At 36.8% G+C, this 128746-nt stretch overlaps 8 protein-coding genes and 2 pseudogenes across 13 annotated transcripts; 4 read left to right on the top strand and 6 right to left on the bottom strand.

Moving 5' to 3' along the window:
* The first annotated feature begins 6640 nt into the window (after positions 1-6640).
* On the top strand, positions 6641-12812 carry LOC113092299 (spermine synthase-like; annotated as a pseudogene).
* Positions 12813-14260: 1448 nt separating this feature from the next.
* On the top strand, positions 14261-21891 carry LOC113092301 (protein phosphatase methylesterase 1-like). Its single transcript, XM_026257883.1, has 14 exons — positions 14261-14490; positions 15742-15835; positions 15962-16054; positions 17879-17936; positions 18374-18425; positions 18506-18660; positions 19346-19436; positions 20107-20172; positions 20283-20412; positions 20867-20996; positions 21077-21121; positions 21231-21295; positions 21377-21443; positions 21544-21891. The coding sequence occupies exons 1-14, from the start codon at positions 14408-14410 to the stop codon at positions 21552-21554; spliced, it is 1140 nt and encodes a 379-aa protein (XP_026113668.1). The 5' UTR covers positions 14261-14407; the 3' UTR covers positions 21555-21891.
* Positions 21892-24328: 2437 nt separating this feature from the next.
* LOC113092295 (odorant receptor 131-2-like) lies at positions 24329-25297 on the bottom strand. Its single transcript, XM_026257874.1, has one exon. It carries the CDS (start codon positions 25295-25297, stop codon positions 24329-24331), a length of 969 nt encoding a protein of 322 aa, XP_026113659.1.
* Positions 25298-41800: 16503 nt separating this feature from the next.
* On the top strand, positions 41801-54266 carry LOC113092296 (nuclear factor related to kappa-B-binding protein-like). Its single transcript, XM_026257875.1, has 26 exons — positions 41801-41888; positions 42381-42540; positions 42629-42830; positions 42913-43040; positions 43316-43487; positions 43581-43685; positions 43753-43826; positions 45033-45117; positions 45220-45394; positions 45484-45595; positions 46669-46795; positions 46913-46990; positions 47194-47273; positions 47355-47401; positions 47476-47536; positions 47649-47823; positions 48231-48337; positions 48421-48544; positions 49303-49382; positions 49507-49721; positions 50375-50651; positions 50778-50987; positions 51825-52559; positions 53281-53387; positions 53489-53624; positions 53728-54266. The coding sequence occupies exons 2-26, from the start codon at positions 42415-42417 to the stop codon at positions 53851-53853; spliced, it is 3864 nt and encodes a 1287-aa protein (XP_026113660.1). The 5' UTR covers positions 41801-41888; positions 42381-42414; the 3' UTR covers positions 53854-54266.
* Positions 54267-54762: 496 nt separating this feature from the next.
* LOC113092300 (transmembrane protein 45B) lies at positions 54763-57306 on the bottom strand. The gene is made up of 6 exons (XM_026257882.1): positions 57286-57306; positions 55965-56167; positions 55499-55702; positions 55221-55405; positions 54983-55125; positions 54763-54903 (listed from the first exon to the last, which is right to left on the bottom strand). The coding sequence occupies exons 2-6, from the start codon at positions 56158-56160 to the stop codon at positions 54786-54788; spliced, it is 846 nt and encodes a 281-aa protein (XP_026113667.1). The 5' UTR covers positions 56161-56167; positions 57286-57306; the 3' UTR covers positions 54763-54785.
* Positions 57307-58117: 811 nt separating this feature from the next.
* LOC113092304 (guanine nucleotide-binding protein G(I)/G(S)/G(O) subunit gamma-8) lies at positions 58118-61109 on the bottom strand. 2 transcript variants are annotated; one of them, XM_026257885.1, is made up of 3 exons: positions 61101-61109; positions 58439-58528; positions 58118-58246 (listed from the first exon to the last, which is right to left on the bottom strand). In XM_026257885.1, exons 2-3 carry the CDS (start codon positions 58520-58522, stop codon positions 58118-58120), a joined length of 213 nt encoding a protein of 70 aa, XP_026113670.1. In that variant the 5' UTR covers positions 58523-58528; positions 61101-61109. The 2 variants fall into 2 exon arrangements, with proteins under 2 accessions (XP_026113670.1, XP_026113671.1); XM_026257886.1 differs by lacking the exon at positions 61101-61109 and having other exon boundaries at positions 58439-58531.
* Positions 61110-63514: 2405 nt separating this feature from the next.
* On the top strand, positions 63515-66619 carry LOC113092305 (replication factor C subunit 2-like). The gene is made up of 11 exons (XM_026257888.1): positions 63515-63667; positions 63839-63908; positions 64007-64048; positions 64139-64245; positions 64385-64486; positions 64647-64747; positions 64906-65063; positions 65608-65673; positions 65766-65846; positions 65939-66052; positions 66360-66619. The coding sequence occupies exons 1-11, from the start codon at positions 63558-63560 to the stop codon at positions 66468-66470; spliced, it is 1062 nt and encodes a 353-aa protein (XP_026113673.1). The 5' UTR covers positions 63515-63557; the 3' UTR covers positions 66471-66619.
* Positions 66620-72475: 5856 nt separating this feature from the next.
* Positions 72476-76450, bottom strand: LOC113092302 (thread biopolymer filament subunit alpha-like). Its single transcript, XM_026257884.1, has 10 exons — positions 75828-76450; positions 75497-75708; positions 74943-75003; positions 74772-74867; positions 74472-74648; positions 73863-73988; positions 73660-73773; positions 73444-73550; positions 73081-73370; positions 72476-72702 (listed from the first exon to the last, which is right to left on the bottom strand). The coding sequence occupies exons 1-10, from the start codon at positions 76350-76352 to the stop codon at positions 72683-72685; spliced, it is 1728 nt and encodes a 575-aa protein (XP_026113669.1). The 5' UTR covers positions 76353-76450; the 3' UTR covers positions 72476-72682.
* An 11098-nt stretch (positions 76451-87548) lies between these two features.
* LOC113092303 (probable ATP-dependent RNA helicase DDX10) lies at positions 87549-102222 on the bottom strand (annotated as a pseudogene).
* A 928-nt stretch (positions 102223-103150) lies between these two features.
* Positions 103151-128064, bottom strand: LOC113092297 (dixin-A-like). Of its 5 annotated transcripts, none has more exons than XM_026257878.1 (21): positions 127883-128064; positions 121259-121388; positions 121050-121175; positions 120716-120965; positions 119770-119889; positions 109876-109982; positions 109635-109789; positions 109455-109544; positions 109057-109110; positions 108354-108404; positions 108101-108205; positions 107929-107982; positions 106963-107055; positions 106043-106114; positions 105846-105911; positions 105613-105774; positions 105448-105514; positions 104977-105085; positions 104750-104858; positions 104529-104608; positions 103151-104449 (listed from the first exon to the last, which is right to left on the bottom strand). In XM_026257878.1, exons 1-21 carry the CDS (start codon positions 127913-127915, stop codon positions 104443-104445), a joined length of 2040 nt encoding a protein of 679 aa, XP_026113663.1. In that variant the 5' UTR covers positions 127916-128064; the 3' UTR covers positions 103151-104442. The 5 variants fall into 5 exon arrangements, with proteins under 5 accessions (XP_026113663.1, XP_026113664.1, XP_026113661.1 ...); XM_026257879.1 differs by having other exon boundaries at positions 121259-121385; XM_026257876.1 differs by lacking the exon at positions 127883-128064 and adding an exon at positions 126248-126349.
* Between the last annotated feature and the right edge of the window lie 682 nt (positions 128065-128746).

The following is a 128746-nucleotide window of genomic DNA, read 5'->3' as shown; positions in this document are numbered from 1 at the left end:
CTGTAGACAGTGGTTTTATGAGTGCTGTGGACCACAAACAAGAACTGAACAGGTTTGTTCTGTAGTAAGACTAAAGAATTGAGCGCAGACTCATGCTAAATCAAATTACCATGGTACTACCATGTATTTTGCATATGATATTCTATGAATTTTCTTGGAGAATCTTAAAAACATTAATATTGTAATCATTAGTCACATTGTTCTACATCAATATTATAGTATTATTACCATCTGAAACTGCCACAATATGAGAGGCAGCAAAAGTCATAAAATGTTAAATGCACTGATTTCTCTTCATCATGAAAATCTCAGAGAACATGTGAACATGTTATCTCCATACTTGAAAGTGTATAGGTTGGGGAAACACTTGCAATTAATCTACTACTATCGGTTAGGAAGAATAATACACAAAATATGTGATCATTTTATCTGATAACCCAACGCTGCACCCTGGGGAACCGGATTTGCGCTACACGTGTCAGACCGGGTTTAGGCGCTTCAGGGCAACTCTACACACGAGTCCATGTTATTGAACGAATCATTAGCGTTCACGTCAATGTCCAGAACATGTTCATCCCCTACGAGCCGACCTCCTGCCTTTACGTTTCAGATTTCAGTTAAAGGCATGATAACTACAGTCAATGTACTTGCAGCTAAGTTGTATACAAAATGCTTTTAGTAATTCAAATAATTATTAAAACGTAGGCATATGGCTACAGCATAAGCAAACAGCATCTGAATAAAGGAACTGATTATTTGCTCAGTGACTCAATCTTGTTCACAAGAAAGAGGGAAAGATATTCATCATACATAAGGCTAAACACAATTAAAATGACATAAGGGCGTTACTATTATTTTTTTAGTCTAAGTGTCTGCTGTTGACAAAATGACACCATAAATAAAATAAAAATATTCCAGTCTACAACAAATTAAAATAACAAATGCATTAATGCCATATGAAGTCAAAGCAAACAGATTTCTAGAATTAGCAACAATTTTTGAGCATAGCTCCCATAAGCAGTTTATTTTAATTGTTTTATTATTAGGCCTTCTTTCTGGCCCTAGAAGAGGACAATCATCAAGGCTGGACTAGTGCCCATCTGGCCCACACAGTACCCTAAATGTTTTGCATGTGGTTAGGAAAGTTGTAATAAATACATTATTTATCAATAAATAACAGATTAAAACAAATGATATTTTTTGAATAATTAAAATGCATTTAATAATATTAATATTCAATTATATTACAGGCTCTTAATTATTTAATTCATATTTTTCTGCAGTTAAAGGGGTCATATAATGAGATTTCAAGTTTTCCTTTCTCTTTGGAGTGTCACAAGCTGTTAAAAAATAGATAAGATCCCTAAAGTTCCAAAGACTAAAATCTCAAATCCAAAGAGATATTCTTTATAAAAGTTAAGACTTGGCCACGCCCTCCTTAAATGCTTTGTTTAAACACGCCCCCACGTGTCTAAGTCATGATGTGAGAAGATTTGCATAATGCCGCCCAAATGTTCTCGCAAAGAAAGAAAGCAGAACTTTGATACTCGCTGTTGCCGCAGGTGCCATGTCGTGGAAACGCTGTTTCATTGTGAAAGTGAAAATACTTTTTTGGCCTTTGATGGCCTTTGATTCATATGTGTGCAGTGCATTTGGAGGACTGTTTCCTGATCCTGAAAGAGTAGACTACATTAGCCGTGTTTCCACTATCTAGCTAAGACCAGGCTGCTAGTGCGTGCCAGGGCCAGTCGCGTTTCCACTGTCACTTCCGGGGCTTGATCGTGCCTCGCCGGGGCTTCCTCGGGGCCAACGGCCAGGGTTTTTTGGCCCGACGAAAAACCTTGTGCCAAAGCGGGCCAGCTGGGGCTAGAGGAGGGGTTATGAACAAAGGCGGAGTTTCTCCATGTCTGGAGAGCGTCAGCGTGGATCATTTTAGAAAGATAACAGCTTTAACAGCAGCATTAAAGACGTTTTAAAATAAGCCGAGCTCAAAACTCACTTTCAGTCAGCAGCGAGTGTTTGAAATAACTTGATCCGATGTGGATTATAATCACTAAACAAGGCAGCAATATTTATAAGCGATGAAAAAGATATGCACGCTAAACATGTTACCATAGTAAACACGGGTAAAATATGACCGCTTGAAGAAATCAGACGTCAGCTTCTTATTCTCTATCAACATTTATTTATTTATTAAGTAACATTTTATCTGTCGTCTCGTTTCGTGAGTTTAGCTCCACGTTGCATATCATCAAAATATAATAATGATTTTTGTTCGGGAGCTTTTATAAAAATAGAGAGTCTGCGCTGAGGATCATTTCAGAAAGATAACAGCTTTAACACCAGCATTAAACACTTTTTTTTAATAAGTCGAGCTCAAAACTCTCTTTCAGTCAGCAGCGAGTGTTTGAAATAACTTGATCCAATGTGGATTATAATCAGGGTTCGAAATGAGGGGGGTCTGGGGGGTCCCGGACCCTCCATAAGTCATTAGGGACCCCCCATAAGAATTCATTTTTGGATTTTGGGGGGTCCCCAACAAATATATTTTTAACATAAAAAATTATTGTGAAAATTATAGGTTTTAGTGACGTTTTGTATTTATAACAGTAATTAATTTATTTCCTAACGCGAGGCAGCAATCAGGGCATGTGAGTTCAGTGGGTCTCCCGCAGACACGTTACTAGATGAACACGGCAAAACGAGACATCGCAGAGTGAAATCCTGAATGAAAATCCTGTAAGTGCTTCGATTGTGTTTTATATCTCCATAATTGCTTATAGTAAAATATTAGGAGTTCGATATATTGCATTAACTAGATACCCAGTATAATGTAGAAGAGTACGTTTGTCATGTTTCTTGCTAGTTGTAACTTATGTGTATGAAGCATAGACTGTACGTTATGGTATGAAGCATAATGATCTGCCAGCTAACAGCAGAAACGAGCTGCTAGACAAGTTATTCAAAGCTATCTTAACAATCTCCTTGTCTAGCAGTGATTACGAAAGATAGCCAGGACTTAATTAAAGTCAGTGAGTTGATTAAAATGAATGTGATTTGAGCATGAATGTACATGAGAGCTTGGTAAAGAAGCTAATATTATTTTTCTTAATTTGTAAGAGAATTGTGATAACATGGCTGTTGTTGGGGGAAATTGTGGATATCAGCGATGCAAAAACAGCGCGCTTTTCGGCGCCTCCCGCCTAGTGTTTCTCTTACTCTCTATGGTATCTGCAACTGCATCAAATTCTCATTAAATTCTGCTTTAAAAACTCCCTGTCAATACAGAACGAAATATGCTGTAGCATATTTTGCCGTCAATACTGCCGACGTTGTCTTTGCTGTATCAGTAGGTTATATATTTATGTTAAACATCCAAGTGTAGACTGGTCTGTCTGTCTACGCAAAGAGTCACGCAGTCGCAGACAGCACGTGAAGTTCGTGAATACCGAATTCCCTTATCTTTCTGATCAATTTGTGTTTGAACGAAGAAAAAAAATTAACGATGTGCTCGAAAAAATAAGTCAAATCGTCCGTTTCAACGAGCTTCCCTGTAAACGCAGTCAGAGAAAGAAAACATTTGCGTGTCATTACCATAGATACATGCATTCGTCTTAAAGGGACAGCAACTCAATATACCTGCAGCTGTTTGTGTCACCAAAGTTAATAATAAAAACAACAACAAAAAAAAAAAAACTAAAGAAGAAAGTTAAAAACATTTTTATAGCTAAAGGTAAACTGTATTAATAGTATGAATCATATTTAATGTATACAGTGAAGGCAGTGTTATTTTACATTTGATTATTCAATGTGTGTAACTTAATACAGTTAATTTACTTGATAAACCAAAAGCACTGCTTTATTTTACTTGTGTAATATTTTCTATGCAGAGGCACTAGGCCTACCCTACAAAATTACCCCAATCATCCTAGAACTTTACAAAAAGAGCTACTCAAATCTTAAGATGATATTGTTTTCAGGAAGAAGAGGAAGGAGTAGTAAAGAAAGAAGAAGTGATAGTTTTTCAGAATTTCATTTTACTCTATGTGCCTATAGTGGTGGACCGGGGATGGCAGGGGTTGGTGGCAATTTAAGTATCTAGATATTAGCAGCGGGGCAAGGGAAAACATACCAAGACCATTATCCCACCTTCAAAACTGGTCCATATAATTTTGCCTAAAATATATTGTGTAGTAAGGTAGTCTTCAGAACCTTTAATGATACAATTTTAGGGGACCCCCCAAGAGTCCTAAGTCATTTCGAACCCTGATTATAATCACCATACAAGGCAGAAATATTTATAAGCGATGAACAAGATATTCACGCTAAACATGTTACCATATGACGAAGAAATCAGACGTCAGCTCCTTATTCTCTATCACAATCGTGTATTTATTAAGTAACTTATATTATCTGTCACTGCCTCGTCTCGAGAGTTTATCTCACGTTGCCTATCATAAAAGAATATAGCCTAATAATGTTTTTTGTTCGGGAGCTTTTATAAAAATAGAGATATTATCATTCATTCTAAATGTGACGGCTACTGTGGCTAATAAACAGAAACAGACTCGACTGAATAAGCAGGATATTTTCATGAGCGTTAAAAATAAATAAATGAAATAGAAATAAGTGTATTAATGTGTGATTAATTTTGAGTCCTGATAAATTAAATCAATTCTATAGTTAAAACATCGATGCTTTTGAATTTGAATATAGCTTTAACAAAGCATACAAACAAACTGCCGCTTTTATCATGTTTGTTTTGTGATCGCGCATGTTCCAGTGACTTATTTCTTAGTTTTCTGATAACTTCTCTTTGTTTGTGAAATAATGAGGTTGCATGACGTTGTTCTGAGAGGCGTGTAAAGGGCGTGTTTTAGTGACGTGCAGCGGTGCTTCAAGCTCCACTATGGAAACCCTGCGCTATTCTGGCCTCGGTGCTACTGGCCCGGGGCTATGAGCCCCGCCCGGCCCGCTTCAAGCCCTGGCTCGCACTGGCCCGACAGTGGAAATGCGGCTATTGAGCAGTTTTGAGCAGTGTAGAGTAGCGCTTGTTGTTTGTCATTTCTCAGATCACAAATGCAGACATGGTTTTATGTTTATATGGCACGATGCAAAGCAATGCATATTAAGACTGTATAAGTCATTATAATCAGTAATTATGTCCCCACTGGATGCAACAAATGCCTCGTTTATAATGTTTTTTTTTTTTTTTTTTTTTTTTTTTTTTTGTCATGTCGGGTAATCATGTGGGGTCCCCTCAATCAGCAGGCCCTGGGGCTTCAGCCCCGCCTAGCCCTTATGTCAATCCGCCCCTGAATAGGCGTATAATGTTCACACAAAAAATATAATTCTGACTGAGAACAGGAGAACAACAGAGATATTAAAATACATACTCTTCTGAGTTTTATAATGAAGTCTTATGTTTTATTGCAATTAAAAATGACTGATATCTCAAAAAGACATGCACTTGTGCATGACGCGAGCTCCTGCAAACTCATGAATGCAACACAAGATTTACATAAATGTAATAACTTGCCATTTTGGTTTGTTTCTCACCAAACTACAGTATACCTTCAGTACATTTTGAATATACACCACGAGATGCATATATTATTTTATGACAGATTTGCATCCACTTATAGAATGAAAAGTGAAAGTCACCGTTCCCTGATATTAAATGGGTAAGTGTTAGCAGGACATTTTTTTGTGTGTGTTTTGACAAAAGAAGGTAGGCCAAATAAGCCTTTAGAGCAGTTCATTTCAAACAGGTCCTCTAAGCACCCCTAACACATCACATTTTGTATGTCTCCCTATATCTGACTATCCATTTCCGGTCTTGCAATCCTCCAAAAAAACTGATGAGTTTAATCAGGTGCAATAGATGAGGCAGACACAGAAAATGTGGATTGCTGGTGGTGCTCGCAGGACCGGTTTGAAAACCACTGTTCTGCAGTTCCTCAAGGCAGAATACCAGTCCTCTGCTGCTGCAGTTATAGGGATTCTTAACCCGTTTTATGGCAACTACATTTAATATTTTTCTCATCAAACAACCAGACTAATGAATAGCTCGACACAACCTAGTTTGGCTTCCTGTTTCCCACCCCGAGCACTGCACATTTTCTGTCTACCTCATCTATCACACCTTATTCAACTCATCAGCTCATTAGTAGAGACTGCAAGACCTAAAATGGGTTTGTCAGGTATAGGGAGACATAAGCAAAAATGTGAGGTGCTGTAGGGTGCTTGCAGGACCGGTTTGAATACTGCTGCTGCAGAAGACCTGATGATGACGGGCGGCACGGTTTGATCTTTGACGGACCAATCAGCAGAAAGGGGCGGTTATTTCCCGCCCACGTGTGTAAATCGAATATTCATTCATTTCTCTACCCCTGAACAACAACAAAAAATAAAAAATAAAAAAATAAATAATTAAGGCCAATTCTTGTTTTTGAAACAAAAATAAATAAATAAATAAATAAATAGATAGATAGATAGATAGATAGATAGATAGATAGATAGATAGATAGATACATAAATAAAAATAATAAAATAACCAAAATATACACTGACCGTAAACGAATCTTATGTGAAGCAATTAGTCAAAAGATTCGAATCGCTGATTTGAATCAACCTGCCCAGTGCTACCACCCACTTCCGAGCTCGACTAGAAAGAGACAGACGGACAGAGCGCAGCGCACTAGCGCAGCGGCAGTGAACACAACACACCTCCCTCCGGCGTGCCCGTCATCTACCCCTCTGTCACCACAGACTCTCCACCGATTCACCTCCGGCTGCCTCATCCAGGCATGGCAGACGGCTTTACCCCATCATGGCAGTGCTACATTACACCCTTGACTTCAAACTCCGTGCGCCAGGTAAATTTCAGTGAAGTGAATGAAGGGGGCGAGTGGAAGAGGAGAGGAAGAGGAGGGCTCGTGTTGCACTGCAGACATGCGGGCCTCCTCGCAACTGCTCCGTAAGCGTTTTATTGTCTTTATAATAGCAGGGAGGCTGCAGTCCCACTGCTGCATTGCCGAGATGGCCACGGGATGCATGTGTTATTGTATTCGTATGGCTTTTTTGTTGTGCATGTCCTCCTGACGTTTGCTCTGATAATTGACCTTCTGGGGGTAGCATAGCGGTGTTAGCAGAGGCTAATGTTGGCTCTGTATCATGTATTTGAATGAAGCTCATAAATGAACATACATATGCACTGACTACCAGACGAATTATATTAACACAGATATTGCCTTTTGCATATTATCTGTTTTTATGAATGAACCGCGCGTGACCCCGTTATAGGCACTATTCCCGTAACGTTACATATTTTGGATCTAGCGGGTTTTATTTTTTTTATTTTTTTTTGACAGCCGTGCCTCTATTTCACTGTCTAATAATATCGCAAGAAGATAAGATGAGTATTCATGCGTGCATACCGCATCGATCATACTTCGATATACACACAAGCATGCCATATCTGTTTTGTGATCAGTGTGACAGGTGCAGACTATCATGTACTATGTTTTGGATTAATATTAGATAAATTTATGGCTGCATAAGCATATCTGTACGTTGCAGTTCACCCTACTTTTATAAGCTGTCGAAATAATAGGAATCAATATGAATCGGCTTGATTGGGTAGATGTACTTAACTAGGTTAAAGGTAACTAGGTTTTATTCAAGCGCAATTTGAATCCTGGAATTAAATTAATTATCATATAAAATGAGAATTATGGTGGAAATTACGAAATATAATTTATTTGATTCCATTTCATTCGATTATTAAACGTATTTTATTCAAAAATGAAAATGATTTATTCGCTGTCACTTTACTATACACTTTAAAAGTAGAAAAGTTGCATTAAAGTGAATGGTGACTTAAGCTGTCAGTTCTTAAAGGGATAGTTCACCAAAAAAAGAACAGAAAATGTCATGTCGTTCAAAACCTGTAGGCATTTGTCTTCTATTGCATGTAAAAAAAAGAAAAAGAAATCTTAAATCTGCAAATGAGTTGAGCCGCATGCAGTAAAATTGGCCTTAGGGTTAGTTTTTTTCTCTCAGTCAAAATATCTTCTTTATTAGAAGTTAAATTAATCTGTCTGTTGTCCCTCTCTCTGTTTAGCTGACGTCTCTGCGACTGTACGTGGCTTACAGTCTATTTTTCAAGAGCAGGAAATGACAGAGAATGTCCACGACTCGGAGGGACATGGGTATCTGGCAACGTTTCTCGGCAAGAACGGCAGGTGAGCAGCTTTGCCTCAAAGCTTCAGTAGAACATCAGTGTCTTTCGCAACATGGCGCAGTATGCAAAATCTGTTCAACAGGTTTTGTATAGCTGAAAGGAGGAGGAACCAGAATTTAAATCCCCTCTCATTACATAGAGTTTTTAGCAATGACTCATCAGCTAGGAAAAACAAGAGACAAGTTTCCTTTCAATCAGGACATTCCATGGAGTTTTTTCATGTTCTCCGTAACGGCTAAGTGTAATGTTGAAGCTAACTGACAATAATGATGCCTGACCACACAAACGCCCCACTAAAAACACCAGGTGTGCTCCTGTGTTCAGACACTCTTTAGGATGACCGTTGATAGGCCAGTTAAGTGCAACAAAGGAAAGCATTTAGAAGAGTGCAGGGTGATTTTTAGTGGCTTTGTGCATTGGATTTAAAGGCTTTGGAACTCACTTCCTGTTTTATTTGTGACTCGCTGTAAACACAGCTGTTTGGGCTTTGTTTTACTTTTTGGCAAAGTGTTTGACTGCAGTTTTGAGGGTTTAATTGCGCTTCTATTCCTTGTAATCAGGTTTGCCATCTTACGAATGCACTCCCATGGTCTGGTGACCTTTGACCTGCAGTGTCTTGAAGGGGATGATGTAGTGCAAGTGGACAATGTGAGTTAACAGAACGTAGGTGCTATCAGGACTGATAGAGATGCATGATAACTTAATGTTCATCTTAAAACTACTAATAAAACCCTGTTCCATTTATTCTTCAGTCTCAAAATAAATATCCCCCCCCCCCACATTCACTTGTAGCATTTAAAACAATTGTCAAATTATTTTCACATATTTCCCATCATTATATTGTAGCTTTTAAAACTGGGATATCTGATTTTAAGAAAGGAGTCATTTGCACTTGTTCCTTTTCACTTGATAACAACAGGACACAGTCGTTACATTTAATCACATTTAATTGTAGTGAGGTAAAGCTGAATATTTAGCAGTCATTACTCAAGTCTTCAGTGTCACATGAACCAGATGTCAATCTAATAGGCTCACTTTTTATTATTATCATCAGCTTTATGCTGCTTAATATTTTGGGAAAGTGTGATATAATATAAGAGTTAAGATGAATAGAAATTCAAAAGACTTCAGAAGCTTTTATTTGGATAAATTCAATGCATGCTTCCTGGAGAAAAAAAAATTGTTTTGTATGGTACAGCATTCTGACCTCTAAACAAATCAGCCGGGAGGCGAGAGTGATTCAACCATTTTAAAATGTGTTTACTTCCTGTTTCTCTTTATTTGGAAGGTCATAATTAAGACAATGTTTTCTTTGTAGCTGCTGAATGCACTGGAGAAGAAATTGAAGGCTCTCCTGGATGGAAAAATCCAAAGGATCAAGAGGTATTTTCATTCTGAATCGGTTGCCTTTAATGAAATTCCTTCATTGTTTACTCGCCCCCATGACATTTCAAGCATGTATTCTGTGGAACTTTATCATGGTCTGTTTAACTGAATGTGTTCTGTCAGACTCCCTGTGCTGATTCGAGGCGGTGATGTTGACCGATACTGGCCCACCGCTGACGGCAGGGTTGATGGAGTACGATATCGATGAAGTTGTCTACGAGAAGGATTCTGCCTACCAGAACATCAAAATCTTGCACTCGCGGCAGTTTGGCAATATGCTCATTCTTAATGGGGATGTCAGTAAGTAAAAAGGTTCTTGTTTGTTTACTAGTTTCAAATGCATTACAAATTTCAGGGATGTTGTGTCATGTGAACACATGGTAATTTAGTGTGATCAAATGACAGATCTGGCAGAAAGTGATCTGCCCTACACTCAGGCCATTATGGGCAGCGGCAAAGAGCACTATGCTGGGAAGGAGGTACTTATTCTGGGAGGAGGAGACGGTGGAATACTTCATGAGGCGGTGAAGCTCAAACCAAAGATGATCACCATGGTTGAGATATCCTTTATGCTAACACTTGACTGCAGTTAAATGGAAAACTACTTCATGTTTTGTAACCGTCAGTATATTGTAACTTTTAGATATGTACTTTCCTTAATTAAATATTTACATTGACGAGTTGGTGATTGACGGATGTAGGAAGCACATGAGAAAGACATGCGGGAATGTTTTAGATAACTTGAAGGGAGATTGTTATGAGGTAAGAACTGAATGATCTGTGCAGTGACATTTTATTCCGGTCCAAGTTCTAAACACACCTGCCCAGCTTCAGTTTATAACTATAATGTTATACTATAATGACTATATTACACATTCTTATTCATTTATAAGTTGCTAAACATATTTTTATCCTTGAATTTACAATGAGGCCCATTTCCTGCTTTTGAAACAAGTGCAATGTAGACAGTTGAGGGAAATTGCCCAAACTCTGGACAACTTCCAGCTTTTTTTTTTTTTTGGCCAACAATGAATGAATAGCATTCTTTTTTTTTAATCAAATTTTCCCCTTTTGTGTTTCAGATATTGGTACAAGACTGTGTCCCCATTCTTAAAAAGTTTGCCGAGCAAGGAAGGACATTTGATTACGTCATAAATGACTTGACGGCTGTCCCTATTTCTACAGCACCGGAGGAAGGTTAGTGCACTGTATATGCAGCTGTGTGTTTCTGACTGAGCCTTACAAATATTAAATCTATTCACATGATCTAAATTTTTCAATAGATTCAACATGGGAGTTCCTGAGACTCATCCTTGACCTCTCCATTAGAGTTCTGCGGCCTGGTGGGAAGTACTTCACACAGGTGAGGGGGGCAGGTAGTTCTACTCACTGTAAAGTTTTGCTGTTTTTCATTCCTTTTAATGCATTGTCTTCTGCCTGCAGGGTAACTGTGTGAACCTGACTGATGCGCTCTGTGAATACGAAAAGCTTTTGTGCAGACTTTCGTGCAAAGTGGACTTTTCAAAAGAGGTGGTGTGTGTTCCCTCATATATGGAGCTGTATCCTTTTTAAATGACCAAGTTAGTCTTTCATGGTGAAATACATTTATCAATGGGTGAGAAAAACAGTATGTCGGTGAATAAGGCATTTCTACAATGCAGGGCCCAACATTAGGATTATGTTTTCAGAAATAATTATACATTTTTAGGAATGTATATTTTGAATTATTTAAATGTTAAATGGTTAATAATATTGTTGAACAAAAAGTAAAAAAATTTTTTTTTAATTATATGTATTTAGATAGATACATAGATAGATATAGATATAACATTTAAAAGAAAAATAAACATTAATACATGTACCTTTTATAAACAAAATTATACATGAATGTATATATATATATATATATATATATATATATATATATATATATATATATATATATATATATATATATATATATATATATATATATATATATATATATACACACACACACATACACATACACACCAAGAGCCAAGAACCAAGAGAAAACATTACCATCTACAGCCGCGAGAGGGCGCTATATGCTGCTCAGTGGTAGACTACAGGAGCACTGAGCAGCATAGAGCGCCCTCTCGCGGCTGTAGACGGTAATGTTTTCTCTTGGTTCATTTCTCTCTGTTCATGTCAAATTAATTTTGATAAATACTTTGCATATAAATACTCTCCCCATCTTCTTGTTGTCCTCACATCACATGTATTGACTGTTCCTTAACATGTTGACTCAGATGGGTGTTTTACACCATCTGGAAGAAGTAATGTCTCTTCCTCCTTCACTCTCTCCTCCAAGTCCTGCCGGAATGTGAAGATTTCTCCCTCACCCTCTGTTGCACTGAGGGGAGACGTGCACATATCTCTTCAAGCACTGTTTCTGTTTCTACTGTTCCTTCACGTCCAAAAATGAACAGCCTTCCCATTTTTGACATGGCTATTAGAATTTGTTTGTGTTTGAAGTTTCATAGAGATTGTTGTTTTGTTTGTTTGATGTTGTGTGTTTGGAGTCGTCCAGGGAGTGCGGTGTGTGAGTGACACTGCTGATGATACTGAAGGCTGGATGGCAGCAAAGCATCCAGACACATTCTGACTCCTGCCTTTGGGGATTTACTCTTATGATACAGATTTTACAAAGTTCTTTGTGTTTTACTGTAGCTCCAGACTTTTTCCTTTCGTTGGCCTTTGTGTTGGACTTTTTTGCATCCTTTTGTACCTGTGGCTGGAGTGTGATTTGATTCATGGTGTTACATAGAGAGTTTATTGGCAGTGTTGCATTCTGGGAGTTCACTGAATATTCTATTGAAGCCTTTGAATATGTCTTAAAAGGGAAAAATGTCATTGCTGTGGCAATTTTCATTCTGGTTTTCTTTTTTTCTGAGCTGTGAATACTTTTTTAATGATTAGCAAAAAACTAGGTCCAAAGTAGGTTTCCCTGCTTGAAGTTGCAAATATTATATTGCAATTATAATAAAAATTATAATGAGAAAGAAGTTTTTACTGAATGTAGGCCACTTAGATTCATACCCTTTTATCCATACGGTGCTTCACTGATATTATTTATTTTTTCAATATACCAGTGATCCTGCCCTGAAAAGTAACTTCTGTTAATGAGAGTGATAATCAACTATTAAAGCGATTAAGGTGAAAAATGTCTAATCTCTTTTTTTGTGGCTTCTCTGATTCTGTCTCATGAGAATGGACTGCACGGTTATTATTACTGTGATAGCCATTTCTCATAGCTTTTCACAATCATAACTGATGTTATTTATACAGTCTGTGGTCAAGACCCATAACTAGTGTCATAATAATAATACCTGCAATGCAATACATCTTTACACTGCTGTGCATTACGAAAAGAAGTTGGTTTTCAATTACAATTGAAAAGTTTGATGATAATAATTCTCAAGAAACAATCATTCCAAATCTCTTTTTAAATGTCAATTTATTACTAGATATGAACCAGTACAAAAATTCAATATTCAACAAATGTGGACATAAAATTAATAAATATAAGTTTAGCATTCACCAAGTCAAAATTCTAAGACATATATATATATATATATATATACCGGTATACAGTACAGACCAAAAGTTTGGACACACCTTCTCATTCAAAGAGTTTTCTTTATTTTCATGACTATGAAAATTGTAGATTCACACTGAAGGCATCAAAACTATGAATTAACACGTGGAATTATATACATAACAAAAAAAGTGTGAAACAACTGAAAATGTCATATTCTAGGTTCTTCAGAGTAGCCACCTTTTGCTTTGATTACTGCTTTGCACACTCTTGGCATTCTCCTGATGAGCTTCAAGAGGTAGTCACCTGAAATGGTCTTCCAACAGTCTTGAAGGAGTTCCCCGAGAGATGCTTAGCACTTGTTGGCCCATTAGCCTTCTGTCTGCGGTCCAGCTCACCCCTAAACCATCTGGATTGGGTTCAGGTCCGGTGACTGTGGAGGCCAGGTCATCTGGCGCAGCACCCCATCACTCTCCTTCTCGGTCAAATAGCCCTTGATGCCATAGTCATGAAAATAAATTGAATGAGAAGGTGTGTCCAAACTTTTGGTCTGTACTGTATATATAGTACTTAATGATTATGCATTAACCCTATTATTAAGAAAGGAAGAAAAAAATATGAATTAATATGAGCTTAATTATAGATATATGAATATTAACAGGTATAGGTATGTGACATTTTGGGGTAAAAATAATAAAATGATCATTTATTTGAGTGACAATAATGGCTACACCAGGAAGATTTTACATTAAAACTATGAAAGAGGTGGTCGTGGATTTCAGAAAAGCTGCAGATATCACTTCATAATATTTAGAATGCTGTCCATTGAAAGGCACTGACGGTGATCAACCCATCACCCTTTGTATTGCATTACGTCATATTTTTAAAGGCTGGTCTACGTGCAAAGGAACCGAAACTGGTGTTTTCTGTTAGTTGTAGTTCTTTCCGTGCACTATGACGTGAGCGTCAGCGATAAGAACCCGTTAAATGACTACATTTCCCATTATGCACGCTGGGCAAAAATACTGGTGTGCGGAGACTACTTGTGTGAACATACTCACCATAGATTTCTGTACCTGTCTGCAGATCTACTGTTATTAATTTGTTAATTTGTAAAGTGTACATCTGTTTTGTTTATAGAAGAGGAGTCGTATGGTGCAAAGAGGGCTAGACGCTTTACGTGCTCAAAGGGTTTTGTTTGTTTTCCTCACACCATGGAGAAACAGTTGCATTTGAATTTGCTAGCCTGCAAACCCCCGATGGCAGGTTTGCAGTCTGGATCTAAAGTAAGAATGGGGTGAGTTTACGCTTTAATCATATCTTTTAATCATAATCAACAATGTGTTTTAGCAACCCTATCACTGAGCGCTGTTAGCTGTCACGATCTAGAAGATCCATACAGTGAGTCATTTCTCAAAATCTGTTGCTTTTATATGTCCTTAACTATTTCCATATTCGTTGCACGGATTCACAAACGTGTCTTGATTATGCTAAAAACATCCACGATTGATTTCTGCTCGTCTTACTGTCTGCGGTCCCCTCCTGTGTCTCGCCACCGCGATCACGACTCACTTGATAACAATGTACGCATCAATTAATTCAATTAATCGATTGAATAAATCTGCTCTCAGGCGGTTCTCGAGTCAACAGCAGTCTGTTTTTTATACATACACTACTACTCGTATGAGCTGAGATCCAGTAAGGGAGCATTCGAAAAGAAAGTTGCTAGAAATGTTACAAATAAAATGTTTAATACTTGATGATCGAAACACAAACTAAACAGAGTTGGTAAATATCACCTTACACGATAGATTTTTTTTAAATGACCCCCAAAAATTAAATAACAATTGCTTAAAAGTTTTTGCAATCTTAAGTCATCAAGGTGTAGATGAGTTTGTTTCTTCATCAGAACAGATTTGAAGAAATGTATCTTTACATCACTTGCTCACTAATGGATCCTCTGCAGTGAATGGGTGCAATGACTCCACACAGGTGATAAAAAACCTAAAAGTACTAGACAAGTAATCCACATGACTCCAGTCCATCAGTTAATGCTATGTGAAGTGAAAAGCTATGTGTTTATAATATAAACAACTATTTTTACTTCAAACATTTGCTTCCAGCTAAAATATGTGTATCCATATCAATAATACTGCTTCCTCCAGTGAGAAAGTCATATCATCGGAATCAGGAGAGAAATATGCACAGATCAACCACTGTTTACAAGTGAAATAGTTCTAAACAAATATGCCAGTTGATTTTGATTTGACTTTTTCACTGGAGGGAACATTGTTATGGACTATGAACTTGTTTTTGTGGTCAGAAACAATAGTTTAAAGTTAAAATGTCATGACGTATTTTGTCTCATTTGTGAGCTATTGCTTTAAATGAGATGCTTTATCTGAGCTCTGTATTCTTCTGATCAGTCATTTAAACCGTGGCCACTAGGATTCCTTGACTGTACAAGGATATAGAAAATATATACAAAGACAAAAATGCACACACTTGGATTGTACTAACTGTATTTTGTTCTCCTCTCGCTTTGCAGACCAGGAAGAAAACGAGATTTTTCTCCTCTGTCCTGGAGTCAGTACTTTGAAACCATGGAGGACGTGGAGGTGGAAAATGACAACAGCAAAGACATATCCTTTGTTTAATTGTTATGAGGAATCTCAGCAAATTATGGAATATTGCCCTTTTTTGTACCTCATGTGCTATGACAAATTCTCCCATACTATTCTGTGAAGCCTTCCTTTACTCCTTTGCACACATTCAGAATTTACAGCAGTGGCTCTCATGGGCCCGTCCTGATGCTCCTTCATGGAGGGGGTCACTCTGCACTGTCCTGGGCAGTCTTCACTGTGAGTTTCTTGCACCTCACAGAGTTGTACCTCACTATTTGACTTCTAGTGCTTTGTTTTTATGGTATATCATGCACATCAAAGAGACAGATGTGACATGTTCTCTGTACTGTGCATTAATATTGTTAAAGAGCCAGTAAGATGAAAATTCTAAGCTTCATATCACTGTACTGTACAATAGGTTTAAATCCATCCAAGGTTAAAAAACATTGTCATTTTGTCAAAATATCATTTTAAAATTACCTCAATTCTCAGAGATCCCCAAACGGTTCGCGCGAAGCTGTTCAAAAGATTCAGTTTCCTTAAACCCCACCTTTCGATAGCATACTCTGTTCTGATTGGTCAACTGACATAGTTTTGATTGGTTGTTCCACACACAACTTCATGGTAAACAATGCGTTAGCATCTTTTTGGGTTGAATTATGTCTTATTCCTCTCACCGCGAAGCAAACGGTAAAATAAAAAACTTGAACAGTCTCGCTGCTTTTTCTTCTGTGTGGGTGTATTCAAGCCGCGCGCTTCAGTTCGAATCTGAATAGCGCATTCAGCGCGGGGGTGTGGTCACGAAGGGAGACATGAAAAACAGATATCGCGTTGTTTTCATATGGATTACTTTATCACAGAATATATGTTAGCAGCACTTGTTACACTTCATTTTAATGACGTGTTTGTAAATGAAGATCAGCGCAGATAAAGGCTGCAGACAGCACACATACTGATAAGACACTCGGGAGAAAACAAACACATTACTTCATAATCATACTTCGCGTTGTGATTCGGAGATGCTTGTTGGTCTAAATAAAGTTGGTAATGAACCCTCTTTTATGGCCAAACGCTTTGAAAATCCAGCCTTGTACTCACCGAGATTAGAAAAGAAGTCATCAGTGAAATGTTGTGAACACAACAAAAGGGATTTGTTGTACTGCTCTGGTATTGTGGTAAAAATGAATTTTAGCCATTGGTTCTTCTGATCTTCATTCTTTGGCAGTGAAAATAAAACAAACTTACCTTTACAATTAAAAACACACTGTCTCCTCGACATGATGCTCTCACACCAACCAGAGCGTCTGTGTGTGGGGGTGGGGCAGGTTAGAGCTGTGTTTCTCCCAAGACGGTAGGCGGAGATTATTATGCAAAGTGCTCCTAGTGACGTACATAGAGATGGGCAAAAGATTTGAAATCTATAAAGACTCGTTTCAGCGATTCAGAGTCGACTCCTTACTTTAGAAGCCAATAACTTTATAAATCGTGTACTTTTTGGTTTAATTACTTTGCACATTGTTTACACTGATGGACAGCTACATCATACACTGTAATACAGGTAATTTTTGATTTCCCATCTGTGTGGCTCTTTAATAGTGTTCCTGTGGCTCAGTGGTATAGCCTTGTGTTAACAGCGCAAAAGGTTGTGGGTTCGTTTCCCAGGGAACACATGTTAGCTAAAAGATGTTAGCCTGAATGCACTATAAGTCGCTTTGGATAAAAGCATTTGCTAAATGCATAAATGCATATACAGTATGTGTATTAAATGCATATATAAATTTACATTATCATTCAAAAGTTTGAGGTTGGTTAGGAAAAAATTTCGAAAGAATATATGAAAGAAAAGTAACAGTTTTATTTAGCAAGGATGCATTCAGTTGATCAAAAGTGACTGTTACAAAAAAAATATATTATCTATCTATCTATCTATCTGTCTATCTATCTATCTATATGTAGATAGATAGATAGATAGATAGTGATAAATATAGACTTTTATATGATGATTATATTCAATTCAATTTATTTCGTTTATGTAATTATATCTTATGTTTGTATTTTCAGTCTGTTATATGCAGCCGGATTAACTGCAGGGTTGTAGCAATGGACCTCAGAGGACATGGTAAGTGATTTCATAGTTTTTTTTTTATTTATTTTTTTAAGTGAGGCGTTTCCACATATGTTGACCCATACTCATAATTTGTGCTTTGCATTTAACCCGTCCAAGTACACACACACACACACCGTGAACACACACTCTGAGCAGTGGGCAGCCATATTGCTGTTGCGCTTGGGGAGCAGTGGAGGGTTGCTCAAGAGTCTCACCCCAAGTCGTGGTATTTAAGTTGGAAGAGAGCACTGGTTATTCATGCCCCTTACCCAGTCCAATGCTCTAACCATTAGGCCATGACTGCCCACACATAACACATAGCTGATAACAAACCATAAGCTTTTGATTTTATAATAATCACATAGATAAGTAGCTTGCATGTGATTAACACAAAACTTATGATCTAACTGACCAGTTTACAAATAGCTAATTTTTTTCATATAATTCAGGTGATACTAAAGTAAAGAACCCTGACGACCTGTCTGCTGAAACAATGGCCAAGTGAGTGCACACTCATCTCTTAAGGTCTGTACAAAGCAGGTTTTCACAGCATTTAATTTAGAAATGTTTCTTTTTCTCAGGGATGTTGGAAAAGTGGTGGAGGTACTTTACGGTGAAAACCCACCTCCCATCATGATTATTGGTCACAGCATGGGTGGAGCAATAGCGGTTCACACGGCTGCATCCAATCACGTGCCATCACTGCTTGGCCTTTGTGTTATTGATGTAGTGGAAGGTAAGTTTTCACCCCTTGTGCCTATTTTACTCCACACAAGCAACAGTTGATGTCAAGTGAAAAATATTTACTAGTGCATATATTGAAATAGCTTTCAAGATATGGAGTTGTATAGTTATTGCTTTTTGTGCTGCATGCTATATATACTGTAGCATATATACACACTATATATGACCCTGGACCACAAAACCAGTCTTAAGTCGCTGGGGTATATTTTTTAGCAATAGCTGAAGAAACTCTATGGGTCAAAATTATAGATTTTTCTTTTATGTCACAAAAATATTGAGTAAGGATATTGAGTAAAGACCATGTTCCATGAAGATATTTTGTAAATCTATAAAAACTTAATTTTTTATTAGTAATTTGCATTGCTGAGAACTTAATTTGGAAAGGTAACTTTCTCAGTATTTAGATTTTTTTGTACCCTCAGATTCCAGATTAAAATAGTTGTATATCGGCCAAATATTCTCAGATCCTAACAAACCATACATCAATGGAAAGATTATTTATTCAGCTTTCAGGTGCTGTATACATCTTGATTTCGAAAAATTGACACTTAAGACTGGTTTTGTGATCCCGGGTCAAATATATTTAGTAACCGATTTAAATGCAGTTTGACTATGTTTGGATATTTATGTTTGATATCTATGTTTGATGCATTTAATGCTGTTCTGCTCATTCTTAGGTACAGCAATGGATGCCTTAACCAGCATGCAAAACTTTCTGAGGGGTCGACCAAAAACATTTAAATCTGTGGAGAATGCAATCGAATGGAGGTACACAGTTTTTGGTGATAGTTGTTTAAAAAATGTAATTGATTCTGTAATATATCAAAACTATGAGTGTCATTCAATTAATTGCAAATCTGTTATTATTACACCTAACATTAAAATTTGTGCTCTGTAATTTGTGCTAAATGTTTTCGCAATTCATTTCCAAATGAATGTGGAAACTGCAGCATTTTTTTTAAATCTTAGAATTTAATAATTTGTTAAAAGGCATCTTTTTAATAAGTCCTATGGTTGAAGGCCAGTTATCATTGATACCGGTTCTGGTATAGATACCTCTGTTTGGATTTTTTTTTCAATTTCTCTGGGCTAAATTAGGAATTATAGCAATTCATCCTTACATTATAATTGAAACCCAGTCCTAAACTGCAAATTATCATGTTGTTTTTATTTATAATTTATCAACAATTACAGAACATAAAAATAAAAAAGAAATTACTTAAACTTTAATTTAAGTGAGCTTAAAATAATGTTCACTTAAATCTGTTATAATAAATGTAAGTTTTAGCGGTGCTTTATATATAGTGAAAATATTAATTACAAAACATAATAAAAGTTTATTCAGAATCCAGTTATTTTGCAAAAAATGGTACAGGTCAGTATGCCTCATACATCGCAGCTGGTAACTTTTTTTATTTGTTTTTATTTTTTTAACCAGTGTTAAAAGTGGTCAGATCAGGAATGTAGAGTCTGCACGCGTGTCAATGGTTGGACAGGTGAAAAAGTAAGTCTTCCCTAGTATTGGTTCATTTAACTAGCTCCAGGAATGTATAAATTGTACAAATATTTAGCTACTGTATATACTGCACTGATTAGATTTGTTGGGATGTTTAGATGTGAGGAGCCACTGAGTAGTCCAGGGGTTTCCAAGAATATAAGTGAAGGCATTATTGAAGAAGAAGAAGAGGAGGAAGAAGAAGGAGGCGAATCTAACCACAAAAGGAAGAAAGAGGATGACCAAGAGGTAATGATTCAATTCTGATCTGATCACCTAAAAATATTTCAAATATTTCTATTCGACATACTTTAAATGCTGTTCTTTTGAACTTATATATATCTTTGACCATCAAATCTGCATTTTAGAATGATTTCTGAAGGATCATGTGACACTGAGAACTGGAGTAATGGCTGCTAAAACTTTAGATTTGCCAGCACAGGAATACATTTCATTTTAAAATATGTTAAAATAGAGAATGTAATATTTCACAATATTACTGTTTTCACTGTAATCACCTGATAAGCATTAGAGACTTTTTTTTTTTTCCCCCACAAATGTTAAATCAAATCTTGCCAACCCCCAAACCTTTGACTTTTAGTGTACATTATCCCTTACTTTATTGTACATCTCTTCACAAGTATGTTTCAAAATGAATTCATTATTTTCTGTACAAATGTTTGTTGATTTTCCCGTTTGGCAGATAAAGAAAGAATGTCTGTACACTTGGCGTATTGAGCTCTCAAAGACAGAGAAGTACTGGGAGGGCTGGTTCAAAGGGCTGTCCTCTCTCTTTCTCACCTGCTCTGTGCCAAAACTCCTCCTGCTGGCTGGTAAGAATGCTTAGACATTTGTCTTTTAGACATACGCAGTGTAAAAAGATGACTCTTAATGAGTAATCTGTCTCGCATAGGTGTTGACAGGCTTGATAAAGATCTTACCATTGGGCAAATGCAAGGTAAAGCATTTATATTCTTGCTCTTAAAGCTAGACTTTATAGTACAGCACAAGTCACGTTGCTGTGGCCAGAAGGTCCTTCATGTCTTTTGTGGTTGTTATTGTTATAGGGAGGTTCCAGATGCAGGTTCTGCCGCAGTGTGGCCATGCTGTTCATGAAGATGCCCCGGAAAAAGTATGTCTGTTTTGTATCCTAGTGTCTCACAGTTATAGAAAGTCATATTCGATTCAGCTGCATTTGCTTCTTCTGATCCAGGTAGCTGATGCTCTAGCCACCTTCATGGTCCGTCACAGGTTCACTGAATTCAAAGAGGGTTTCCCCAGTAAGAACACACGTGATTGAATCGTATAAAAGAACATTAATATTTTTTTTGTTTTCTAATCTCGCCTTTTGTTTTCTGTGTGTGTTATTTGCTTCAACAGATGACGTGTAGCCTTCACTCGTAGTCTTCATCCAGCAATGTGTCATCCCTCTCTGCTCTCCGCTGGAGATTACAATACAAGCAAAACCATGATGACGCCTCTGCTGTCAACTCATTCTTAGCACTTCATTCTTAAATTATATTCATTTTTGTTTGACTTCATGTATGTTTGCTGTAATCATTATGATTATCTCGTCTATTTTGGAAGGAAATAATACAATATTACTTATAATTTCAAATCGTTATTCATATTTAAATTTTTATTTTCCCCTTAACTGATTTATTTTGCATTTCCTCTGATGCCTTGCTTGTTTGTTGTTGTAATTAGGATGATTGCATCATGTTGTGTTCAAAGTGTTGGTCGTTGGAAATAATAAAAAAAGGTTTCCGCAGTCTGTGCTCATTTATAATTCACAGTATTAACAGCCAGAAAATTTAATTCAGTGTAAGCAAAATGGAAAATAGAAATGAAATATACAAAAATGAATTGGAATCAGATCGAGATCTTCTAAATCTAAATCAAACATGGAAAAATGTATCAATACCAAGACCTTGTTTTGTGCATGACGTAAAATTATATTCCTTGCTCTTTATTTCTGATTTACAGGTTAAATCACTTGATCCAATACCATCTTGTCTTTTTAAATCATGTTTTGATTCCCTGTCTCCTGTTGTTTTGAGAATTATCAATAGCTCTTTGTGCACCGGTGTTGTGCCAGCAACACTTAAGACTGCTGCTGTCACCCCTGTACCAAAAACTAACAACATGGACTTTAATAATCTGAATTATTTTCGTCCCATCTCTAATCTCCCATTCCTCGCCAAAATTTTTGAACAAACAGTGGCTTCTCAGCTGCTCTCTCATCTTTCCTCCAAGGATCTTTTTGAGCCACTTCAGTCTGGATTCCATAAACTTCACAGCACTGAAACTGCGTTAGTTAAAGGTCACTAATGACTTGTTCATGGCTGCCGATTCTGGCCGTCTGTCTATACTGATTCTTCTTGATATTACTGAAGCTTTTGACACTAGATCACTCCATATTAATCACCTCTTTAGAGACAATCTTTGGAGTTTCTGATTCTTGAATTAAAGTGGTTTATGTCCTGTATACCTCTCTGATCGCAAGCAGTTTGTTGTGATGTGTGATTGCAAGTCTGAGGTTGGTGTGGTGCACTCTGGTGTTCCCCAGGGATCAGTTTTGGACCCTTTAATTTTAGTATTTCAATTTTTTCATTTGGCCAACTTTTAAGAACTCTTGGTTCTAACTTTCACTTTTATGCCGATGACACCCAGATCTATATACATTCAAAACCTGATGTCAATATGCATGTGTGTCTTCTTTTTCAATGTTTTACTGAGATTAAAAAATGGATGTCTGAAAAAGACTGAAGTGATGCTTCTTAGTTCACCTCATCAGTTGCCTAAAGCAGAGACCATAACCTTAAGTGTGGGTGGCTCTGCTTTACAATACTAAACAAAAAAATCAGGGGTGATATTTGACACCAATTTAACATTTGACCATCATGTTCGTAACAGTCCAAGCATATTTTTTTCATCTCAGAAACATTGCCAAATTACGTCCCATGTTGACTTTCTCTGTGGCAGAAAAGTTAATCAACACTTCTGTTTTTTCACACATTGATTATTGTAATGCATTGCTGGCTGGAGTTTCTAAAGCTACCCTAAGTAAATTACAGTTAGTACAAAATTCAGCTGCTAGAATTCTGACTAAGACCAGTGCAAGGGAGCACATCACACCTATCCTGGAAAAATTGCACTGGCTTCCTGTTAGTTTTCATATTGATTTTAAAATTCGCATGCTCACTTAAGGCCTTGAATAATTTGGCCCCTCAATATTTGTGTGAGCTTTTAACCCCCTACACTCCTACACATGCTCTACACCCTTCTGAAGCTGGTCTTTTAACTGTCAAAACAACACGACTAAAAACTATGGGTGATCATGCTTTTTCTTCTTTGGCTCCTAAATTGTGGGATTACCTGCCCTCTGAGATTAGGAATGCAGAATCCCTTAGTGTTTTAATTGTCCCTTAAAACATACTTTTTAGGATAGCTTTTATGTGATTCATGTAATTACTTTGTTATTATATTGGTTTTCTATTTTATTTTATTTTTTATTTTTTTGTTTGATTAGTTTTTACTGCCTGCATTATGTGCATCTTTTAATTTCATTTTTTTTATGTAAAGTGCTTTGAGATGCTACTTTTAAAGGCACTATATAAAATAACATTTATTGTTATTATTATTATTATTATTTATGCCAACAAAGAAGCTTAAAATCAGATTTGCCTTATGGTCAGTGGTGTAAGTGAAGTGGTTCTGTCTTTTATGCATATGTACATTTAGTGATAGAAACAGAAGATATATTGCATTCAGCTTACACATTATAAGAAACATGTTTGTACACATTTAAATCTCAGGTAGGGGTGCTTTGTATTCATTTTTATATAAATAATGTATGATCTTGGTACATAGAATGGGTTAAAGGTATGCTCTTTTTACAGTCCAAAGTGTATATGTGCATAATACAAGATGTTCTGTTAAGTTAACAGAGGATGTGGTATTTTAGCAGCAAGATATGTAAAAACCTGTCATAACAGAAAAAAAATGAAAGCATGAAAAATACATTTATTTTTATTTTAAACAACAGAACGGTACAATTTAAAATAAAAGTATATGGTTCTGTAACTTTTTCAGATAAACATATTGAAATATGGCATTAATCATACATTGTGCAAATTATTGTTTCATATCATCACACATACATTTAATGTACATTAGCAGAGGGCCTCACTTTGCCTGAACGATAGCAGAAATAATATTTAAATAAGGGCCACACAGCTTCATCTCTCATACCGTAGATCAGAGGACTCAGGCAGCGTGGCAGCATAAGAAGAATTAGAAAATTCAGATATCTCAGATTTATGAAGAGAGAAGAGCTGTCAGACACTGTGTATAGTGCTTTGTTTATTGTAGCATAAAGGAAAGAGGTGAGACACAGTCCCAGCTGAATCAAGTGCAAGAGCACCGTTTTGAGGGCTTTCTTAGCAGAATCTTTATCAGAGGAAACAGACCTGGCAGTGATCATAATGCTAACATATGTAAAAACAATGATCACTGCAACAGACACAAAATAAAGAATATCAAACCCTTGAGTTTTATCCAGCTGCCATTTGAATAAATACAATTTTTCTTGTGTGCAAAATAAAACATCTACAAACAAACGGGGGTTGATAATTAACACAAAAATGATGTCTGTTATAATATTTATGGAACTAAGGAGCCAGATGATCCCTATGGCAATTCCAGTCCTTTTTGGTGTGGCGATGCTGCAGTGTCTCAGAGGGAAGCAGATCGCCACGTACCGCTCCAGAGACATCATTGCTAGTGTCAGAGGAGCATTACGGAAAGTGCAGTAGGAGATAACCACTAACAGAGTGCAGATGGCTCTGGTTACTTGAAGGTAATATGTACCCATAGTGTACATGATAGTTGTGAGTAGCAAAAGTACAGAGTCATTCATAAGCATGTGGCCAAAAAGAATATAGCGCGGTGTCTCCTGGAATATGCGCTTGCTTCTTAGAGCAAAGAACATCACACAGTTTAGAAAAAAGAAGAACAGAGACATTAACATAAGCACTGAAATTTTTGTACTGGGCCCAGCATCCATTTCTACCTTAAAGATTTGCTGATAAATGAAAGGCACATCCTCAGCTGTGCCATTAGAGCCTGCCATAAGCTGAAAGCAAGAAACAGAGAAACAATGCTGATAAGAGCAAGTTAAACAGTGTAAATAATGCAGTGAGACTCATTCTCCATCTATCTGTTGTGCCCTGGGGTGAGATTTGAAGTTTGCAACGTACCTCAGACACAAACGTGTTGTTATTCTGCAGTCAATAAGTCAGACATCAGCCCTTCATCTGCTCCAGCAGCAGAATCCACAAACAGTTCTGCTTCTGAACTTATATACATAGCTGTTACATTGTGACAGAACCACATGGGGATATCCTTTGTGTCACTGGGAGCAGAAGTAGAGGTGTAGGAAGAAGTGTGTGGAGGTCATTCTAAAAAGTAAGCCCAAAGACCTGATATCACTAATGAAAATGCTTCTATCAATTTAGAATTTATCCAAAACATAAAAACAATGTGAGTGAAAAGTATGCTGTAGCTGAAAAATTATCATGGTAGTAATTCAATTCTCACACACACACACACACACTGCAATTTATGAAGACTCACCATAGGTGTAATGGTTTTTATTCGGTAGGACCTGTATTTTCTATCACTCTACACCAACCCTACACTGTCCACATGGCCACATGTATCTGAGGGTGCTTTCACATCTCTAGTTTGGTTCATTTGGTCCGAACCAAGGCCAACAATTAGCATTTTTCAGCTTTTTTGGTCCCTTTTCACACCACACTGATTGCTTTGGTCCAAACCAGTTGAAACGAACCAAATTGCAGTCACATGACAACATCCACATCATCCACACCACAACAGCCATGATGTATTTCCTAAACTGCTTTTCGACTGGTCAGAATTTACGTGCGGGAAAATTCCAACATAAGAGGAAAAGCCAGCAAACAACACAGAGACAACACAACTATGGAGAGATGACTGCGCGGGCTGGTTTTGTCCCTGGCCATAATGTATTACATTTTTTGTATACACCACAATATGTAAACAAAACATCTCTATAATGAAGCATGGATGCGGCTTGAAAACAACGTTCTAATGCACTGCAAACAGCACTCTTGTAACTTCAGGTGGAGGCTTGGCTAAGTTATTCATAGAGCATATATAACTCCATACAAAAGATTCAAAATGAAACTACAACCAAAATACAACTGCCATATCTGTAATACTGCATCATCAGGTACTTTTCTTCATATTTTTTGGGAGTGTCCTATTGTCAGTAATCTGTGGAAACATGCAAACTTTGTTTTATCCTCTTTAGTACAAATTGATTACATGGTTAAGCCAATTGTTTTCTCTCTCTCATTGAAATATGTAAATTGATTTATAGTATCACAGAACAAAACAGGAAATTCTGATGACAACATGAGTGCTCACGATCCGTTCCAGATCGTGGATTCACTGCGACGGATCCTCACCACCACACCACCTGCTACCAATTCTGTCACAACAGCCAGCACTTCCTCACCACCGGTGATCGGCAGTCTCATGGCCAAACCGGTGCCCTGCTCTGGCTCTTGCTGCTGCTAGTGGGTGGAATGAGTTGCTCCCTCCAAACCACCTATCAGCAGGGATTGGAACCTAAAGTGCAGCTGCATCTCGCTGCTTACAATGAAACCATCGGGCTCGAGCACTTCATCCAGCTGGTAATCAGAGTCACCACTCATATGCAGTCATGTCTGGATGACCACCAGGGTCAGCAACTATTGGTTAGAGACTTGGACTAGTTACCAGAAGGTCGCCGGTTTAAGTTTCGGTGCTGGCAGGAGTTGTAGGTGGGAGGGAGTGAACTTACAGTGCTCTCTTCCACCCTCAATGCCCACGGCTGAAGTGCCCTTGAGCAAGGCACTGAACCCCACTTGCTCCCCGGGCACGGGATATATGGCTGCCCACTGCTATGGGTGTGTGTTCACAGTGTGTTCACTTCTCACTGCTGTGTATGTGCACTTGGATGGGTTAAATGCAGAGCACCAATTCCGAGTATGGGTTACCATACTTGGCAAATGTCACGACTTTCAATTAAATGTCACAACTTTCATTAATCAATACTGCCTTCCGCCAGCCAAAGACCATCAGCACTCCAGAACCCATGCAATTAGAAACCACCAGACTCTCACTAGCTGAGTGGCAGAGGCGGCTGACACAGGGATTATATTTATACTAGTAATGCAGGGCATGTCATCTCTGCATGCCCAATCCGTCCTCCCAGACCCATGGTGAGTTTTATAAAGCCTTCAATTGTCAATATGAAACCACTCACCACTGTAACCATACTTACTGCATCTGATGTTTCCGTTCCAGTCAATGCCCTTTTCGACTCTGGGTCTGCCAGGAGCTTTTTCTCGCCCTCTGCTCAACCTCTTGACCACCACCACCAAGACCTTCTACCAGGTCCAATTGATAACAGGCAAACCCCTCAGCCATAAGCATGTACTGTATGCCACAGTTTCAGACCTCTCCAACTCTGAGTCGGCCAATTACATGTAGTAACAGTTCATCTCCTGGTTCTGGAGTATACCACCCCTGATGTGATCTTAAGGCACCCGTGGTTAATGGAGCACAATCCAATTCTCTCCTGGAGATCTGGTGAGATCCTGAAATGGGGTTAGAAGTGCCTTCCTGACTGTTTCCATCTAATGATTCATCCTCCAGCTCGTAACTCCAAGTCCCTTCCAGTGTGTTCTACCTCCCTGTAGAGAAACAGTCAGTCGTCATCCCATCCTACTACGCCCACTTCAATGACGTATTCTGCCCTAAGAGAGCCTCCAAGCTGCTTCCACATCGGTCATGGGACTATGCTCTTGATCTGCTTCCGGGTGAGTCAGTGCCCTGTGGTAAGATATACCCACTATCCATCCCTGAGCACAAGGCCATGGAGGAGTACATGGAAGATGCTCTACAACATATATATATATATATATATATATATATGTTGTAGAGCATATATATGTCCCCTGCTGCTTTGAGTTTCTTCTTCATGGCCAAGAAGGACGGAGGTTTGAGGCCTTGTATTGATTACCGAGCACTCAATAAGATTACTGTAAAGTTCTGATATTCCACTTTCCCTCATTCCAGCAGCATTAGAACACCTCTGCAAAGCCACTGTTTTCACCAAGTCGGACCTCCGCAGCGCATATAACCTCATCCGGATACATGAGGGGGATGAGTGGGAGAATGATTTTGTTACCCCAACTGGACATGGATACTGCATTATGCCGTATGGCCTGGTCAATGACCCCTCCATATTCCAGGATTTCATGCACATGGTTCTCCAGGAGTTCCTCCACAAATTTGTACTCATCTAAATAGATGTCATCCTTGTCTACTCCTGAAGTATGCCTGAACATCGCCACCACGTTGTGGAGTTCCTGAAATGCCTGAGAGAATACCTTCTGTTCCTCAAAGCCAAAAAGTGCCCCTTCCACCAAACCTCAGTGCAGTTCCTTGAATACAACAACGAGGGTAACATAGCAGCCATTAAGTACTGGCCCATTCCCACAACTATAAAGGAGCTCCAACGCTTCCTTGGCTTCTCAGATGTCTACAGGAGATTCATCTATAATTACAGCTCCATTGCCTGCCCTCTCACCAGAAAAACAAGCCCAGTGCTGTGTCCGAAACCACTCCCCATCCACTATATAGTGCACTATATGGGGTGTCAGCCATTTTGTAGTGCTGTCCGAATTCCGAGTGAACTACTTAATTCCCTATATTTGTCCACTACTTTTTACCCACAATTCATTCTGATTTTGAGTGTACAACCGATGTACACTCGCTGAAGCACTATTTCCCACAATCCAATGCGGAGTAGCGTCGAGCTGGAAGCGAGAGTGGGAGCGAGCGAGTTTGAATGAGAGATGAAGTTTACATCTTTATTATTTCTGTTTTAACGTTTTTCCTACATTTTTTATATTAAAATATGTTATAGGCAATAACCCAGTTTAATATTTGTCTAATTTACTGAGGTGGCATAGTTGTTAAAGGGGGGGGGTGAAATGCTCATTTTCACTCAATATCCTGTTAATCTTGAGTACCTATAGAGTAGTACTGCATCCTTCATAACTCAAAAAAGTCTTTAGTTTTATTATATTTATAAGAGAAAGATAGTCTGTACCGTTTTTTCCTGGAAAAACACGAGCGGCTGGAGGCGTGACGTGTGGGCGGAGCTAAAGAATCACGAGCGCGAGTAAGCATTTGGGTTGAGAGCGTCTGGATACTGTGACATGACCGTGAGGAGAAAAACATCATCCAAAACAAACCATGGCTAACAGTCAGATTCAGCGTATATTTATGATCCAGAATCAGATCCCGAGGCTGAAATTGAACAAGAGCAGCAGCAGCAACGACTACAGCAGGACGTCTCTGTCACAGTGTCTGGGTTGTGTTCCCTGGGGTTCCACTAGATGTCCTCCTTTCTCACGGTGTCTGTCACCATATCACTTCCTGTTCCCTTATTTGGTCAACTTCTTCCTTGTTGTGTAATTGATTTTTCCCCACCTGTCTCCTGTTCCCTCATTATCCTTCTGTGTATTTATACCCGGTCTGTCTGAGTCTGTGTTACGGAGTCCTTGTTTAATGTCTGAGTGTTATTCATGTCCGTCAATTCTTGCCTTGCCTTGCCTTGCCTTGCCTTGTGTTCGTGTCTAGTTTATGTTGGTTTTGGATATTCTGGTTTTGACCCTGCCTGGACTGTTTACCCCTTTGGATTACCCTTTAATAAACATCATACCCGCAATTGGTTCTCTCTCTCTGTGTTTCCAGTACACCGATCGTGACAGAAGGACTCCGTCACTGCAAGAGCCAGCGGTATGTCGGCTTATGTCTCCTCCCCAGCCACAGTGCGGGAGAGGAATGGATTTGAAGGAACTCGCCTGGTGGTTTTCCGGGGAACCAGAGGAGGTCGCTGAGGAGGGAGTGGTCGAGAGCATACTCAGAACCGCTCTCAACCAGGGCCGCCCTTCGACCCGGGGCTCGTGTGGGATGGATTAGAGCCACCGTCTCACCATGGCAGACGGAGAGGAGAGAGGAAGCGTCCGCCACGGTGGCACCACTGCCCATGATGGCCGCTAACACGTTCTTGGATTACTTTTCCACACTGTTAAGGATCTTAGAGATTCCCAAGACTGTTCACGTCACAGCTGCTGAGCCAGTCACCGCTAGTCACCGCTGACCCTCCAGAGTCAGGGCTAGTCACCGCTGACCCTCCAGAGTCAGGGCTAGTCACCACTGACCCTCCAGAGTCAGGTCAAGTCACCGATCTTCTGGAGTCCAGTAAAGACACCAGGGGATTACCGGAGTTTCGTAGTCCCGTTGGTCCGGCCGCACGGAGGTCGGCTCCGCCTTGGGGGGCTCTCGTCCTGACCACACGGCTGTGGTGGTCTTCTGCTTCGACCTGGGGGGCTCTCGCCCTGACCACACGGTTGTGGTGGCCTTCTGCTCCGTCCTGGTGGACTCCGATCTCGACCACAAGGATGTGGTGGTCTTCCGCTCTACCCTGGGGGGCTTCCGCCCTGACCACACAGTTGTGGTGGTCTTCCGCTCTGCCCTGGGGGGCTTCCGTCCTGACCACACGGTGGTGGTGGTCTTCTGCTCTGCCCTGGGGGGCTTCCGCCCTGACCACACGGCTGTGGTGGTCTTCTGCTCCGCCCTCGTGGGCGCCACATGATGTCCTTCATGGACTTCTGTTTTGTGTTCTTGGTTTCTGTTATGTTTCTGTCTGTTCCCTTCAGTTAGTCTGGCCCTCCGTCCCTCCCCCTGAACCTCCTCCGGTCCTCCTCCCTCCTGGTCTCTCTGTTTTGTGTTTACACTTCTGGTGTCTGTTCCCCAGGTTTTTCTTTTCCGGCCCTCCGTCCCTCCCCCTGAGACTCCACCTGTCCGCCTCCCTCCTGGTCTCTGTGTTGTGTCTTGTCGTTGAGCGTCTGGGAGCCGCTTCGTGGAGGGGGGGTATTGTCACAGTGTCTGGGTTGTGTTCCCTGGGGTTCCACTAGATGTCCTCCTTTCTCACGGTGTCTGTCACCATATCACTTCCTGTTCCCTTATTTGGTCACCTTCCTCCTTGATGTGTAATTGATTGTTCCCCACCTGTCTCCTGTTCCCTCATTATCCTTCTGTGTATTTATACCCGGTCTGTCTGAGTCTGTGTTACGGAGTCCTTTTTTAATGTCTGAGTGTTATTCATGTCCGTCAATTCTTGCCTTGCCTTGCCTTGTGTTTGTGTCTAGTTTATGTTGGTTTTGGATATTCTGGTTTTGACCCTGCCTGGACTGTTTACCCCTTTGGATTACCCTTTAATAAACATCATACCCGCAATTGGTTCTCTCTCTCTGTGTTTCCAGTACACTGATCGTGACAGTCTCTATGTAGTATGTATTGAAACTGTATATATTTGCTTAGCGGTTTTGGAAAATGACTAAGTTCCACTTTATGTCGTCTTTTTTTTTTTTTTTTTTTTTAAAGGTGTACATGTGGGAAGTGCAGTTTGATGCCAACATCGCATGTTGTTTACTTGATGTGCTTACGCCCCAATAGCTAAGTTAACAACACAGAGATATTTGAAGTCGTGACCCTTTTTCGTTGGGACTGCATTATCCTTAAGAACTAAACGATATGCAAATCCGGCGTCAAACTGGGCCTTGTTTGTAAAACAAGCATCTTTGAAATGCAGGGAACAAACAAAAACACTTGCACAACTCTGTTGATGCTCTGTAAAAATAAACTCCATCCACTGGTCCCTTAATGGTAATTTGTGCAGGGTTGTCTTGCCCTGGCAACCAAAAACACACTTCTTTTGTGACATTTCGCTCTATCGCTCTGGTCAGTGAATGTCTCTGCTCTGCTCTACTGGAGCGTGCGCTCTTAGGACCCATATAAGGAAATTCCGCTCCAACTAATGTCACACAGACCCATACTCGAAAAAAAACTTTCCGAAACTTGTGACAAACCGGAAGGACGTACAACTTAATTTTTGAAACTTTGTCCATGTTTAGCATGGCAATCCAACTCTTTAACAGTGTAAAAAACTCAGTATGCATGAAATAGCATTTCACCCCCCCCCCCCCCCCCTTTAACTTACAAAAATGATGATAATTTGGTGGATAATTTAAATTTTTTCGTTAATAACAGGTAGTGTATTCTGATGTAAAATTAACGGTCGCCTGAGGACGCTCTACAACCATCTTATCTGAGCTCAAAACGCTGCTTGAGCGAGTGTCAAGATACTAAAAATAATAAATACATAATTATGAACGTGTTTATGTGTTTTTATTTTTGTTCTAAGTACGTTATTTTAATAGCATTTAATGATTATGTGAACATAAAAGTATTACAAAAAAATAAAATAAATAATTATATAACGTTACCATCGATGAAACCACAAATATCTCTGTGTTGTTAACTTAGCTATTGGCGCGTAAGCACATCAAGTAAACAACATGCGATGTTGGCATCAAACTGCACTTCCCACATGTACACCTTTAAAAAAAAAAAGACGACATAAAGTGGAACTTAGTCAGTTTCCAAAACCGCAATATAAAGTAATTTGGAGTATTATTGCTATTAGTATTATTTTCTAAAATTAGGTACATGTAATATAAAAGTACATATGGCAATGTTTTTACAACAGCTCCAAGACTCACGCGCAGTGTAGGCGATACGTCACTGTCCGAATCCGTTCACTTATTTTTTTGTTCACTCCTATTTGATATAGTGAACTCAACTGCCATACACTATATAGGGATTAGTGAATGAGTGAATGAGTGCGCGATTTCATACACAGCACAGATCTCTGTCCTGGACACAGAAGCTTTTAACCAAACTAAGGAGGCCCTCACCACCACACCGCTCCTCATCCACCCTGACCCCAACAAACCATTCATCGTCAAGGTAAATTCTTTTACCACCGGGGTTGGGGCGGTGCTTTCTCAGCAGATGGGGACACCAGCCAGACTCCATCTATGTGTCTTCTTCTGCTGCAAATTCAGCCCGGCAGAGAAAAATTATGATATTGGCAACAGGGAGCTCCTTGCCTCCACCACTGCACCGCCAGGCTGTCCACCATATTTGACGGTGGACGTTTGATATTCTCAAATTTAGGGACCATCTCTAAAGTTACATGCAATATTGGTATACACTTTTCTAATGTTAATAGCCTTTGAGCAGAATGACTTACAGTCGTAAAAACAACTGTAATGTGTTCATTTAGGGGTCAACTACAATGCACACCTTATAAATTTTTTATATATTTTTAAATAAATTCCAAATCATTTGTTGAATGTAAAAATGAAGCCTGTGCATCACTTTCAGACACATTCATAATCCTTTGAAACTTCTTTGGCTGTTGACCTTAATAACGTGTTTTAATGTGTTTTAATTTCACCACCACTCACACATCTAATATTCTCTCTGACTTTGCCTGTTCCCCATGGTTTAGCAATGGTTTTAGCACAAATAACACCCAAAATCAGTTTTTGACCTAATAATTAACTGCAAATTAACCATGGATTTGTTTCTTAAAAGCCTTTTTTTTTTCTTATGCTGACAGGTTAAATTTGCTTTTATATAATAGAACATGAAAAAAAAGCATGCAAATTAATGATGTTAAAAATAAAAAAAAAATAGTATGTTTAATTATGCACATGTACATCACTGACACTTTTACAAATCTTAAAATATGTTTCACAGAGAATACATTAATCTGACAGTTTGCAAAGAATTGCTTGAGGGAATTAATAAGGTTTAATCATTTAGTGATTGTAAAACTCCAGACGACCCGAAAAGCTGTTTATCACATGTTATATTTTAGAGTGAGCTTTAATGCATTTGTATGCAGCACTAGTTCTTCTGCAACATTTGAAAACCACAGTCCATGGACCAAACAAACAAACATGAGTGCAACATTTGATCATTTCTTTCTTTCTTTCTTTTTTTTAGATTAATTAACATAGTGAAATATTTTTTAATTATGTATTTACATAACATTATATAAATTAAAACAATAATAATATAAATACGTTTTGTATTTACATATAAAACAACAGAACTATAATTTAATAAACATCATTTTGATGTTACCATTTGCATACCAAATTATTATTTCATATCTTTTCATACCATACAATTAATGTATGATAACAGATGCCTGGGTCCCAAGAGAATATTGAAAAAGATAGATCAACAAGAAAAAAAAACAACCTGGGCACAACTGAATCAAGTCTTTCCTAAACTGTTCCCTGATCTCCTCATTATGACATTTCTGAATAATTTATGATCCGTCTGTCTATCAAGTGTGTTGTATTTGTGAAAACATGGCTTCTTTGGGGAAATACGCCTCTGTGTATGTGGAGCAGTCTTCCCTGTTAGCTTACCCATGCAAACACACAAAATAAAGATTACACATACATAAACAACCAGTGTCCAGCAGTTTGTACACATCCATATCCATAATCAAGAAATCCCTTTTCAGGCCAAGAACCCCTGGATGTATAGAGCAGGCATATAGCCGGTTCCTCTGATACCTAAAATACATTAAAATAATCATTAATGACATATAGGCCCATATGCTTTTCATATACTCTTTATGCTTTCAGATTTACTTAGTATTTGTTACCTTTAGTGCATTAACTAACATTAACAGTGAGCAATATATTGTTACAATATTCATTACTTTATTAACATTAGTTAATAAACAACTAGTTCACCCAACAATTAAAATCTACTTACCCTTGGGATTTCCTAGAAGTAAATGAATTTGTTCCTTCATCAAAACAGATTTGGAGAAATTTAGCATTACATCACTTGCTCACCTCTGCAGTGAATGGGTGCCATCATAATGAGAGTCCAAGCAGCTGGTAAAAACATCACAATAATCTGCAAGAAATCCACACATCTCCAGTCCATCATTTAATGTCTTTTGAAGTGAAAAACTGTGAATTTTTAATTACCTCCTTATTTGTAACTTTATTAACTGTGTATTTGTAATTAAGTCCTCTATCAAAACATTGCTTTATCCAGCGAAAAAGTGAAAACACTAGCGTACATATTAAGCACCATTTACCAGTGAAAACAGTCCAAAAGAGGAACAAGGAAGCATTATATGGATTATGTATTTGTATTTTGGCCAGAAGCAACAGTTTAAATTTAAAAAAGCATGATGGATTTGTTTCTGACAAACACACAGCTTTTAACTTCACAAGAAAATAACCGATGGACGGGAGACACATGGATTACCTGTGCATTACTGTGATGTTTTTATCAGCTGTTTGGACTCTCATTCTGACGGCACCCATTCACTGTAGAGGATCCATCAATGAGGAATGGATGTAATGAAAAAGTAGAGTTCTTAAAAACTCTTCTACATCTTAGATGGCTTGATTGTGAGTAGTACATATTCAGCAAATTTTCATTTTTGATTGAACTGTACCTGCAACTGTTCATTAGTTGATTGTTAGCACATGGTCAGTTTAATATTATTAACAGATACAACTTTTGATTTTTATAATGTATTTGTAAATGTTGAAAGTGAAACTAACAGCCACCTCATTGAAGGCCTGTGCTGTAGCTAGTTAGTTAAGTTCATCCACAATTTACTTAACAATTACTTATCAAGGGAATTACCTACTTTTTCTTGACAGCACTAGACCTCAGTGAAAACACTCCTCCAGAGAGAAGCCTTGTTTTTCCACTACATGATGACATGTGTCACGGGCTGACTCGGGTCTGAAATGGCAGAAAATTTTTGAATAATTAATGAGTTTTAATGAGATGGTTTTATTGTTGATCTTGGGGTGTTCTTGCTGCTCTCTTGTGTCTCCTTACGTAAATGTTTACTTAAAGTTTGCCTGTCCATCATCATCATCATCAAGACACTGTGGTAATTAAACTTAGTGTTATTAACTTTTGTCACATTCCAAGTATACAGTGCACGTCTAACAATTCAAATTCAAATGCATCAGTTATCTACATAATAATGACTGAATCTATTGAACTGATATTAGTTAATTGTGTTAAAACACTGTTTCTACAAAATGACAGAAAGAAAAGTTGAAAATCTCTTCCAATTTTCTTCATTTTAGAAGATGCTTCATTTAAGAAATACAAATGCTTAATTTGGACCTCAAAAGTACCTCTATTGTTTTTATATACTTTTACTAGCCAGGACTTAAATTTACACTAGAGTTTACCATCATAAATATCAGAAGGTTACCAAAATGAATATCTCTGCTCCCAACATAAGTACTTGCTTTATTAAGTGAATCAATTGCCTATTTTATATCCAGCCATAGCTGTTCACTGCTCTGCTCTCACATATAAGTGCAAGAATAACCAGTGCATTAGCAAGCTGAACCCTATGTCTGATCATGGAGAGACTGATTGTGCGGCTGGTTTGGATGAAGCTGAATGAAGTAAGTACAGAATTCCTCTGTTTTTCATCTGAGAAATCATGTGGCATGTTGGTTCCTTATATTTTAAAATGTATTCCTGATAAATTGATTCCTATTTTATTTTTATTTTTTATGATTTATTCCTGTGATGACAAAGCTGAATTTTCAGCAGCCAGTTGTCAGCGTCACATGATCATTCATAAATCATTCTAATATGCTGATTTGATGTTCAAGAAACATTTTTATTATCAAAGTTGAAAACAGTTTTAAATTTTTTGGAAACTGTGATATATTAATTTAGGATTCTTGGATGAATATAAGACTTTAATAGAAATGTGGCATAGAAACCTTTATTATAAATGTGGAATATAATTTTCTAAAATATTTTGTAAATTCTATATACAATGAATTTAATATCAACTCAATTTTAATTGTTGGATAGAGATCAGAATGTCAGAAGCTTTGTTTGATACATTTTTTGGGTGATGTTTTTAAGCTAGATATGCTTCATGCTATGAAAACAATCTATTAATAGTATGCCTGATTGATTTACTGTAGAATGCGGAATCAAGCCCTACAAGTCCAGTCGTACTGTGGGTGGAAAGGATTAGAATGATGGAGAATGGCCATGGCAGGTCAGCCTCCACATGAAGACACAAGGTCATGTGTGTGGGGCGTCTGTTATCAGTAACCGCTGGCTGGTCACTGCTGCTCACTGTGTGCACTGTGTGCAGGACAATGAAAAGTTCAAGTGAGATCTTATGTTGTTTAGGCCTCTCTTCCTCTCCTGCACTGATCCTGACTGATTGTTTATTCTTTTGCTAGATATTCCCAGCCTGACCAGTGGGAAGTCTAGCTAGATCTACTTAACCAGGGTGAGACTATAGTAAGTCGACCCTAAAACATTTTCATCCTCTGTATAATCACATGAGCTATGACAATGGCATCACTCTAATGGAGTTGGACAGCCCTGTAACCCTGAGCCAGAACATCTGGCCTGTCTACTCACCTGAAGCCACACATGAGTTCCCAGCAGGAAAATCTGTCTGGATCACTTTCTGGGGCAAACTGAGAGAGGAAGTTGGTAAGTCATGTAACAACCTACCATTCAAAATAACATGTTATTACAATTTTTAATAACTCATTTCATGACAGAGCTGCCATTCAGAAGCTATTACCACTGTACAGTCTCCATTGTCACAATTCTAATAGTTTAACAGTTTTGCTTAACGTTTCTGTTGAAATGTTGATGCATATTTACAGGATTATTTGATTAATAGAAAGTTCAAAAGTACAGCATTTATTTAAAATATAACATTATAAATGACTTTACTGTCACTTTTGGTCAAATGAATGCTTTCTTGCTTTCTCGCTCTAGAAAAAAACAGCTTCCTCACATTATTTTTTAATCAATATTATTTTCATAAGGTTGTCTGAGACATTAGTCAAAAAATATTATGAGGTGCATCTTTTAAACATCACTTTCAAGCCTAACTAAATCCATTAAAAAATAACATAAGTTTTAGTTTTGTATAAATTCATATATAGACACAGTTTATCTGCACGATTAATTTCTGGCATTTAAGGATATATATTTTCAGCCGTGAAGACATGAATTGTAATTACACACACACACACACACAAAAGTAAAACCTTGTACAATTATTATGAAATGAAAATCCATCCATATTAATTGTCTGATAAAAATTAAAGTGACTAACCAAAAACATGAGTCCAACACAACTTCCAGACTGGGCAATGCAATTTGTTTTGAACCTTTATGCTTCCATCATCTAGATAAACACAGATTTAGTCAAGTGTGTCTTAACTCTTGACTGGTATTGTGTAAGTACACAATGAGACAATAACAAACTAAAATTGTTAGTGAGCTAAGAAAACATCTTCTCCCTGCGTTAGATGCCGTTGCATCAGTGTTGCAGATGGCTGAGGTGCTCATTATTAACAACACTGTGTGCAGCAAGCTGATGGATGATGGGATAACACCACACATGATCTGTGCATTTGTATCAAGCGGAGGCGTAGACGCAAGTCAGGTGAAATGAAAGATCTTCTGTTTTTTTTTTACATTTAGATACATGTCATATAGCCTTACATTTCTCAGTAATACATTTATACTCCTCATTCCTCTGACAGGGGGACTCAGGTGGTCCTGTGACTTCCATTGAGAGCAATGGGTGCATGTTTCTTGCTGGTGTGGTGAGTTGGGGAGATGGCTGTGGCCGCAGGAACAGACCCGGCATTTACACACGGGTCACAGAATACCACAGCTGGATCAGGGAGATGACAGGGGTATAATGTCACAATGGTTGGAACAAATGGACTAAAGCATAACAAAATGTATTGAGAGTTATTGAGGATAATTCAAGCATTCATATTTGTTCATATATGCTTTTTTTTAGCTCAAATGTTGCTCTTGCTGCGGAGGAAAATTATTCTTGCTGCCTTGCTTAAGTGATTACAACTTAAATGCTTCTCCGGGATTTTTACAATGCAATTGTTGGCATAACACGTTAATTGTCTTGTGTTTTATATTTATTGCATTATAATTTTAGATTTAGTCATTTAGCAGATGCTTTTATCCAAAGCGACTTACAAATAAGGACAGTGGAAGCAATCAAAAACAACAGAAGAGCAATGATATATAAGTGCTATAACAAGTCTCACTTAGCTTAAACGCAGTACACGTAGCATAGAATAGGAAAAGGATAGAGCAAGCTAGTGTTTTAGAGGCCTTTTTAGCTTTTGTTAATTGTATAAATAAAAAAGAAAACAAATATATAGAATACAGAAAGATTAAAGAAGCTATTAGGAAGTTTTATGACCTTTCTACCAAACACATTTCATGAACAGATCTGTGCAGAAAATGTATTTTATGGCTAAGGAACAGGAATCAATTTTAGTGTTTTCATTTATTTTGTCCTGCTTGAATATTTCTTATTTGTATGCTGATAAAATTATATAATTACGGTAAGCTTTGTATGTTATTTGCAAGAATATTTACTGTGTGTGTCGATAAAAACTTTTGTTCTTACTTCTCAAGATTTGTATTTTACATCCATTGAAATGTTAAAAAATTTATGTTTCGTTCAAACCATTGGTACTTTTAAGATTTAGACTTTTGCTATTTTGTTTACATTTTTTTTTTACTGTTATGTGATTTAGTTAAAATTTTATATATTTTATATATCCTCCTTGAGGTAGGGTGATATCAGCTAAATTGGGCCACTTTTTGGTAAATCGTTTGGGACAATAATACAATACCATATATGCCTATTCCATGTGTATTTATGATTAATAATGACTGTTTTTGATAATTTTGTGTTAAAATTATGTAATAAAATATAATTATTTAGGCCCTACAGTGCTTGAAACATCAGTTGTGCCAACTTTTTTTGCATGAGCAGTTTAAGGTAAAATGGGCCAGCTGTTCAGGTAAAATGGGCCGTTCAAACTGCAAAGGGAAATAGTAATTTATCATCAATTTTAATTTCAAAACAACTGCTTATACAGCCACATAACATTTAAACTGCATTAAAAAAACATATCCATATGTGCCATTAAAAAAAAAATACATTTTGGGTGCAAACCCACATACTCAAATGTGAAATTAAAAAAGTCAATTTTGGAACAACATAGGTCAGTGAACTGATGTCAGTTGTGTGTGTGTGTGTGGATGTGTATGCGTGTGTGTTTGTGTGTGTGTGTGTGTGTGTGTGTGTGTGAACAATATATTTAGAACAAAATGTGCAAATTACAAAAATTCACATTCAAAATTGATAACTGATAACTGATTTGTTTGTGTGTGTGTGTGATGAAAGTTTTTTTCAAACACAGTCTTTGCAAATTAAACCATCGTCATCACAGATACCATTCTCTTCACCACAGCTCTCATGAAACCAGGCAGAACATGGATCACATTTTATGTTTGTACACCTTTGGTGTGAGAGCCCTGGGTTCAAATCCACCAGTGTCCCTGAGCAAGACACTTAACCTCTAGTTGCTCCAGAGGCGTGCAACCTCTGACATATATATATATATATATATATATATATATATATATAGTATATATAGTAATTGTAAGTCGCTTTGGATAAAAGCGTCAGCTAAATGTAAATATATATATAAATTTACACACATGTGTATATGTGTTTGTGAGTGACACAGATGATGGCCCATTTTAGCTGAAACCATGTGGCCCATTTTACCTGAGTGGGTTAAGGTAAATTGGGCCGCCAAGAAAAACATCACTTTTTCAAAAAATATGTTCCTATACCAAACTAACAACATTTTTTCTGATTGATGCCATCAAGGCAGATATTATGCATATTTTTTTTATGTGCATGTTTGTTTTTTTATAGATTTATCATCCTTATAATAGTTTAGTTACATTTGGTATGCCAGGCTACTTACCATGCAGCTCTCTGGTGCAGTCTTGATAAGAATTATTACCCCACCCACCATAGCAACCATAAACCAATTAAATCACCTGTTACTTGTTAAGCACAGTTATGACTGTTTAATGATAAGTAGGCTATCCTATTTTTGTTTATATATTATACAATGATATCTATGTAATGCCTTATTTCTGTCCATGTCTATTATTAACTAATATAAGGCTTGCATTTATTATATTTGAATTTGTGAAGTTAAATTGATAACTTGTATTTTCTTACGGAGGATGAAACTATGCAAATACTGTGGATGGCTGAACAACTGCATTTTCTTCAGACTGCAATTAAGTGTGATATGAGTTTTGTTCATTTTTTTTTATCCAAAGCTATTAAAAAATATGATTTAGAATTTTTAAAGGCGAAGACATTTGGATGAAAACGTTTGCTTGTGTGTGATGTTGCATCTTTGGCGCTAGGTGTAGTCAAAGTCAAATTGTCTCTGGTGTAGTAAAGTCTCGTCTTTGGGTGTCGTTCAACAATGACAAAATAGCCGCATTTTCAATTTTGCTTTTTCTTTAATTTCGTTAGTCTACTTAATTATATATTTATTTACGCACGAACATATGGATTTGTCTTTATTCATTCGTGTGTGTGTTTCATTCATGATTTTGTACCACGGTAGCAGTACCGATATTTGTGAGAAATCATTCTTTTGTAGAATTTACTATGAACGGAAGTTCCGATGACATACCGGAAATGTGCACCAATGTTATTATTCCTACTGTTCTTGTGCGGAGCTCGCTAACATATTCATTCCTAATTTCCACCAACATTCATGGTAAGATGCTTTAAATATTTACTTGATACACGTAAAATAGATTTAAAAAACACTATAGATTCGGTTAATTACATCATAATAGATGTGAAGGCTGAATGGGACTGTTAGCTCGTTGTAGTAGCTAGTTACGGAATTAGCAACATATCAAAGATAGTTATTACATGTGGCTTGTGTCTTTTTGTCAAAATATAGTTGTCACGGAAAATATACGTGGTTTCATAGTTTTTCTATTTTAGATTCGTCTGGTTTGTTGTCCTCAAATGTAATACGCAAGTGAACAGTTATTTTTTCACAGTTTTTCATGCAGGTATGCTGGTTTTGTTGTCGTTTATTTTAATTATTACAAATTGTATATTAAATAATACAGAAATGCAGCAATTTAATAACGAAGCGAGTTGATTACTAAAAGAATCCTTTAGTCATACAAAATACTGCTTTTCATATTTCTTTAGACCTGTTTCCGTGGTTGATAATATTTTTGTAAACCCACAGATAGTGTTTTGCTGCTGTGAAGGTTTAGGTAAAGATGGATGCATTGGATCACATGTTAACAGACCCACTGGAGTCTGGGATGGACCAGGATGGACGTGTGATGGAAGAGTGCATGCTGGGAAACTGTAGAGTTCGGGTTCCTGAAGATTTGCTGGAGGACGTGCGTTATCATAATCCTTGTTTATTTTTCAAGAAATCATGACAGTAAAAACTAAACAGTCTTTTTTTGTGTCTTTGTGTAAGAGCAGCCAGAGATATTCTTCTCGGTGATGAGTGAGAACACATGGACAGATGTGCTCACAGATGCTCAACGGACACATCTATGTCAACTCCTGCCACAGTTCTCCGAAAATAACATCTCAGAACAGAACAGCATCATCAGCGACCTTTTCAACAACAAGAATTTCTTCTTCGGAAACCCCTTGCACATTGCCCAGAAGCAGTTTAGAGGTTACTCTCTTTTCCTTTTATTTTCAACCTTTGCATTTTAAAATACAACTTCATGCATATTAATTTTTTTATCTTTCCTTAGATGGTTACTTTAACCCAGAGGTGGTCAAGTACAGACAACTTTGTGCCAAATCGCAGAAAAAAAGGCACATCTACTCCCTTCAACAGTACTACCACAAATTACTCAAACAGATCCTGGTTTCTAGAAAGGTACAAAAAATCACAGACCTCACAGAAAAGCTCATTCAGTTTGTGTTACATGGTCACTGTTTATCTTTCCAAATACACTGCTGTCCAAAAGTTTGGAGTCAATAAGTTTTTTTTTTTTTTTTATTTTTGAAAGAATTTAATACTTCAGTTTAGCAAGGATGCATTAAATTGATCAAAAGTGAGTGTAAAGACATTTAATGTGTTACAAATCATTTCTATTTCAAGTAAATACTGGCCTTTTAAATCTATTCATCAAAGTTTCTGTTGTAATGCAGGAGTTGCTAGATTTGGCAGTCCGCAGTGGACCTGAGCTGGCGGTGAAACGGCGGTACCCTGCCCCCTCTCATAAGGAGATGCTGGAGCAGCGGGTGAGACGTCGAGTGGGTCACATACTGAAGGATGTGAAAACAGAGTGTGGGGACAGTAATGTGTCATCTGATGAAGATGGTGGGTTTGAAGCAGTTTGACAACATCTTTTCAGCATGATTATGAGTTCATGTAATGATGATTGACATGATGATTTTATGTTCATGTAAACAGATACAGCCTCTTGGTTGCCTGTTCCTCAGTCGCCCTCGTCCCCAACGCCGACTGTCTCTCTCAGGGTCTTACCCAGCCTTTCTACTCAGGACATGAAAACCAGAGGTCAGTTAAAGCCATAGCTTTAATGTTATATGAGCTTATAAGGCACTAAATATGATTTTCCATGTAGACAAACCTGAGTTGGGTGAGAAGGAGCTTAGAGCCATGCTGCACCGACACCGAGAGAAAAGAAAACGGCAGCCGGTAAGTTGCCTAAGGGGACATTATTTTACTTTATTATTTACATTACTTTTACCCCTGATGTCCAGTTATGATGTTAGTAGAGGTTTGATTTTGTCATATTTTAGTTTAATTTTATTTAGTTTTTTTCCCTTCTAAACCTTTAAAGGCACAATATGTAACTTTTCGCTGCTTGAGGTCACATTTTCAAAACAATAACAAAGGCGGAGCTTGAAGGAGAGTGGAACGATGAGAGATGTTGTTTTCACCATCCAGAGTTCATGGATGTATTAAATTATTCAAAAATTTTTTATTACCTGTGCCTTCCAAAGTTATTAAATCAGCAAATAAATTATACAGAGGAAGCTAACAAAGGACATTTACATTGTCAAAGAACAGTACGACTGACTCAGAAAAACTGATCATTTACTATAATCAGTAAAGCTGTCTATACACTTAACAATAATTACAACATACATTTATCTGCACTTTTGTTATTTATGATGAGAGAATTCATGAGAGTGCAGAAAGCGAGCGGATGCACTGAACAACACAACACCAGCGTTTCAGCGATGACTTGTCTGAATGCTTCTGATTGACCATTGTGTTCATAAAGTCAACAGACTCGTGTGTGATTGGTTATAATGCACAACACTGTAAAAAAACACGGAAAAAGAATCATGGTGCAACGGTAAGCAGATCTAAATTTAATGCTGCTGTAAAAACTTTTCATTTGCTTTATTTTACCTTTTATTTGTGACCACCATAATGGATTTAGTGTTGTTGTTGTTTTTTTGTCCACGTGTGTTGCCATAGTTTCTGAAAACAGAAAGCAATTGTACGGATATTACATCATTGATAGGAGACAAGGAACAGGGAAAAGCAAAAAGTTTTTTCAAACTGGGTCCAGGGACCTCCAGGGGTTCACAAGGGACAGCTAGGGGGTCCATGAAAGAGTTAAGAGTAAAAAGGGTAAACAAAAAAATAAAATAAAAGTAAAATAAGGAAATATGATTAAAATAAATACACACATAATTAATAGTATTTCTATAACAGTACAGTATGTAGTGAGTAGAAAATTTAATGATGTAACATAATGGGAACTGTGGCGCGCACACACACACACACACACACACACATATTGTGTGCTAAGATTGCCAAGATTGAACCAAGATTGAAAAACATGACACTTAAAGACAATATAGATATAAATAATGATGTCTTGTTTAGGATCACCCTGACCTGATGACCTCTGACCTCCATCTTGGTGATATCATGTCACGAGTCAACATCGGCAGAAAAGGATCAGTTACAAGTAAGAATAATATGCTTCGTTGTTTCTCTTAATTGTGAAATGCATTAATTATTGCAGCTGGGTGAAATCTGCGTGCTCAGTGACTGTGTCTTTGGCATGTAGCTGTCTTTGACCTGGCTTTACCTAAGAAGAAGATAAAGGAGGAGAGGAGGAAGAAAAAGCTGCGGCCTATAAAATTGGAATCCGAGGAGGTCTGCGATGTTCAGATATCGGCAGATTCAGTGAACTCCGGTCTTGCTGATGTCCCATCTGCTCCTCCACAAATCGTTAAAGAAGAGTAGGTCTTTCTACTGTACATAAGATACTTTGATCAAAACTCTCAGCATTTAAATATCTCATGCTCATCTGTTTCACTCTGTACCAAAGGCCCGTAGACGAGTCCCAGATGAGCCCTGACACAGTGGAAGAGATAGCGATGAGCTTTTTTCATTTGCTAGAGGACATCCTCAGATTGGAGAGTCTAGCAACATCCTCAACGGTACGTGTAGCACATCTGTATACGTAAAGTATTGGTCAAAGTTTAGACACTTTACTTGTTCCGTCACACTTCAGTTTGGTAACCAATTCTCACTATTACCTTACTTTTAACTACAAATTTTGTCTCAAACTAATTTGCTGCTTATTGATAGTTAGTAAGGTAGTTGTTAAGTTTAGATATGCAGTAGAATTAAGAGATCTAAAGAATGGTCCTGAAGAATAAGGCATTAATATGTACTTTATAAGTACTAATAAACAGCCAATACATGCTAGTTAATAGTAAGAATTACATCTTAAAATAATGTTGCCACTTGTTCTTTATCATTCCAATTTTCCCCATTTCGTTTAATATTTAAGTCATCAGAATTATTAACACAAATGGAAGTATATGCAGATACATTACCGTTTTAAGTTTAATGCATAGTAAGATTTCAGTGGTAAGAAGTTATATATCAGCATATTAGAATGATTTCTGAAGGATCATGTGACACTGAAGTCTGGAGTAATGATGCCTGAAAATGTATCTTTGCCATCACTAATTAGATCATTATTTTCAATTTAAAATACATTCTTATAGAAAGCTTTAATTTTAAATGACTTTTAAATCTTGATAATGATGTTTTACAGTATTTTTTATCAAATAAATGCACCCTTAATGAGCATAAGATGCTTCTTTTAAAAACATTAAAATATTTTGGTATGGGAACTATGCAGTGAAACAATTAAAAATAAAAATAGCAATATATTAAATTCATCATTCCTAGTCAGTCTTCTTCATAAGGTGCATCCTGGGATGCTTTAACAGTTTTAAAGGACTTACCATGTATTTTGCCCAGTATTAACTTGTCCAATTCATCCATTTTAAATCCTTTCACTTTTAAGTTGTAGATAAAATCATACATAGGCATAATGTAAATTTCCTTTAGACCAAAAAGCAATGTAATCATGAGAAATGTACATTCAGTCAGGAGTGTCCAGATTTGATAATGCTGTTTAATAGTATATCACTGTCCTTGCTGCTCACCCCAAACATGAAATAAGTGTTGTGCTTGTCTGTTTTATTGTTTCTCTCAGCTGGAGGAGAAGGTCCAGCAGTGGCAGTCGTCTCCGGCCAGCACACTCAACCCCTGGTTCTCTATGGCCCCCTGCTGGTCAGAGTTGGTAGTTCCCGCTCTACAGTTTCTCGCTGGAGAGAGCAAAGGTGTGCCTGAATTATTATAACGATTTTATGAGAAATACCTGCAGCTATCATGTATTATTTATATTTTAAATGATGCATGTTGATTTAGTCTTATGCTTGATATCTGTTTCTTGTCAGCTGGTGTAATGGCTCTGCCTGCAGGCTTTGTACCTCTTGTGGAGTTCAAGGAACTTTCCCAGCAATGGAAATGGATGGGTATGATAATCTCTCCTTTTTTCCTCTGCTTGTATTTTGCTGTTTTTAAATGGAAACATAGGCTGTTCAAATGTATATGGTTGCATAATACTTACTACCATTCAAAAGTTTGAGGTTGGAAGGAATTCACACATTTCATGCTCTGGCTCATTCAGGTATATCAAAACCACCAATAGTGTGCATTTCTTTACACGTATATACAGGTCCAAGTCAGGAGGTAGACAAAGATCTAAGTGCCCTGTGCCAGTTATGGCTGGAATCAAAGGATCATGTGATTGTCAAGGTAGTAAATGACTTGTATGCTTTTTTTTATTGCGATTTAATGACGCACTCACTGGTTTGTGATCTTATATTTGTTTTACAGCAAGAGGGAGAGGAAACCGCAGAGCTCACTCCTCCAACACCCAGAGTGTGAGTTTACTTAACCACGAGTAACGTATTCAAACAGCAATTCCTTTCATGTTGTTTTTTCTACTCTTTATTAGGTGGACTGACTATGTGGTGAGGCCTAGTACAGGAGAGGAAAGGCATGTTTTTCAAGAGCAGGTTAGTCTTTGGCATGCTGTCAAAACCATATATATTTTTTACATTGTTGCAATGCTTTTGGAATGTAGTCTGTTATTATTCTTTCAGTCACTGAAGAGTTTGTGTTTTTTAGGAGCAGCAGCGTTATGATCAGCCACATAAAGCTTTCACTTACAGAATGCACGGCTTCGAGTCTGTGGTGGGACCAGTCAAGGGAGTTTTTGACAAGGAGACGTCACTCAATAAAGCAAGGGAGCATTCTTTACTGCGGTCTGACAGACCGGCCTATGTCACCATACTATCTCTTGGTAACCACTGGGTCCTCTTTCATTTTTTTAGTTCTCTTGGCAATGTATTTTATTGACATGGTTTATTAAACCATGTAAGTACAATACATTATTCATTAAGATCCTGTTTTACTTCCCTATTTCGGGGTAATAGTTCCTCAAAATAATAATAAGAGTTATCCGGCACAGTTCACCCAAAAAAGAATTACTCACTCTGATGTCATTCCAAACCCATTAGAGTTTCTTTAATTATTATGACAAGAACAGTCAGTAGAAAGAAGCTCAGATGGGTTTGGAATTTCATGATCCATGTTGAATACTGAACCATTATTTTGAGATTGGGAAATTAGATTTGAATGATCTTGAATTGAGTTTCAATAAAGAAAGATAAAAGGCATATTCATGTGTTTCCTTTTTTGCGTAAACAGTGCGAGATGCTGCTGCCAGGCTTCCTAACGGAGAAGGTACTAGAGCTGAGATTTGTGAGTTACTCAAGGACTCCCAGTTCTTAGCCCCCGATGTCACCAGCGCTCAGGTTATACACGTGTTTAATGTTGCCGAATTTACTGTTATGACACATTAGTCAGTTTTACACTCATGCATTTTGTCCATTTTTAGGTAAATACAGTTGTGAGTGGTGCCCTTGACCGCCTGCACTATGAGAAAGACCCTTGTGTGAAATACGATATTGGCCGCAAGCTGTGGATCTACCTCCACAGGGACCGGAGCCAGGAGGAGTTTGGTGAGCAATGCATTTACGTAAAGAGCCCAAAAGGTTTCATTTTCACAGGCAAAGTGTGGATCAGTATGTGTGCTTGTTGTCACACTTCTGAATCCCATTTATATTGCCCAACAAGTAGAACAGGTTTAGAACTCCGAGATTAGAAGGCCGTTTCAGGTTTCCATGTGCTGCCATTGGTAAATACAGACATGGCAGGATGATACCAGACCTTACCAGTGTAATTTTAGCATTATTTATGTAATATCTTAATATTTATTAATATCTTTTTTTATATAACTGTAGTTTAAATTTTGGTAATTTCGACATTTTCATTAGTTTTTGATCATTTATATTTCTATTTAGAATTTTTATTTTCATTGCCGTTTTAATTATTGTAGCATTTCAGCTTAATCTAAAATCTAAGTTATTGTTTAAAGAAATAGTACAGTTTTCATCAAATATATATATATATATCATTTATTTTTATTTTTTTTTCAGCTTAATTTCAATTGGCAAATTTAAAAAAAAAAAAAATTTTTAGTTTTAGTTAATAATAACAGTACTGCATCAAACAAGCTGGTTGTTGTCACAGAGTTAACATTACCCAGTTAAGAGACACTGCTCTGCACACCAGATGCTTCCATACTTTGTCCTGATTCTCAAATAACTATGCAAATAAAGGACAAGAGCAAAAGTTGCCTGCAAAATTGGCTAGTTACATGCTAGATCTAATGTTAAATGGATCCAGATATTAAACATGAACATCTCTCTCGAATCAGAGCGAATACACCAGGCCCAGGCTGCTGCTGCCAAAGCCAAAAAAGCTCTGCAGCAGAAGCCCAAACCAGCACCCAAACCTGTAAGTTCTTCCACAGTCATCCGTGACATTGTTGCCTCACACTAATTTGAAATGTAAAGTGTCACTCTTGGTCCATGCTGATTTGCATCATCTGTTGGCACATGTTTGTATGTGTGTAATGTAGAAGGCATGCAGTAAGGAGCCAGGAAGTAAGAACGGTGCTGCAGAGGTTGGTCAGAGCTCAGTGAGTGAAGGAGTAGCTATTGCAGCCGCCAGCTTGTCTCAGCCTCCCTCCACCCCAACACCAAGCACACCTGGAACCCCTAAATCACCCCACCCTCCCACAGCAGCTACTCCAACCAAACTAGGCGCCCCAGAACCCGTCAAAACCAATCCCAGGTCAGTGGCTGCTAAACAGCTAAGAAGGAATTTCCCTTAGGAGCGAATCTGGCAAATACCAATTGCTTTATGGTTACTTCTGCCAAAAAGGAAAATCTTGTCATCATTTTGTTCAACTTCACAGTATGTCTTTTTCAAAACCCATATGACTGATTTACATCCGTGGAACACTGAGGAAAATCAAAATTAGAAAATTCCAAGAAATGTTTACACAACTGAAATTCTTAGAGTCTTTCATTTTCTGTTCAAGCCATGCAGGTTTGAAACAACATGAGGGTAAGGTAGTGACACAATTTTCTTTAAAGGGGTCATATGATGCTTTTTTTTTAAAGATCATTATTTGGTGTATTTGGTGTAATATAATATGTGGATATGCTTTAATGTTCTTAAAACATAATTTTTCAAATACTGTAAATTATAGTGTATATATAGTAACTGAGCTTGTAAGGCTCTAAAGATAATGGAAAAATTGACATCGCATCATATGACCCCTTTAACGTGTATATCACAAGGACAAATTCAGACAAACTTTCAGTAAAGTTACTCACCTTAATGCAACACAAAGCTGAAATACATCTGTATCATCACTCACATGCTCCATACTTTATTATTTGGATTTAATGATCATAATTTGATTTCATTTTTTCTTTCAGTGTCCTGTTGGTGTCTCCTCCTTCCATGCCTCCATTAGGAACGTTGCTATCTGCCAGTCAGCCTGGCCCACAGGTTTCACAACAGGCCTCTACGCAGCCTGCAACTCGGGTAGTAGCACACTCTGCTGCCACAGGCTCTCTGCCTCAGGTGCGAGTGGTCACTGCCCAGCCCGGTCTTCAGACATCCTCTTCTGGCCAAGCGGCCACATTAGTGCATCAGAGCCCTCACCACATCAGGGTCCCGGTCACTGTGGCCCACGGAAAGAGCCTCACGCAGGTGCATCACTACAGCATCTCAAATTACAATCATATGTGTGCATTCAGTGTAGTATAAACTTCAAAGTGTCCAACTCTGTCCAGTCAAGTACCTGTATTAGATTCTTGGTTGTCTGTCTTTGAGCAGGCGGTGGTCACTCTACCACTAAGAGGCCATTCTGCAGGAAGTCCCATTCAGGTGCAGTCTTCACGGGGTCAGGCCAGTCTTACTGTTCCAGGTCTTGCCTCTGCGGTCACAGTAACCAAATCTCAGACGAGCTCCCCTGCCAGCCCAGCACACAACCCAACATCACCTGCAGTATTGCAGGGTGTCAGCAGCCAGAGTATTATCAAACAGGTACAAACTGACTCCGTGCATTAGACACAGCTTTAAATTAAAACACGTGTTTAACTTAAAACTTAGCTTAGTTTTCCTAAAACTACAGCACTGTGATGCTAGGGAAAAAATTATATTTATGTGAAATTTAATTTCAATATGTTATTCTAAATGAGAACATGTTTTAAAAACAAATAAACTGACAATTACCAGCATTAACTCCTTTGGAATAAATATAATTTCATAAAATCAATCATTAAAAGCACTGATTACTTATAATAAATAGATTTTTTTTTAATACTATATATTATAGTGCTATGATACCTAAATTCATTTGTAACATATAAAATGATTGTTTTAAGTGTCAAAATAATTTTTATATAAGCCATTTATATTTATCGTTTGAAAATGTTAAGTATTTAGTTTCCAGGTTTGATGGCTCACATATCTGGTAATAATAATAAATAAATAAAAACAATGTAGGTTTGCACATCCAAAACCCAAACTGGGCTCAGGTGCATGACATGTAAAAAGCAATAAATAAAAAATTGTTCCTGATGAAAACCTGCCTTGGAGATACATTTCACTGTTTATTAATAGACTTATAATACTTGTAATAATATTAATGGTCATTTTATTAGCTTTCCTTGTATAATGTGTGTCTGTGTGTGTGAATATTTTATATATATATATATATATATATATATATATATATGAATCAATCATATGGGATATAACTTGAAAATAATTATCAACTTATCATATTGGCCAGAATTGATCAATGCATTGCCAATTAATTTAGTGGATACTATCCATACTATTTCCATATTGAATCTCAATCACTTTTGCCTCATTCAGGTTGCAATCACCGGTCAGTTAGGTGTAAAGACCCAGAGTGGGGCAGGGATCCCTCTCACTGCCACTAACCTCCGCATTCAGGGGAAGGATGTACTCCGCTTGCCCTCCTCCTCAATTACAACCGACTCTAAAGGTCAGACGGTACTTCGCATTACCCCAGACATGATGGCCACCCTCACTAAATCTCCAGTGGCCACTGTCAAACTCACTCCAGACATGCTAAGCAGTGTCACGAGCTCAGGCAGCAAGAGCATCTCTGCTACGCTACATGTGTCTGCACCCCAGCCCTCACCTCCTGCTTCGAACGCCGCTACATCCGCAACAGCTGAGAACTTGGTTCCCAAAGCACCGGCCACCCTAGTGAAGGCTTCCTGTGACACCGCCATCCGCCTCATGCCCGCCTTGGCCATCACTATGGCTGACCCCAAGGCCCGCACATTCTCATCCGTCACCTCGTCCGACTCTAAAGCAGGCACCACTATTCGAATAGTGCCAAACCTTGGTGTGATCCCTCAGAAACAAGGTCAGACTGTCTCGATCAGCACAACCACAAGTGCAAAGCCTGTCACGGTATCATCAGGGGCGGCCACTGTTACCATAGCCACCAGTGGAGTGGGAGGAGCCAAAGGCGTGACACTGAGCCATGCAGGCACAGGCTCTACGCTTTCTCTGGGCACTGCTGCGGCCACTGTCAGACAAGTGCCGGTCAGTGCTACTGTAGTAGCCTCACAAGCTGTAAGTTTATATTTTAGTATATGATTCATTTCATTAACACTTTTTAATATTAATAAGCAAAATAGAAGATTGTTCAAAAAGCATTTTTTTAAATAGAAAAATTAATTTTTATTACTCTACCAATCAATAGGTTGGAGTTGGGTGATATGCTCGTCATGGCTGCATTTATTTGATATTTGAATACTGCAAAAACAGTATTTATTCTAATCTGCTGATTTGCTGCTCAAAAATATTTTTGATTATCATCGTTGTTGAAACCATTTTTTTTCAGGATTCTTTGATGAATAGAAAGTTAAAAGAACTTAATATGTTACTATTTTTATTTGTATTTTATTTATTCGAAAGCAGCATTGAATGTGTCCTTTGTAGAGAATGCAATCCTATTACAAGCTTAGTTAAAAAATTCAAGATGGTGTTAAAACATGTTGATTATAAATATATTTAATTCATTTAATCCTGTAAAGTATTAATATTAAACTATTAAATCTAATAAAATTTGTACTGCTTATTATGGTAGCACATCATTCACCTAGCAAAATTCTAAGTGATATTTGTTACTGGTTTTGTTCTTTTGTTGCTCCCTATAGAGAGTTGCAAATCTGGGGTTTAATTTCAGTTAGGCTGCTGCCTATCAATGCAGACTTTGGAGCAGAGCCACTGTTTGTTGTGCATAACTGCCTGTTACAATGATGATTGAAACTCTAATCTGTGCTCTTTTCAGGGGAAACTTCCCACAAGGATCACGGTGCCTCTTTCTGTTCTCAGTCAACCCTTGAAAAATAAGAGTGTGGTCACTACTCCCATACTCAAGGGGAACATAAGCACCAAGTGAGCATACTGTTTCATCATATAATAGTAAAGCAATCTTAAATTGTAGGCTTTTTAAATTCCCTATCTTCTGAAATGTCAAAAATGTCTCTTGTTTTTAGTATCAGCAATCTGGGAAGGAACATAATCCTGACTACCATGCCAGCAGGCACCAAGTTGATTGCTGGGAACAAGCCTGTCAGCTTCGTGACTGCTCAACAGCTGCAGCAGCTACAGCAGCAGGGACAGGCCACACAGGTTGACTCATCCGACTGTGCCAGCTCACTCTTAAACAAACTAAAACTGGTCTTACAAGCCATACCATACGTGTGAGTTAACCGAATATGTTTCTCTGCCCCAGGTTCGAATCCAGACCGTACCGGCTCAGCAGCTACAGCGCACAGCCGCCAACTCTCCGAAATCCACAGTGTCCACAGTGGTGGTCTCTACTGCACCCTCGCCAAAGACAAACCCAGACCCTCAATGAGACCTACAATAGTTAAAATGTCATAACTCTAGTTAACTCTAAACAGAGTCTTACTTTACTTTCCCATGAAACTTGCATATGGGTAGAGCAGTGTCAGATTCAAAGCGCTGGTATTGTCCTGACGCAGCTTTTCCAGTAACTTTGTTCCCAGCATTTCAGTTATATCGCCGATTGTTAAAGTTGAAAAATAAAGTATGATTTGGATACTGATATATTGTAAGGGAATTAAGGTCAGATAGATGGCTTGTATCAGTCTATGACCTTGGTTCAATGGCCTTTCTCTAGAAGCTGTTGACATGTACACGGAGGCAAGTTTGTTTATTTGTGCTTTTTTTTAATATCTTATGTTCTTCTAAAGAAATGTAATTTAAAAAGTGCTGTTTGTGTGATGATGATAAATAAATGATTGTGCTAAACATAACAAATCAAATTGAAACAACTGTTACAATAACTCGACCAAACCGAATCTAGGGCTTAAACCTGCATTTAAATGGTGTATATGTAAAACAAATCTTTTGCGTGTTTTGGGCCACTTCGTTTACATGATGTAGTCAGTAACATGAATCAAAATGACAATTAAATACTTGAATATTCTTCATTTACATTTAAATGTAAAACATTTGAATGCATTATTATGCAACTATTATGGGTATTTCAGAGTGAATATCATTCAAACGTGTTTTATATCTCAAAATCATGATCTCTTCTTTACCTCTAGTGTGAAAAATGTCCGGGGTCAGGGTCGTTCCAGGTGATTCTGACACCTGTGACAACCACATAATTTACAAGTCCACTTTGATGAATATCTTTTGCAGTAAAAGGATATAAACAAAGTCATATAGTCGTATTGGAAGACAGATTGCTAGAAGAGAAAAGGGCAAAAAGCCTTGAATTCAGTGCATTCAGTCCTGGCAGTCATCACATTGCTCACACTACTCTTCATCTGATTCCTGAAGCAAAGCCTTCTGGGAGCTAGAATCCGAGGCGGTGCACTTTCTGAGGCCCATCTCCATGTCCTCTAGTTGTCTTCCTCCACACCATTTTGAAGACCTGGAAAGATGATGGGTGCAATGTAAGCAAAATGATACAATGGAAACTTTTTGATTCATTCAAAATGGTGCATGCTCACCAAAAAACTCCACAATAGCAGATGCCCACAACAAGCAGAGCCACAGCGAGATGCCAGCAGAAGCACATGGTGATGAACATGATGTTGTCATGTCTGTCCAGATCCCACTGTTCTCCATTTAGAGGATACAGCACAAACCCGATCTAAAACATAACAAATATCTCAATATAGGAATGATTCAAATTGACGCATTTTACCAGAATTTTCTTCACCCATGATTTTGAGATGTTGTCTTTACCTGATAGAACCATGTTCCTTGTAGGATGGCCAAACTGCACCTAAGAAGTTCCAGCACTGTGTTATCTCGCTTAAACACCTCCAGCATTGTGCTGGCGGATCCTCCAAACACAGCAAACAGAAGCAGAGAGTGGATGTGCTGGTCCAGAGCGGGACGATTGTGGACATGGAAATAGAAAAGGAACCCTGAAAGGGATAAGCAGCAATGATATTTCAGGAAGCTCAATGACGGGCTATTGCTGCATATCCTTCTCATTATTGACTAATTTTGCATGATACCTTCCACAAAGAGAGCCAAAGAAAGAGAGAGGCGGTCAAGACCAACAGGCACGTGGCGAGAAGACATACTGAAAACATCTGCAATGCCAGCGATACCGAAAAACAAGTACATGGTGCTGTGCTGCCAGTTCATCAGCTTCACCCAGCCGTCCTGATACAGATGTGCATGAGGGCCATCAGGTACAAACTGCTCTGCCATGATCCCTGGAGATAGATTTCAGTTTAAGACACCAAAACATTGCTTATTTTTTAACAGAATTTCCAAGCTGTTCTTTTCTGTACAATTAAGTAAATGGTCACTGACCTCAACCGTCTAGGCATTTCCAAAACAGGAAATCAGTAAATCAGCTTAAATTATGTCTATATATATTCATTTTAATAGTAGAGCAATGCAATCCTCATACTTTTACTATTATAGGTAATCAGACAGGAAACCAGGATTGTGTATATGTGATTCGCAGCTCACCAACAAATGCAAAAAAGATCTTCAAAACTCCTTCAATTAAATCTATGCGGTTGAAGAGCACAGTATGTCTGTCTCTGTCTCCACGTTGCCTCTCTTTTTTCCTCTGTATCTGTCGGAACGAGTACTTTATTGACCACCACAGGCCGAACAGCAGGAAGAATGTACCCGGTAATGCATGTCCCTTGAAGTTGGCCATACTGCCCCTATCAAGAACAATGTTGACTATTAAACATTTTATAAAATGTTGGGGGGAAAAATTATATTTCAATGTCAACCACAACAAAATACATAAAAATAGCATCCAGCAACTGGCTTTCAAAGGACCTGGACATCATTCAGTGTGTCATACAAACCAAAGTTCAGTATGATAAGCCTTTATTACTTAAAGCTATTACAACATGCAGTTCTCTGATAATTATTCTTTAACAGTCCTCTCTGATAATCATTAAATAAAGAAATAATTATGTAGATATGAAAAATATATATATTTATAGAAGTGTATTGATGCTCATATCATAGAATATAAGTTATTACAACGCAATCTTATGATCTGGTTAGACCTATCTGTTGGGATCCATATAAACTATAAACACTTTGTCTTACAAAGATGTCTTATAAAGATCAAGCATTGTTACATTCTTCTAATCCACTTTTAATCTTGCTGTACTAGCTCTGTATGCTTGGAATTGTGTTTTCCTTTCCCCCCATTCTTACATAATTTCACACATAATTTCCTTATTTCCATTTTTCCTCCAGCCACATTTTGGGACCCTCGTTCTGGTTCACTTGCCCCCATCATGCCACCCCTGTCCCACCAGGCAGCAGCCCCACACTTTTCAATCTTAAGCATCTAAGGGAGATCTTGTCGCTGTCACCTTTGGCTTGAAGGTTAAAGTAATATTTATTTCAGTAAGGTTGGAAATCAAGTGTTTTTTTTGTTGTTGTTGTTGTTTTTTACCGGTAGGTAAGAAGCGCTATTATTTACCTTTCGCGCGAGCGAGTCAAGTTGACTGTTGTCAAAGACTACTTTGCTATTGTCTAAAATAGTTACTAGTTATTGTTACTGTAAGTAAACCTGCGTTACCCACCACTTTCATAAAATAAAAAAATAAAAAGTTTTTTTTTTTTTTCGTAAAATCAAAAACTAATAGCCTACTGCACAGTCTCGAGCAGTCTCTAGGCTATTAGTATTATTAGTCTATAAAATAAACTAGTAATCTCTAGTAGCCTACGTATTTCTATAATTTAATTATAGGCTATCGATGATCATGTAAGGCTAGAGTTTAATCTTAAAAGGTGTAATCTTGTTTGTTAACTCTACCTTAAACTCTGGCCTGTGTTGTGCTCCTGTGCTGATCTTGTGATGGGAATATCCTAGTTACTTGTCCTCAAAAAGCACATCTGCTCACCTGTATTGCAATATGAAAGATGACCCCGCCCCTCATGCGCTTGACTGACAGCAACATGCAATTTGGAAAAGATGACCCCGCCCACCTGCTCCTAGGTTAGTGACAACTTTACGTTTTTCTATATGGAACTGTATTATTCAAAAAACAAACAAAAAAATATTTTCTGTGTTTAATTGTTTGCTTGTTATATAGATTATAGACATTAATGTTTAATTTAAATAATTACAGGTCTAGTACTGTAAAAATATATACATCTTAAAAATCTGTTTAAAGGCTAGGTATGCAGGTAGGCTATTGACGAATTTGTACAGAAAAGGTAATACAAGTTAATATATAAACCATTCACGGAAGCTGATACACAAGGACATGCAACAAACAAACCTTAAGCAGAATGAACTTTGCTCTCTCTTGTTTTATTGTTATTATGTAAGCTAAGCAACCTCACCAAACACTCATAGCAGCTGTAATGATGAATGGAGATTAACAGACATTTAAAAAAAAAAACTGTAGCGCCACCATGAGGAAAAATAATAAATTCGAAACTAGAATCAAGACTAATCTAAACGATGACCTGGATGAATGAAAATCCAAAACACAAAGAACCTGTTCTTGAAGCCTAAAACACGTGGAGATATAGAGATTAGGCTGTTCATGTTTATAGACATTTAAGTGACAAAAAATGGCGCAAGGTTTTAGGAAAATCTTGCAAATAATACAATAAACCTTGTTGCTTAGAAATAACATCTACAAAACTGTACAGAATATCTTTTTCTCTCTGAAAGGGTTTTCTGAGGATGGTACGGGGGTCACCAAGGGGTCCTCTTTTGCATGGGACTCACAGTAAGCCATCAGCTCAGCTGCCGCTTTAGATACCTGCGCAAAGAGATACAAGCCAACAATATACATCCAGAAATAACATCCCAAAAAAGAGTTTGTGCATTTTCTTTTCCTCTTGAATCATTTATTATAATTATTTTAAATGCATTTAATTAATTTTAAATGGCATTTTTGATTGTTTATGTTAATAAACAGAGCTACCATACATAGCATAAAAATGCGTCTTACCATCATCCTGTCAATATTAACCTCCAGTTTCAGTTGTTCCACTGTTTTTCTTGCATCTGCAATCTTTGCCATGTTATTAGACATTCTGCTCTTTTGTAGACACCAAATTAACCCTGCAGGAATACAGCAAAACAAACCCCAGGAGAGTCCGGTTAAATGCATCTTGTAGATAACAACTCACCTCCAGTTCTACAGAAGTCTGATGTTTTAGTTCCCTAAGAAAACAATGCTATTGGCTCCTCTAGGCTATTAAAGACTTCTCTGTTGCAGAGTTGCAGTAATTGTTTTGCCTGGTCTCAGCTGGTGGTGTTTTGGATGAGGCTCAGTGGGAGATGTGAAACAGAGGAGTGCAGAAATCCTCTAGAGACCACAAATAATCTGCTCACTTATTAATATAAAGTCATATATATAAGTGTTTCACACTTAAACTTTAAAGTCACAGTTTTACACAATTTGCAGGTAAATAGCTGAATAATGTTATTTCAGATGTTATTTCAGTTTATGAGTTTTTCAAAAACATTTTTTTTTTCTCCGTAAATTTACCACACGGAAAAATGATGTTACTGGGAATAGATTTACATATGGAAATCTAAGCACCACCAAAATTTGAATAAATGTTTGTTATATTATATTACAATTTCAGTGCTAGATACAACAAATGTAAATAATTTAACTAACTAATGCATGTTCCTCTTTAAATATTTAAAGTATACTTTGGAGATAATAATAAAAAAAATGTTTAGTTTATACAAAACAAAACTTTAACTATACATCATGCTGCTTATATATCTGAAGTACATACCACAGTTAATCCAGATGTATCCGTGATGCTGGCAGAAGACAAGTCTTGTTATCGTAGACTGTTTGTTGTACACATTACGACCTGCAGGACTGAATGAAGAGATAGTAAGGAGTGGAGGGATGGGAAAGGCTGCCGCCTCTCATAATTAGCTTTTATTCCTCCCCCATATTGGGCTGAAGAGGCAAGTCACAGGCATCATGGGGTGTGACCTTCAGCTGAATCTCTCAATCATGCATAATAGCGTATGAGTGATACCTGCCACCACAATGAGCTGCACTGAGCTATTATATTGAGTAAAAAACTGCCATTTCAACAGACGGATAAAACATGAACTGAAGTAGATAAATAATTAATGTAAGATGGTTGAAATAAAACAGAACAATTGTATTCTTTGTATTTACTGTATAAATTTCTGGGGTGGGGGGTAAAGTTACAGCAAATGTTTGCAACCTGTGAAGATATAAGACTATTAATAGCTGTCCTGCATGTGATTACCACACTCTGTCAATTCGGCAAATGCTCTTCTATTTATTTATTTGATATTTTATTATTTGTGTAAACTAAATATTTGCACACTAGATTAACATGTCCCTCCTGATAAGAATCCCACCCAGAGGACCGTGACACCCAGAGAGAAATTGAAGATGTGCTTAAGTGTTTCAGTTCTCATCGGTAGTACCTGGGGAAGGATTGCAGGTTGAGCTCACTGCAGGTGGCTCAAAGCTCTTCTCCAGGGCTTTAATGTCAACTGGCTCATTAGCAGCTGTTCTCAGACATGATTTATTGATCTACATGTTCAGGGCAGATGTGAGAAATGTAGCTAAATCCAGTCCTGAATTATGCACTGAAAGTTCACTGAACAATTGGCTTTGGCGTTAAATATTTAATCAGGGCACTGGTGGTTCACTCGGAAAGCGAGTGAGAGAAAAGAAAAGAAAAGAAAAGGAAATAAAAGAAAAGGAAAGGAAAGGAAAGGAAAGAAAAAGAAAAGAAAGCTAGGACTAAAGCTTAGTAAACATTAAAACAATTTTTCATAAGTCATTTATTTGGCTCAGTACCATATTATAAAGCTGCAGGATTAAATATATTTGGATTAGCATTTAAGAATTGTAGCAAAATTTTGTGCTTGTAATTTCCTTAAAACGTGTTCAATGTGCAGTGTACAAATGTTTATATTTGTATAATGTAATTTTTCTTACCTACTGGAATTTTTTCTCTCCTAAGGTTTTTTTTTACACATAAACCTCACAAAATTTTGTTTTGATTTATTCTTTATACTAACTTACACAAGTCCTAACATTTGCTAACACAATTTTGCTTTTAGATGTTTTTACTGAAAAAAAAGGACAAAAATACAGATTAAAAGAAAAAAACAACAACAACATACGTGCACTTGAAAATGTTTTTTTCTTGTTCTTTATTGTTTATAGTATAATTATAATATGCATCACTTTTGGGAAAACTATTAAAGTAAACTAAAACTTGTATGTCACCTTTCCATACAAAAGTAAAGTGATTGTAGAGAGAGAGAGAGAGAGAGAATAAATCCATGAAAATATGAAATGTGAAAATGTTCAGGTTGGCTAATGGCTGAAAGGTTTATGTAGCAGTTGAAAATACTGTCCTAAACATGCTGAAATCTGTTTTTCATATGCATGTATTATCTTCATTTTGCACCATACATTTCTTACTCCATATGTTATAATTTACATACTTTTGAATGTGTTCGCAAAACTGTTGGCAGATGATTGAAGTGAAAGAAGGAATAACAATGCATAAAACTGAAGTTAGGTTTCACTTTCAAATTTCAAGCACTGATGTTAGATGATTTGCCTAAAAAGTTTGGTTTCAAAACTTGACTGCAACTTTCAAAACTTTCAAAACCCTTGTGATATTGTTTTTATCACATTTAATACAATAAAAAAGCATCATTCACAGATCTTGAATGTTTTTTTTTGTTTTTTTTGCATCACATTCTTGCAGAGATTCCCTGCAGGAACACGTTTTAAATCCTTCTATAGGTATGTTAATGTGCTTTCAGTCTCTGTCTTCAGCCTTTATGATTCATGTCTAGAATGTGCAATAATAGTATCCTGAGATGGAATCATTCCAGTCCCCAAACAGACCTTTTTTTAAGTTGGTACATGATGCTAATAGAAAACTTCTTCTTATATCCTTCCTTCTTGGATTTTTACCACATGGTCAGGGACCAGCCTTGGCCCACCACAAGAGAAGAAATCAGATTATTCCAAGCCCATGACATGATAGGGGTGTCTTCATCAGGATAAACATACAAACATTTGCCAGTACAGTTTTCATCATACAGTAGCAGTAGCTGCTGTGCTCAAACATCTTGGCGCAGAGCCTGCTTCCATAATCATCTTTAAGCGTGGCTGGGTCAGGAAGTTGAAGTTGAAGATGAAGTTTCTCCATACGAATGACGCATGTGAGAAATATCAGATTGTCCAAAGGACTCTGTGAAGGTACAAAAGTGTAATTTTCATTCAAATGATTGAAACATTAATGGCTAATCTATACATACAGTAATACAAGATTTCAGGAAGCCGTCAGATGTAATATTTGTTGTGTATAATAGACGCCTGACACTATATTTCACATAATTTTATATTCAGTCATGCAAAACTGTAGGCTAATTTATACATCTGATTTATTTCTCCAAACATTTAGGCTTGTTAGCCACTACTTTTGTTGCATTCTTATTCTGTAACTGCAGTTGCCTAAAGAAAATTATTAATTAACATTTTGTTTGTGTTCTTGGCCTATTTAATTGTTATCAAAAATATGTTTTGTCTTAAAGAGGACAATAAACAATTTAAACTTAAAAATGTTACATTTTCTTTTCTTATTTGTTCAGACATTTATAATGTTATTGTTTTATGAATAAAAAGATCGCTTGCACAAGCACTCTCCGACTGTGTGATTTGTGTGATATATACTGATCTCCACAGCTCTGCAGTTTTTATTTATGCATGCAGGCACAGACAGATCTTGTTGCGATCTGTATCTACAGTACTTGTTTTTTTTTGTCAGCCATTGTGTATTCATAGCAGCTAGTAAAGCTATTGTCGTCTTCATGTTTTCAGCCTCTTTAGGGATCATTGTCCTACATTTAGATGCAAAGAGACAATCTGATCCATTTTTTATTTTAATTTTTTTTCTGGAAGAAACTTTAGATTGGCCAACAGATGCTCTGAAGGTTAGGAGTTTCAACAAAGCTAAAAAGCAAGATTTTTTCATTCATTCATTCATAAATAAATAGTGTCTATCATTTCTAATATTTGTTTATAAACAGTGTTAAATTTGTTCAAACATTGCATTAATTCATAAATATTTTGGTGTAAAATACAGAATTTAAAATATTTATTTTAACGTATTATCTCAAGCAGGATATTTTATTTTATTATTTTTTATTAGAGTTTTCCATTTTCCGTTCCAGTTTATGAAGTGCCAGAATAATTTTTATCTATTTATTTTTATGAATATTTTTCTTTAAATAAATATTTTTTAAAATTTTAATAAAGAAACATTAATATTTTTTATTATTAAAAAATATGCAGGTGCAAAGTATCATGTACAATTATTTTTTTTCTAAACATAACGATGTGCAAACACACATTTTGGAAATCTAGAAAATTTTCAGCAAAAGTACATATTACACAAATACAAAAAAAATTGCATAATGTATCATTCCCACATAAACCAAAAAGAAAGGAACAAAATAAAAGTAAGAGGAGAAAAAACAGGTATCAATCATGGTACACACACACAAAAATTAAGTACATATTTAATGATTTGATAAAATGCTCTACTTCACATAAGACATCTAATAGTAGGTATTTCCTTAAGACATATTTGTTTATGAAAATATAATTTTATTACAAATTAAATAAAGATAAAAGAAAGTAGATTCATTTTTTAATAAACAGTAAATTATAGTTCATATTAACTTAGAAAAATCCATAACAGTGATTAAACAGGACGTGAAAATAAATAAATAAATAAATAAATAACAAATGTCTTCACTTTCATTTTAACAGAAGGTGCAAATATACAATATTTTGACACAAGTACGTAACAAGGGTATATATTTTGCTAAATCTTAAAATATACTTCTCACGTTTTATTGGGTATGCAGTATCTATATGGTAATAATAACCATGTTTTTCTCAACTGAATGTTATCTATTATAGAACCCCTTCTGTGACTTATAAAGTAATGGGCTGTTGCCGGAAATGGCGTAATTTCAGATCTGTTTTGTTCCTGTTGTGGCGGGAATGTGTGCTACTCGCAGGCAACATGGATGTTGAAATGAAAGAAGCAGACATTGAACAAAGTCAAGCCGACGGAGCGCCTAAAAAGGATGATACTGCACCGAAATCATCAACGAATGCTTATGAACTACCATGGTAATGTACTGTTTGTAAGCCTGCTGTTGTGGTGTTTGAATGACTTTAATGTCGCTAAAGATAGCAAGGATGCAGATTTGTTTACAGCAGCTGAACTGCATAGCTCGTTTTTCTCTGCAGCCGCATGCTCACTGTCATGAATAATTGTATTTTAAATGTTTTTATTTCCAGGGTTGAAAAATACAGACCTCTGAAGTTGAATGAAATCGTTGGAAATGAGGAAACTGTCAGCAGACTGGAGGTCAGTATGACATATAAGTCACATACTGATTTACCCGAAGTGGTCAGGAAGCTTCTGGAAATGCTGATGTTTCGTCTTTTGCCCTGTTATTGTCGCAGGTGTTTGCAAGAGAAGGAAATGTGCCCAACATCATCATCGCTGTAAGTTAAAATGTGCTTTCACAACCAGGTGGCATCTGAATTTACTCACGTGTCACTATGCATTCAAATGGAGACCTCGTTTGTGTTTAGGGTCCTCCTGGCACTGGAAAAACGACCAGCATTTTGTGTTTGGCCAGAGCTCTTCTTGGTCCAGCCATGAAAGACGCTGTGCTTGAGTTGAATGCCTCAAATGACCGGTAAGAAACGTAAGCTGAAGGTTTTGTACAACTAATGAGTGTCATTAAACAAGTGTCTGCACATTGAATGTTTTAGATGATCATATTCATAGATTAATGTCCACTAATTCATTTTTTATTTGCCTATTATTAATTTTAGTGGAATTGATGTAGTGAGAAACAAAATCAAAATGTTTGCCCAGCAAAAGGTCACACTCCCTAAAGGTCGCCACAAGATCATAATCTTGGATGAGGCTGACAGGTAAGAGTAATACTTTTCTTAAAAATATTGGATTTAATTTACGTTTATTGAAAAAATATCTATTTAAAAATACGTTTTCAAAGTTTTGCATTTTGTAGATTTAAAAAATGCTTCATGCAAATGTTTTTTGTATTTTTTTTAATTTATTTTTTTACCACAGCATGACAGATGGAGCCCAGCAGGCTCTCAGAAGAACCATGGAGATCTACTCCAAAACCACACGCTTTGCTCTGGCATGTAATGCATCAGATAAGATCATTGGTGAGCAACGTGGCACATAAAACAAAAATGCTGTTTATAACAGATTGACATTTAAATCTTTGATGACATGCTTCAAATGAACTATTACACTAAAAGTCCACGCCAGCGTACATCTGACACAGAAAATTTTTTCAGTTTATCTTCTCATTGGGTTGCAGAGCCCATCCAGTCCCGCTGCGCGGTGCTGCGTTACAGCAAGCTCAGAGACGAGCAGATCATGATGCGTCTGACGGAGGTGGTTGAGCAGGAGAACTTACATGTCACCAACGACGGCCTAGAGGCCATCATCTTCACCGCGCAAGGGGACATGAGACAGGTCAGGTCAATTACCACTTCTAGTGTTATGTGTACATATTATGAATATTATTTTGTTTACCAAAAATGTTAATTTATGTATTATATGTGTTCATTCGTTTAATTGTAATAATAAACATTAAGTAGAAAAAAAAGGTTGTTATTAATATTATTGTTTTTGTTGCTATTGTTAATATAGCAATGTACAATAATAATAATAACAACCACCAAAAAGGTTTTGATTATTCTTTTTATTTATGAATGCGTGCATGTGTGTGAGTGTGTGTCTCTCTCTCTCTCTCTCTCTCTCTCTCTCTCTCTCTCTCTCTATATATATATATATATATATATATATATATATATACACACACACACACACACAATTAATAATTTTTACGTAAAATATGCATATTTAACAAGATATTTAGAGACTAGATAAAAAAAATATATATAGAGAGAGAGAGATAGATAGATAGTCTCTGAATAACATTTAAAAAATATGTACATTTTAGGTAAACCTTATTAATATTAACCTTATACTTTTGTCTTTTTTGTATGTAATTTAGGCTCTGAATAACTTGCAGTCAACAAATTCTGGATTTGGTTACATCAACAGTGAAAATGTGTTTAAGGTATTTTTATATGCATTTTATTTGTCTTATGCATGGGCATCATTTCAATATAAAAATTTATTGGTGAAGTACCAACAGTGTTGCTTCTGCAGGTGTGTGATGAGCCACATCCTCTGCTGGTTAAAAGCATGCTGGAGCACTGTGTCAATGCCAACATTGATGAAGCCTACAAGGTAGCACTAAACATTTGCCCTAGAAAATATTCAGGGTCAGTTTCAGAAATGGCAGGTGTTGGGTAAGACCGCAATTATGCGTCTTTCTACAGGTCATTGAGCAGCTTTGGTCACTCGGATACTCACCAGAGGACATCATTGGAAACATCTTTAGAGTGTGTAAGACCTTTCAGATGGCTGAATATTTGAAGCTGGAATATATTAAGGTGTGTATTGCCCTTCTAGTAAATTCTAAGAAACATTTACATTTGCTTTTAAGCTTTTTCAATACACTGCAATGAAATCTAACACAATAGAGGCAGCATCACAAATGTTTTCACCATTCAATGTGAAAGTATCATAGAAAATCAGATAAAATAGTCATTGTTATCTAGTCTCAACATTTAAAATAAATGAGCTTTTTTACTGTTATGATATTTGTTTTGTTTTAATGTGGGGAAAATTACTTGAATAAAAACAAGAAATGTACCATTTTTATTTTAATCACACTTGAACTGGACATTTGATTCCCAGGAAATTGGCTACACACATATGAAAGTGGCAGAAGGAGTGAACTCTCTGTTACAGATGGCTGGGCTGTTGGGTCGCCTGTGCAGCAAGACTGCTGCACCTGATGCCAGCTAAAGACAAGAGATGTTATCAAATGATCACAGCCTCAGTGTTCTTTAACTCCAGAACATGTACTAAGACTTTTATATTTTGTAAAAGAAAAAAAAAATCATAATTGTGAAAATGACAAATTGCATTAATAAAAATTAACAAAATCCTTCTTATGTTTGTGAGTGATGGGCTGTTTTTGGTGTTGAAGTACTTGGCATAGTAGAGCTAATTCCATTTACATAATGAAAATTTGAGGCGCTGCTAACAGCCCAAATTAACATGCACCAGTTAAGTTCATTCCAACAGTCATTTTCCATTTTGTATTACAGTACATGTCAGAAATAGTATAGCAGAAAAAGTGACCGTTCTAGAGGTTTCGATTTGAACCTAGTGATGCCAGTGACAATTTTAGAGCCAGAGGAGAAAGCATTATCAAGAGCAGACGCCGACACCAAATTACACCTTATACACTTAATTGTATATAATGTTCCCCAACTTTTAAAGCTGCTTCTCATCCTGATTGCTTTTTCGTTCGCTTGTTATGAAAAGGGCATGTTTATTCATCTGACTCATTTGTCACACCTCTATGAAACAGGCTTCAAATCTTCATTGCACAGCTCTTCATGTGAAGCCCTCATGTTTGTGCCTTTGTTGCGTAAAATATTTTAGAGGTCTCATAGTTTATAGCATTTATGTATTCACTGGCGGTTTATTAAATCATTGTTTATTGATCAGCAGAGCTGACTACGCACATCCACATTAATCTTATTTGACTTCTTCAGAAAGTCAAGCAGTACACTTTTTAACACTTTAATTTAATAGCAGTAAATGCCACTTAGATCAAAATCTGAAAAAAGTAGTCATTCCTATTCACTTTGTGATCTCATTCACGTAGTCGGATTCATCTGAATAAAGGAGAAAGAAAAAAAATGATCAGTGCTGTCTCATGATTCAATTGTAAAATGTTTTATCAACGTTAATGGTTTAATAATGAACATATTACCTTCCTCATTTGCAATGTCCCAATTTACATAATTACAGCTATCTGCAGAAACATTATCAAACACAATAATAAGCAAAGGAACATTTTTATAAAAGTCATATAAAGTAAAAAAAAAAGAGAAAAAAGTTAAAATCCCAAATCGCTCTAAACCACAAATGTATATGTATTTTAAATATTAAAAACATAAAAAATCTTAAAAACTATGGAAAAAGTAATTGTCCTAATAAAAAAATTATATTGTGTAACTGGACTTTGTTTTATGTTACACCGGACTATAAAACCAGTCATAAGGGTCAGTTTCTCCTTATTGAAAAGTATACATCATTGATGTATGGTTTGTTAGGATCGGACAATATTTGGCCGAGATACAACTATATCTGAGGGTGCAAAACAATCGAAATATTGAGAAAATCATCTTTAAAATTGTCCAAATGAAGTTCTTAGCAATGCATATTACTAATCAAAAATTAAGTTTTGATATATTTACGATAGGGAATTTATAAAATATCTTCACGGAATATTTATTTTCTTAATATCCTAATGATTTTTGCATAAAAGAAAAATCTATAATTTTGACCCATACAATGTTGTTTTGGCTATTGCTACAAATATATCCGCGCAACTTCAGACTGATTTTGTGGTCCAGGGTCACATATAAACATTTTTATTCATGTTATTGATGAAAGCTAAGAGGTACCAAATGTGATTTTCTAAACTAAATATAGATATGAGAATAACTAAAAAAAAACACCAACCTGAGTCATGTTGCACTTCTTTTGTTTGAAAAATATTCTCGTATTTTCCTGAATCTGAATCTAAGGAACGCAAATGAAGCATTTTTTTAAAAGAACTGCGTTAAGCATCTTGTTCATATATGCAGTAAATCGCACCAGTAAACACTTTTTCACTTGTGTGTGAAGAGTAGCTTTTGAAATAGACACACTGTATTTATCAACTACAGGTCTGTTTAGAGGTTGCTTGGTACTCAGTTTAAATATGTTACTTGACCTCATTTTTCCTGTGAACAACTTGAGAGAGTGAACCATCTCAAATGGTTGCATTAGACAATGATATTAACAAGCACACATTTACCTAACGATGAGTCATCTCCGTTTACATAAATTGAATCTGGAATTGGGTCCCTATAAAAAATTAAAAAATAAAGTATCAGCGTATCAGATGCAGAATGTAGAATCATTTTTAAAATGCGAATCAAAGTCTGTGATTAGTATCTTGTAGACTTCTTTTCCTCACATATGGTAACCATATGAAAAATATGACTCACACATATGTTGGTTCCAAGATGCCTTTTTCTGCTGAAGAAACCAATAGATGCAATACCATAGGTTAGTTTGTATTTTAAAATGCCTTTCATCAAAAGTAACATCTTACGACTGCAATATCGATGACTTACCTGCTGGAAGGTTTTGATAACTCCAGTGGATTTCACCTGCTTGGAAACAGTTGAGAAAAAAGAAGAAGAAAGAAAATCATTCAAAATATTGAATGCATCTTAGAAAAATAAATCTTAAATCGGTACCACAGAGATAAGAGTTTAAACATCGAAATTCTTACTATTGAAAGGCCTGTTCATCGGTGAAAGCCTGTGAAAATAAAATTGATCACGCCTGAAACTTTGCCTTCATTTTGCTCTTTCAATCATGATTATTCGGCAATGACTGCAGTTGATTTTGTTCAGTTAATCGTTACAGCCTCGGAATGCTTTCAGTTATGTACAAAACATTTTCCCCAACCCAAAATAATAAGATATATTAGATAAAGTGGACATTACTATGACATTTATAACACTAAATAAACAGTGAGTAGCTGTTTACACTAACTACAGCTAAAAAGATCTCACCTTGAGGCTGAAGGCATCACTCTTTGGTTTGGCCTTTGCACTAAAAAAAAAATAGACATGATATGAATAAAATATTTTATTTTGGCTAATGGTGATTACATTTAGAATTTCAGCTTTCCTCTGACAGAAAATGTGTGTGAAAGTTAGTGTATTCTGAAAGTAAAACACTGACAGTAAATATAAGTCTATAATTAGATGTGTTTTCCCCTTCAGAATGTGTTAAATAGTTTACCTGCTGTAGGTTTTCTGCATTCACCATATTTACTGTCCTCATTGCTGAAAACAAAAAATAATAACAATTTATTATCTATCGGTCTATATAAAGTAATTGATTAATTAATTATAAATTAAAATGTATTCGTATATAAAACATTTTTTTCTTACAAATCATCTTGTTCATACAGGTCGTTGTCCTCTTGTTGCATAGCTCAAAATAATAATAAAAAAATTACAGCAACATTAGATGATAAAAAGAACTATATATATGTATAGTGCACAAGGAAGATACTCTTTGTGTGAAAGTGTTGTGATGTCAGACTACTTACAAGATTTCTTTCTGCAGCACAGACAGAGAGCATAAATACAACCAAGGCAGGCCAAAGAAATGATGGCAAGGAGAACTCCTTGTTGGCTCTGGACATCAATCATACCTTGAACAATAAGTTTAAAAAAGATATAAATAAATTCTCTTTTATCTAATTTGACACTTGAGGTTTACAGTTTAGATAATATTAGTTTAGAGTATATATATATATATATATATATATATATATATATATATATATATATATATATATATATATATATATATATATATATATACAGCATAGGAGAACAAATTGCAGAATGTTATCTATTTACCTCCACAAGAATGTATCTCACTGCTCTGATAAAAAGGCACAAAGTATTTGTGCAAGAGATAAGAGAATTATTAATACGCAAGATGATTCAACGTGATAGTGAGTTCAATGAATCACCATCTCAGGGTCAGAAAAGCCTTCATTTTTTCATCATCAGCGAACTTGGATGCAAGATATGTTAAGATAATTATTATTATTTTTTTTTGTACATTTTTGGTAACATTTTAGAATAATGGTCCATTGGTTAATGTAAGTTAACTACTTTAGTTAACATGATCTAACCAAGAACAATCCTTCTACAGCATTTATTAATCTTAGTTGATGTTAATTTCAACATTTACTAATGCATTATTCAAATCAAAAGTTGTGCTTGTTAACATTAGTTAAAGCACTGTGAATTAGCATGAATAACTGTATTTTCATTAACCAACATTAACAAAGGTGAATAAATTATTAAAAACAATAAATTATTATTATTAATTAATTAATTAACATTAACTGACGGACCATTATTATTTTGTTGTTTCTTCCTTTTTAATTCATATCAGCTCATTTAATGTGAAGAAGTGGTAAAAGTATCTGATAACATCGAGAGAAAAAAATCTTCCCCCATATTACATATTAAAAAGCCATTTTCTGCTACTAAGCAGCTCATACAGGTTTCACAGTTTTCGATCAGTCGTAGTGTTGAATTATGAAGAGTATTAGTAAGTGAGCTGTTACCTTTAGCGAGGCCTCTCAGTCCATCTCCATTCTGATGGATATTGTTTGAAGTCAGATGAAGGACTAATGAGAGCAGAATGAACCTGTGTTTCCTGTTTCAAACTGAATCTAACCACATCCGTGCAGAACCATGCCGGACACCAAGAAGAGACCACCACAAACCCACAGCAACACACAAGACACAGAGAGGTGAAAACTCTGCTTCGAAGGCTGCTCGCTACATGTGTGTTCACTGTCACACAAAATGTCAAACCTTTGAAATGCAGCCCCGTCATACGCATTAGGTGACAAACGGTTGCAATCAGTAGCATGCAGAACCTGGTTGTTGTTTCTTCAAATAGAGCAGAATGTGATTTCAAAGAGAAAATCAAAGGCAGAGTCTTTCAGACATGAACTCTTAGAGACTTTAAGAGAGATTTTAAAAGTTGGAGGGTTTATTGAAGCTAATGAAGGCTAGTTAAGAGTTGTTATGACATTTGGCATCTGAGTCTGTAGGTGGTGTGTGGTTATGTTTTTTTTTTCCGCTTTTTAAGCGTCTTGCAAGACTGTTTTCTTACTAGAACAATGGTGTAAGAGTTGACAAGGATCTTTATTTTGAGATATACTTAATAATGTTATGTTAAGAGTGTTATAAAATGAATTGTTAGGTTGTAATTCAATTAATTAAAAGTCCATGTAATATTGTATACAGTATATTAACTTTTTTCAACTAAATATAAAATAGTGCTCATGTAAGATACTCTTTACTCTTTCACAGCTTACATTGTTCTATGTATATCGGTTTTTAATCTTTCACAATAGGCGCACCTAAACTTTCGAACAGAACGTATCTTTTCTCCTGTAATGTCCTCTATTGCTTTTTTTTATGGCCTGCTTTACATCCTTTATGTCTTATGTTGGGTTTTATTGTTTTTATAATCTATTCAGATTACAGCACATTGGACAACTATTGCTGTTTTTTTTAATTGTGCTTTATAAATAAATCTATTGAGATATATTTGTATATTTATTTCACAATATGTTGAAAACATTATTTATATTTATTTATACTTATAGATATTTTGGTAACATTTTACAATAAATTTCCAATTAATTAACATTATTTAACTGCATTAGGTAACATCGAACTGACACTTAATTGTTTTCTAAAGCATTTATTATTCTTTAGTAATGTTTATTTCAAAATGATATTATTTAATGGGCCTGAGCTAACCTGATCTAACAATGAACAGTCACATTTTTAACTAATGTAAACAAAAATGAAGAAATACTGTAACAAATGTATTGTTCATGGTTACTTTATGTCAGTTGATGCATTAATTAACATTAACTAATGGGACTTTATTGCAAAATGTTACCAACTTTTAAAAAAGAATATTACATGATGAAATTTTATATATTTTTGCATATATCACATTTTTAAAAGACACACTTTATTATTATTATATTATGTCAATTGGATTTATCATTATTAGAACTGAGATGTGATTGACGTTATTACGTGGAAAGATTGAAGACCACTGTGTTTTTCTCCAGTACCAAAATGGAATTTTCTTTTTATTATTATTTATTTTTGTAGCAGGAAGTGATGCATGGAAATACAATACAGACATTTTGATCTGGTATTCAAATTAGTACAGAATCGAGCATCATTTTATTTTAAATGAACATGATGGTGCGCTCATAATGTGTGAACTTATGGGAGGTGATCTTCATGAAGCGTCATCGAGGACTCAAATGTGAAAGTTCAGCATTCTGTTGCGGCTTGAAGAGTGGAGGTTGTGAATCTTCAGTAAACAGTGGATGACACTGAGTGGAAACAATGGAAAGTGTGACTACAAGCGAACATGACATTTCAACACGAACGTCATTATACCATTTAAGCTCTGATTCAGTGATGAACAGTAAGTGGGACTCCTAAAGTCTGAAATTTTAATACAAATGTGTTTTTTTTTTATGATCACATATATCTTTCTTTCTCTCTTATTAATATTCTTATTTGATTAGTGACTAACACTAAAACAGAATCATTAATACATAACTCATTTTCCCAAAATATTCATAATGTTCAGGAACTTCAATTTCATTTTCAGCTTTCAATTAGATTTAAAAAATACATTTTTGGCGTCAGACTTGGAGTGAACAGTCTGCATGTGTATGTGTATGAAAGCACTTATGAATACTTACAGGCACTGCTGCTCAGGCTGGAGGACATGTAACTGCTCCCTGCGCTGTAGGAACTTCCTGCACCTGCTCCAAAGCCCAGTCCTCCACCAAGTCCCAGTCCTAGACCCCCAAGACCACCTCCTAGGCCTCCGCCCAGCCCAAATCCACCTCCAAGACCTAGACCGGCACCTCCTCCCAGGCTTGCACCTCCTACACTAAGGCCTAGACCTCCTCCTCCTCCTCCAGCCGCTGCTCCTCCTCCGACTACAGTCTTAGACATGTGCACGGTGACACCACCTCCAGATTTCAACCTGGTTCACGAAACAGAAACAGCGTGATTGTTGAGTGAACAAAATCTAATCTACTCATGTTAAACCTCCTCACCTGTTCTCTTCACTGTCCAGGAGTTTCTTATAGGCTGTGATTTCAACATCCAGCGACATCTTGCTGGCGAGAAGCTCCTGGTATTCTTGCCCGTAATGAGCAATTTGCTGAAGGAAAGAGTGACAACCTATGTTTTTTCACTTTTCTATTCATTAAAAGGGACATTTTAATAATTAACAGTGTTTATCATTTTGTCTTAATTGATTGATATATTACCTTTCTGAGATCATCAAGCTGGGACTTAAGAATAAGAACCTGATCCTGGTACGTCTCCGTGTGGGAGCTGGAGTGACACTCTGCCTCCTCCACCTGAGACTCCATCTGCAAGTTCTGTCAACGGAGAGGACATCAGTTATTCACAAGAAATCCAAGAAAAAGGGGGTTTTAACCCTTTGTGACACAGCACAGTAAGTAATTACCAGAGATTTGAGCCTCTCGATCTCCCTCTGCACAGAGTCAATCTGTAGTTTGTAAACTCTGAGCTCTTCCTTGGCTGAGGTGAGTGTTTGAGAAGTGGGGTGAGAGGATACAGACATCATGGAGAGCTATAGAGCCAAAAAAGAGAAATTACCTTTAGCCTTGCCCAAGGCATGTGGTAAGGCTACAAGATCTGCAATACAAGGACTTGCCACTTGAGGGAGGCATTTTATAAAAGATTAATTGAAACTCATGCATTATCATCAGAAAAATTAAAAAAATAATATTAAGCATCACATTACAACAAGGTTATTTATGTTTATAATGCTTTCAATGAATCAAGAATGAGTAAGCATTCTCTGTATTAATTAATCTTGGGTTATTTTATTTTATATTATATCTATTACATTATAATATAATTGAATTTTTATATGTTAATGATTTAATTAGAACAACATTGTAAATCTATTTAAATACCATATATATATATTATTATGGTATCATTAAATATGGTTAATTATTAACTAATGTTATATGCAACCTTGTTGTACTACTGCTGCACAGTAGTGAATATTCTAAAGCTTGAATATTAAAGGGCAAAGGTTTCATACACTGTCCTGGACTGAGAGGAGGGCATCCTGCTTGCTGCGTTGAGCCAGGGCTTCATAGTGAGCTTTGACTTCAGTCAGCGCTGAGGTCAGATCCTGTGCCTGGGCTGCGTTATCCACTGAGATGGACACTGCCGACTTCACACCACCAGTCACAATGTTTCTCACCTCTTTCACTTTCTAACACACATGCAGATAAACAAGCTAAGGCCAATGGGAAATGAATGATCTAATTTGACACTACTGAAATAAACAAAGGCATGTCGAAGTAAATGAAGAAATAGAGGTATCCTGCAGACTCACGGCATCATACACCTGCTTGGAGAGAGCAATCTGATCCTCCAAACCACCAATGCTGGTTTGCAACTCAAAGATGGTAAGGTAGAGATTATCCACTTCCTAATGGAGGAGAATTTGTGTAGGTCAGTCATCTGTACGCCTGTAAAAACCATCCTGATGATGTGTGTTTCATACCTCTTTCAATGCAGTCCAGTCAAACTCCAGAGTTTTGGTTTGAGCTGTTTCCTCATCATACCTGAGACAATACAGAACGAGAGAATGTGCAGATACATCAGTAATTGTCCTCTTGTCTGGTACATTCTTACCCAAAGGGCATATTTTACCTGTGACAATCACCTAAGCAGGTAGTTAGAGATATAAAAATTAATATGAGAAACTTTAAATGATATTATAGCACAATTACTTTGGCAATACAGATGAGAACTAGATTCATGTAGAGTATTAAAATCATACCACAAAGTGCCAATAATAAGACAGAACTAATATAGTTGAGCAGCAGTTAAGTGGAATATAATTACAAATGTGTACTCAAATGTAATGAAAAATGTTATTGAAAGATAAAGAGGCTTCTAGAAATGAGGTTTCTTTAATGCAATATTTGAAACTAGCTTTTTAAAAGTTTGGGGATGGTATGCTTACTTGTTGAAAACAGTTGTGCTGCTTAATATTTTTGTGGAAACTGTTTTTTTTCTTCTTATTATGTTTCTTCAGATGTTCTGTGAACTCACCTGGCCTGAACATCCTCAATAATGCCTTTATAGTGCTCAATCTCAGCGATGATGGCCTCTTTAGTAGCAGTGAGGCTGTCGATCTGGGATTTGTACGTTCCGATGGCAGAGGTCAGAAGGATGGAAGTGCTGGCAGGTCCACCCTGCTCTGGATTAGTAAACATGGAAATTTTGGCTTTTAGTACTGCATTGTGCTGCTCCAGTGACCTTGCCTGTGAAACAACAATGTTATAGTCATTAGAACCTTATTTGTAAAAGCATTCAATAAAGTATTTTCTATTTACTGATTATACGTTAATATGAAATATAGTATGATATTTGTAAAACCCACCTTATCAATAAAAGATGCAAATTTATCATTAAGGGCCTGCAGCTCCTCCTTCTCTTTCATCCGTGTGTCCTGCACTGTGTCCAGTGATGGGAGTGTTGGGTCGATTCTGGGCATTGGAGCAGTACCTGCATCCACTGTAGTGGTAGAACTGATGAAGGATGGGTTAAAACCATAGCCTCCGATTTTAAATACTCGCCCCCCAAGACGGGCTCTCAGCGGAGCCACACCAGCCCTGATCCCCGCTGCTCTGGCACCACCGGCTCCCAGGCCGAGGCCTCCACCGAGAGCGAGAGCACCACCGCCGAAGCCCAGTCCTGATCCTGCACCAGCCCCAAACCCTACACCCAAACTTCCTCCCAGCGTGAGACCAGCTCCTGCTCCACCCCCTCTCGCCAATCCGAGTGAACGGGACAGAGTGGTGCTAACGCCTCCACCTCCCCTGGCTCCGGAGAACAGACGGTTGCCTCCATAGGTGGCTCCAAATCTGACGGCTCCCCCACTGACACGCAAGCTTGACTCTGTCATATCTGCACTCAGAGCTGGGGTCCAGGTCTTTGCCGAGGAGTCCTGGTGCTCAGTCAGGATGGCTCGATCACACTTTGTTCTTTAAATACCCAGCTCCTTGAAAGGCCGCCCAGAAATTTTCACTGTAGCTATTGTTGGTGAAAGTCATATGTTCCAGTGGACAGACAGGTGAGCGTCCCCCCTGCAGGCACTGATTTGTCTCCAACATGTCTGAGATAATTTAACAGCCTTGGTATGTGGGATTGAGAGAAATACAAACCCTGCAGCAACTTGACTGGCAATGACTGGCATTTTCAAACTAATTTTATAATAATGTATAGTCTTCTTCTTATTGCTGTTGTTGTTATTGTTCAAAACAGTTTCGCTGCTTAACTATTTAGTGGAAACTGACTTTTTGTTTCGGGATTCTTTCTCAGCTAACAGGGAACATTCTAGAACATTATTGAAAGGTTTTTATTATTAATTATATTAAGTTATGCATTAAACATTCTTTAACATTCACAGAATGCTCGTTCAAAGTTATCTAGTATTTAGTAATATACAGTATTAAAAACAAAATTTCAACAACATTATTTATATATCATTCATGGAAGGTTTCTCTGAAACATTATAGTTGGATATTAATCTAACAGTGGTTCAGATGACATTCCAAAATATGCAATTATGTTGTCTCTAGCATAGTTCAAATAAAATGTCTTTTAAAGTTTAAAAAAACTGGACATTTTGAACATTCAGACATCATGTTTTCATTAATGGGGATATTAACAAAACATTCTTAGAACATTTATATGATGCAATATTATAAATGTATTTATTGTCACTTGATAATTTTAATGCAGAGTATAATATGATGTAATTTTGCAAATCATTATATATTTTAGTATAGTCTCATTATTATCATTTTCATCATATGACATCATTATAATCATCAATGTTAAAAATTGTTGTGCTGCTAAATATTTTTAAGGAAACTGTGATACAATTTTTTTTTCAGAATTCACTGATAGAAAGTTGAAAAGAACAGCATTTCCTTTGCAACATTACAAACATCTTTACTGTCACTTTTGATCAGTTTAATGCATTCTTGAATGTACATGTTTAAAGATCCCATCATATGATTGACATTTTGAAAGTCGTTTTATATTTGCGTTTAGTCTTATTCGTGCATGCACAAGAGATACACTGAATTTCATGATATTGAGCTGACAAGCCTGTTAGAGGAGCCTGTCATAAATCGGGGTGGTTGTGACAGTGAGAGGCAGGTGAATTATTTTTTTTTTTTAACCAAAGCATAAATTGGAGCTGCTGCAGAATTGCTGACAGGTATGCAGCGTGCTGTAACAGCTTCCAGAGTGTAATTCTGGGTTAGGCTATACTTTAACTGTTACTTAATAAGTTGAGCTGTATCACAGTTACGGGAATCACTTTTACCCCACCTTTATTTTTAAAATAAACAGTTACAATAAGTGCAGTATCTTTTAACATCAACAAAATTTATATGCTAGAGTCGCTGCATCCAGATCAAAGAGAAATTAAAAGTTATTGACCCTGATACACCATCCTGGAGATTCCATGCATTTATATCTTTGGAAATATCTTCCACTGCAATAGAAAACCAGCCTTTTTTAATCATTGTTTCATCATAACTGTAATTCTGAGATTACTGATGACACATTTGATTAGTTTTACTGATTCATTCATTCATAAACACATTATCAGAGATGCAGTGTGATCTAATTTAAAGATAACACACAGACTAAAAAGAAAAGAACAGATTTATGTCTGGAAATGGTCTTAAACTGTGCTTTGTCATGCTTTCCAATAAAAAAAAAAATGCAAATGATTATAAAATGATCTGTAGGTTGGCATGGATTGTGCTGAATCTTTGCCAGAGGAAAAACAAAGGCTTTCATGACTGTCCAAGCATGCATGTGGTCTCTATGCTCACTGATACAGAGGTTTCCAAAAATAAAGAAAATAGTCTTGAACAAACATTGTGTAAGATCCCATAAGAAATGTGGTAAAATACAGCAATGTTCAATTCATCTGCTGGATGTGTAGTCAAATAAGTTTTATTATTTACATGTAAATCATCACAACCATTAGAGTACATGTTTTAATAACATAAAAGAGTCAGAGGTATAAATCTGAAAGAAACATCTTACCAATGATCCTTTAGATCAATGTGCTTTATTATTGGTATGATTAGTACATGGTTCTGCTGAGTGCTTGGTTATGGATGTGGCTAAATCAAACCTTTTGTGGAATTGAAAGGTTCCATATGTTAAAGGTTCTTCATGGAACCATCTATGCCAATAAAGAACCTTTATTTTTAAGAGTGTAGTCTTACATCATGTTCCTCCTGATCAGACAACGTTAACCCATTTAATCCCAAATTTTGTATTACACTCCTTGAATAGAGAAAAGCAATCAGCACCCTGGACAGCATCTAGAGAGAATCCCAAATACCTATTCCTTTCAAGCACTGGTCCACTTTTGCGTTTTATCATCCGCTGATTTCCGCCCATAACGCAGTCGTACTCGCCTGTTATTAAATTAAAGGACTGTCATTATTTTGTTTACTTTGTAAAGTCCACCATAAGATGATCGTAGGAAAGGCTAGTCACATCTCCCAAAGTGAACAAAGCGATTATAGATGCCAGCTCATTTGACATATTTACAAAGACACAGAAATGAGACCTCATTCGTGCTGTTACAAGGAGCCAGTAACTTCTGCTAAAACGACTCCCTCGCGGTGTTTAGCTTCAGTGTTTGTCGGAGGATGTTGCGGTGGAGAGGAACGAGCGACCACGGAGCGGCTCAGCGCGGGCTTCACTCTGACCGGGATAGAGGAGCCACAGTTATCCCGCTCATATTCCTCCTGTGCCCTCAGCATCTTCCTCTTCTTCATCTTGCTTTTGTGAAAATGGTATGTGGTCAGTGACAGTAATATAATCCCTATAATAACCATTCCTAGAACCAGAAGAGCGACGGTGGATGAGAATGGCTGGAGCACGTGCTGAACTTTCTCCGCGCGCGTCCCGTTAGTCTCGGTCGCTCCATTAAAAGCGCCCCACGTAATCTCAGGCGTCTTCATTATTCACAATGCGTGAATCCGGGTTGACAATTCCACGAAAACTGCTTAGAAATATCCGTTAGCCGCTGGATTTATTTCAGCCAGTTAGCCATCTCTTATGAGAGCCCTGAAATATAAGAAAAAATAAAATGTTTCAAATTTACAATCCGATTAAAAAATGTCTTAATGGACAACAAAATTTAGAACCGGTTATAAAATGTGCTGCTTAAATGTTTTATCCGTACCTGATATAACAGCCCGGTCCCGTTCAATGAATTGGTGTGGAAAATAAGGTGTTGGTTTGGAAAGATGACTTCCCACAGTCTCTGACGTAGGCTGTATTCATTACGTAGGCTATTATGTGAGACTTCGCTGCCAAAAAAAAAAAAAGGGGAAAAAAAGGAGACATCGCGTAATAGATGTCGTTTTTTGACAATATATTATGTTTACAGCGTTGCATAACGTAATGACGTTATAAGCAAGTCCCCATGCGACGTTTTAAGATCGTTAACACAATTACAGAACTATAAAACCACAAATATCGTTGTTTTTGTCTCACACACGTTTCACAGTAATGGGCTTAACGTTGCCGATAACATAAACCAATATTAAGGAGATAAAAAAGTAAAATAAAATATGAAACTTTACTGTAAATTATATAATTTGCCATGAGGTAAAAGTGCCTTACCTCAGAAAGCCGTTCTGTCAGACTCCTGCTCCAATCACTTCAATAACCTCAATTTACTTGAGTAAAATCTCTGGCAGTCGTGGTAAAATGAGTACAAAAATTCAATTTAAGTGTGTACAAGAGTTTATAATTGTGTTTTCATTAATCTCACATTCAATGTGCGCTCCCCGATTATTTTTCGCCATTTGTTTTTTCAGTGAGGTATGAGCTTTGGACTGCTCACTCGGCCAAATAAACCCCACGAGAAGGAACATTTGGAGCACCAAAGGCTAGTGAACCATTGCTCCAGTAAACACTTCACCGAGAGGAATCGCGTGGACATCCATGTAAATGAGACAACGGCCAACAATAAGAAACCCCCAGAGAGACTCAGCTAGATAGAAGGTGCTGTCCAGTGCTGAAAATATCCGGTAGCTGTAAATTACATGCATACATCCGCATATTCCGTTCAAGTCGGCAACTTTAATGTCTATTTCTTTAGGGTTTTAAACATTGTATCAGACAAAGAATGTCCAAGAAATGTCATTGTGTTATGCCTTAAAGTCCTAAAGTAAGAGTGCTGACAGTTTTACATTTCATTGCTAGCCTAATAACCACGATCTCGACACTACAATTGTTTACTACAATAAAATAATTTTCAACCAAGACCAAGTTTTAAATGATCACTTTTGTTGTTGTTGTCTAAAATCATAGTAACAGGGATGCGTTTATGTCTTCATCAGAACAGATTGGGAAAATTTAGCATTATATTACTTGCTCACCAGTGGATCTTCTCTGCAGTGAATGGGTGCCGTCAGAATGAGAATCCAAACTGCCTTAAAGAAACATCACAACAATCCACAAGAAATCGACACAACTACAATTCACCAAAAAACATGGAAAGACATTAAAAGCTGTTTGTGTAAGAAACAAATCCATATAATTCATTGGAATAAGCAATTAAACCACCTTAAAACAATGACCTCCCAATACACTATAATCTTAGATGTGAACCCATTCATCCCAGCCATAATATATATTCTAAGTAAATATGTTACTCACATAATCCTCATAATTTGCAAAAATACTGTCACAATTGGGAAATAGAATGCTATACATTCCAGGGAGTAGAAAAGATAAACAGCACTTTGGGCATCCCATAACCTCTAAGTCGAGGATCATAATTTTCATTATTCTACAATGTTACAAACTGCAGCATATGGAGAGCTGCTCTCATACGTATCCACCAGATCAGAGGCACCAGATGTGATAAATATAACTTTTCTGTCGCTAATGGCACCCAAAAGACATTCCAGTCGATATATTCTGTTATACAGAGGAGTCGCAGTAACATCAAGCTAGAGACATCAACTAGCATGGAATCAGCTCATCCACTTCGGAGCTTCAACTTTGGGGTGTGCTGGAGATACCCATAAAATTCTACCCATCAAATCTGCTTCCATTAGCCTTATAGGAATAGTTCACCCAAAAATGAAAATTTGCTGAAAATGAAATTCTCTTTCAGACCATCAAAGAGATTAGTTTGTTTCTTAATCAGAACAGTTTCTGTAGAAATTTAGCACTACATCACTTGCTCACCAATGGATCCTCTGCTTTGAATGGGTGCCGTCAGAATGAGAGTCCAAACAGCTGATAAAAACATCATCAACATGACTCCATTCCATCAATTAACATCTTATGAAGCATGTTTCAAATGAGTCCTCTGTCCATATTATTACTTTCTTCAGTGAAAATAAAAAATATAGAATTATACACGGATCAAGCACCATTTACAAGTGAAAACAAGGCATGTCAGTGGTTTTCGATGTGCGAGGGCAACAGGCATTGGATCACTCAAGGAAGTGTTATTATGGATTTTGAACTTTTTTTTTGACCAGAAGCGACAGTTTAAAGTTATTATCCCTTGAGGATTTGATTCTTTCAAACTTGCAGATTTTCAATTTTACAATATCTTAATGAAGGACTACATTATACAATGAATATGAATGGTTATCATGGCTTTTTCAAAGCAACATTTTTAGTGAATAATGACTTTGCTATTGTGCTCTTTTACTTGTAATATAGTACTCAATTGCCATTATGGTAGCCCATACATCTTTAAATGTAATTTTAATGTTGCTTTTTCATCTTTTTTTTTTTACGTGTTTTTGCATAGAGAAAGAAAAAAGCCACAAAAGTGCAGAATTATGTGCGATTAAATTCTGAGTATTTTACATTTTGAGGTAAGCAATTTCTTTAACAACCCTTCGTGTTAAGCAAAACAATAGATGCAATCTGAATTTGTAGGATCATTTACATATACATGTACATTAAGCTCTGGGTGCACAATGCTACAGAGAAATGACTGAAGGGCTACACACTTCTCAGTGCTGAAACAGTCATTAGAGAGGAGAAATAGCACCAAGGGAAATAGCTTTCCAGGCAGGATGAAGGCGCCTAATAAACTCACGTCTGTGATGGATGACTCTGCACCCACAAACCCAGAACACAAAGAGAATCTACACAACACAGTCATATACAAACACAATACATCAAGGTGCATGCCTGTCACATCCACCACAACACTTCGAGTACTGCCTGCCTGCAGTCGTTCAGTAAAGGTGATAAGAATCAAAGACGAATAAACAAGTCCAAACTGCACAGACTGATTAAAAACAAGCTCACTGTGAAAAGAGCCATTCCCTTTCATGCCTCCATCATGTATGTCCAGTATACTGGACAGCACAGTTAAATGTGCATTAAAAGTGTCAATTTAAGTCGCCTTGAAATCAAAGGGAAAATGTATTGTCTTTTAATACAAATATGTTAGGCTTATATACATTATGGGTTTGTGTATATATATTTGATCATTCACATTACATACTCAAGTCTGTAATCACCGCGAAAGCAGCTTCAGGTAGTTAAGGGTATGAAAGGGTATGAATTCTTATGCAATGTAATTATTTCAGTTTTTACTTTTTATTCAATTTGCAAAGCTACATCAAATGTTATATTTTTTTCATTATGGTGTATAAAGTGTAGATTGATGAAAAGGCTATTTAACATAAGGCTGAAACATCAAAATGTGAAAACTTTAAGGGATATAAATACATTCATAAGATTATATATACAATTTCATGATTATTACTATAAATAGTTGTATATTATTATTATTTTATGAAAAAAATATGACTAACTAGATTTTTATTTTCATCCTGTTACGTCTTATTACTTATAATTAATAGTTTAAGTATGTAAACTTGACCGGCACATATTTCTGAAAGATTGACATAATGTGCATTGGAACCCATGTCATTATGGAAAACTAGCCGCCAAATGAGAGTGGGCGAATGATTAGATCTCGAGAACACTTTGAGAAGCTTTTAACGGATCTGACAAAACCAGTATTGGATAAGGTCAACACTGCACAGTGCAAAGTTGTGCTGAAGCTAAATGGTGGCTATATATATAAACTCAATCCAACCCCCCCCCCCCCAACCAGGCATGAGCCAGCTAAATGCAGACAACTAGACAATTCAGAAAGATGGATTTGTGTTGAATAAGAGGCAATAGTCACAAAACCAAAAGTTTTCTTCAAGAACCCTCTATTTCTATTTCCGCCACGGACATGAGGGAGAGTAAATCAATCCCATATTAAGTGATGGTTCAATGTGACAGGAAGGCAATATTCAAACCAGAAATAATGAGAGCAGTTAAACAGTAATATGTTATAGATGGCACCTGGGACTTCCCAGTGGTTCTCACAGGATTGACATCAGCTGTGCTGTTGTTGTTGTTATTTTTTTTGCTTCACTGCAAAAAAAGGCATTTTTAGGTAATTTCGAGGCTGTCTGGCAAGACGCCACACGAGAATTCAATTCCTGTCTTGAGGAGAAGAGGATGTAAAGAAGGGAAGAGGCAGGAAAGGAAATTATAACCTGCACTCTCAGACAATAAATCACATAAAGATATGCGGAGCAGTGAATCTTAAAGTTGCCATAACAATCAGGATACATTTTATTAGTAGAGGGGCATTTTATAAACTCAATATACAATTACAAGGAATGAGAAACTCTGGAGGGGAAGGTGGGTGCAGGGACCGGTTTTCAAAGGAACTAGCTTTGACTGCCCAATAAATGCAACAAAAGACCCTCATCTTCAGCCAGCGAGTTGTAGTACTTAATATTTTTGTGGGCAGTATTTATGGTAACATTAAACTGTAAAATGACTGTAAAAAGCATGAATAACAGTTCAGATACAGGTTTAAACAAAAACAAAAAGTTTAATGATCTTGACCTTCACATCTCAGCCTATAAACCATTTTAAGGAAATGAAGAAAAAAAAACTATTTAAAGGCTTTAAAGTAGTGCTTGTTTGTAATTTCTCCAAACACAAATTCAGACATGGTTTTATGTTTACATGGCACGATGCAACACAATGCATAAAAGACAGTATAAGTCATTATAATTAGTAATTATGTCACCATGGGATGCTACAAATGCCTTGTTTATAATAGGTTTTATTGTTTTTGTCTCAGCGCTCCAGTGTTCTCACCGGGACACGGCATGACAGCATGGTGAGGGGCGTAACATTTCGGTCAGACGTGTGAGGTATTCTGCCGATCACAACGCACTAGATAGCCAATCAGAGCACACCTCGCTTTTCAGACTGATGAGTTTTGTACAAATCGACATCTTTCAGAAATGCGGGGCATAGAGGAGAAACAATAATGTATGTACATTATTTTTAGCAATATCATATGACCCTTTTATATAAATCTGAACGTTTGTCTGAAATTATACCTCAACTTAGAGTTCCCCCACTGAATTTTGTCCATTTCCACCACTGACAGTGACTTCATAAGGGAAACGATCCATTATTAATGTAAGCGACTATTATCAATCAACTATAAATTATATATATTTTACTGTCTTAACTGTATACATTTTTATAATGCATTATTTTCGTGTTTATCCACCAGTTCACATCTAAATTTTGTGTGTTTGCAGCGTAAAAACATGGGTTGATTTTCACATTGGTCCAATCTAAAAACAGCAGCTCTTCCAGCAGGAGGCGCTTTTGAAGTGGCAGAAATATAACTTTTTTTCCCTGGTAACGGCAGAGCACAAAGCAGTGCAGCACCAGACTTTGAAACGTGCATCGCTCACATCACATTCAGCCATATCACAATTATCGTCTTTCTTGTCCCCAAATTTAAGACATAATAATTAAGACTTTCTTGTTCCATTTAAGACTTTTTATGGCCTTAAATGTGATACAACTTAATGTAAGACTTTAAGACTTAAGGACCCACGGAAACCCTGCTACATTTAATTGAATATTAAAGCTTGCTAGTATATGTCATGGATATCTTTATAAAAATCTAAATAAAAATACTGCAGTACTGAAATGATTTTGTTTATACTTTTATTTAAAAACATATTGCTTTAAAAATGCTTGTTTTGAGAAGACGTGTTTTTATGGCTCTACGTTAAAGATGTTCTTTTTGAATTTCAGCTGATAGGGAGACACCTTGAAATATAATTAGGCAAATTTGTTTTAACTGCATCTAATTTCCCTTTGCCTAGAAGACAGCTTCAGTAAAAGTGGCACAGCTTACTGCATCCCATCTCCTACTTGAAAACAAGAGATCCTGGGATGTGCTACTCTTACTTGATCTTTAAATACAACATCAGCTGTCGATCTGAGACAACATAGAATAGATATGTGCTGAGATGGGAAGGACTTTCTTTGAGCTGACTGAAACTTCTTTGGAGAATGTGCAATTGCAAAACAAGGCACTGAACATTTCCTATAGGACCACTGATGTACCAAAGCATTTGTGAAAGTAATCATCTGAAAATTGAAAATACTCATGTCTCAGTTTTTTTTTTTTTTTTTGGTCCATACTATGGAAGTCAATGGGCAACAATTTTGTGTTCCAAAGAAGAATGAAAGTCATACAGGTTTAGACATAAGGGTGGGTAAATGGCAGAATTTTATTAAAAAAAAAAATTTTTTACTGCAGTGCAAATCTGAAAATACTGGATCATGAGCTGTTTGTGTGTAAACACAGTACTGCACTTCACTCTGAAACATGCAGCAAATATTTATTTGATCAAATCTCAGCTAAATTGATTTGATAATAGCACTAATATATATTGCAATATTGGTTTTCATTTCATTTAATCATATCGCCCTAGTTGTTGGATCCCCACTATATCTGTTAACTGCTGCAACAGGATCAACGAGTCAGTTAAACTTAAGAATGAATCATTGAGAAATGTTTTTGACTGGATTGACTGATTCACTGAAAAGATTCACAGCTTAGACATGAACCTTCACAGATGGACCACTCATTCATTTTACTGTAACTCAGCATTCATTGCAACTACACTCTCCCTTTAAGGAACATTTCCAAAGATTTGTACAGTGTCTTGGAATTCAGGTCACAAAGCATTGGCAGGGGCAGAGGTGAAGCAGGGCCAATAAGATCCCATTAGATTTATGGGAGGGGGGTAACTGTCAAGACAGCAAAGGAGGGAGATCGGTATCGCAACATTAAAGAGCTCATTTTTAGTGATGCCTCTGGCTCCTGTCCCGAACTCCAGCCTCTGATATGACGGAAGAGAAAATGGGTGAGTGAGCCAAAGGAAGAGGAAGAAAGAGAGATTTACAGCGCCGGAGCCTCTCCTGCATTCAGTAAGTGTAGCCATGCAGTAAACACACCGCACCAAGTCATTAATCAGAGCCGCTGCTGCTGTCTGTGCCATATCACCTGTACTGCTTCATTACGCATTAAGGACGCTGTGTGTCGGTGAGTGTCCTTAATGCGTGTACATGGATGAATCACAAAAAAACAGAAACATAAAGGTGCAGGCTGACAGATGGGAAGAAGAATGGTGTTGATCATGTGATAAAGGACATGATTGGGTTTTGCAATAGAGGACTGAATGAAAGAGGAGAAGCAAGTGTGAGAAAGAGAGGGTGAGAGAGAAAAGAAAACAATGCATAACATATGATCCTGCCTCTCACTTTAAATCTAGATGTAATTATGCATTTTATAGATTATCTACAGCCAGCTAAAAGATCTGTGCTTAATGCTGCCATGGGGAAAATTAATCATCATGAATCATTTTTCCCTGTAGAGGGATTCCTTCTCCGAGAGGCAATTCTGTAGCGGACCTCCGTAAAAAAAGAACACCGGATCAGCATGCCTGAGCCTAATCGAACGCTACAAACTCAATACAAGCAGAGAGAGAGCTGAGAAAGCACAGGTGGTAATTAAGTATCAGAAGAATCAATTCCTCATTTCAGAATAATTATGGCCACGTGACGTGGTGTCGGACTGATTGGCTTGATTTACTGATGTAATGGTTTTCCACTAGCACAAAGGCCTGCATACCTCCACAATTCGCGGATAAGGGGAAAATGTGATATTTGGTTCAACCCTCAAATATGGGCATTCACTTTGAAGCTGTGCATAATTGGAAACTTTGTGTTTTAGAGGATCAATATCCTTTATGCCATGTCCTGTGCCTTTTTTTTACTGCTCCAAGCTTCTCATGAAAAACCCGTATTTACATACCATAAAATCTGTATTTATAGTGATGAATCAGAGGTTTGAGAGATGAAATTGCTGCACGACCTTTGAAAGTGATGAAAGTCATTCAAGTTGTTCACAAAAACTTTATTTTTACCCTTCTTCCTCATCTGAGGACTCAGAGTTGAACACTTTGTCGGGGTCAGGAAGTGTGCTGGGGTCAAATTCTTCATCGGCACCTGACAGATATGCTACCACCACCTCCTCCTCCTTCTCCTCATCATCAGTTTTTAGTTCTCCTGTTTGGTCAGTTTCCTAGTATGATTCTTTTTTCATTTTCCTGTTAACACTATAGAAAATATTTTGAACAATGTTAAAAAAACAAACAGTTCAGATTCCTTATGACTTTTAATGTATTTTTTTGTACAAAGGAATACAATGGAAATCGAAACCGGTTTAGTTACCAACTTTCTTCAAGATTTCGTTTTTTATGTTTCACAGATAAAAAAAAAGAAAGTGATACATGCTTGGAACGATCTTTTGGTGGATAACTGATGACAGAAAGTAAATTTTTAAGTTGACTATCGTTTCAATTTTGAAGACGTAGTAACTTATCTACCCCTAAAAGCTGCATATTAGTATCTTAGTGTAGTAATCTTGTAAAATGTGTAATGTTAAGGAACGTCTATGTACTGTTTAGGGGCAAATAAGGTGCAAAAATGTCCTTTTGAAGGTACTGCCCAGTGACATCTGTATTAACCAAACTTTAAATAACAAAACTGAGCATCTGAAGGGGTTCAGCAAGAGCTGAGCAACTGACATTGAGAATGCTAATAAACAGATCTCTCTAGGTACTTGTGGCCATTAGAGGTACTTAACATCCCGTTTAATGGATACTATCTCCTTAAAATAAGAGAGCTCTTTGATCATTTATAACCAAAGAGTGTCCTTTTCCTCCAGTGAAAATGAAAGAATCGATTCCAGCCCTGTCTTTGTTCATTAAAAGTTTCAAAAGCCTAACAACTCAGACCTTGGGCCGGTCACAACCAGCTTTTCCTGACTGGTCTGCTCCACCTCCAGACTGACTTTGCTGTGCCCTCAGGAAACTTCTCAATCCTGGTACGGTCTGTGGGGTACGGCCTGACCCCGCGTTCTGACACTCTGTCCATTGGTTTAAGACAGAGAAAAACAAATACCTGTGGCCAAACGGTTTTCTACCTGGTTTCTTATACAAAACACCATAAATCTACATCCACATGGTGAGACTGAATCGTCTGTGCCAGGCTTATATTGTGGTATGATCTATTTCAGATAAAGCAACAAAATAAAAACATATAAAATGAACTGTGCTTGGTCACTTTACAGGTCATCTTCATGTCTTAGTGGGTGGTAGTAGGCCAGAATAATCTTGTGTAAAACAGCCATTTGCTGTCAAAGATTTGGTTAGGGGACCGCGAATATTTTCATATAGTTTGTCATTGTCGCCTACTAGTTATGTTGTTGTGCTTTTCATCAAGAATAACAATGATCCATCTGTCATGCATTTGATCAAAGCCTTAAAAATTGAAAGGTGTATAGATGTAAGCACACCAGACAATTATCTTTAATTGTAAAATATGACACCAAGATCACTTTACAATATATTAAAAGAGAAAGCAGTTATTTCAAAATTGTAATAATATTTAACTGTTTATACTGTATTTTTATTCTAAATAAATGCAGCCTTGGTAAGCATAAGAGACTTCTTTACATCAAAACAAAAAATCTTTACTGACCCCAAATTTTAAAGGTTTCTGTAAACGAATTGAGTTATATTAAAGGTGTCATATGATGTGATCTAAATTTTTCCTTTCTCTTTGGAGAGTTACAAGCTCTTGGTGCATAAAGAAGATCTGTAAAGTTTCAGATATGTGCAGCGTATTTTGCGGAAGATCAGGACTGTTTCCTCTGGGAGTAGCCTACAACGCCAGTGTCTGTTTCTATAAACTGGGGCAGTTTAAGCCATTATAATCAGTAATCATGTCCCCACTGGATGCAACAATTGCTACACCATATCACGTTCATTATCGCAGATGTATCGTCTTCGATAATGAACACGAAATTGTGTAGCTTGTCAGTGATCTACGGCTCTGTCTATTAAATGCCCCTCCATCTGGAAGCAGGTGATAAAGATTTAACACTAATCAGGGAACAGGCTTTACTGACTAGATGAGCGTGGTCATCGCATGCGATATATCGCCCAGCCCTACTCTGAAGGGTCCATCTATTTTGCCAAACGTCTCAAGAGGAGCACCAAAAGAAGTGAAACTGAGGAAATGACGCTGCACTGCTATCTGTTGCAGCACATGCTGTCAAAAGGGCGATTCAGTAGCTCTCTAAATTAATTTGGACCATGTGTAATGATGGACAGATCGACCACCAGTCGAAGGAATGAGTGAATGCTAAAAGAGCGCTGAGATTCATTGTTAGGGTAGTGATGAATAGTCACACGTTCTTGGACAGACTGCTGAATTGATCAGATGACAAACGAGAGGAGAGCAGCAGCTGCATTTCCATATGGATGCGCAGAGCTCAATCCCCCAGCGAGGACAGGCAGAGAGAGAAGGGACACATGACAGCTGCCATCCTGTGAATCATGCGTTGTCTACCGGAGGGAAACGCCAGAGACTGAGGGGCATCTCTCATCCTATGACAGGAATTCCTCATTTCAAACCACAAACCATTTTATGGTTCTTTCTAATCCTCGAATTTGCTTTAATTCACAAACATATCTCTCATCATTAACATCCAGCTAGTAAGAGCTTTCAGGATGATTTTGAGCTAAGGTTGACGTACCTCTTTATGCTGTTTGTTCACTTCCCTTCGAGCTGCTCTCTCCTTCAGTCTTTTCTCCTGTTGAAAACGAAAGGAAAACAGAAACAACTTGATAAATAGGTGCTCAGGTACTCAGATTTGGTCAGGGCACAGTCTCATTAACATGCCAAACAGCCAGGGGTTGAAATGATTACACAGACTCAGGGAAAAGAAAGCACAATTTAACTTCAGTGCTCTGCATTTCTTTTGGAGAGAGAATGAATAGGGCTTGATGTTTATCTTGTGTCACTTTCCAAAATGAAGGGCGACTGGACTGCCAGACACAACTACACATATTACTAGTGACTCACAGATGTCTGGGAGACAGGGAATATTTAGAGGTTGAGGGTTGTACAGAAATCAGAGCGCTGAGAGTGTAATAAAACCAATGTCAAGTGCATTTCATTGGCTTTTCATTACTCTCTAAATGTCAAATGACGCTAAATGTGGAAACGTATCCATGGCTTCACTTGGATACACCACTGAACAAATATCAGTGCCACAAAATCAAAGTCAGTGACAGGGGTGGGTTGCCATTAAAGATTTCCATTAAAGATTTTCTTTTATCAAAACACTTAGGGGGGGGGGGGGGGGGGGGGGTAGGGTGAAATGCTCGTTTTCACTCAATCTCTTGTTAATCTTGAGTACCTATAGAGTAGTACTGCATCCTTCATAAATCCAAAAAGTCTTTAGTTTTATTATATTTATAAGAGAAACATACCGATTTTTTCCCCGGAAAAACACGACCGGCTGGAGGCGTGACGTGTGGGCGGAGTTAAAGAATCACGAGCGCCAGTAGGCTTTTGCGTTGAGAGCGTTTGGGAGCTGTGACATTACCGTGAGGGAAAACCATCATCCAAAACAAACCATGGCTAACAGTCAGATTCAGCCGTTTATTTATGATCCAGAATCAGATCCCGAGGCTGAAACTGCAGTGCAGCAGCATCAACGACTACAGCAGGACGTCTCTATGTGGTATGTATTGAAACTATATATATTTGCTTAGCGGTTTTGGAAAATGACTAAGTTCCACTTTATGTCGTCTGCGGTTCCAACACACGATCGTGACCCTTTTTCGTTGGGATTGCATCATCCTTAAGAAATAAACGATGTGCAAATCCGGCGTCAAACTGGGCCTTGTTTGTAAAACAAGCATCTTCGAAATGCAGGGAACAAGCACAAACACTTGCACAACTCCGTTGATGCTCTGTAAAAATAAACTCCATCCACTGGTCCCTTGATGCTGTTTTTTTTTTTTTTTTGTATGGGGGGCGGGGGGGTAATCTGTGCAGGGTTGTCTTGCCCTGGCAACCAAAATACACTTCTTTTGTGAAATTTTGCTCTCGCTCTGATCAGTGAATGTCTCTGCTTCGCTCTGCTCTACGGGAGCGCGCGCTCTCCCGGCAGAAGTGCCCTCAGGACCCATATAAGGAGATTCTGCTCCATCTAACGTCACACAGAGCCATACTCGAAAAAAACTTTCCGAAACTTGTGACAAACTGGAAGAGGTATTTTTGGAACAAAAATACTCCTTCAAATGTACAACTTAATTTTTTAAACTTTGTCCATGTTTAGCATGGGAATCCAACTCTTTAACAGTGTAAAAAACTCAGTATGCATGAAATAGCATTTCACCCCCCCTTTAACTTCAAATAACTTCACTATTACTTTGAGCAGATATTACAATGCTTGCTATGGCTGTTCCTGGTTGCTCTTATAAAATGCAAAAGTGATCGTTTATTTAGGAATATTTTTGGTGTTTCTTCCAGTGTTATTTTAGTTCCAAATGACATCTCTTTTTCGCTTTTAGTTTTAGTTAATTATAATAGTTCTTTCAATTCTTTAATAAATAAAAAAGCTATAATTAATAAAGCTTAAGTGTGATCCTGACCAGAGGATATTTGAAAAAGCCAGAAACACTCTTCTATCTAAACAACTCTATCAATAGGTTATTATCCTCCTACAGATCCGGCAAGAACAATGTGGTACTGTATGAAACTACCTACTTATAAAAAAAAAGTTTGATATTAATGGCTTATGAGGTCTAAGGTCTAAGCGTACTTTTAATGTTAAACTTTACTGACACTTCTTGATCACACAGAGTTTCTGACTTGGCACGCATCACATGCAGAAAAACCCGTCAGTTTTAAAGAAACAGAAAAACTCTTTTGCATTATGTTAGTCTCTGTAACTCTCAGGGTTCAACTACAAATGCTGTTCTGCTGGAGTAATAAAGACTCTATGAGAGAATATGAAGCACAAAGGCACCAGCAAGCCTAGTGTGTCTGATTAATGAGCATGTGCATGTATCTGATGGATTACTGGGTAGCTGCCTCTCAAAGTCTCTGACAGCACAAAATACAAAATCAAAATAGATTAGGATGGTTAGACTTTTCACAGGAACGTTCACAGACACAAGGCAATTTTTTTCTGCATTGTGCTTTTCAGAGAAAAAAGGGGAAAAAATAGTTTTTACTGTATGCCAGTTTGAATGTCAGCAGGAGAGACTGGCACCAGCATGTTTTTATTGTAGTTTTAGCTTGGGTGAGAAGTGAAATATATAAAACCTACCTTCCTGGGTTAACATGGACAACGAATACTATGTATATACATTTTTTTTTAAACTAGAGCCAAATATTCAAACTGATAGCTCATTAAATCAACAAGAATTAAGTTTGTAAAACAATTTATTTCAACAACTTGATGTATTTCTGAGCAATATAGATTATTCGATTAGATAAAAAATGGCTATTACATACTAGAATAGAGCTGACCTGAATGAGAGTGGGCTGAATAGCTGTTGGCTATTGGAGAACATTATCATATAACATGCAAAGTGTAAGTGATTCTCAGAAGAACAGGAGTATGGTTTCAGAGATTTTATATATATATAAATATATAAATAAAGTTGTTAAAAAAAATACCATGCAGAAAAAAAAGGTTGACTTTAATGTTTGCTTTTCAATGACGACTCATCTGCTTAAATGCTTGGTAAAAACCCAGCCATGACACATCTGCATGTTTACCATTCTCTGATGTAGGTAAATAGTCATATGACATGCAGGAAAACAATTACAATTTTAATTTCTTATTTTTAGCAAGTGTTCAATTTTGAGTGTTTCAATTAGAAAAAAATTATTTATTTTCATTTTACATTTTCATGATTAAATAATTGCTTGTAAAACATTTGAGTTAGCATTTTATTTAGATTTTTTGTTAGCTTAACACTTTTATGATTTAATTACAGTTTAGAAAAACCTGTTCTAATGGTAAGCAGACATATTTAAACATTGTGTTCATCTGAGCATATTGTAAGTTCAGCTCCTGCCATTCCGGTGCACTATCATTATATAAAAAAAGTGGAAAACAGCAAAAATCTACTAAAAACTAACTTTAGGTTTAACTGGAGGTCACCGAAATAGGACATAAAGAACATGGTGCTCATCTGCTCTGTGTCAAGTTATAGAAATAGATCCAATTACTTCTGTGCCTTCTCACTGAGCTACACACTCCCAGGGATCGATTTCAAAATAAATAAATAAATAAGCTGAAAACAGCATCAGACACAAAACTAGAGATGCACTTCACCAAACTTGACTCTTAACGAGAAAACACTCTGTGCTGGAATGATGCAAATAGTGTGATTTTTCTGGAAAGCAATCCTTTAAAAGCTTGTTCAAATAAGTCAGAGGCCCAATCTCAGCACTCATGCCTGGAGCTTCAAGCCACGCTGCCTGCACAGGCATCTCAGATATTTCGATTTGCCCAGACTTGCAGGAGCACCAGCCACAGGGCCAGAGTGTCTTTTCGATTGCCCACTGCCTTCAGCTTCTTCAATATTACTTTAATATGAACACCTGGAGGTGAGCACAATAAATAAAGGGATTCAAAGAAGCCTTCAGATTCAAGGAGGAGCTATATGGACTTTGCATGAACCAGGAGGATGGAAAATATGATGTACAATCAATCTCACCCAATGTTTGTCCTTGATTTTATGACGGTACTCGATTTTGTCGAACTCCTTGTCTAACTTGCGGAGCCGCTCTTTGGCTGCTTCCATGTTAATGCCAGATATCTCCTCATCCTCCTGTTAATTTACATTGCTTTTATGAATCTCAGTAATGTGAATCAGAAAACACAAACCTCTCCATCCTCAGTGAAGATCTTTTTAGTGTTGGCCTTGAAGTTTTCTTGCATTTTCTTTGCATCTGTGAATTTAGATTCCTTTTGTTTCTTATTCTTGGCCTTAGCATCTGTGTCCTAAAAAAAAGAAAAAAAAGAGGAAACTATAACTGTAAAAACTGAATTTTCTTTTTAATGTCTTTACTGTATTGTTTGGTCAATTTAAAGATGCATTATTCCTTAAAATACTACTACTAATAGTAAATTTTTAATTAATCATTTTCAATAATAACATTAAGATATATCATTGCATTAACACAAAAGACAGCCCTTATTTTTGCAAAGTAGCTGTATGGAAATGATATATCTGACTGTACTGCAGTTCTTGATTGTAGAGCCTCAAGACACATCAGGCAATTTTGACTTGACTCACAGGTCTGCGTCTTTCATAAACTTGCCAGGCTTGCACAGGAGTCATGTGTCTCAAACGCATATTGAAAGAAGTGTTACATAATTTAGCATGTCTTCATATCTGCAGGCCAATTAAAATAATGTGCTTTAAATGCAAAGTGCACAGAACTAGAATAGAAGCCCTTCTGAATCACAGTGCAATGGGTCACAACAGCCGAGATGTTAGGAGGAAGATTCAAGGTGGTTGTGAAAAACACATTTTTCCCACAGTTACAAAGATAAGCTGCATTAATTATTTTCCATGTTTCAAGCTGAGGATAAAACTGAAGTTTGTAATTTGTATTCAAGCCTTTTTATACATTGTTTGTGATTCTGTATTCTTAAAGTCCTGTATTATTTTAAAATAGATGAAAATGATGGATTCAGTAATGTCCTGTTTCTGCAGGGCAAAATGTGACTATTATTCTGTTATACAGCCAAAAGTATGCAGACATTTTGTTTTAATTAACAGTTTTGGCAATTTCAGTCCCACTTATTTTTAGCAGGTGCATAAAATCAAACATACAGTCATGAAATTGCCTTAGGCAACCATTTATATTGAATTGGGACCCTTTGTCTGCTAATAATTCCTGTGTTCACAAAGCACAGCCCATCAGAAATGTGCAATAACTGTAATTACACCAGATGTGTGTTTTATTATTTACCTCATCATCATCCTGGCTCTCTTCATTGATATTGAACACATCTTTATGCTTGACAGTCAGTAGGTCCAGATCTTTCTGGCTGTCTTCATTCTCCTCATTAAAGCCAAAAAGCAGAGCTGCAGGCTTTAATGACTCCTCCTCATCCTCTTCCTCAGACTGTGAGGATTGAGACTTAGACTGCTCTCCTTTGAGTTGGGCTATAAAATTCTTCAGCTCATATTCAGACATGTGTCCTGCAGAACCACTATCATCCTGCGCCACTCCACTTTTCTGTTGCTGGGCCTTGTTGAAGAAACAGACCCGAATGCGCCATCGCCAAACCCAGTGACCTGACAGTGATGAGATCACACAGCTTGAATGATCAAATGCATTTTTAAAAACCCATTTTTATAACCCATTTTTGCCACATTTATAAAAAGAGTTGCAAACAAAAAGTTTATTAAAAAAAAATATATATATATATATATATATAAATTCTATAATATATAAAATGTACATTTATAAAATGTAAAATGTTTTTAAATTAACAGGTATATGCTGTTTTAAAGGAAGTTGACTGTTCAAATATGATTATAAATATAATTGCTGAATATATAGTGACAGATACATTTTAATTACATTTGCAGACAGGATTGTTTTTTAAGGATTATAAAACCTAAAACATTTATATATTATTGGACTATTTTTTATATTTATAAACAAATTTTCAATAAAAGATAACTGTTCATATATGATCTTAAATATGACTTGCTGAATATACAGATACATGTAGATACAGTCCTCATGAGCGTGTTCAAAGTGGATTCACACATCACACACAAACACATTTCCATAGAGGGCTGCTGGTACTGGGCATTGCTTCATAGCATCCACTCACATGGCATATTCTGGGAGTTTGAGCTGGAAAGCATCAAAGACGTCTTTGTTCTTCATCAGATTGACTGAGCGGAGCTAGGACACAAAACACTGCCGTTGAGAGGAGGGGGAAAAAGAGAAGAGGCATTACGGAGGATAATATCTGAAAACTGATAAACACATTAGTGAGAGTGCACGAGCAGACGTTTCATGGAGCAATTTGCCCGATTACATTTCATGCAGTTCTTCTCTATATAATGAAACTCGCAAAGCTCAGCCCTGAGCGTGAGGCAGACAATCAGATTATCCTAAAAGCATGGATCAGCTCTACAATATAACATCAGCCGTTAGTGTTTGAGACGAGGTGTGACAGAATGCACAGGAAGTCAGGTCTCCTCTGGCCTTACCCTCTGTGCTCGTTCCTTCTGCTCTTTCTCCTGTGTCAGGAAGGCCTCCAACTTCTGCTGGATGCACACCAACTTCTCTGGGTTTCACCCTGAGAACAAATTAATACAAATGATTAAAGCAATGGTCTTGTTTACACCGGGTGTTAACATCTGTCAAGTGGTCAGTGCTGGTGTAAACAGGGTCCAGTGTAATTGTGATTGGGTGAAAACTTAATAGTGCTGTCAAATCAATTAATCACACCCAAAATAAAAGTTTGTGTTTACATAATATATGTGTGTACTGTGTATATTTATATGTATATGTAACCCTGGACCACAAAACCTTACGTCTTAAGTGTCAATTTTTGGAAGTTGAAATTTATACATCATCTGAAAGCTAAATAAATATGTTTTCCATTGATGTAAGGCTTGGACAGTAGCACAATATTTGGCCAAGATACAACTAATACCTTCATAGAGATGCACTTACTTGATTTGGTTAATGGGAATTTTTTCGCTTGAAGCTGTGCAATCATGCCCTTCTCCTCCGAGGGCAATAGGACAAGAAGAGCTTCACCTCCCTCCTTATGCCTGCAGAGAAAGAGAAAGAGAGAATGTGTCTGTTCAAGGAATATTTCACTCAGTCAGGATTAGAATGAGATGATGGTGAGTGCATGAAGTCAGAATTAAAAATTTTAGGTGAACTATTCCTTTAAGGTCACACTAGGTGGTCTGCTGCAATACAGGCCTCTCACACAAATGTTTCTCTTTTTTTAAATGCTTAGCTCTATGAGTGTTCATGTTAAAGCTCATGAGCTTTCTGCAAAGGGTGGTGATCTACGAAGGGGAGTCACTGAGAATATCGATTCCACACCAAAAAGACAAGAGTAACACCAAAGAAAAGAGAGTGAAGCTGGCAGCTGGGTGGACAGCAGGTGTGTGAAACACTGAGAAACTTGACATGTTTCTGTAGCTATCCAGTGCCTAATACTTGCCCTCAAGGTGAGACAGTAAACAAGTCAACCCATAGTCCAAAAATTGAAAAAACTCAATAGCTGATGTTAATCCAAACTTTTTTCTGCTGGGTGGACATTTTGGCCAAAAACATTCTAATGCCAGACCTGTACAGCAGCACACTGACAATAAATGTGTACATTTTTACTTTAATGTGCTATTCATATTTGATTTGACCTGTGATGTCACTTACAAAAATTTACCACTTGATTTCTATAGTCAAATGGTATATCCTTCAAATGGTAATCAATATGCCAATAAAACATGGTAACTAAACTTTATTGCAATAAAACCATGGTTAAATTTTTGTAAGGGGTAACTAAATTATGCCCATTTTGGGTTACCTTTTTTATAGTGCCATTACCAAGAAATTTGATAAAAAATGATCTCACTCAGAACAGTTATATCACATAATAAATATAATATCATATGGAAAAAAAAGAGGCATCACAGCTTAGAGGGAACAATGAAATCCAATGTAAACATTGTTTCCATATGTATTAAATTCATGGAAGTGAACAAATCTGCCATCTAGTGTTACAGATAAAACACTCTTGTGCAAATGTCAAATTCCTGTGAAGGTTTTCACAATGCTTTTTGAAAAAATGAACCATTAGTGAATACAGAATACAACAGTTGAGCACTGTTACCTGGCTGTTCAGCCAACTCTGTGGATGTATGTGTTTGCATCTTCAGGAAAGTCCAACTGCAGCACCCAGTTCACTGCAGGGAAGTCTAGGACCACAGACAAAAAATGCATGGTTACAACGTTTTTGCCCATTAAATGGCTTTTTAGTTTCGCCTATTAATCAAACAGAATTATTTACAGGACAATCTGCTAACATGCCTGCAAATAAGATAATAATTTGACATCACTAGTTTCAGTCATTTAAAGCCAATATGTGCATTTGTCCACAATTGCCTTTCTGCCAAGTATGGTGACCCATACTCAGAATTTGTGCTCTGCATTTAACCCATCCGAAGTGCACACTCACAGAGCAGTGAACACACACACACACACACACACACACTTTGAACACACAGTGGGCAGCCATTTATGCTGCGGTGCCCGGGGAGCAGTTGGGGGTTCGATGCCTTGCTCAAGGGCACCTAAGTGGTGGTATTGAAGGTGGAGAGAGAACTGTACATGCACTCCCCCCACCTACAATTCCTGCCGGCCCGGGACTTAAACTCACAACCTTTCGATTGGGAGTCCGACTCTCTAACCATTAGGTTAGAGACTTCCCCAATCATCATTGGGGGATGATCGCTCTGGAAGCGATGTCTGTGGCAAAGAGGACTGCTAAGGTTTTGTGGACAAAGTCATTATAAACCACCACCCTCTTCATCTGCTGCTGTTTGCCATGCAAAGCGAGTATGGAGGTTCCCGGATGCAACGATCAGAAGACCTGGAACAAATACTGAACCTGCACATGCAGAACAACACCAATGCATCCCATCAGTATTACACTATTAGTAACAGAGATGCATTATAGTACATAATAGAATTATGCTAATAGTACTCATAATAACTATCAACAGAGAAGAGTTGTTGTAAATTAAAACATTATTTTAAAATGTTACTGTTTTTAAGTGTACTTTGTTTGGGACAGAATTATGTTTAATATTTTTAGAGGAGTTTCCTATTCTCATCAAAGCTGCATTTATTTGATCAAAACTACACACACACAAAATTATATTGTGAAATATTATTATGATTTAAAATAATGTTCTTCTATTTCAATATACATTAAAATGTAATTAATTTCTTTGATGTAAAGCTGAATTTTCTGCATCATTACTCCAGTCTTCAGTGTCACATGATCCTTCAGAAATCATTCTAATATTCTGATTTATCTTCAGAAATTCAGCTTTGCATCAGAGAAATAAATTATATTTGAATGGATATTAAAATAGAAACCATTAGTTTATATTGGAATAACATATTTTTGATCAAATAAATGCAGCCTTGATAAGCATAAGACATTTAGTTAAACATCTAAACAAACAACAACAAAGACAAAAAACAACAACAACAAAATCATAATACCATTTGAAATAATAAAAAAAAGACTGTTAAATTCTTGGGTTAAAAAAGGGATGTAAAAAAATTTTTTCAAACTTTTCAGCCACTGCATTCTATAAAAACAGACACTGAGATGTACTTCTGAAAAGAAACTGTTTGAGCTGTTACCTCTTTGCAGCAAGGTGACTCCTCAAAAACAAGAAGAGCATGCTGACTTTCTGATGCAGCGCACACACCACATAGTTCTGTTCCAGAGTGGCTGGAATACTGCAGAGAAGATCAATGTTTAAGAGCTTCATGTCCATGATGTTAAAAGCCACTGACATTAAAGGTATTGATCACCTGAAAAAGTAAGACATTTTAAAGAATGTAGGTAACCAAAAAGTTGCTGGTAGGCAATGACTTTCTTAGAATAGTTTTTTTTTTTCATACTTTGGAAGTTGGTGAGTACAGGCAACTGTTTGGTTACCAACAATGTTCTCTCTAAGCTGCGCACAGGACACACGCAAAAAAAATTATTTGATTGAATTCTAGTAAATGCAAAATAATTGCAATGCTCGGGCAAACCGCTACAGAGTTAGAAAGAGAATGATGTGTGCCAAATATTGGAAATAATGTTGGAAAAAGAGTTCCAACAAACAAAATTATGTGAAAAAAAAACAAAAAAAAAAAACATTGTTTTAAAGTAAAGTGGCTTGACTGAGTGGTGGAAATAGCAGACAATGGGCACAGAACGATAACTACATTCAGAAACATTTACAGTCACACACAGGTTTAGTGCACAAACCGGGATGTTTAGATAAACATATTTACTTACCAAGATATACAAGAATTTAAATGTCAAATTCTTTGAAAATATTTAGCTTACAGATCTCAGTTTAAATTATTCAGTTTTTATATTATATTATATTATATTATATTATATTATATTATATTATATTATATTATATTATATTATATTATATTATATTATATTATATTATAAGCCTAATAAATAATTGACCTCTAAAAGGTAATTCATGAGTAATATCTGCCTAATTTTTTCATATTACATTTAATGTTATATTATATTATTATAATAAAGAATATGTTTTGCATTAGATTTTTTTTTTAACCACAGTTTTACTACAAATACCATGGTTAATTTGTGGTTACCATGGTTTTACTATAGTTTTTTTTTTTTTTTTGACATGGTTAACTTTTCTAAGGGACTTCAAGGGTCAAATCAAATATAAATAGCACATTAAAGTTAGATGTTACACAGTTTGTGTGTGTGTGTGTGTGTGTGTATGTGTTTGTGCTGTACAGGTCTGGTTTAAGAATGTTTTGGCCCAGGTGGCTGAAATGTCCGCCCAATAGAGAAAAAATGTGGATCGAACATTGTTTAACAACATTCTTCCATTTTTTATGTGTGAAATTCATACAGGCTTGGAACAACATGAGGTTGAGTAAATAATGACACAGTTTTCAATTTTGGGTGAACTATCTCTTTAAGAGCAGGCTCACAAACATAGATGCCCAACACAAACACTATTAAAATTAAGATCTTACCTGAACTTGGCTCGCTCGTGGACCTGCACATACTCTGGGTTCTTCAGGCTCAGTCTGGCCAGATCCCTGACGGACCTGGTTTGAGTGGCAGAGAGGAGTGGAAGGTTTTTGGAAGGATTTCAACAATGGCTTTGAGCGTATCAGTGAAACCCATGTCCAGAATTCTGTTGGCTTCATCAAGTAATGCCAGGGAAGAGGAAGTAAGCCATGTTATTTAAAACAACTGGCTGAAAATAAGAAAAGTAAACATATGAACCACCGTTCAAAAAATCTGAAGTCAGTAAAATTCTATTCACTGACAAATTCTGACAAAAATGTACAGTGATTTCCACAAAAATACTAAGATACAGAACAACTGCTTTCAGAATTGATAATAAGGATTTCTGATTGATCACGAGACACTCAAGACTGGATTAATGATGCTGAAAATTCTGCTTTGTCATCACATTAATAAATGACCATTTAAAATATATCAAAATAGAAAACAGCTATTTGTAATACTTCACAATATTACTGTTTCAGTATTTTGGATCAAATAAATGCAGACTTTTTTCAAAAACAAAACAAAATCTAAATCTCACTGACCCAAAATTTATGAACAGCAGTGTGTTTAAAACATTTGCTAGCACCATCCTACCTAGCATGTGCAGATCTGAAACATGAAAGGTGGTTAGCAAACGTGCAGATAATGATGGTCAGATGGATCTTTTCGATTCATCTTTCAGATCCTGAAAAAGAATAACAGAATACACAGTAAAAAGCCTTGCCAAAAAAAAAAAAAAATTCCAGAACCATACTAATCACTAAAGACTAGAGAGACAAGTGCTGTTCTGTTGTAAGGAATCTTAAAGATTCCTAAATGCATCTACTTTCAGAAGGCTAAATAAAGTGCTTTTGCTTTCGTCTAGAGGCTGCTTTTACTGAAACCACACCTTCTTTCTTTGCGGGAACATTTGGACGGCATTAAGTAAATATTTCCACATAGTGATGTAAACATGTGGGGGTGTGTTTGAATGAGCCGTTTTAGGGGGTGTGGCAGAGTCTTAACTTTGATATAGAATATCTGTTTGGATTTGATACTTCAGTCTTTGTGACTTTACACATCATCTTCATGCACCAAGAGCTTGTAACACTACAAAGAGAAAGGAAAAATTTAAATTGCATCATATGACCCTTTTAAGTAATATCTTATACATTCTACACTTATAGTGATAAAGGGGTAGGAGAATGTATGTTTTAACGCTTATGTTTATATTTTATTTACATTATGAAATGATGGTCTAATGGTCCACTGACAGAAATGTTTGCATTTTTCCTATGAATGTTGTTGCTAATCTGACTGTAAAAGATAGCAAAAAAATAAATAAAAAATAAAAAGGACAATTTTTTTTGTAGCAAAAGTGGCATTTTGTATATAAAAAGTGTCATGAACAGGACTAATATTGGCACACAAAAAAAAGTGAAACAAGCCTTTTTGTTCGCTAACCACTTCTTTAAATTGACACAAAACGCTTAATATTGATTAAATGGGTTACATTTAATAATAAGAGTTTATAAAAATAAAACAAATAAAAACACATACATGGTGTATACTGGTTCAAACTGTTTATTTGCGAACCAAATATAATTCTTCTTCAACCAGCAAGGCAACCAGCAGTAATCAGGAGGGTAAAGCAGAAATTCAGTCATGGCAGACTGTCACTTGTATCACCATCCATTGTGAACAAACATGGTTCTGCTTAGCTATAGGCTTCTCTGATGAGTTATTATGTGCCTTTTTAGGATACAAAGGGCCCATTTTCATATATTTTAAATATTATTCAGTATTTATAGGACATCATTTATACAGTGTAAAGGCACTATGCCTCACTCTTTCTCTGAAATATGAACATATTTACATAAATATAAAACAGAAAAAAAAAAAAATACAAAAGGCAAACCTGGTCACCTCTCTTTTGTAACAGATTCCAGGCACTTTCCTGTAAACTCAAATCACTGCAGCTGAATGGCACATCTGATAGTTACCAAAATTACACTTGAAAGCCTGCAGTGATGTTGCAATGTATCTACTGTATACTACATTTTATGTTGTGCTATGGGCCAAACCACGAGCTGTAATTTCACCACATTTATGGCATACAGACAAATATTCATTATTAAATCTGATCAAGATACATATTGAATGACATTGTATGATCTTATATCAAACAAGAAAAACACTTGGGTCCTTTGCAGAAAGAATTTGTCTAATATATGTGTTAGAGAAACTCTTTCTCGAAGATAAAAAACTCCAAACTCCTTTCTGCTCTATACTCACATAGTTGCAGCTTTCTTAAGATTCATAACTACATTTCTACACTATTTTTTATACGAATACTCTTGACAGTCAAGATTACATATCTTGTCTCTATTCACTGCAAAATTATTTCAATTTTGGTTCATCAAAATCAACAAAAAAGTACTCTGACAGATCCTACTTTAAAGCAGGCGAACTGAAAAATCCAGCATCTAATTTCAGTAACAAACAAAAGGCTCCTCCGTCACAGTGAAGAGTTTGCCTGCTCATAAAGCCTTTGCTGGAACGGCTGTCAGTTCTATGGCTAGACCTCTAAAAGAGATCAGAAATCCTCTTCTCCCATCCTCTGCATAGATATGTTTGAGAAATACTGGTCTGGGCAAGACAGAAGATGGTACTCTCTCCATCTGGTGATCCTTGTGATGATTCTCCATGTCCTTTCAGCTCATGCAGGATAGAGTAAAGGTGGGTGGGACTTTTTAGGGCACCAAAGCTCCACCCTCTGTACACTTGAGTTACAAATCTATGTTATTCTATTTTGGCACAGATGTCTCTCTTTCCTTTGACAGCTTCTTGCTGACTTGTGTTAGGTCCTGTCAAGGAAAATAGAGAGAGTGAGCTTAAAATGGTGAGAAGCAGATGTGCTACCAGTTGTATGGATGCATGCAGTACCCTCTTTGACCATGATCCTCTTCTACCCAGGCTACGATCTTCCCTTCCCAGCCAGGCACCACTGCATCATCCTGGAACACCTTGGAAAAGCCATAGGTCCTTTTTATACATTACACATCAAATGTAACATTTTATTTAGATTTAATTTAGTTCAGTGTTTTACAGAATTTTTTACTTAAAAGTAAAAAAATATATCCTGTTGACTGATTATGTGGCAATACCTCTTCCTTCACGGTGCCGAACTCTGGATCCAGGGCTTTAAAATGGTACCGATAATTGCCTTCCCGATCTACTGCAGACTTGAAATCTCGCAGGGTGACCTCCCCAAGCCTGTTGACATAAGACAATGAAAAATTTCATAGCACATATCTAAAGTATACCACATTATAGTGATTTAAGGCTGAAGATCCACTCAAGTCACATATATGTGTAACAGAGTCTGACTGACCTCTTGGGGATGTTGATCATGAATGGCGTGAGGGAACGGTCAGTGAAGTACAGGACTTTGGTGCAAGCTGAAGAGTTTAACGCAGGGCTGCTCTGAGAATGAGCCATTTCTGTAAGAGAGCAGTGGAGATTCTTCACTTTAGTAACGTTTTAAATAAGGATGCATCGATAGCACTTTTTCCAGAACCAGTCAGATACCGATACTTTTACTTTTGGAACTTGGCGATACCGATATCTGTATTTTCATGACATTTGTAATTTTTTTAAAAGAAAGTTTTGTAAAGAAGCCAAAAAAAAAAAAAAAAGGAATCACAGTTGACTTCATTTAGTAAACCGATACTGGTGCATAGTTTTAAATAACCAGCAATATACCTACTGAGAAACCACACAAGTACAAATGATGTTCATTTTTATTTTAACAGTTCTGTCATTTCCTGTACTGATGTGTTTTGGGATTAAGATAAATGCTTACTTGAAGTAGGAGTCCAGGAGTCTCGATCTGAATGAGATGCTTTATGTCCTGGAGATTTGCCTCGGGTCTACAAAGAAACAGACTGATTTGAGAAAAGAATTCTGGGACAATGTAGATCAGTTGCAAAACGTGTGATGTGTGAGGATGGATAAACATTCCTCATACCCTCTTCTCCTGCTTGTGGCGAGCTTCCAGGTCATAGAGGCGATCCATCAGGCTGGCCACACCTTGCTCGAGGGTGTCCAGAGTGTGATGCTGAGGGTCGTGACCTCCAAAGCTGTTCCTCAGACTATGCAGAGCATCTCTTACTAACTGCAGCTCCTCCGCCTATAAGAGAAACAATAACATATATCTCTATAGATATAAAATAATATAAAAAAGCCTTCAGGCTTATTTACCCCACAGTGTTGTTTTGATGTTGTGATGGGTGGGTGTGAGTAGCCATTGTTTTGCGAGCCAGGAAGCTGAAACAGATGACAAGGACACAAGTCTTTACATGAAACTTTAATAAATAATTTAAGCACTAAACATACTCTGCAATATGTGAAAACAAACAGCTGTGGGGAGAATTGTGTATTATTTCTAGGCGTGTTACCTCCTCTGTCACATGGCTCATTAACTCCTTGAGAATACTTTCCTTGTGTTCCAGCTCCCTCTGCAGGCAAGCCTGACAAACACAGAAACATTCTCATTCACACTGAACTGTTCTAGAAAAGCAAGTGCCGAAGTCTTCAGCTACATCATGAGGTAAACAGCAAAATTATTCGGGCTCAACAATAAGGATTTTTCTCTGCTGGGGCAGTTAGTCTGTATTTGCCTTAATGACATTTTAACCTGCAAAAAAAATAAAAAAATAAAAAAATAAATAAAAAAACTCAAAAGCATTTACTTTCGGTTTAACATCCATTTATACAATACTACAATTATTTTCTTTACATATTTAGATTTACTTTAATTAATTATATATATTATGAATTATTTTATATTAATTACACATTGAAGATATTTATATTACTTTATTAATGACACAACATACAACAATACATTTACATTACATTAACATTTACTTGAAGATTTATATTATATTTCTATTTTCATTCATTTCACTTTTTTTATTATTATATATGTATTGGACATTGTAAATATTAATATTACTGAATGAGGCAAATTTGCAAAAAACATTTACATTTAACTCCTACATTTACAACTAGAAGCATACCAGAAGAATTTTTTATTATGATTTTCTATTTTTATACATATATTTGAATTATTTTTTATTACATATTTTAAACATTAATTTTAAATTAGAAAATGTACAAAAACGTTTTAAGTTGAACTTTTGTATATATATTTTTACATTAAATAATAATTTGCAATAATAGCTGTACATTTTACTTGACATGCATAAATTAATCAACAGATGAATAAGTATCCTGCATTTCCATTCCCATCATGCAGTTCTCCTTCGCAGCTGCTGTGCTAGTTGAGTCTGCAGGACTGTGTTTGATGTCGTACCTGCTGGCTGCTGCTGTCTGTCAGCTTGCGCAGGGCCTCGTCCACCTTCAGCTGCTGCTGCTGCAGAAGTCGATCCTTTTGGCCCAGTTCTTTCTGTAAGTTTACATTTGTCATAGGAATAGATATGGTATTACTAGCAAAGCATTATTATTAAAATCTGCATTTGATTTAAAAAAGTATTCTTTAATCTACTCATAATTTAAACTATAGTCAAGGTACCCTTTAAAAAATAATTTAGATTCACTACAAGCTACTAATAAAAACTAGTAACAAGACTGAAGCTTAAAGGGGGGGTGAGATGCTATTTCATGCATACTGAGTTTTTTTACACTGTTAAAGGGTTGGATTCCCATGCTAAACATGGACAAAGTTTCAAAAATTAAGTTGTACGTTCTCGCTCTTTTTGGAACAAAAATACTCCTTCCGGTTTGTCACAAGTTTCGGAAAGTTTTTTTTCGAGTATGGCCCTGTGTGACGTTAGATGGAGCGGAATTTCCTCATATGGGTCCTAGGGCACGTCTGCCGGAAGAGCGCGTGTTCCCGTATAGCAGAGCACTGAGAGAGCACAGGCATTCACTGATCAGAGCGAGAACGATGGTGTTTTTCTTACCTTTCTGGACATGGACAGTATACCGTTCACACAGCTTCAATGGAGGAACTGAGAGCTATCGGACTAAATCTAAAATATCTTAAACTGTGTTTGGAAGATAAACAGAGGTCTTACGGGTTTGGAACGACAAGAGGGTAAGTTATTAATTATATAATTTTGCTATTTGGGTGAACTAACCCTGTAAGGTTGCAAAATTAAACATGAATTAATTCACTACAAGTTATATTAAACACTACAAGTTATATAAAAACAACTGAAACTACACGAATGAAAAGTAGAATTAGAAAACATACTATTAATTATGATAAAATACTTTTAATAAACGTTATGTTTTGTATATGCAAAACAAGACATGCCTTATATTCGCTGAGAAGTCTGTTCCTCTCCTCTAGCTTCCTCTGTAGCTCAGCCTGAGAAAATATACACAGATAATAACTGACAACTGGTCTCATATATGATATAACTGAAACTAAATTGATATGCATGGCATAAAGACAAAAATGTCGGGTCTCAGTTGCATGTGCTTACACTTTGTCCCGCCAGCTCATCTTTGGCCATACTGGTGCGCAGGAGTTCCTGTTTGAGCTGCAGGACTGAGGACTCCTGCACAGCCATTCGCTGCTGAAGAGCATCCTGGTGACACAGAAGGGGTTAATCAATCTCAACTCATGTATCTAACTTGTTTATATTAGTCTGAAATATAAATAAGTTGAATTCTTCATTATGTAAGTGTGAGGGTCTTATTTCATAGACGTGGAGTTTGGAGGCATGCAAGACTTACTTTCACTCCCTGCAAGTTGCGAGCCTCCTGTTTGAACCTCAACAGCTCCCTCTGCATGCAAATAGAATATAAAGAGCCTTTACAGCATGAATTGGTCATAAAAAAATCATCAGGACTCGACAAGATCAGCACATACATAGTAGTAAATAAATAGTTTGTTCTGTCAGATCAAATGGCACTGGCTGGCTTCATCCCTTTAGCCCTCATCAGGACAACCAACCTCCTGTTGCAGGGTTTCAGTCACCTTCTTGCAATTTCAGTGAAAATTGCAGGACTTCTGCCAGTTAAACAGGGTTTGTCATATACAGTAATTAAGGGAATTAGCCCCAGGTGCCAGATTAACACCAATAACTTGGAGGTATCTGTAACTGTTCTCTAATTTTGATCAGTTTTTACAAAGATCTCATTTAGGTCTTTTATACTGTGCTTCCAATAGGACTAAGCAGTGAAACTGGAAACTATAGGTTGTTCTCTTATTTTGATCTCCACTGTGTATACGTATCTTCATGGAAACATGATTTTCTTTTTCAAGATCCTTTGGTTAATAGAAAGTTCAAAAGAAAAGCATTTATTTTAAAGAGAATGCTTTTAAAAATCATAAATGTTTTTATTGTCACTTCTGATTCACTTAAAACGTATGAATAAAAATATTCGATTCTCAAATAAAAGCCTAGCCCAGAACAAAAATACTGTGAAAGCCCACCTTTAGTTCTTGACTCTCCTCCATGCTCTGGTCCAGGCGACTTCGTATTACAACCTGTAGCACAACAACAAGGGTTCTTTTTTGCTAGTTTAGAACAAAAGCACCATAACTACAGCACTCTTATTATGCTAAACACAGAAGGGACTGGTTAACACAACAACCTTACAGAAAACAGAAAAGAAATGGAAGATAGAAACAGATACTGTTGGAGAGAAACTGATACCCGCAAACAAAATAAAGTTCACTGTGAGAGTAACATGATCTGCCCTGACAGAACTTAGTGAAAGAGCAGAAGAAAATTAGAGAGATGGGAGGGGGGGCATAGGATATGCAGGATATGGAAGAAAAGGGGCCAATTTAGGGTAAAACACACCCGTGACGGAAATAAAAATACGTACCAGTTGCTGCTCTGCATTTTCAACTCCCTCACCCAGACTGAGCGACGACTCCTGCTCATCCTCAGGTAATGAACCGTGGAGAAGGAGGGCCTATAAAACACACAAAAACATCTGTGAAATGCCACACGCTCTCTAGAAGCAATGCAAACTAAATTAGGAGATGATATATGTTAGTGTCACCTGTAGGCTAGACACCATTTTCCGTGCATCCTGCATCTCCTTCTCCAGCTGCTCCTGCTGCTCACACAGTTTGTCCTCCCAAGTGCAGCCACCAGCTAGACCATCATGCCCCGAGACAATGGCCTGATCAACCAGGGACAATTTCACGGTGGCCTCTAATGGTAAAACAGAGATAGATCATGACCGCTGTAAGTGGCCGAAACCATCAATGTCCAGATGATAGAATGAAATGAATCAATACCTGACTTAAGAGTTTTCTCCCTGGAAAAGGTGTCTAACAGTCCTGCCTTCACGTCTGATTGGCTGATAGAGTCTTCGGGAGTGTGGGTGGGGCTCGGTGAACTGAGGCTGTTGAAATAAACCAAAAACATACAGTTATTGATGTTTGGCCAAACTTCACAGTCAGGTCAACGATCGTCTGACACAGCTTTTTATTGTGCTTTTATATATATACAGTATTGTTCAAAATAATAGCAGTACAATGTGACTAACCAGAATAATCAAGGTTTTTCGTATATTTTTTTATTGCTACGTGGCAAACAAGTTACCAGTAGGTTCAGTAGATTCTCAGAAAACAAATGAGACCCAGCATTCATGATATGCACACTCTTAAGGCTGTGCAATTGGGCAATTAGTTGAATTAGTTGAAAGGGGTGTGTTCAAAAAAATAGCAGTGTGGCATTCAATCACTGAGGTCATCAATTTTGTGAAGAAACAGGTGTGAATCAGGTGGCCCCTATTTAAGGATGAAGCCAACACTTGTTGAACATGCATTTGAAAGCTGAGGAAAATGGGTCGTTCAAGACATTGTTCAGAAGAACAGCGTACTTTGATTAAAAAGTTGATTAGAGAGGGGAAAACCTATAAAGAGGTGCAAAAAATGATAGGCTGTTCAGCTAAAATGATCTCCAATGCCTTAAAATGGAGAGCAAAACCAGAGAGACGTGGAAGAAAACGGAAGACAACCATCAAAATGGATAGAAGAATAACCAGAATGGCAAAGGCTCAGCCAATGATCACCTCCAGGATGATCAAAGACAGTCTGGAGTTACCTGTAAGTACTGTGACAGTTAGAAGACGTCTGTGTGAAGCTAATCTATTTTCAAGAATCCCCCGCAAAGTCCCTCTGTTAAAAAAAAGGCATGTGCAGAAGAGGTTACAATTTGCCAAAGAACACATCAACTGGCCTAAAGAGAAATGGAGGAACATTTTGTGGACTGATGAGAGTAAAATTGTTCTTTTTGGGTCCAAGGGCCACAGGCAGTTTGTGAGACGACCCCCAAACTCTGAATTCAAGCCACAGTACACAGTGAAGACAGTGAAGCATGGAGGTGCAAGCATCATGATATGGGCATGTTTCTCCTACTATGGTGTTGGGCCTATTTATTGCATACCAGGGATCATGGATCAGTTTGCATATGTTAAAATACTTGAAGAGGTCATGTTGCCCTATGCTGAAGAGGACATGCCCTTGAAATGGTTGTTTCAACAAGACAATGACCCAAAACACACTAGTAAACGGGCAAAGTCTTGGTTCCAAACCAACAAAATTAATGTTATGGAGTGGCCAGCCCAATCTCCAGACCTTAATCCAATTGAGAACTTGTGGGGTGATATCAAAAATGCTGTTTCTGAAGCAAAACCAAGAAATGTGAATGAATTGTGGAATGTTGTTAAAGAATCATGGAGTGGAATAACAGCTGAGAGGTGCCACAAGTTGGTTGACTCCATGCCACACAGATGTCAAGCAGTTTTAAAAAACTGTGGTCATACAACTAAATATTAGTTTAGTGATTCACAGGATTGCTAAATCCCAGAAAAAAAAATGTTTGTACAAAATAGTTTTGAGTTTGTACAGTCAAAGGTAGACACTGCTATTTTTTTGAACACACCCCTTTCAACTAATTGCCCAATTGCACAGCCTTAAGAGCGTGCATATCATGAATGCTGGGTCTTGTTTGTTTTCTGACAATCTACTGAACCTACTGGTAACTTGTTTGCCATGTAGCAATAAAAAATATACTAAAAACCTTGATTATTCTGGTTAGTCACATTGTACTGCTATTATTTTGAACAATACTGTATATATATTCATTATTAAATTATATTAAATTAACTGATGTACTGAGTCTGATGTAAAATGTTGTCTATTTATTTTATTTCACTAAAATTGAGTCCATACAAAACACTTAAAAGAACAGTTTTGTAAAAATAATAATAATAATAAAAAAAAGTATCTCATACGCTCTATTACAGGTTACAGTGTACAGACTGAAAAATGTTATTTGATAAAAAGTTTTGTTTGATTGAACATCCCTTTAAATGAATTATTGCAGAATTATCATGGAGGTGTTCCAAGAGTGAGTTACAATATCACAAAGAGAGACGCTTTTGTTGTTTATGTGTATCAGGTGCTGTATCTGGTTTCTCAGAAAGGCAGAGCGAGATAAAAATAAACAGTCCTGAAGCACAGGAGGAAAACCAGTTGCCATGGAGACCCTTTGCAGATATGAACAGCCAAGTCTGTCAGGATCTGCTCTTGTGTTTGATTTGATTCCCTATCAATAATGCACGGTTAATCCACTTCAAAGGCACAAGCTCATGTGCTAATGTTTTTCTTGCATGATAATTATAACACATTCAGTTTGATAATTACAATACAGCATTTCTGTATCTGTGTCAAATACGTGTTCTTTAATATAAAGTATTAAAAATACAGACTCTTCAATGATTTGCTTCAATAAAACTCAACAAAAACATTATAAAAGCATTTCACGTAAACTGAGGTTTAATTCAAGTCTCTTGAGGTTGGACAGTCAAAGCTTTGGAGTAATGGACTTTCAGTGGAGGGCCAGAAATGTTACGGTTCATTAAAAATATCTTTATTTGTGTTTTGAAAATGAACTGTCTTCAGGGTTTGAAATGGCATGAGGCCGAGTGATTGATGACAGAATTTTGGGTGATTCCTGAACAGTGTATTCACTTCTTTGAACACAGCCATTTATGGTCTAAAGAACTAGATAAGAAATAAGAGAATTTGTTTGAGGCATCAGATTGTCACATTTACTGTTGCTCTGTGGAATTTCACTGGCAAATTCCAATCATTTCAATTGTAATCCATGTGATCAGTGGTTTGCTTGAAGGAAAAACAATTCCCCATTCTGATTTTGCTCATATTCAAACTGATCACATGTATTTGCAGCACTGAAATACATAAAGCTGCTTGGTTTAAAAGTGTCTTCTGTGTGAGAATTCACTACTGACAATGGAAAATGTTTTTTTTTTTTTTTCACACGATAATTCACTAATGTGCACCTTAACAGATTATTTTTTTGTAAGTATGCAAGTATTGTATGGTAGGGAATTGGGGAAACTATGAATAGAGAGTATATTTCTGTCAGTTTCAGTTTTCCACATGCATTAGACTAGTGGAAGAGTGAAGGCCTGACACCACAATGTCTTTCAGGCCCTGAAGCGTAGGAAAAAGATCTAAACTCAGTCCATGATGGGTCAAACCAAGTGCAACCCTGGCAGACCTGTCTGTGAGGGGACAGCACAAGCTTGCAGCTCCAAAATCCTCACTCCATCTAGGTCTACTATCTTGAGGCATGCAAATTTGAACCCTCCCACATCAATTGTCCTCAAACTAAGTCACAAAAATGAAATGACAGTCATGCACCCTTTGACACAAATGACCTTCAGATTAGACAGAGTGTGACGATTCTGTTATTTTCAATGCTGGACTTATATTGGGGAATGAATCCCATGCACCTCATTGGTTGCATTCAGTTACAGTGACATTTCCACTAACACACAGAGCGAATGGATCCCGCCTGGGTGACCTTTGGAGGATTCATGTCTGTTTTCAGACAGAGTAAGGCCTGGGGTTTCCCCAAAGTCAATTTGTATTGTGTGGATTTGGTGCTGTGCTTTAATACAATAATAATAATAATAATAATAATAATAATAATAATAATAATAATAAATAAATAAATAAAAAACAGGGGGAATCTCCAAACATTCTCCTGCAAAGGCCTGCAAATTATTAGTGTTCTATATGTGATGAATGAAAACAAAATGCGGTAACACTTTAAAATAAGGATCCATTAGTTAATGTTAGTTAACTACTTTCGTTAACATGACCTAAGCAAGAACAATCCTTCTACAGCATTTATAAGTCTTAGTTCATGTTAATTTCAACATTTACTAATGCATTATTTAAATCAAAAGTTGTGATTGTTAACATTAGTTAATGCACTGTGAATTACCATGAACTAACAATGAATAACTGTATTTTCATTAACTAACATTAACGAAGATGAATAAATACAGTAATAAATGTATTATTCAGTGTTTGTTCATGTTAATTAATACATTAACTAACATTAACTAATGGAACCTTATTCTAAAGTGTTACCCAAAATGCCAATGCTGTAATTTTAACAAAGCAACAACGCTGCCTCTCGAGAGAATCAGAGCACTTGTTCTTTTTTCTTTTTTGTTTAATGTGTATGTTGTGCTGGCTCTCATTGTCCTAAACCAGCCTGCGGACCACAGAGATCCTGAAAGAGACGGCCTGTTGCACTCCACACTACTTTCTTTCTTTTTCTCACGTTGTGGGGAGGGGGAAGGAGAGGACTGTTCTCTTTCAAAACCAAATCCAGCCCCCCTCCTTATTGTGACCCACACAGACACTAAAGACCCTAACTTATTTAGTTTAGTTCTCCAACGTTTCTTTCTCTTTTCAGTGCTGCATTTGCCAAAGAAAAAGATTAATAGATGGACACAGAGTGAACTGAAACACGTGATCTAAACTAAACTGGAAAAATCCCTTACTATTTATTAAGAGTTTTGTACTGATCTTTGAACCACTGTTCTCAAAACAAGACTCTGTTTTGATGTGAAACAGCTACTTCTACATACATCACAAGACTTGAACTAGAGGGTTTATTGAAAAGAGAGTAGCAACAAGAAAAAGAAAAAACATTTGTACTCTTCCTGACAATTCTAGGGTGGTTGCCAGGCTTTGCTAAGTGTTTGTTGGGTGCTTTTTAGTGTGTTGTTGTGTGGTTTCTAAGGCGTCTAAGGTGGTTGTTTACAGTAAGAATATATATACATATATATATTATTGTTATTATTTAAGAAATTTGTAGCGAAGAAATGCAGCATTGGTGAGTATTATGTCTACAATCATATTAAATATATTAAAATATTACATTATTTTGTAAATTACAAATAAAACATTATATATAATCATTTGAAAAGCAACCAGTGACATTACATTAAAGAACATTATAATGTGAAAAAAGGATATTAATTTGAGATTTGCAAAACATTACATTACATTGAAAGATTACACCATTAGTGTTTTTAGAAATTAAGTGAGTGTTAGATGATCTAAATTTAGAAATGGCAGAAATGAGAATGCACAATTAAATACCCAGTACCAGGCAAAACAGATAAATTTTACAACATAGTACTGTGTATGTATTGTGCATCCATTAAAGTCCAGAACAGGTTGCACATGGATGTTTAACACTTAGGTTGGTTGCTGTTTTAAAAGTGCAATGAAAAGTAATAGTGATGCTTAGCAAGCACCACTCACAAGACACTTACGGCTATTATAAGCGCACACTGCATTTATGTCATCTGACACTTTAAATGTTTGAGCCCTTTAAAGCATGATTGATTCTGATTGGCTGTCAATGTTTTTAACGTAAAAAAAAAAAAAAAACCTACTTTCTGAAAATTGATTCCCATGACATTGTGGTGTGGACTTCCCTATTTTCATAGAATTAGAATGATTATTACAACTTTACAGTTATCGCCCTTGGTGTAAATGGGCCTTTAGATGTCAAAAACCTCAGATTCAGTGTTTAACTGGCTGCTCAGAGGACATGGAATATATCACATTCAGCACTGTACAACTAAGGCATTTCAAATGGCCTTGAAGTGTACAAGATCAGCAATTGCTATTCCCGAATCGTCCTTTATTCATAGCAAAGATGGATGGAAAAGGACAGCTAATGACTGACTGAATTCACTGAAAAGGAATCAAAGCGAATCCACAAAGCATTCTTCTAGTTCTAAATAAAGATTTCTCTGGAATAAAACACAAGTCTGCTCTGAGATCTTCCCTATGCAAAGTGTTCTCACCATTCTTTTTGAAATGCAAAACAAAAAGAAACAAGTATTATGTGCTCCATTTTTCATAAGCTACTGCAGCGTGCACTGACTAGGTTTCATATAACCAATGATTGAATGCAATGGAGAATATACAAAACCATTGCTGTATGGTAAAGCCTGCTCTGATGATTCAGTCTGGCTTCCGAATCCCAGCAGTAAACCCAATAATCTCTTTAACAGAGCTTGCTGTGATCCTCCCAAAACATCTTCTCCCCTGATAAATATTACTGGATCTCAGGACATTTTCTCACATCTCCCACACATTCCCATATTAAACCACAAAAATGACCAACAAGTGGTCCAATGGAAATAAGTTCTGCTCTGGGATTCTCACACAAGAGTAGTCAGTCTGAAAGCTCAATAGATGATTCTCATGAGAGTTCATCAGATGCACGTCACAAAACCAGAAGTCATTTGGTGGGGTGGCAGGAAGTTCATTAAAGTATATTTACACTCCAGAATCAGTCATTGGACACAGAAGCCTGTGTTATTTAAAGAAAAAGGCCAGCAGATGCAAAACGTCAACACAACGGAAATTCTTGACTGCCAAGGTGAGAGTTCAAGAATTATTTCACATCTGGGAGGCTGTTTTGAAGAGAAAAGACTGAGCAGACATATCCGGCATTCTTTGCACTGTTGTAAGGAAAACAAACTGCTTTGCAACAAAACAAGAGAGAAATAACATTCTTCCTTTATTTCTTGTCAAATCCACATGCATTCTAGGCACTTCAAAGTGTCTGATTGAGTGGAATATTGTGCTGTGTGTCAATGATAGATGCCAAGGACACAAAATTGGATCCTAAAGCACAGCACAGTTGGCAACGACATACAGTAGAAAATAAAAAACATGATTCAAAACCTTGTATGTGAGCTACAGTAAAGAAGTAGAAGAGTAAATTGGGTCAGATCCTCTAAAGTAGTCATAGCTGTCATTCACAGCCACAGGCTTTCGTCACCTCAGCCTGCCAACTCATTCTAATAAATAAATTCAGCCTTTTTTTCTTTTTGCTTCTAATGGCTGTCAATGTGAACCTTTTAATGAGAGACATAGGACAGCATCAGAGAGTTGGTGAGTGAAATCTAGGAGTCAAACCTGAACAAAAATATACAGTATATATATATATATATATATATATATATATATAAAAAGTGCTATAAATACTTGCAAATATGCTTGTCATAGAGCTGTCAAGCATTAAAGTGATCTGAAGGGACAATTTACCCCCCCAAAATTAATTTCTGTCATCATTTACTCACCCTTAAATTGTTTTAAAGCAGAACACAAAATATATTTACGATGTTTGGAAGATAATATGGTAACCAAACAGTTTTTTGACCATTAACTTCTATTGTATGGACAAAAAAACAGAGACATCTCAAACTTCATGTTACACATAAGAAACAAACCCAATTAGTATTTTGGAGCAATATAAGGGTGAGCAAATGAACTATTAATTTAAAGCATTACAAATATGCTGCAATAGTGTCTTACCATTTGATTTGTTTGGCTCCCATTTTGGCACAAGAGTTTCTAGCCCTCTGCACCACATTTGTTCATCAATAGACCGTACAGAAGTCTAGACATCAGCATCGATCTTACAGAAGACTTCTTGAGAGTCCTGCATCAGCATACAGTGTCTACAGCGTTACCCCTCGTTTGCTAACTATCTCTTTTTAATCACCATGCTTGGAGCTGACAGCAGCTCCTCTCTGTGAGTTCAAAGCCTCTGCAGATGCACCTGACGTTGTCCATATGGAAATCCTGTTTTCAATCCGTCCACGGTGACAGGAGAGACTGAGTAGCACTGCTCTGTTACCAAGGCAGCCAAATCCTGCTCCCCTCCTCTCCTTCTCTCTGGCTGTGAGTTGGGCTAATTATTCTTCTCAGTTCAACCTGTTCACAGACGACTCCTTCACTTCATAAAGCTCTCCATCGCTGAGATCCGTGTGTCTCCGTCTAGTTCTCGCACTCCCTCCCTCACTAGCTCCTCTTTTTCTGTCCGGCCTTCCTCTGTTTGCCCTCCCCCTCCAGCTCTCCCTCTATTTCGTCTTCTCTCTCTGTCATGCCTCTCTTCCCATCTGTTAGGACTGGTATTTTGGGGGAGCTGGTACAGGACTTTCTAGCTTGTAGGTGGGCTCAGATCTGCTCTGGACAGTTTACCACAGCATAATGCATTCAGACTTAACTTTTTTTTCACAGAGGGTATGCATAAAATAATCACTAAATTGCTATAATTACATAGGATTCAGATTATTATTTTTTTTTTTTTAAGATCTTTTTTCCTTTTTTATACATTTTAAAATGAAATGTATTCCTGTGATGGCAAAGCTTAATTTTCAGCAGCCATTACTTTCAGAAATCACTCTAACAAACTAAATTTACTGCTCAGGAAACTTTTCTTTATACTAACAATTTTGGAAACAATGCTGCTTAATATTTTTGTGAACAACCACAATACATTTTTAGGATTATTTGATGAATGGAAATTTCCAGAGAACAGTCATTTTTTGTAACAACATAGAACACTTTAATGTAATTTTTACTCAAATTAAAGCCTCTTTGGTGAATAAATGGGTTAGTGTACTTTAAACCCAACATTCAAGTATAGGTTTTCTAAAAGTGTATTTTCCATTGACTGGGGTAGATTTTGTAAATGACTGAAAGGAGAGCAGACACAGAACTAGGCTGAAACTTGAATGAGCCCTGCAACATCTCTGACAGAATGGAAATCTAAAATGATCTCTGCGCAAATCAATAAAGGTGGATAACATATGCACAATGCAAGCAAAATGTTATTTATCATGGCAGAAAATTATTCTGGGCGGATTGCAGAGGTATCATAAATACCAACCTCGTGAGAAAATGAAGCACAATCTGCTGAGAATCACTATAGTGAGATCTTCAATTGTTCTCCTTACAGTCTATACATTAAATGGTCAATAAAAATTGTAACAATTTTTAAAAGCATTTAACTTTAAGCGTGACCTAAATGTATCCTCATCTGGAGTCTTGACCCTTATAACCACTGTGAATGACTCTTACCTAACATACAGGGCCGTAATCTCTCTAGATCTGTCATGTTAACACTCATCAAAAGCCTCTTAATTTCAGTCCAAGTCACTGACCTGACAAACGTCCAAGAATGGATTCTTACATAACTGTTTGATAATTTTAAAGACATTTCAAGACATCTACGGAACTAGAATTAATGACTAAGTGTACAAATGATGTTCCTTTGGATAATCAAAGTACTGAATTGGTTCTTACAAATAAAATCATATCTGATGCCTCACATAAAAGAACAGTCACACGTTTTCTGTTCTTCAGTGGCAAAGCATGATGATGCCTTAAAGAAAGCCAGTGGGCAGGAAAATCTCAGGCCTTACAAAACAAACAGTGAGAAAATCCTTGTGACAGCCTCTTCCAGTCTATCTATGTGTTCTACTCTCATTAAAGCAGAGAGAGAAGAAAAAGGGTTGTGATAACATGTTTGTGTATATTTTGTAACTAAGATATGACCTGCAATGACAAGTTGATTGGTTCCAAGGGCTGTTTTGCAAAACTGAAGCAAACTATTCACAGCTGAATACATTCACATCTTACAAGCTTATATCTACATCAGCATCTTTTTGTCTGTTTACATGCATTTTCACTAATGTTTTGTTTAAATGGTGATTTTGATTAAATACTTTTAAATGCATTTTAAATATTAATTTTGAAATTGTCCAATTTCTCATCATCTTGTTTCTTTCAGTACTTAGAATTATGTAAATTGTGTGATTCACATTTCCAGTTTTATGAGCTTTTCCAAAGAATTTAGTTCCAAAAATTCAATTTTTTATAATTTTTTTTAAATATCTTCTGTATATTCAAACTATTACTTAATTCTGTTTCAAGTAATGTACAGACAAGCTGCATTCTATTTACCCATCAATATTCAGAATTTACCCAGTAGATCTTGCACCTGTCTCCTCTTCAAATGTCCCTTTCTGCCCCTCATACTGCTGAACCAATGCTCGGACACTCCTGCAGGAATTCTCACTGTCCTCCTCCGCACTGCAGCAACGACTAAAGAGGAGAAAAAATTATACAGAGATTAGAAATGATAAAAAGCTGTTTTTAAAGATGGATGATCTTTTCATGTTTAAACTAAATGGATTAATAACTCTCTCAGAATACATATTTTTAATCATTCCGTGCTGTTTCAGGCTTACATAAAATATTTTTCAAAAGTTCCAACAGAGTAAAGTAGAGATTATTGCTGTGGGGCACAAAATCTTAAATTGTGGATGAAAGGTTTAGATTTGGAGATCTGAGAATCCAAATGCTACCTCTGACCTGAGCTGCAATTCCAACTGACAGCAGCAAGAGGGCAATGATTCATCCGTTTTATTTTGTCATCATTTACCTCACAACTGCCTTCATTTCTTCTTTGAAACACAAAAGGAGAACAACTAGCACTAATACTTGAAGTCAAACAAACCAGACTTTATGTTTTCACTGATAACATTTCAACTGTTTTATGAACTGAATCAAATTAAACTTAAGAAAGATTCAACCTAAGAAGACGATTAGTTCATAAACTGGACACAGTTATTTCTCTCATGAACTTTCATGAAAGCACCAATGAGAGCTGGGTTGGATGTCAGGAATTTCACTGAATAATGTCTTCTATTCCAGCCTATTCCACAAAGTTATCTAATCAAATGAGGGTCAGTAAATGACAAAACTTTCCTTGGGGATCTTTTAAGCAAAGCTAATTAACCCTCTTAAAAAGAGAATGAGATTTAAAAGCAGTTGCTCTAAGGGAGCAGTTCTACTTAAATTAATAAACATTTACAAAACTCTTTTGAAGGAGGAAAGGAGATTAATGGCAAAGTGAAGCTGCATGTACCTCCATTCTTGCCTTAGATGAAAAACAGAGCGGCCAGGGCGAGAGGCATCCTGCCTGGCTGCTGCTAGTGCTGCTGCTGCATTCTGGGCCATGGCCATGGTGGAATGCGGTCTGTGATTGGCCGAGGAGCCAGTGGAACTCCTCCCTACGCCAGCTCCAGCTCTGTGACTGGCTGATGCGGAGGGTTTAAAATGTGCAGCTAGAGCGAGGATGAGCCTCATGGCGGATTTGAGGTTTCCTTCCACAATGTCTTTGAGTACAGAGAGAAAGAGTAGATCTTAGCAAAGTAGTTTTATCAGCATAAACGGGATTAAAAGCCTGCTTTGTAACTCACCCCTGGCAGACGTTTGAGGCATTCTGATCCGTTTGGAAGACACAAACTGCAGAACCCTTTCCACATTCTGCTTCTTCTCCTGGTCGTCATGTGGCACATAATGAATGCCATCCAGCAGCTCGCCAGCTTGCAAAATATATAAAACACATCTAGATACAAAGGCTTATTATAAAGTGCTGCAACAAAAATAATATGATGTACAGGCTTACCCACTATCTCAATGAGGTGTGCTAGAATCACACCATCTCTGAGATCCTGTCGTAGATCACTCACAGGTTTCAGTTCAGGCTTCTTTCTCAGCTGTGCATTAACCCAAGACACATAGGCAGCCAGTTGCTGCTAGAAAGACAAACATTTCATAAAGGTAAGTGCAAATTTGGTTATAGTCTAACAGCTTAAGAAACAGATTGTACTTCTGATCTTTCTGCTTTCAAATATATTATTGTTATTTGACTGCTATATTTCATGGCTGCATTTATTTGGCCAAAAATACAACAAAAAATACAGGAACATTATTGTGACGAGTGGTGCGGGGCTGAGAGCTGTGGGAACGGATCAATTGGAAAGGAAATGAGCGGCACCTCTACCACTCACCAGTCTCGAGTCCCACGGAGGAGCTCCGGAAGGATACAAAAGAGGAGTTACGACAGTGAAGGACGAGAGAGGACCAGGCCTGGATATTATTTTGTGTACTGGTTTTGTTTGAACGCGGCAGTCGTCCGTGAGGGGCTGTCTTGTTTTGTGTCTATTTTATCATCAAAGTTTTATTTAAATGTCTGCTGGTTCCGGTTTATAGCGTTACAATTATAAAGCAAATGCAGTGAAATCTTGCAATTTAAAATAACGTTTTTATTTGAATATATTTTCAAATGTCATTTATTTCTATGATTGCAAAGCTGAATTTTTAGCAGTCATTACTCCATTCTTCAATGTCAAATGATCACTCAGAAATCATTCCAATATGCTGATTTGCCAAACCAAATATCTGTGTGTGTGTGTGCAACACATTTAAAAGAGGACTGTTTCCTGAACCTAGAATGCCGGGTTCTTCTGACTCACAACCTGTAAGTATGTTTTCATATTTAAAGAATTTGTCACTGATGCTTCAGACGTGACTGAGCAGTGTAGAGTAGCACTTGTTTGTTGTTTCTACGATCACAAATGCAGACAAATGGTTTTATGTTTACACAGCGTGATATGCAAGGTATAAAATGACAAAAAGTCATTATAAATTTATTTCCACTGGATGCAACAAATGCCTCGTTTTTAATGTGTTGTGGCGCCGGAGGGGATCACAGTATGGTAAGAGGTGTAACATTTCCGTCACATGCTTAGGTATTCAGCCAATCAAAATGCACTGGATAGCTGGCCAATCAGAGCACACCTCGCGTTTCAAGAAGATGAACTTCAAATTGAATGACGGGGCATAGAGGGGCAATGTATTAATGTTCATAATAATGTATATGAAAAAGAATGTTTTTTTAACCTTAAACTGCATAAACGCATTGCATTAAACCAAATACACAAAATAATGTTCTTTTTAGCAACGTCAAATGACCCCTTTAATATTCATCTAGAAACTAATTAATTTATTTCATGATTCTTTGAACATTAAACCGAAGTCGTTATGCTCACTTTTGATCAAATGAATGCATCCTTGCTGGGTAAAAGTATTTAAAAATCTCACTGACATGAAACTTTTGAGCAGGACTGTGTGTGCATCTGTGTGTGTGAGTTTGTATATATGCATTTATAGAAAATTTGCAACTAGTTGGACATTATATAGCTGCTACTTTCATCTTTTTCCTGGAATTACTGATGCTTCCAAAAGGGTCATTTTTATAATTTAAACAAAACCTCATCTACACTACAGTAATAGTATTGGGTTACTTTACTAAGGCTGTCATACAGCTTAAGCACAAATCACAAGTCTCAATGGAGCCAATAACTTGAAGTGCAGTTAAACTGCATTCTTCCCCGGAAAGACAGTTTTACTGCAGATGGTCCCGGTGGAAAGGTTATGCAGAATATGCCCGTGTTGATTCCAACTAGGATACCTATTGTCAAAATAAATGTATGCCTCAATGCTCAAGATGCACCTGCTTTGACAGAACAAGTCCCTCCTCATTCACCCCGGCCGGTCAGCATCAGCCAGGTTCAATGGCGTGGATTAGTCTGACTTGCACTTTCTCTGCCATGTCACAAAAGGACAGCTTAACTCCCCACATTCACGCTTCCTCTTCAGCAAATACATGTAGGAACACATAGAGACTGCAGGGAGGTTTGCCGCAGTTCTACCCTTTGGCAAATGTGCTGCGATGTGCAATTTTTTTTTTTCTTAAATGCTGAAGAATGTGAGATGGCTGCAGAAAAATAACATTTAAACTAAACAAGTACAATAACTGACACAAAGCACTAAAAAATGAATCATAAATGTTGTCCCTAGGACTTGTTCACTACATTTTTTGTCTTCTAAAGCCATATGATGGCTCTGGGGTATTCTGAGCTTTTCTTTTTAAAAAACTGTCATATGTGACACACTACTTATTAAACAGATCTATTTAAAAAGATCACTAAGATTTAGATTTTTGAAAGATACGCATTTTATTCAGCACGGATGCATTAATTTTAACAAAAGTAAAAGAGTTTGGTTTTCAAATAAATGCTGTTCTTTTCCACTTCCTTTTCTTCAAATATATCATGCATCACAGCGGTCACAAAAATATTAGGCAGCACAACAACACTGATAATAATAAGCATGTTTCTTGAGCACTACATCAGCATAAAATAATAGTAGACTTCTTTCGAAAGCATTAAAAAACCTTACAGACCCCAAACATTTGAATGGTAGTGCATGACTGAAATTGAACATGCATGACGTGTAGTGTCACACCTTTACAAAACACACTCTCCTATTAATCTGGAAGACTGTGGGGAAAATCTTTCCTGGGCCTCAATCTCCCAAACAACGTCCAGTTCACATCTTATGCCAACACGTGCACAGTCAAGAACAACACATGCACACCAAAATAAAGAAAACAAAATGAGCTCTGCATTTTTTTCACGAGGACTCCTCATACACACAGAAGCATTTATTGATTTGCCACATGGTGGGCTGACTAACACAATGCAAGCTCTGTCTGAAGCAAATCTGTCTCACTACAATCTAACAGTGGTCCAGAGTGACAGGCTTCCCCAGTGAGACCTGCTAACACTGAGAGCTTTTAGCACAAGATGCTAACTGTGCCGTAAAACTGGAAGATAGAAAAAGTCCTTCGCAGGGATTGAGACAGCTGGGATTCATAACAAAAAAAATCAATGAGCGCTTGACATCTTAATAGTTACATCCTGAGGGCAGACAGATGTAGAAGCACTCTTATATACTTATAGGTAACATCAGTAGGGAATGTCTGCTGATAGTGCACATGGTTACAGAAAAGGCATAATATGATGAACACCTCCTCCCACACTTAGCGCCATTTATAAAAGCATGATATTGTTATCTCCACAAGTTAAAAGGGCTTTAACAGTTATCTTATGGTAGTATCTGCATATAAATGATATGTGAGTTAAAAGACTATTGTGTTGTTCAAATGAAAATATAAACTAATCCAGCACTATACGTCAAAGAAAGCATAGCTGACAACATGTATAGCACAATGTCTGACTCAAAAGCCTAGCATGCTCCCCAAAAATAGTCAAGGTTAGCAGCTCACAGAAATATATATATATAAAAATAATTGCATTAGTAGGACTGTGTATCACAATGTTTTACAGTTGTCAAGACTTCATTTCATTTTCATCATTCATCATTTTCTCTGTTTGGAATGTTGATGGCATTTTACTGCTAACAAACAACTGAAATTAGAATGAGTTTTGGAACTGAGGGACTGATGGACAAAGATTAACCTTTATCTATGTTATTGGAAAGCAAAAGTGTGGAGTAAAAAGGAAACTGCAAATGATTCTAAGCATACAACCTCATCTGTAAAGCATGGTGGAGGTGGTGTCATGGCATGGGCATGCATGGCTGTCTCTAGAACACGACCTCTTCACTTTAATGATGACTTAATGTATGATGGCAATAGTAGAATGAATTTGGAAGGGTACAAAATCATCTTGGCTACCAATATTCAAGAAAATACCACCAAACTCATTAGAAAGCACTTCATTTTGGATCAGGATTGCTCAAATCAATCTCCAGATTGAAATCTGATTGAACATTAATTTTACCAGCTGAAGAAGAGACTAAAGACAGAAACTCCCCAAACAAGCAACAGTTGGAACTGGCTGCATTAAAGGCTGGGGAAAAGCATTTCAAAGCGTAAGACCAAGAGTCTGGTGATGTCTTCCGGTTGCAAACTGCTCTGATTACATGCAAGGGATCTGCAACTAAATATTAGCTTTTAATCTTTTATATCTACCATAAATTCATCTGTTCCAATACTTTTGCTAACATAAAATAGTGTGATGAACTCTAAAAGTGCTGTCCTTCATATTTCCAAAAACCTAATAATAAAATGTGACATTCTGTAGTTTTGTCGGCATATTCATCTTTTAATCATATTTGCAAATGTCTTGACTCCTCAGCAAATAAAGCAATTTTGTTCTTTACTGTTCCAATACTTACGGAGGGCACTGTACGCTATATTTATATTTCTGTGGGTGTTAAACAGGATTGTGTCTCCTTTTACTTAACAGCTGTCAGGACTTTCCTTCACTGTTTGCAAGTCTTATAGACTTTCACTCCAATCAAACAGATTCAGTATTGACAATAGTATATGTAAAACATTTTCATATTCATAACTTTATGCAAAACGTTACTTTCAAACCATTTCTGCAACTATAATTCTTACGAAAACGCATTTATACAATTATACAATACTCTACATTTTGCATTTGATTTAAATAGCCTATATAAATGCAGAATGCAAACATTGTAAAATAACTTGTACGATGAAATGGATCCAGTGCATGTCAAAGAAGAATCAAAAGAACCTGGTTAACTGTTGTTCTTCAGTAACGGTTCACAAAAGGTGTAAACAATACAATGTCATCGCACTCGTTGGAGTTTCTTGCGTAAAACGCCTAAGTTGCGACAGCTACTGCTTTTAACTTAATAGTGAGCCTCAGAACCTAAATGAGCAGATGAAACGAATGCACGCGTAAACAAACATGAGGGTTTAGGAGTTCAGTACCTCATTAGGACCCTCCTGCAGCACGTCAAGCAGATTTCCTCTAGACAGGGATGAGATCATTCTTCTGACTTCTCATCAAGGTGAGAGGCGCGCGACGAGAAGAATGTGAACGAGCTTAGTCAGCGAGAGCGTTTTAACCGCATACTGGAGGAACTGAGGTAAACAAAGGAAACTACAAAAAAAGAAAAAACCCTCAACCAAGCCGATGGCCATATGTGCCACCCCGTTAGCTCGCTAGACCTGAAACAGGGAGATGGGGAGAGGCAATGCGCATGCGTCCGCAGCAGCTGCTCCACGTCGTTATGGCAACGCTTGAGCTTACATCGGCTGTTTTCCTTCTCTAGCTTCTGCATTGTGAAGTGTGTATTGGTCTGGGACCGTGAAGTGCACATTATAACTATAATTGAAAGGACTCATTTTGAAGTTAAAACAAGGCACAGTAGAGGGGCTCTAGCCTGGATATCAAACCCTGTAGCCTCTCCTTGTTTAAAACCAACATCACGCTACAACCAATGTGTAAAACCCATGAGAAATCTGAAATTCTGTATGCAATTTACTCCGGCTTTCATTGTGTACAGACGCATAACACCACATCCTTCCTGTCTGGCTCGTGCTTCCTGCTTCTGCCTCTACACTTTTTTCTATATACAAAAGTTAAACTTATAACAATAAGCTTTTATATATAGCTGCAATTAATTATACTGCAGCGATAAAAGGCTGCTACTACTATTTGGGCATATATTGTCTAATATATTTTTTTTTAATTTATCTAATTAAATGTCTGTCTCCCCTGCTGTAAGAATGGGAAAAACATGATTCTAAATAGCCAATAATAATAATAAAAATAGTAATAATAATAATAATAATAATAATAATAATAATGGCATTGTTGTTGTTGTTATTGGAAAAGCATTTATTATAATTGTTAAAATCTTATTAGTGGGTAGCCCACACATAAAATAAATATTTTGTATAATCAAATTAATGAGCTCTACTGAGCCTGTGGCTTTTTAATCATTTAAAGTGAAATTATCTCTTTTGTTCAAACTGTGGTATATATGGCATAACTGATCATTTGCTCTTTTTATCTTTTATCATTTCCATTTATCATTTAAATGTAAAACTTTTAATATTTAAAAAATGTAATACATTTCTAAGCATTATTTCTACAACTGTAATTTGTACTTTTGAGTTGAAATCTTTAGACACCTCATAAAAATGCACATGTGTCTCATATACAGCAAATTTTATTTAATTAACATTTCTATCATATTTCAAACTGAGATCCTTGAAGGCTTTTATGTGACCATCATACTTACAGATCTTTCGACAGATGGTCAATGCAGCATCTTGCTAATCTAAATTACAAAGTGATAAACGTTTCATTCGTTTTGATTTGTTCATTATTTTAACAGCACGAGAAACGAAACAGTTGTGGGAAAAATCAAGAGTCTCCCGAGAGATGTTCATCACTTATGTTTTACACTAGCATTTACTTACGACTGACCATCGCAAAAAGAGATATTAAAACCTGAACTCTGTAAAGACAAGCGGCCTCTTAAAATTAAAACTGCTTAGCGTTAGCATTCATAACATGCTATCAGAAAGCAGTTCTTAAAAGTTTGAGCAACCTACCTTAGGTTTCTCCCGCTTTCTTGACGATTTCATTAGTAAGTTTGTGAATCCACATTCATGTAAATATAGTTATACATTTCCACAGATAAAAATTAAATCACAGCAGCAGACTGCTGAGTCCGCACTGGTCAGTTTCTATGGTTACCAGAAACAGAAGCACGTGCGCGAGACAGCCATTGCTTTGCTAGTGCTAATTGTTTCTCTGATTGACGTTAACAGTGGCTGCAAATTAAATAGTGTTTTGAATCATCACTGTAGAGATAAAAGGCTAACTTAACCCTATATTTTACTTGTTTATTTATTTTCGTATTAGTGAACTGTGTCTCCCCCTGCTGTAAAAACTACAAACTAGTCAATTTTAATACAGTCATAAAACAGACATTTCTATAATTGGATCAAAACCGAAGTTATTAAAATAAATCCCGAGAGACACATGCACAGCTGTTGTAGGTTTTGTTTATTGATACAAAAAAAACAAAACAAAACAAACATTTGCACAAAAACAACCATATATAGTAACAAAATTTAAAAATATATAAATTTATCGATAATTATAAACCTTATCGCCTTCCAATGTAGTGTTTTTAACAGGAATAAAGCATTTAGCACATCAGGCTCACTGCATATTAAAAGACAATATTGGCAATATGACATGCTAGTTATATGATTAATGTTTACTACTGTACATCCGGAACAGCGTTTGCGTTATCAGTTGATTCGATTATATTTCATAGCGTTCAAAAGAAAGTCACAGTCTCAAAGAATCTAGAAACAAACAAAACCAAACAATTTACAAAAGGATACACAAATGTTAATACAGAATACAGTGTCTCCACTCAACCTGGAAAAGTTAATTCAGGCATT

Source organism: Carassius auratus, unplaced genomic scaffold (genome assembly GCF_003368295.1).
Source record: "Carassius auratus strain Wakin unplaced genomic scaffold, ASM336829v1 scaf_tig00214550, whole genome shotgun sequence".
Classification (NCBI taxonomy): domain Eukaryota; kingdom Metazoa; phylum Chordata; class Actinopteri; order Cypriniformes; family Cyprinidae; genus Carassius; species Carassius auratus.
Note: the sequence above shows the minus strand (reverse complement) of the source record. Positions and strands in the feature narration are given on the sequence as shown.

What these genes read in the sequence shown, in the direction of transcription:
- LOC113092296 (XM_026257875.1), top strand. Translation starts at nt 42,415, where the DNA reads ATGGATGCATTGGATCACATGTTAACAGACCCACTGGAGTCTGGGATG. An exon ending in TCAGGACATGAAAACCAGAG is followed by an intron (nt 43,686 to 43,752) that starts GTCAGTTAAAGC and finishes TTTTCCATGTAG; the next exon opens with ACAAACCTGAGTTGGGTGAG. An exon ending in GTCTAGCAACATCCTCAACG is followed by an intron (nt 45,596 to 46,668) that starts GTACGTGTAGCA and finishes TGTTTCTCTCAG; the next exon opens with CTGGAGGAGAAGGTCCAGCA.
- LOC113092302 (XM_026257884.1), bottom strand. Translation starts at nt 76,352, where the DNA reads ATGACAGAGTCAAGCTTGCGTGTCAGTGGGGGAGCCGTCAGATTTGGA. An exon ending in TCGAGAGGCTCAAATCTCTG is followed by an intron (nt 73,774 to 73,862) that starts GTAATTACTTAC and finishes CTCCGTTGACAG; the next exon opens with AACTTGCAGATGGAGTCTCA. An exon ending in AGCTTGATGATCTCAGAAAG is followed by an intron (nt 73,551 to 73,659) that starts GTAATATATCAA and finishes TCTTTCCTTCAG; the next exon opens with CAAATTGCTCATTACGGGCA.
- LOC113092295 (XM_026257874.1), bottom strand. Translation starts at nt 25,297, where the DNA reads ATGGCAGGCTCTAATGGCACAGCTGAGGATGTGCCTTTCATTTATCAG.
- LOC113092297 (XM_026257876.1), bottom strand. Translation starts at nt 126,307, where the DNA reads ATGATCTCATCCCTGTCTAGAGGAAATCTGCTTGACGTGCTGCAGGAG. An exon ending in ATGAGCTGGCGGGACAAAGT is followed by an intron (nt 107,983 to 108,100) that starts GTAAGCACATGC and finishes ATATTTTCTCAG; the next exon opens with GCTGAGCTACAGAGGAAGCT. An exon ending in GACTTCTCAGCGAATATAAG is followed by an intron (nt 107,056 to 107,928) that starts GCATGTCTTGTT and finishes GTAAACTTACAG; the next exon opens with AAAGAACTGGGCCAAAAGGA.
- LOC113092301 (XM_026257883.1), top strand. Translation starts at nt 14,408, where the DNA reads ATGGAGAAACAGTTGCATTTGAATTTGCTAGCCTGCAAACCCCCGATG. An exon ending in TGTCCTGGGCAGTCTTCACT is followed by an intron (nt 16,055 to 17,878) that starts GTGAGTTTCTTG and finishes TTGTATTTTCAG; the next exon opens with TCTGTTATATGCAGCCGGAT. An exon ending in AAAACTCCTCCTGCTGGCTG is followed by an intron (nt 20,997 to 21,076) that starts GTAAGAATGCTT and finishes TGTCTCGCATAG; the next exon opens with GTGTTGACAGGCTTGATAAA.
- LOC113092300 (XM_026257882.1), bottom strand. Translation starts at nt 56,160, where the DNA reads ATGGCCAACTTCAAGGGACATGCATTACCGGGTACATTCTTCCTGCTG. An exon ending in GATCTTTTTTGCATTTGTTG is followed by an intron (nt 55,703 to 55,964) that starts GTGAGCTGCGAA and finishes ATCTATCTCCAG; the next exon opens with GGATCATGGCAGAGCAGTTT. An exon ending in TGCTATTGTGGAGTTTTTTG is followed by an intron (nt 54,904 to 54,982) that starts GTGAGCATGCAC and finishes TCATCTTTCCAG; the next exon opens with GTCTTCAAAATGGTGTGGAG.
- LOC113092305 (XM_026257888.1), top strand. Translation starts at nt 63,558, where the DNA reads ATGGATGTTGAAATGAAAGAAGCAGACATTGAACAAAGTCAAGCCGAC. An exon ending in ACAGTGAAAATGTGTTTAAG is followed by an intron (nt 65,674 to 65,765) that starts GTATTTTTATAT and finishes TTGCTTCTGCAG; the next exon opens with GTGTGTGATGAGCCACATCC. An exon ending in ACATTGATGAAGCCTACAAG is followed by an intron (nt 65,847 to 65,938) that starts GTAGCACTAAAC and finishes GTCTTTCTACAG; the next exon opens with GTCATTGAGCAGCTTTGGTC.
- LOC113092304 (XM_026257885.1), bottom strand. Translation starts at nt 58,522, where the DNA reads ATGTCTAATAACATGGCAAAGATTGCAGATGCAAGAAAAACAGTGGAA. An exon ending in TTAATATTGACAGGATGATG is followed by an intron (nt 58,247 to 58,438) that starts GTAAGACGCATT and finishes CTCTTTGCGCAG; the next exon opens with GTATCTAAAGCGGCAGCTGA.